The sequence below is a fragment of the Liolophura sinensis genome, chromosome 10 (genome assembly GCF_032854445.1).
Source record: "Liolophura sinensis isolate JHLJ2023 chromosome 10, CUHK_Ljap_v2, whole genome shotgun sequence".
Taxonomy (NCBI): domain Eukaryota; kingdom Metazoa; phylum Mollusca; class Polyplacophora; order Chitonida; family Chitonidae; genus Liolophura; species Liolophura sinensis.
Genome location: NC_088304.1, coordinates 33702284 through 33846462, shown reverse-complemented (window position 1 = coordinate 33846462; position 144179 = coordinate 33702284). Strand labels below are relative to the sequence as shown.

The 144179-nt window shown below is 39.4% G+C and overlaps 7 protein-coding genes across 7 annotated transcripts; 4 read left to right on the top strand and 3 right to left on the bottom strand.

Moving 5' to 3' along the window:
• The first annotated feature begins 16731 nt into the window (after positions 1–16731).
• LOC135477139 (plectin-like) lies at positions 16732–45054 on the top strand. The gene is made up of 9 exons (XM_064757294.1): positions 16732–16828; positions 17312–18058; positions 18869–19591; positions 31426–31887; positions 32634–33302; positions 33785–33838; positions 42753–43109; positions 43665–44096; positions 44546–45054. Exons 1-9 carry the CDS (start codon positions 16732–16734, stop codon positions 45052–45054), a joined length of 4050 nt encoding a protein of 1349 aa, XP_064613364.1.
• A 20340-nt stretch (positions 45055–65394) lies between these two features.
• Positions 65395–67706, bottom strand: LOC135476551 (large ribosomal subunit protein mL63-like). The gene is made up of 3 exons (XM_064756605.1): positions 67596–67706; positions 66702–66813; positions 65395–65541 (listed from the first exon to the last, which is right to left on the bottom strand). The coding sequence occupies exons 1-3, from the start codon at positions 67661–67663 to the stop codon at positions 65395–65397; spliced, it is 327 nt and encodes a 108-aa protein (XP_064612675.1). The 5' UTR covers positions 67664–67706.
• A 220-nt stretch (positions 67707–67926) lies between these two features.
• On the top strand, positions 67927–76453 carry LOC135476549 (large ribosomal subunit protein mL44-like). The gene is made up of 10 exons (XM_064756604.1): positions 67927–68011; positions 68274–68397; positions 69298–69384; positions 69764–69864; positions 70428–70503; positions 70946–71030; positions 71296–71367; positions 72359–72507; positions 73107–73189; positions 75475–76453. The coding sequence occupies exons 1-10, from the start codon at positions 67933–67935 to the stop codon at positions 75666–75668; spliced, it is 1050 nt and encodes a 349-aa protein (XP_064612674.1). The 5' UTR covers positions 67927–67932; the 3' UTR covers positions 75669–76453.
• A 2897-nt stretch (positions 76454–79350) lies between these two features.
• Positions 79351–89582, top strand: LOC135476642 (NADH dehydrogenase [ubiquinone] iron-sulfur protein 8, mitochondrial-like). Its single transcript, XM_064756735.1, has 6 exons — positions 79351–79392; positions 83156–83230; positions 84638–84727; positions 87126–87298; positions 88021–88149; positions 89155–89582. The coding sequence occupies exons 1-6, from the start codon at positions 79356–79358 to the stop codon at positions 89284–89286; spliced, it is 636 nt and encodes a 211-aa protein (XP_064612805.1). The 5' UTR covers positions 79351–79355; the 3' UTR covers positions 89287–89582.
• Positions 89583–105169: 15587 nt separating this feature from the next.
• Positions 105170–116616, bottom strand: LOC135477138 (F-box/WD repeat-containing protein 8-like). Its single transcript, XM_064757293.1, has 12 exons — positions 116022–116616; positions 115687–115791; positions 115192–115350; positions 114409–114497; positions 113615–113787; positions 112804–112974; positions 112417–112421; positions 112072–112305; positions 110871–110998; positions 107296–107469; positions 106348–106455; positions 105170–105363 (listed from the first exon to the last, which is right to left on the bottom strand). Exons 1-12 carry the CDS (start codon positions 116532–116534, stop codon positions 105222–105224), a joined length of 2001 nt encoding a protein of 666 aa, XP_064613363.1. The 5' UTR covers positions 116535–116616; the 3' UTR covers positions 105170–105221.
• A 4257-nt stretch (positions 116617–120873) lies between these two features.
• LOC135476155 (ras-related protein Rab-34-like) lies at positions 120874–135710 on the bottom strand. The gene is made up of 9 exons (XM_064756079.1): positions 135579–135710; positions 134787–134878; positions 133908–133973; positions 132783–132884; positions 132278–132342; positions 131551–131678; positions 130661–130751; positions 125795–125911; positions 120874–124843 (listed from the first exon to the last, which is right to left on the bottom strand). Exons 1-9 carry the CDS (start codon positions 135645–135647, stop codon positions 124773–124775), a joined length of 801 nt encoding a protein of 266 aa, XP_064612149.1. The 5' UTR covers positions 135648–135710; the 3' UTR covers positions 120874–124772.
• A 2293-nt stretch (positions 135711–138003) lies between these two features.
• Positions 138004–142241, top strand: LOC135477137 (large ribosomal subunit protein uL23-like). Its single transcript, XM_064757291.1, is given in 6 exon segments — positions 138004–138076; positions 140036–140160; positions 140162–140247; positions 140811–140987; positions 141422–141491; positions 142142–142241. Coding segments are annotated over 6 exon segments (546 nt in total). The 3' UTR covers positions 142157–142241.
• Positions 142242–144179: the final 1938 nt, after the last annotated feature.

Here is a 144179-nt window from a genome sequence, read left to right as displayed (position 1 = left end):
AGTCCATTTTGTTGTTGTTTACTTCAGGCAATGAGAATGGGCCTAACCCAGAAAAATACTTATTTATTTATTTGATTGGTGTTTTACGCCGTATTCAAGAATATTTCACGTATACGACTGCGGCCAGCATTATGGTGGGAGGAAACTGATCAGGGCCTGGGGGAAACCCACGACGATACCGTGTCTGTTGATATATGACAAATGTGATGAATTATACACTATGTGAAATGACGACCACTAGCTATCCTATATCTAAATGAACGGTACATCCATACAAAGTTGTAGCCAAGCTATCTGTAGTATACGGTGTAGTAGTACATACATATATATATATATAAATAAAACGTGCGGATGGTAATGTGTTTCCCCCTGGTTCTGTCCTGTTCCCTCCCACCGTAATGCTGACCGCCGTCCTATAAGTGAAATATTCTTGAGTACGGCGTAAAACAACAATCAAATAAATGGATAAATATATAAAAATTAAGTTATAAACCTGACTGATCTCGGGGTTTGAACCTTGGTCTATGTGTTGGGGAATTTATGCTCACACGTTCATTGAAGTGCGATGATGCTTAACGATGAACCTACACGATTGACCCATAAAGCTGGCCGCCATTTTATTGTCGAATTTATAGTGAATTCGCCTTAAACACCAAACAAAAATTTTTCCTAACATAATAATATTATTCTCATCAGTCATACAACTGGATGCACCTCATATGCCAGTGTAAAAGTGTATACTACTACACCGTATACTACAGATAGCTTGGCTACAACTTTGTATGGATGTACCGTTCATTTAGATATAGGATAGCTAGTGGTCGTCATTTCACATGGTGTATAATTCATCACATTTGTCATATATCAACAGACACGGTATCGTCGTGGGTTTCCCCCAGGCCCTGATCAGTTTCCTCCCACCATAATGCTGGCCGCAGTCGTACACGTGAAATATTCTTGAATACGGCGTAAAACACCAATCAAATAAATAAATAAGTATTTTTCTGGGCTGGGCCCATTCTCATTGCCTGAAGTAAACAACAACAAAATGGACTTTAATCAGTTCTTCGTCATCATAAAGTTTGAAAAAAAAAATGACTGCGTTTTGTAGAAATTTGAATATTCCGTCAGTGACTTGAACTAAAACCATGCATGCGTCTATGTATGTCCGGATTATTAGATCGTAATTGTACATAGTATGAGGTTAGCCGATGAGTTATTAGGTGTGTGCGCACATAATGTGTCTTGCTGTGGCAGGGGGAGTTCATCTTGTCAAAACGCTGCCGCCAGCGAAGTATCATTCCGAAAACACCCCCGATCACATTATGCTGACACCGGGTCAACCTGTCCTGTTTCCTGACGCTAACCTATCAGTGCTGAGTGCCACGCGAAGCAGAAATTTACCGTTTTTAGAGTCATTGGTGGAAGTGAAAGTAAAATTGTTAGTGGTAATACTGCGTCAGTGACGACAACAAACTCTATGTGAGCCTGGGCTATACACAGGATATAAATACCATACGAAGGAACAAAGGTAGCATTGCCGCAGGTGTGGGCAATATGATAACATCGACTGATCATGGCGACAATTCCGGGATGTCACTCAGCTGTGTCCTGTTCCATGGTTGGCTGAGTACATAACAAATCGTCTGATTGGCCGATAAGATCCCTATGAAATCGTCTTGTGGATGAGTGAAAACTAACTGAACCCCTAATAATCACGCTTCCTTTTTACACGAGATATGGGCCTCTTTTCTTCTAGCCAAGCCAAAAGTCGCCCTAAAAATTAGCAGACCAGATAAAGATACATCAATGGAGCTATTAATAATGTTAATCTATTCATGTATTAAGAGACTGACAAAAAATAAACCTGGAGAATATATTATAAATAATATAGATCTGGACAAGCTATAGATGTGAGGACGGAGAATCTCCCGAAAAAAAAGGAATATTTTGCCATAGGCGAGATAAACGTTCACCTGTTAACTAGCGCGATGACGTACAATTTAATGATGTCTACATTAATTCAAGACATGTTCTTTTAATCAGGCGTTAATGTGTGACAAACTGCCTCCCGTAGTTTTAACGAGCTCCCAGTTTTCTTTCTTCATGTATTTTCTTTTTCTTTTTTTTTTATTAATATTTTGATATATTAATGTAATATATATATATGGATGTACAAGTGGGATTTTGCTGATGTCTGTCTTCAAGTTTGTGTTCGGACTGGAGTTTCGAACGTCTCGTTCTTATAACAGTTCGTTTACACTATTCTGACGCGGCTAATCTGGTGCTGAAACTCAGACAAATCGACGAGGCTTCTTATAGGCATAATCAGCTTTACTCATCATCACGGTAATTAATGAGCATCAAGTATTTATTATATAATTTTGAACTTTTCTGGAAATCCATCAATGTTCCACCTATATGTAAGTCATAAAAAGCGGTTCATATCGATGGGACAACACTGTATGACATACGAATGGATTGGTATGCTTCTCTTTGACGGGCTTTAATCAACGTCTTGGCGGAATTTAATAAGAATAAAGTATTTATGAACTTTACTGGAAACCCCATCAATATGCAACTAATATCCATGTCAATGGAACAGCGCTGTATAACATACGAATGGATTCGCACTGCCCAATTTAGTGACCAAATTAAATGAAACGTGTGGATACGGAAAGGAATTCTCTACCATCATAAAATTTACAGTATCCTACACAAAAGTAACCATTTATTATTTGTTTAATATGGCCCACAATCTAATAAATTAAACTAACCTCTACAAACTTCCACTCCATATTCGGGTACTGTGGAAGTGTGCCCCGAAATCTCTAACAGACATTGGTATACCAACCGTAAAGCAATACGGGCGTTCAATGACAGTAATCGCAAGACCAGTTTCCCAGACCATGTTAAACGCAAATCCCAAAAGAAGACAAAGTAAGGAATAATGCAAAGACAAGCAGTCAAACCAAGACACAAAGATTGTTCTAAGCGAAAGAATCCAAATCCAAATCGTGTACCATGTTGGTTTATGAGTTGTAATCCAAACATGTATCTCAATTGCGCTTTGACTTCAGCTGTTCATGTATCCAACGTGGCGACGTCATTCAAAACCACCAACTAGAGCATGAATATGCTTTATATTTATCACAAGTACTGGAAATATTATCACAAAAGTATTTGCCATTTATTTTCAAATCCTCAAACAAATAGGAACTGCTTTATGAATAAGTATGAACATGTCATGAGTACAAATATGGTCGCCATATCTTTTTTATAACTGTATCTATAAAAAAAATGTCTCTGTACACGTATCTCTGTACAGGTATGTACACGTATGTACATGTATTTAATGTTGGAATATAATTTTTAATAGTCTGTTTAGGAGTGAAAAGAATCTGTAATGTCACTTTACTCCAGCGTGTTCAATAAGGTTAAAACACCTTTGTAGAATTTGAACGTTTATTGGATGTCATTCACTATAAAATGTAAAGACAATCATTAAAAATGTATATAGAAATGGTCTTTAGGATAATGCATACTTTATCTGAAGGTGACCTCTTCCTTTGAACCCGACAGGTACAGCTTTGTGTTTAATCTGGGTGTCTGTCGTTATCCTGCCCGTCGCTGCCATGAGCATCCGCTGGTTGCTTGAAGACCGTCCCATATACAGCTGCAGAGAAAGACAAAATACACGAGAAATTATAGGGTAAATAAAAAACAACTAAAAGGGTGAAATAAGTATAAAGTTATCGTGATTGTCTGAAACATGTTAGATCATTTGTATTTAAATGCGTGTTTATCCCTACCTATTCAGGTCAACTCACTGGTGTTTGACACAGTACACGGAACATTATCCTGAGATCTGGGAGCCGATTCAACTGACCGAGTTTCCGTACCGACGTAATTAATAACTTGAACCAAAAAGGAAATATAAAGCGGTTGTAAACACAGCTGCAAAATGTACGTGTAAATATTAGCGACAAATAGTTTTATTGGATAAAAAGTCTTGTTCTAATGTTTTAGTATCATCACTACTACATGGTTTTTCGCCCACACAAAGTGACATGTTTTTTTTTTCTTGCCCAAAGCAGATTGTTTGGTCAACATAATTTGACATGGTGTTTATACTCATACAAGATGACATGGCGTTCTTGACCATACAACATGGCACGATCTTTTTCATCATACAAGATGACATGGGGTTTTTGCCCACACAATGATATGGTGTTTTGTCCATATAAAATGACAAGATGTTTTTGCCCACACAAGATAACATGATGTTTTTGTCGAGATAACATGACATGGTGCTTTTGCCCATTTTATATGATATGGTGTTTTGCCCATCCAAGATGACAGTTTTGACCATACCAAAAGACATGGTGATTTTGCCCACATAAGATGACATGGTTCTTTTGTCCATAGAAGATGATATTGCGCTTTTGTCCATTCTATGTGACATGGTGTTTTACCCATTCGAAATGACAATTTTGACCATACAGAATGACACGATGTTTTTACCCATACAAGATGACATGCTGTTGTTGTCCATACCAGATGACATGTTTTTTTTTTGCCCATACCAGATGACATGGCGTTTTTGTCCGTACAAAAGGACATGATGTTTCTGCTGATACAATATGAGAAAGCGTTTTTGCCCACACAAGACAATACGGTGTTTACTCACACAATGACATGGCGTTTTTGCCAAAACAAGTTTACAATGAGTTTTCGTCCACAGAAAATACCGTGATGTTCTTACTCATACAATATGACATGATGTTTTTGCCCACACAATGACATGATATTTTGTCCATGCACCATGACATGGTGTTTTGCCGATACAATTTGACATTGCGTTTTTGTCTTTTCCAAATAACATGGTGCTTTTGCATTTTCTAGATGGCATGGTGTTTTTGACAACACAAGATGACATTTTGACCATACAGGAATAAAACCCCGACTGAGGTTGACTGAGGGGAGGCCAGATTTCACCATTTGCCAAGCATTACTCTGTGCTGCTAGTTTTTTTTAATTTTATTGTAAGTTTATAGAAATGCTTCTCAATTCTATTGTTCAGTATAATAAAATATAATCAATCCAATTGCCTGGTCAGTGTTTTGGAGTCGTGGAGGGAAATTGTCAGTAGAAATTTACTGACCCATAGACATCGCCCCCAGGCTATATAGGTCAGAACCGAAAAGAACAAAGATGTTATTTGTGTTCAGAAGAATGTACACATGTATTCATCTAATATCTCCCTTATGGTGTGATTTATTGTCCGCAGTGAAGTGCTCGAGTCCAATCCTGATGACAGTTTATTTATTTCTTGTACACGGCGTATAGCGGAATCTATTTAAAAAGTTTAATGTATGATAATTACCGTCTATAAATAAACTGAAGGGGTGTTATCAGTTTTACATGTAAATCATACATGACTTCTTGTCACATTAAAAGCTTTTTGCCTTTAATCTTTACAAAAAATGTTTTGCCGTCTGCGAGTTTGTATACGGAATGCTCTGATCAGTTTTAACTACCTTAGAATATAAAACTTGTCATAATAACTGAAGAATGTGGTATTTCCTTCAATCAGATATCCGCGACTTGTAACTAAACTGTGTGAACTTTATTAATGCGATCGGGAAAAAAAATCAAAAGTGTATATATCGTGTAAGTAATATCAACTAGCCACTTAGCCTCTGCTCTCTTGCTCTTCCCCTTCCCCTCACCTAAAATAAGCCAGTTAGTTGTTTTGAGAGACGTCTCAGTACGCACCTGCGTAACGTGTCATAGGTGGGATAAACATGATTATTTATGCCTATGGTATAACATTACAGTTTTCGGCGACAGCCATGAATTTGACTCCTATCCAGTTTCTTAAAATGTATTTTTCTAAACTTTCCACTTGAAATTGCCCTCGAACCCATGTACTGTCTTTGATGTCACAACCAATGAAAGAAAATACACGGGCTATGTTGACCTGTGCCTAACTGCCGAGGGTCATAAAAACACCATCACGTGGATTTGTTTGCCCGTAGAGATGATATCTCGATCATGCGCACCTTAAAACAGCTATCCAGCTTATCCCCGTGTCACGCCAACGGCACACATTCGTGTACCCCACACAATGTTAGGGGAAGAGTGTCATTTATCACGACCCCGAGAAACGTAAGAAGCAAGTCCTGTAACCTGTTTTTATATCACCAAGCGAAAATAATGTAATTAAAATATATTTTAATATATTATCTACTGTGGCGCACAAATCAGAAAAGATAATCTTACCAGTGACGCCTAATAAACCATGGCTAACATTCCTGCGTTTTTGAAAACTTGAATCTGCTTAAAACTTTGTGTAGAAGCTGTGTAAGTTGCAAGTATATATTTAAGCAGCGGATTAGGTATATGCGGGCTTGTTTTATTTGGATCAGGGAAAATAGTGTATCACTAATTTTTTTTGGTATTATTTGACTGGTGTTTTACCCCGTACTCAAGAATATTTCACGAATGTCTATTTTGGTTGACGACTGGTAAACGAATGTCTGTATTGACGCCTAGACCTAACCGAGACAGTGGTACAGCCACGCGAATGTAAATTAAAGACGATTTAGGACAACCACAACCACAAACACATCCACAAAGACAACCACAACCACAAACACAACCACAAAGACAACCACAAAGACAACCAAAACTATAAATCGTAGCGTTAGTCATGCTATACCATACCTTCCACAATAAACTTCCGTTAGGTAATATAATGGACACTGAACATGCCAAGGTGGTACTCCATGATATTCAAATGCCTAAATAGTGGCAATTTACACAGCTGATAGAGCAAAGGCTTACTGTAAATCTTCAACCTTTTCAACCAGTAAGGTAACTTCTTTCAGTGGAATTCATGCATGCAATTATTATGAAAATGACACAAAAAATGATTGGTTTGAATTAGTTTTAAATCGAAAAGGGTGATAAAATAGAGTAATTAAGGAATATCAGAGGAAATTTATTAGACATCGCTGGTCGAAAGTTTCTAAAACTGTCTTTTGTCGTCACAAGTAATAAAGGATAGCATGAAAGCAATACAAAGGGAGCAACCATCGGAGTTGAAGAAAATATACATGTATGTACTTTACCGCTCCGAATTAAAGCAGATAATTGCGTGAAATTAAGATGTCATGTGTCATCTATACTGATAATAGCGTTCAGTTTTATTTCCTGTTTCAAAAGGACTTATGACACATGATTATGTGTAAGCTACTTGCCTGAGCTCTTCATTCTACAACCAGTTTCTCAGATGTCGCACATTACACAAGAGAGTCTCATCTTGTTAATTATCTTGGTTCTTGGTTCACGATTTTATCCTGCTTACTATCCAACGTTGTCTCTATCAAAGTGTCACGTCTTTGCCCCAAAGCATACGACTACCTACAGATAACAATTTATAGTTACAAAGACGATTTTAATTGCTCTTGTTTCTAGGTATAGAAAATTTGGCTTTTTAAAAAGATAACTTCGCCTAACTGCAAGTGACGGTATGTATCAGACCTTGCTGTCTCAACGATAAAATTAAAAAATCAATCAATCAATTAATCAACAAATACACACATAAATAAATGAAAAAAAATTATCTTTATCAAGGGATACACACAGTTTATTATACCACAATACCACAATGCCAGGCACAAGATTCACGCATGTGTCTCACGATACCACAGTGCCAGAATGAAAAATTACGGATGTGTCTCACGTTACCACAATGCCACGCACAAGATTCACGGATGTGTCTCACGTTACCACAATGTCAGGCACAAGATTCACGCATGTGTCTCACGTTACCACAGTGTCAGGCACAAGATTCACGGATGTGTCTCACGTTACCACAATATCAGGCACAAAATTCACGGATGTGTCTCGCGTTACCACAATATCAGGCACAAGATTCGCTTATGTGTCTCGCGTTACCACAATGTCAAGCACAAGAAGTACGGATATGTCTTACGTTACTTCAATGTCAGGCACAAGGAGAATGTATTTGTCTCAAGTTACCACAATGTCATGCACAAGAAGCACGGATGTGTCTCAGGTTACCACAATGTCAAACACAAGAAGCACGGATGTGTCAAAATATCAAACGGAAGGGGAAGGTGTCTCACCACAATGTCAGGCACAAGAAGTACGGATGTGTCTCGCGTTACCACAGTGTCAAGCACAAGAAGTACGGATGTCTCTCACGTTACCACAATGTCAGGCACAAAAAGCATGGATATGTCTCACGATACCACAATGTCCGGCACAACAAGCATGGATGTGTCTCAGGTTACCACAATATCAAGCACAAGATTCACGGATGTGTCTCACGCTACCACAATGCCAGACTGAAAAATTACGGATGTGTCTCACGTAACCACAATGTCAGGCACAAAAAGCACGTATATGTCTCACGTTATCAGAACGTCAAGCACAAGAACCACGGATGTGTCTCACGGTATCACAATTTCAAGCACAAGATTCATGGATGTTTCTCACGTTACAACAATAAAAGTCACAAGAATCATGGATGTGTCTTACGTTACCACAATATCAGGAATGAGGATCACGGATGTACCTCACATCATCACAATGTGAGGCATAAGATTCGCGGATGTGTTTCACGTAACCAAATTGTCAGACACAAGAAGCACTGGTGTGCCTCACGTTACCATAATGTGAAGTACAAGATTCGTGGATGTCGTATGTAACCATAATGTCAGCCACAAGAAGACTGGGTGTGTCACAATATCAAGTGTAAGAGGCTTGTGGCCCACGTTACCACAATGTCAGGCACAAGGAGCATGGATATGTCTTAAGAGCAAGAAGCACGGATGTGTCTCGCGTTACCAAAAGGTCAGGCATAATATTCACCGATGTGTCTCACGTTATCACAATGTCAGGCAGAAAATTCACGAATGTTTTTCACGTTATCACTTTGTCAGTCACAAGAAATAAGCATGTGTCTCACGTTAACACAATGTCAGCCACAAGATTCATGAATGGGTCTCACTTTACCACAATGTCAGTAACAAGAATCATGGGTGTGTCTTACGTTACCACAATGTCAGGCACAAGGAGCACGGAAATGTTTTACGTTATCACAATGTCAAGCACCAGGAGCATGGAGGTGTCTCACGTAACCACAATGTCAAGCGCGTGAAGCATAGATGTGTCTCACGTTATCACAATGTCAGGCACAGGAGGATGTATTTGTATCTAGTTACCACAATGTCAAGCACAAGAAGCATGAATATGTCTCCCGTTACCACAATGTCTAAGCGCAAGAAGCACGAATATGTCTCACATTACCACAATGTTAGGCATAAGGATCACGGATGAGCCTGACGTTACCACAATGTCAGGCGCAATAAGCACGGATGTGTCTCAGGTTACCACAATATCAAGCACCAAAAGCACGGATGTGTCTCAGGTTACCACAATATCAAGCACCAGAAGCACGGATGTGTCTCACGTTACCATAATGTTAGGCACAAGGATCACGGATGGGCACGGATGTGTCTCAGGTTACCACAATATCAAGCACCAGAAGCACGGATGTGTCTCAGGTTACCATAATGTTAGGCACAAGGATCACGGATGAGCCTGACGTTACCATAATATCAAGCACAAGAAGCATGGATGTGTTTCACGTTACCGTGATATTTGTTTCGCGTTTAGAATCCATATCAATAAACAAAACACTAAATCTGGTAAACAGGATATATTTTAAGCAGTTTCTCAAAATGAAAGAGGAGAAAATGCAGCAACACCAATTATATGAATACTACAGTAATAACCAATAAGTAAAAATATAAATTTGCCCCGTGGCTCTGCCAGGTTTCCTCCCACCATAATCTTGGCCGCCGTCGTATAAGTGAAATATTCTTGAGTTCGGCGTAAAACACCAGTGAAATAAATCAAAATCGTAACAAAGGCTACAACCTGTAAAACATGTACTATTATGCTTCTCTGGCGAAGAGTTCAGGATTGAACATTTTTAATTGTTCTGACTATTGTATACTTATTTGATACTCGTGGAAGAAAATCTCAAGCTTAGGCCTGGTAAGTGAAGTATTTCTAGCTGTCACCCATTTTGCTTCCTTCACACCTCCATGTGGATAAATGAAACATGTGCTTTGTTTATTTCCTGGCCACTCTAAAACACTTGAGAACTATTTCCGTTACTGTCTTGTTTTGTTTGCTGGGACATCCGCAGATGTATAGGTCGTTGTATTTTCCAAATGTGCATTTCTTGAAAGTGTATATCATAACTACTGCTTTGTTTTATCCACTCTACCTGGGTGGTTCAAAGTGCTCAGACTTACAGTCGATACCCTCTTGCAAAATGGGATTGTAAACTACGATAGCCGTAGCTTACCATCAGAAATTGCAATCGGGTCGACCCTGTTGTAAATACTTACCATCCCCCAAAAGGCAAGTATTTCTGTACAAATACTTGCCTTATATGTAAGCAGTTAGTGATGTTGGGCTCGATTTGCAAAAATATGCTACGTAATTCTTTCCAAAGGATGTTTAGAGAACTTTTCCCATGTTTTTATTTTTCAGCTGCTGAATAATTATGATGTAGAACTCTTTTAAACATGAAGGCAAGAAAGGGTTATTAACTGGTACACGTTTCATTTATACAGACAACCATTATTTAAGAGACAAAATTGGCGTAAGATAACAAGCCTAACGCCGCAATGTTACAATCGCCTTACAATTGATTTGTGTAAGCGTCATAACATATCAGTTGTAAACACAAATGTAGAGATGGCAATAGGTTGTAGCGACGAACACTTTGTGCAAACGTTACAAAACACTACCGCAGACTCGACGTATAGATGTCGACTTTAAAACACACAAACTGCTATGTGTGTAGGAAACACTGTGAACAACAAACCCTTTTCCCACCATTGTCAACAAGGGCATTTTACCGCCCTTTAATAATTTGTATAAGACTTTATTTTGTATAGGTGAAATGATTTGCTTCTGATATTTCCTAACCAAGGAATTGAGGAAAATTGTCCGCCAATGATAAGGTTTGCCCTTCTGTTAATTTCTACCACACGTCACCGTTGTGTTCGTAAATCAATGGGGAGGAGGCATATCTTTTAATCCCGTGATGTGGCGCTAGGATGAAAGATGACGTCGAGGCATTGTTATCTCAAAAGTAGATTGTGGCGCAACGTCTACAGTGTTAATATGTATCAGTTTCTGTTGTAAGGTCGTACTGTCCTTAATGTGACGTCATCAAGATGAGCTGGAAAAAGGAACATTTGACGTCAACAAAATGCTTCCGGGCATTTGACAGGCCCTCATCAGAGGTAGTTTACAAACACTAAAGTGGTACAACAGCGAATGACCTGTTTTTGTAGTTACATGGCCCCATTTGTCTATATGTAGGCGGGAAATGTGTGATCACAAACATTCGGTGATTCAGTTCGTTCCAAAGACTAAAAAAAATAGTGCTGGAACAGGTCGTGGCGTTGTTGGTAAAATATCTTTCTGCAGTCGCTAGGATACAAGAGATGTTGGTTTAACCCCAGCACTGGAGAAAGAATTTTCAAGAATCTGTTACCCCTACTGTTGATGGCAATAAGCGGATTAGAAGAGTTCATGTGACTTTACACGAAGTTCAGTGATAACGTACCATTCACCAATATGACATTCACCTTGGGTGAGTGGAAATCTCTGAGTGACAAAGGAACATTTCGACCATTTGCTGTCAAAGGTCTGCTGTCACCAGTTCTCTCCGGTATCTAAAATAAAGGTATGCTGTATTTTTTTGGTTTATCTGATTTCTATTTAACGTCTTACTTGAGAATTTTTCATTTGCACGAGGGCAGGTCAGATTTATGGGTATAGAGGTTACCGTTCGCCTGGAATAAACCACCGATCTTCGCAAGACACCTGACAAACTTCCTGACGTATAGCCATAGTCGAGACAGCAAGCGCTGGAATCCAACAAGGGAGTTCAAAGGTCAAAGGTATTCACAGCTCATTGGTGCCCGTGATAGCCCGCGCCTGTTGTAAACAAGATATTTGCTGTTCGGTAGAAAAAATCCTTTTGTGGAAAAACAAAATTTTTTGTGTCAATTTATGAAATTTTGAAGCTCTGTGTTTTACTGGTTTGACTTTTAAAGCTCAAAAATAAATTATCTTTCACAAAATATCAGCCTAGTCTGTGTACTTGTCACCGTTCAAAATAGCTACCAAAAATTAATAAATTTATCAACGAGTCATGGCACCTCTCTCCATCACTACATATTGACAGTTTATATCTACAAATATTGACTGCAAACTCAAAAAGATGAATATTTTTAAGGAACACTGTAAAGAACAAAACCTTTGCTCACCTTGACGAAGCTGGTGTCGTCAACAGATATTTAAAAAAATATATATGAAGAATCCTAATATCTGTTGGTTAAAAATCGATCAATAACTATAAATGAATTGCATTATATCGATAAGGCGCTTTTTTATGATTTATGAATGTTTGAGATTCTCTGTGGTACCAATTTCACAGTTGGGTTTATATTACAGTTAAATCAAACAATACTTAAAGTTCAAACAATTACATTTCACAAAATATTATCCCCGTTTGTGCAAGTGTAATAATATCTGAAAATAACTTTAGAATCATTTTAACACTATACCCCTCATGAGTCTGATATTTACTGAGAAAATAGACAATCTATTTTGTCACCCTGACATTCTCAAGGTGACAATCTTAGTTAAACATTCGTCTCACTTATGGCGTACTCATCCTCTCCAGCGAGTTAGAGATCAAGAGAGTGAGTGAGTGCTTCGGGCTGAACGTCTTACTTAGCAATTTTTCAGTCATATGACGACAAAGCAGTCCTCAGAGTGCATATACGTGTCATGTGCCTGCTTGTTGCAGGACGGATTTCCATCGCTCTTTTATCTAGTGCTGCTTCACTGAGACGACTTACCAAAGGCAAGTAAGTCGTCCCACCCGAGCCAATATACTGATACAGATCAACCAGTAGTTGCATTATCCTCTTAATGCTGAACGCCAAGCAAGGAAGCTGTAGCTTCCTCTTTGAATGTCATAGATTGAACCAGGATCTACAGCTCCCGAAGCGGACGCTCTACCGAATGAGCTATCGGGGCCGGTAGGTTAGAGGTCAAACATGCCTAAACTGAGCTGTATTCGTGTAGAAAACCAAAACTTTATATCTGTGCACGCAAGTTTGCAATCGGGACTTGGTGATTGCAATCTGTGAAGCGCGAAGGCTGTGAAAGGCACAACACTGAAAACTCTTCACTGCCACTCATACATATGTTTTCGAAGGTGCGTTAAAGTCTTCTGCCTTGCCATGTATACAGAAACGCTTCAACGCTCTATGGAGGAACACCTTTAATCTCTATACAAAAAAATTCCGTTCAGTTTAATGCTACTGCTGATCCAGGGCTGGCAGTTTTTACCCGTAGCTTATGGCTAGTCCTTATTTGTATTAAACACGATAAGATCTCTGGAGGCCTTTTTTATTTCAATTAATAATCCAATACAATTCGGTTCCATCCTTTCAACCTTGCATCACCTCCAGTTAATATTCATACGACGTCAGTCTTATCGCCTATCATCTCCGCTAATCCCCGAATCTTTAACATCTACCTAATTAAAAATACCGAGCATTTCACCGCCAGCCCTTACTGCCGGTTACTACTCCCTTGTTTCTGTTTATTTTTATGTATTCTTTTTTTTAACCTGTATAAAACTGAAAACTCCTCGTCTGTTGAGGTTAGTTTGTGATCGGGGAGTGTGAAACCAGGGGTCTTCCACAATGGTTCAGGTATGTAAATAACATTGCGAAACATTGTCAATATTCCACTTCTCTATCAGGATTGCATGCATGTTCTGTATCATTATTATCATTATTGGTATATATGATAAAGCATTGGCACCATTGTGGGAATTGTACATTTGGAAGGAAATCAATGTACATTCACAGTTGTTTCATTTTGCCGAATACTAAAATTTATGACAATAAAATAAGAGTATCAAAAATATATATATCAAATTAAAATGAGGGAATAAAAAGAATTACAAATCGTTCTGTTAAATTTATTTATTTCAAAAAAACGACGTATCGAAATAGTAGGAGCAAAATTTACGTGAGAATATTTTCTTTCAGGAAGATACTGGTTTCTCTGAAATATTCCATTTCTACGTAATACATTTATCTATGAATTTGATTGGTGTTTTACGCCGTACTCAAGAATATTTCACTTATACGATGGCGGTCAGAATTATGGTGGGAGGAAACCGGGCACAGCCCGGCGGAAACCCACGACCATCCGCTGGCTGCTGGAAAACTTTCCCACGTACGACCGGAGAGGAAGCCAGCAAGAGCTCCTAGCGCTCTGTTAAATAATGTCGTTATATTTTAACTATTCTAGATCATGAATTCCTTTCATTTCCGCTGTTTATTGAAGAAAAAATTCCTCACCCATGGGTCAATCTGGCTAAAAGCAAAGCTTTACACCGTTTTCCAGCGCCACCTTGTTTGGTCCCCGTAGTGCATTGTCAAAACTGGCATTGAAAGCTCGCACTGCATTCTTTTGATATGGGAAACAAGGGGGAATTATCGTTCCAATGAGGAAATTAATATGATCTGATTTGTTTTAAACCCAGTAGGATCTCCATTCCTGACATTTAAGAATGTTGCCTTTATACGTCAATACGTGAACCAGACATTGCAAACAGTATGCTATTCATGAATACGCAAGTGCGTTGAAAAAAACATACACATTTTTTTGAAATAGCATTCAAGATTATTTTGATAACAAATCAAAGTGATTTTTTGTACAGATATACTTCAGTGGCGTTTTAAATGCATGGCGTATCCAAATGATGTTAAAGTTTTTCTCACATCTCAGAGGTGGCAATACATATATTTTAATCGTTGAAAAACTTCCGAATTTGTAATATTAAAAACAGTTTATATCTTACACCACTTGGTCCAAATTTTGTAGATAGAACGCGACTGGAGTTGAGAATCGGTCTTCCTCGTAGATTCTCCAAGCGCTCAAACCACTCAAATCTTGAATTCAGCAATAACTTCGCTTTTCTATTCACATTTTTGCAGGGAGAAGGAGGGTAGTAAACGTTTGCACCAAAAGTGACAAACCCTATCCACGAAGTCTTCTTGCATTAGTTATTACTGTTCCAAAGCTACGTGTTTTTGCTAGTGTGCATATTGTAGCACACTAGCAGAAAGCAGTGACGTTACATATAATTTCCACTTCTGGCTTGTCTACTGTGAAATGCTGGGTAATAACCTTTCGAAATATAAATGGGCATATACATGTGTATGAAAACATATATACCCAGCTGGGATTTCGCAGAGGGACATACGTTTACAATAAAGACTATATTTATTTATTTATTTATTTATTTATTTATTTATTTATTTATTTGATTGGTGTTTTGCGCCGTACTCAAGAATATTTCCCTTATGCGACAGTGACCTGCGTTTTGGTGGGAGGAAACGCGGCGGATAAAGAGGATAAGAGTGTGTTTTAATTTTTCACGTCTGGTGGCGAAGAGACAAGTTCATAGTTACCTTTTGGATGCAACAAAAGAGCCGTCTGGTTACGGAAAGTAATGTAACACAAGAAAATAACGACGTATCTAAACAGTAGTAGCAACGTTTACGTGAGAATATTTCCTCTCAGGAAGACACTGGTTTCTCTAATATATTCTATTTCTACGTAATATATTTATCTATCTATTTGATTGGTATTTCACGCCGTACTCGAGGATATTTCACACATACAACTTCGGTCAGCATTCTGGCGGGAGGAAACCGAGCAGAGCCTATCCATCCGCAGGCTGCTGGAGACCACGTATGACCAGAGAGGAAGCCAGCATGAGCTGGTCTTGAACTCTCAGCGACCGCATTGGTGGGAAGCTCCTAGGTCATTGCGCCTTGCTGGTGTGCAAGCCCTTTCACCAGAGAGCCCCCCCCCCCCCCCCCCCTGCGCAATACACGCATCAATGTGGTAGGAAGATTTCGTGCTAAAAGCCCCTGCACTGTGTCATCTACTGTAAACTTTGTTAGCCACAGTAGGAACTGTGGAGGGGAGTCTAGCTGGCTCCTTTGCTTAAAGGATACATGAAAAGGTGTTATAAAACAAAGGGTATGGTTGTAAGAAATATTTGAGACAGACATGCCCAAAAATTTAGATTTTTTTTCATTCTGTTTTGAGGCATATTTTGAATTTCACATCTTAAACTCCATATTAAGAAATATAAACCAAGCGTTTCATGCATCGTTTAAAAAGTGCTGCAACTATGAAGATTTTGACCAATGAGGCCTCGTGTTCGAATCCAGTCCTCGCCGTTTGGTCTGCTTCCTTCACTTAGTAGGTTTATGGGCTAGCTGACGAAGGCCGATGCAGTAGTCCAGGTACTCCGCTATCCTCCACCTGCAAATCAGATGGCCGCCAATACAACCGATACATAACTCAGCAATTAAATGAATAATTAAACTCTGGTCCGGCTAAAATTCGAGGTACCAAACTTAACGGATTATATATGACATGCTCTCCTGAGAAACTATGGATGAATAACGTGTATACTGACATAAGAGTAGTTTTTGACATCACTGTAGTCTGGACAACATTCAGTTCGCTAGCTTTATAACTTTTTATACACTTGTATTTTAGATGGCGCATTGTCTGACCTCCTTCCTTGCAGCCGCCGTGGTCATGTGTGGTCTTGGCTGGACTCATGTCTCGGCATATGAATCCCATGACTATAACGGTAAGTCCTTATAGTACGGAGGCCTATAAACTCGAGGGGCTAGACCCGTGTTTGGTATTTTTATATCTGGACTCCTCCATTTATTCACAGTTTATGAACCAACAATGCCCCATAGGCGTTTCTTTTCAAAGAGAACAAAAAAAAAATATAAATAAATAAATAAATTAAGGATACATATATTAAAACCAAATTTGTACACCAAAAGCAGTCGTCTGATACTCGTCCATTGCATGGCGTTTATTGCCAATATTTCAAAAGCATTGATTTTTCAAAGAGAATTCAAGAATTGAACAACAATAAATATACCGTGTAAAGTCTAATTCTAAAGTATATAATGTATTCAAGGTTATTTTTGTCATAGATTCATCGTAACCAATCATCTAGATAAAAATCTTATTTCGTCCAAGTAAGGCAACATTCCTACAATATTCAAAGTATATTAATTTTAGTTTAAAAATGTATTCTATTGTTTATATTTTTCAGTTCCGGTGTATAAGGAGACTCAGTTGGATCAAGCAAGACGCCTGTTGAAGAAAGCTGAAGAACAGAAGTACAAGGCGCATGCTGCGCTTCAAGCGGCATTACAAAGCAGCGAGTCTTTACGATCAGCCGTCGAACTGAAAAAAGGCGAAGTTGAAAAGCTGCACGAGCTTATATACGCTCTTGAAAAGCAGAAGGAAAAAGCATATGCCAGAAAGGAGTATGCATATAAAGCCGCAGAAGAGGCATCAGAACTGGAAGAGTCGACCGCAAAATATGTGGAGAATTTACAGGAGCAAGCTGAGGTGGCAAGGAAGTTGGCGGCAGCTAAGGCTTATGAGGCAGACCAAGCATGGGCAGCAGCGAACACCGCCCAACAGTCCGCCGATTACCCCGATGCCCCATATATTCTGAACCTAGTGGAAGAGGCCCGGCTTGCAGAGAAAGCTGCACTGGACGCCAAACACGCAGCAGATTACGCGGACGAAGAGTTGGCCAAGGCTGAAAGTGAAAAAACGATGGCTTGGATCAGAGCCTCGTCAGCGTTTGAAGAGCGCAGCGTGGCGGAAGCGGTGTATGACGCCAAGTGCGAAGCTTTGGCCAATGCTAAAGCTGCTTTCGATAAGGCCCGTAGTGAACTTGTTGTCGCAGAAAAAAATTTAGCCCCTGTTGAAGCGAAGATCAAAGAGTTGAAGAGCGTTTTCGAAGAGAAGGCTGCTCGTGTGAAAAAACTTCAAGAGATTGTCAAGAGTATGTCCGTCCCTGTAACGTTTTTGTACTAGCCGGGGCCTCCGTGGCTCAGTCGGTTAAAGCGCTGGCGCATCGTAATGACCCAGGAACGGTCGTTGTGAGTTCAAGTCCACCTCATGCTGTCTTCCTCTCCGGCCGTACCTGGGAAGGTCTGACAGCAACCTGCGGAAGGTCTTGGGTTTCCTCCTTCCATAATGATGGCCGCTGTTATACAACTGAAATATTCTTGAGTACGGTGTAAACCAACAATTAAAAAAAAAAGAAAAAATCATGTCAAATTTAACAGAATAGATTTGGTGTGTAGGGATAACACAGTTACCATGGGATGAATCACTCTGTTAACCTCTTTCCGTGTAAAGGAAGTGGCTCCAGTCGGCGTACTTGACTGTTCCTGTTGAGAATTTGATCCTGTGATCCCTGATAATGCCATTATTGTTTAATGGCCGTAAGTGGGAAGGTCTGTCAGGAGCCTGCGGTTGGTCGTGGGGTTCCCCCGGGCTCTGCCCGGTTTCCACCCACCATAATGCTGTCCGCCGTCGTATAAGTGAAATATTCTTGAGTACGGCGTAAAACACCAATCAAATAAATATAAATGAATAATTTTGTACTAGTCATGACACCATTCTAGGAAGTAAATTCAAAAAAGTCTTTAAAGGAAATGTGTGAATTCTTCTAAAGTTTAGTTTTCTTTAGAAAAGGTTAACAGCGATTCTTGTATGCCAAGACGAACCAGTATTGTCCAAATGAAAAGCTAAAGCATACGTGGTGTCAAACATAAACTAACCATGATAAATAACATTGTATTTACAGAGTTGGAAGCCTTCACTGGAAAGTATTACACACCGCACAATTCTGGGTATCCAGATAATGGGGATGGCAAAGAGACTGGTGGCGGAAACAGAAGGCAGATAGGGAATAGAGACGAGAATGGTGACGGCAAAAGAAGGCGTAAAGGGAGTAGCGAAGAGAGTGGCGAAGGCAACAGAAGGCGTAAAGGGAGTAGCGAAGAGAGTGGTGAAGGCAATAGAAGGCGTAAAGGGAGCAGCGAAGAGAGTGGTGAAGGCAACAGAAGGCGTAAAGGGAGTAGCGAAGAGAGTGGTGAAGGCAACAGAAGGCGTAAAGGGAGTAGCGAAGAGAGTGGTGAAGGCAACAGAAGGCGTAAAGGGAGTAGCGAAGAGAGTGGTGAAGGCAACAGAAGGCGTAAAGGGAGTAGCGAAGAGAGTGGTGAAGGCAACAGAAGGCGTAAAGGGAGTAGCGAAGAGAGTGGTGAAGGCAACAGAAGGCGTAAAGGGAGTAGCGAAGAGAGTGGTGAAGGCAACAGAAGGCGTAAAGGGAGCGGCGAAGAGAATGGTGGCAGACAAGGAAAAACTGGTAACAAAAAACCTAATGGCAAAATTGTAAAAACCTACTACACGCCATACGCTTATGAACATGACAGATATCAGCCTGTCAGATATCAGCAAAAGGCGTCTCGGCAATGGGTGCCCTCCCAGAGGAAAGTTAATAACAGGGGAAGCAGAAAGAGTGAATCAAGTGAGGAAGACGATTGATGTTTCTGAAGCCAATATGCTGTCCATGCCGTCCCACAAAGTCAGCTTCATAGAATAGCACACTGTTTATACTACTGGTGTTCGGGTTCATAGCGTGGCTGTAAGTGGTATCGTAATGACACATCTCAGCATTGAATGTCATTTATCAGCACTAAATGACACAGCTCCTTATAAATCTTCGCATTTAATGACACTACTGTGTATTAAATGACGCTTCTCCACAGTTGCCACAAGAGAGGTTTTTTTTCACAAATCATTTTTTATCGTAATGCCTGAAGCACAAATATATAAATAATACAAACCATCGTTTTTTCTCCAATTGTTTATGATCAATCATTATTCCAGTCATGTTTTGCTTATTTGGAAACTTTGCCAATTTGGAACAGACGCGACCTGTGTGTATACGGGTGAAAGACGGTCAAAGGTTCGATCTCACAGCCAGCATTTGTGACACTAACCTCTTCGTGACACCTTCCATGAGTACATAGATTTTTGCCTTTGCACGTGGAGGAAGATCGATGATCGATTAATTTATACAAGTAATATACTGAAGACTTGATTGGAACTCCTAAGGTTGTTAAAGCGAAAAAACTAAATGACATCAGGGTTAAGAGAAAAGCACATAAAACATTGTATCTGAAAATAAGGTTACTTTTATTCAATGAATTACATGCCGAGAAATGTTTGAATTGTTAGGGGCCTTTGGTGGGCACTATTCATAATACACGTCGCCAATGACATCAAACAACTTGTTGTACACCTATTTGTTTAGTTGAGCTAGCGCAGTACCATGCCTCAGCAGCCTGTCATTAATGCGGCTGTAGTGAGTTCAAGTCCAGCCCATGCATGCTTCCTCAGGTTTTGACAAACCCAGCTTGTAGACCAGCCCGCTGTAAGGTAATTATGCTTTCGATTACATGTATATCTATGTCAAGGGGACAATAAAGCATATTATACATTATATACAAACTGTGTCATCTATGAGTTTGTTGTTCGTTTAGAACATTGATTTAGCCTTGTAATGATTACTATCACATAAACCAGTCACAGCTATTTAAATCATTTTTTTTGTTTCCTTGTGGCCTCCGAGTTTGCCCTACTTCTTCACAGAGTGGCAATTGTAAACACTAAAAAATAACCTTTTAAATTTAACAGGTCTGTTATCTGTGTGGTGCTAGAATGTATTGTCATTGCAGCAGATTATTTTCCCCTAGCGTCAGATTGTTCTTTTAAACACAACACATATTCCATTAATTCATCTTCAAAATTGTATAATAGACCAACAAGACACTATGTAGAATATGACAGAAATTAGCATTATGTTATAATAACAGAAAATATTTTACCACCACTCAGGTAACAGGTTATTTCTTGAGTGGATACCACAAACTTCAGACTCACATATATGGGGTTTTAATTGCGGCTTTAAGTCAGTGGGTTTATCAAGTAGCTGCTGAAAGTCGGTTGTTTACCCCGGGAGATTCCGTTTTCTCTACCCAGAAACCTAGTAATGCAAAGGAAACTTTCACGCGCACAGCCTTAATCACCCAGCATTCATTCAATTCGTCAATCAGTCAGTGAAGTCTATACACTGAGAGAAAAATCTGGGTCAACTGACTCAAAAATCTGAGTTATGCAATTGAGTTATTTCACCACAGAAAACTGTCATATGACCACATCAGCTGAGTCATGAGTGAGTGAGTGAGTGAGTGCTTGGGGTTTAACGTCGTACTCAACAACAGCTGTCATGAAAGTCATCTGGCTATATTGTTGACTCACTTGGTTAATCGGAAAACACGCAGGTGCGTCTCGCAGGTTGAATTCACCCAGTTGTATCTCAGTTTTTTGAATCAGTTGAAGGAAACTTCTATCTCAGTGCTAGAAAACAGTGTCCCAAGCTGAGATCACACTGGCACAGATTTTAACAATAGCTATCGAGAACAATGTTCACAAGAATTCAAGTCATGTCCAGTCGAGTCATACCTAGGATTTTACCATAGGTAATCTTGATATGACTTCGCTTAACGCTCAGTGTACTAGGGGTTAGGCCACGTACAACTCGACTAAGTGTGATTATCTGGTGTGCTTGACATGACGTTTTAGTGAGACAGCACTGTAAATATGCCAGCATTGTGTCAGCAATGAGATTTATCCGAAATGTTGTTGAACGCGGCGTAAAACCCCAGTCAAAAAATGAAATAAAAAATCAGGAGCAGATTGTGCCCAAAAATTTGTTTTTGTGTGCACGTCATTGTTAGTGGATAAAACACGAGCAACAAGCGCAGAAAGCATTATCCACGAATGTTCAGTTGCCATTTAAAGGTCGAGAATACATAAGAAACATAAAAAACAGTTGAAAACAACTTTTGTATGGTGGGTAATTGGGGCCACTTCATGGTAAATATTGTCTTCGTGTAATAATGTCATAAATATATATACATAAATATTATCATAACTCAAACTAAATGTATGTGCTTGGAGATAAACAGCACAGTTACACTAAAAAATTTTATTAGACATGCATCACATCCGTATTTAGAATATTATTATGCAAAGACGATTTATACCAAGGGGTGGTACCAAATACCCATTATACGAACATATTCAATTATCTTTTTCTGCTGAAAGAAAGAATCGAATAAAAAATTTCAAAAACCGTATTTACAAATAAGTTATTTAAGCTGATTTTAGCATGATGTTTATGTTTTCTTCTCCTTCAAACGATAGATTCACATTGGCCAAATTGTACACTATCTTCCATAAATGTCGAGGCATTGTTCGATTGTTGGTATATTACACATGTTAAAACACAACAAAAAACCTTCATATTTACACAGACAGGTGCAAATTTAGATCAGATAGGAAACATTCTTGCGGGATGACGCAGAAACATTAGCAAAGATATGTTAGAGGTTCCATTAAATAATGGTTACACTTCATGTACGATTGCATAAAACTAACATGGCGTGCATGTATGTGGCCTGATTATATTTGCATTTCTTATAATGCCTCATTGGGCTTCTCTGAGACTTTACACAAGCTCACTAAAACATTGAAAATTTTGTACCATTTTTAACCACAAGCACGAGAGTTCGAATACAACCTCGTTCTAGGTAGGACAAAATCAGTCATTTACAGACCACTTAGTTTACATCACCTGTTTCGTAAACCTGCGTTGAATAAATGTAGCAGCTTATCGAATTGTACCATGTATGTATGCTTGGGGTTTAACGTCGTACTTATCAATTTTTCAGTCATATGACGACGAGGAGTCATTAGGTTTGTGTGTACATATTTTGTGTCTTCTTGTGGCAGGGTTAGTCCATGTCGAAAAAGTGCTGCCACCACTAAAGCATCATGCTGAAGACACCAGACATGACTACTCAGCCAGTCACATTATATTGACACCGGGCCAGCCAGTCATGTTTCCTTGCTCTAGCCTCTCAGTGCAGAGCGCCAAGCGATTCAGCAGCAAGTACCATGTGCGAAGTATCAAATCTTTGGTATGAACCAACCTGGGTTTGGCCCCTCTAACCATTAGGCCACCGAAACGATCTCTACGAATGTGTACCCTGAGAATTGGAATTTGAACATATTTTTTCTGAATTATATTTTAATTTTAAACGGTTGTGACGCCATACTATTGTTCCAAATCTGCATCATTTGTTTTAATGTTATATTTGTTTTAAACTTCTGTTGCAGGAACATAATTCACTTTGTCATCAGAAAAAGCATAAGGGGCTCCCGATGGCGAAGTGGTTAGTGTGCGAACACGGCGCGATAAACCCAGGAGTCTCTCACCAATGCGGCCGCTGTGACTGCAAGTCCAGCTCCATCCGTACGTGAGAAGATCTGACAGCGACCTGCGGAAGGTCGTGGGTTTCCTCCTTCCATAATGATGGCCGCTGTTATACAACTGAAATATTCTTGAGTACAGTGTAAACCACCAATTTAAAAAAAAAAAAAAATCATGTCAAATTTAACAGAATAGAGTTGGTGTGTAGGGATAACACAGTTACCATTCGATGAACCACTCGCTGTTAACCTCTTTCCGTGTAAAGGAAGTGGCTCCAGTCGTACTTGACTGTTCCTTTCCGTAATATTTCGCTGTTTCTGTACAAAGTTGTTCGTATGGCAAAGACGTAATTCACATGCTCTGCGTCGCCACAATATGGCTGAAATACTGCCGATGTGGCGTTAGGTCATACTCACTGATCCAGAAGCACTGCAGGTTAACAGCGGAGAATGATGTGTGTTACGTAGCTTGGGATCTACATGCTTAGGCGAGAAACTATCAACATTACATGCAGGAGGAATAATCTCTACCGGTATCCTCTCTCACTGCTTGTGGTACCTTGGTGACAATAAGCTATCAACGACGCTGAAGCGGCCGTTTGTGCAGTTGGTACGTTCGTTGATTTGATTTGATTGGTGATTTACCGCGTAATCAAGAATATTTCATTTATACTACGGAGGCCAGCATTATGGCGGGAGGAAACCGAGCACAGCTGCTAGCAGACCTTCCCACATAGGACCGGAGAGGAAGCCAGCATGAGCATGAAACCACTGGATACGTTCGTTGAAGTCCAGTCTTCCAACAATTTGGCGTGCATATCTGTACATCACGTGGTCAAATCAGCCAATAACTTGCCAGTCAGATAGGTGATTTATTTTACGCTCCCTGATGTCCTCCCCCAAATATAATTGACAGCCATCGTATAAGTCAAAACTTCTTGAGGGTGACGTTAACCGACAATCAAAAAGAAAATAGAAATATTCAAATGCGCATACCAAGGACAGAGCTCTACATCAGGGTGTCTGTCAGTCACGTGTTAGTCACGTGTTAGCATGTCCGTTCTCGGTTATGATTCAATTTAGTAATTAACATAACGTGATGGATGACCTTTTGTTTGATTATTGTTTTAAGCCATATTCACACGATATCTCACTCACACGATGAAGCAAATTTTATGGGAATGGGAAACCAGAGCACCAGGAAGAAGATAGAATGCCCGGAGTATCCAGGGTCCGCTTATTTAAAACTGATTTAAGATTTATTTACAGATTTAACTTTAACCCATGCCTTCGACTTTACACTTAGCCAAAAAAAAATGTGTTTAACATTATATTAAATATGAACTACAACTTCTGCTCTTATAATACTTTGAAAAACTCATTGGCTGCTGGTTTTGGCTAAAAATTTAAATATAAAAATGACAATACTAGTATTAGCTAATAGACTTTCGAACAACTGGGCCCTGAGTATTACTCCACATGTGACACATATCACATCCGCAGAAGGCACGTGACCTCAAATAAACTTCATTTATAACATCACACAAAGGCGACGACACCAAGGTCCCGAGATTAGTGAAAGCGCGAGATTTGTTGAGAGTATAGACAATCTTCAAGGTTCAAATGTAACTCACGCAGTTGAAGTTTCTCTCCAGTCAATATCCTGACTGCTATGCAAGTGATATATTCTTCAGAACGATGTAAAACACCAATAAAATAAATAAATAAATGAAATATAGCTGCTAAAGCAGAGATGCCGGGGTTCAAGCCGATATTTCCATCCTATGCAACTTCACTTCCGGTTAATAGAATGGTGTCTTTATGCATTGAGAGATAAACAACTTAATTACAAAGTATACATCCTTCCTAGCCATCCATGCACATGTCGATCTTTAACGCATTGCAAATATGCAAAACATAGTCAATCGGTCTTTAAAGATTTTTAAACCATTTGAAAGTCCAGTATTTATTTATTCACTTTACAGATTCTAGAGAAAAATAGATGGCATTTTGTACTAAAACAGTTTGCCGCCAAGTAATCTACAAATATGTGAAAATTTTACTTTTCCGCATGTTGAACGGACTTTGTGACAAATCCGTAAAGTATAGAAAAGAAATAAGACCCACTGATGAGCATTTCAAACTCCGTCAGGTCACATACACATAATATCCAAAATCAAATGTGGTTGGTCACGTGACATCCGGCAAACTGCGCGTTTCCAGTTTTCAAGATATAAATGTAGTTTTTGCCCACTTAATTTGTCTGAACGTGGCGTATCTGCGTATTAAATATATAAATATCCCAATGGAATTAACCGTTCTCGGGAACAAGGCATCTAAACGTTTATTTTATCGATGGCAATATGGTGGCAAGAATATATCACGCATATTTTTCACGTGGTCTCTTTTATATCTGTATTCAGCACTGATGTGAAAATTAACGGCGAGTGGATTCGAAACTTTCAGGTATCACATAAACTGGGTCTAGTACAAAAGTCCAGCATACAAATTACACGACTTTGTTCCTCTGCTTACAGCCAAAACAAAAGAGAGAAACAATACATTGCTACACGGTTGATTCATTCCTGGAGTGAAAATAGTTTCATGCAGTCTTGCACGAAGCCCTCATGTTAAGTAGACTGAGACTTTCGAACATTTTTGAAAACTACTGTTGCTATTTGCATGAAAACTACACGTCACAATTTAAAATTAATTCCAGATTCTTTCACTGTAAATGAATACACTAAAGTATAGAGTGCTATATGTATCAATACTGTGTACCAGTGGTACACTTTATATTGTCGCAAAAGTGCACATCCATAGCATGTTGTGTACCAGCCATTCACAATTTGCGTTATTTTGAATGTTACGAATACATATATTATGCATCACTTATTCATGTCATTGTGGAGTTTTCAATTTGTGTATTGTCGTACTTAGCGAGTGCCCCTGACAGCGTTTTGTATGACAAAGGGTTTAACTCGGTTTGATCCAGGTAAAGGAGAATAAACGTGTTATCAGAATTTTGATTAAAGGAAAGAAGAAATGAACACTAACTAGTGTAGCTGTTACGTTAGAGTAGTGGTTAGCCTGATAGCGCAGCACAATGACCCGAAGCCTCTCGCCAATGCCGTCACTGTGAGTTTAAGTCCAGCCCACGTTGGCTTCCTTTCTGGTTAATCGTACGTGGGAAGGTCTGCCAACAACCTTCAGACTTATATATTTATATAGGAAGTAGTTTTGATGAATATAAAAGTGGCCTTGATGACGATCATATTCTGTCGATATGGTGTCCATGTCTAGCTGTAAGCCAATCGTGAGAAAGTTTGTCAGTAACTTGTCAAATGTCGATGATTTACTCCGGCTTCTCTGATTTGATCCATTGATCCATCTGAGCCCTTTCGTCAAAAGAATATTTAGAATTGCGTTAAAAAAGTTAAATAGATTATGGCATCACGCGGACTCTCGTCGGAAATATATATAGATACTTTGGGCTATAACAAGACTTCGGTCAACTGGCAAACAAGTTGGAGACGAATGCAGAGGCATTTTCCAAACCACCAGATTAATGCAGTGTGTGAGTGTTGTACATTATGTAAAATTTCAACATTCTCATTACCCACTGTGTGATGTGTAAATTGTTTGTGTCGCGCTCAAATCTCCCTGTTGCTCATTCATCAAAAGGGATATTTGTGATAAAAATGCTAATTATGAGTATAAAATATTCATCACTTTTCCCTTGATGTACCGCATGTTTATATTATTCTGTGTGATTTATAACAAAACTCTGTGATATTTAACTTTATCTTGGAGAGAATAATGTGCAGTACAATCGATAACAAAAACATGCCTGCGATGTTTAACTCCGAAATTGTTTTCGCCACACAGATGATCATCCTGATTTTGTTATAGACGAACAACTCACCTGTATTTCAGCGGATGTGTAGACCAATGGCTATGCAATGTATGAATACTATAGGGAATTTTTCGCGGAGGAACTTTTTTTCAAGGAGGGAAATACCGATTAAAATACAAAGAACTAATATCACTGGAATATCCATAGATAACGACAAGATCACATATGCCATGACTTTCATGGGTAGTCACATTCACTTCTAATAGCTGATTGTAAGATGACTGAGAAGAGAGAAGAAAACATCATGTAAATGTCTGGTTTTGTCTACACCAGTCGTAGGCATGAATAAGACGTTAAAATCTTTAGAATATTCTCATTCCGAGTGAGCGCACTGTGACGTGTAATCTTTTGTCACTATCGACTCTATTAGCAATTGGTAATTAGCAAGCATTTAATGATGAAGAGAAGATGCTAATTTCTTCTGTCACATAGTACGCCTCATCCTGCTTTTCATGAAAGGAAAACTGCTCCAGATTCGCTATCATCTAGCCATATTCCTTAATAGATGAGATATCTATCATAAATCGCACATGAAAATTCCTCTAGGAGAACAACTTTTTTTCAATAAAAGACACAGACAAATGCTAAATGCTTTGAATTGTTCACCCACGACCCCTAGTCACCGCCTTTAATCTTCGGATCGTATAAATTTCCCGGATACGTACATGGGAGCTCAGATCCTGGGGAACTTTTAGAAGACGGAGATTTGAACAGTTCGGTGTTTCAACCCCAGGTAAGGTTTTCTCACTTGTTATATGTTAGTACCGCGCATATAATCTTACTGGTTTATCCATCTTCATGTTTTAATTTTTTTTCTGTTTATAAACATTTCGGTTTCTCCTTATATACGTTCATAATTTTTTAACGCGAACTATTCCTCAACTGTGTAATACATGTTGCAGAAAAAAATGCTGACAAACAGTGTAATGTAAAAACCATTAAATAAAAATAGGGATGTTTTCTTTCTTTTAGTCCACGATGAAGCTGACTAAGGGATTTCTTCCTCTGCTTATCTACACTGTTATGTTTCTCCACCAATCCACTGTACTAGCAAACACAACCCCAACAACTACTACTGGCTCCTGCCCTAGTATAGGTAAGAAAATAGTTCTGTCAAATTTTAACCGGTTTTAGTTTTATTCATCTAAGAAGTTACACTGTGCTGGCACCTAAGAGGCCGAATCTATATCGTTTTCTTTTAGATGATAGCTATAGATTAAAAAAGTTTAGAATTTGCTTTTGGTTCCCAGTTAATCATAAAGAGATTCAGACGAGGCTATGCACTGCAGATAGAGCCCCCTAACTGTCTTGCTAGAAGGATTTAGGTTATCCCAGCTCAATCATATGGCAGATAGAGCCCCCCTAACTGTCTTGTTAGACGGATTTAGGTTATCCCAGCTCTATCATATGGCAGATAGAGCCTCCCTAACTGTCTTGCTAGAAGGATTTAGGTTATCCCAGCTCTATCATATGGCAGATAGAGCCCCCCTAACTGTCTTGCTAGAAGGATTTAGGTTATCCCAGCTCTATCATATGGCAGATAGAGCCTCCCTAACTGTCTTGCTAGAAGGATTTAGGTTATCCCAGCTCTATCATATGGCAGATAGAGCCTCCCTAACTGTCTTGCTAGAAGGATTTAGGTTATCCCAGCTCTATCATATGGCAGATAGAGCCCCCCTAACTGTCTTGTTAGACGGATTTAGGTTATCCCAGCTCAATCATATGGCAGATAGAGCCCCCCTAACTGTCTTGTTAGAAGGATTTAGGTTAACCCAGCTCTATCATATGGCAGATAGAGCCCCCCTAACTGTCTTGTTAGAAGGATTTAGGTTATCCCAGCTCTATCATATGGCAGATAGAGCCCCCCTAACTGTCTTGCTGGAAGGATTTAGGTTATCCCAGCTCAATCATATACAGATCTACATTAGATTGTACATTAGGCAGATAGAACCTACGCCACTCTCTTGCTAAATGATTTGTCTTGTTCCAGTTTATATACAGACCCACACGAGGTTATTTACTGCAGACAGAACCTACCTCACTGCCCTGCTAGAATGATTTGGGTTGTTCCAGCTTTATTATATACAGACCCACACGAGGTTATTTACTGCAGAAAGATCCGACCTCACTTTTTTGCGAGAAATAATTGGAGTTAAACTTCGCATCCGTAGTACAAGTATTTCATCCATACCGTGGTGACTTTTTGCTGAATGTAAATTAAATTTGGAAACTGTTCGATGATTCATATTCTGGGTTTTTTCATGATAATATTCAAAACACACCAACACAATGCTGGCGTTTTACATGGCAACCACGTAAATCTTGTAGGAATGAATTTCAAAATTTACATTCAAAGCTCTCAGGCAGTTTCCAAACATCTAACCGATTAAATCACGACTATAACTTGTGCCCCTATATCGTTACATTCATCCGATGTCTCGGTGGTATTGATAAACTGTTCATCTAATCAAAGATATTTCATATTAATAGTCATTACTTATCTTCACAGCATCTCTCACGCTTGTCATTTGTCTCCGGATGTGGCTTAATGAGACTATTTGTCAGTATCGGCCAATCACAGGAAGTTGCTGCATCTCGGACATTTTACATGTTTAACTCTATCCGCCTAGTGATCCGTGACACAATGGCGCGTTATGAAATGTACAAAGATGAGTACTGTTCTTGTATAGCACGTCGCCCTCATAGTCATTAGTAGCTGTTGTCTTGCTGGTCTCTTTTTTGGTTAGTAAACCATCGCAGTGACAGAAGTGTGAGAGCTGGCAAATCGTCACACCTAATCGGTGAAATACGGCCTCGTGTCAGTTTACCTAAGTCAGGGTTTTATTTGAAGTGTTTATCTACATGCCTAAACCTGGAATAACGTAAAGACCAATTAGGTTAACATATTGAGGTGATTATTAGACGTCACTAGTCTAGACTTACTTAATATGCTATGTTGTCATTATTATTTTTTTTTTTATTTGATTGGTGTTTTACGCCGTATTTCACTTATACGACGGCGGCCAGCATTATGGTGGGTGGAAACCGGGCACACCCCGGGGGAAACCCACGACTATCCGCAGGCTGCTGGCAGACCTTCTCACTTACGGCCGGAGAGGAAGCCAGCATGAGCTGGACTTGAACTCACAGCGACCGCATTGGTGAGAGGCTCCTGGGTCATTACGCTGCGCTAGCGCGCTAACCGACTGAGCCACGGAGGCCCCTATGTTGTCATTAGATTTAATATATAATTACATTTGCTAAAACTGAAATTAATGTTCTCCTAATGATACATTTTAGAAGCTGAATCTGTCATTCGCATAACGCTCGTGTACATGTACATCCATTCCATGTCCGCACACATTCTTTTGCGTCAGTGGAGTACCTCTTCTGGCTCAGTAAAGTAGCTTTTCTCGCGTAATGGCAACTTGGCTCCAAAACTGCACTGAACGTATGTTCTGTTACTATGTTTGATTAAGATATTATATGTTTTCACAACACGTCATGGCATGGGCAAGAATGGACGATAGACTATACACAGCCTATGCCCGAATTATGTTTAAACCAAATGTTAAATAAAATGTTAAATATTTCTTAATTTATATATACCTGGAAGTAGACACATGGGATAAGGCTAGCAACATGTTAAAATACGAGTGATCATTTTTAAGGATGTCAGGAAACATGTAGATATATATGAAATGCTGAAATTTCCTGTACAAAACATGAAATTCAAAGTTTTTATTTAGTTTCCGTGCCTCTAAATGTCCTAATCTCTGATACTGTCAGATCTAATTGTCATTTAATAATGTTTTAATAATGTTCCAACAATTCTAGGATAAAAACATAAACAAAATGTTTTAGTACATGCCTTTGTGTTAAATTTTATCATATATCTATTATAAGGAAGTAATGACTGAAAAGTTAAAAGAGATCTTTGCTCAAAGTAAACAAAATTAGCAAAGCAGGTAAATTGCTTAACTAAATGAAGAAAATACTCCCGCATTACCCTGAATTTGGCTATATCGGCCAGCTTGATATTTTTTGTTATACCAAAAATAGGCCAAAATTAGACTTTATTTCATTTATTTCCTTGTCTTTCTCAGACAGACTAAGGTACGAGGCCGCTAAGGACGTAGCCAACTTTTTCCAGACTCAAGCTGGCGCCATACAGGCATACATACAGCAAGCCGTTCAGATGAAACGGAATGCCAAGCGAGTTCTGACTCAATGCTATGCCGAGATCGAGTCGGCAAAGAGTTTAAAGGCGGCCCGTATTTCCGAGGCGGCTCGAATGGCCAAAGAGCTTCAGCGTTTAGAGGGCGAGAAGGCGGCGGCCGAAGCTGCTCATCAACAGGCGCTTCATGAGTTCAACCAGGCCAAACCTCCACACGTGGCCTCCGCCGCTGACGCGGCCCGAGCCAGACAGCAGGCGGAAGCTGCCCTCAAGCGCGCCAACGAATTGTCGCGAGAGGCTGCGGCACTGTGGGCCGAGGCCAATGCTGCTCAGCAATCCACCAAGTGGGTACCGGCTACGAACGTAAAGCCAAACTCACCGGGCAACCACCGTAAGTACGACAACATCACTCTCAAAGTGGCCCATCTTTGTTAGTCACTCTTATCAGTCGGATCGCAGGCGCTGCTTTACTCCGAGCTGTCCGATTTACTTTAAGGAACAAACCTGATGGCAGTCATATCGGTGAAAGCTTCTTTAAAACAGAACGCTAGCCTTGGGACTTAAAATACCATTTTGGCCGTTTCTACCCCGGTTTTACCATAGAGATAGGCCAAGTAATTGTCATGACACCATGAATTGTTCCTGGTATCTCGAGTAGCGTTTTTCAAATGAGGCCTCCTCGTAATATGACCGAATTATAGTTGAAAGATACAATAAGTCCGATAAACACAAAAAAGCATGCATTTTTGTAGATAACGTAAGAATTATATCCATTCAGATACAGATTCTAACGTTAATTATTAAGTGGCCACAAAGAGGCAAATAGCCATGACTTGAGATAAATGTGGATCTACACATATCCATTTATTGTGATGCAGCAATGCTATAACGTTCGTACCTCCTTAACAGTACAAAACATATTTTGTTTAATAAATTAAAAAATTGAAGACTCGTATACCTGTTTTCTCCAAAATGTCAACCGACTAAGACTTGCCGTTATTGTGATCAAGACGATACATGTGTCAAATTTAAGGGATCAAAGGGATCAAAGTACTCACGTAAAAAAGTTATAATACCTCATGTCCTCATGTTCCCAACCTTACAAAACGAATAATAACTTTGCTTTTCTGCTTACAGATGGCAATCAGCAAACAGCCATTTCGTATGGCTCTCAGGCCACCGCACAGGGTACTGGAAACGTCCGCGTCCAAGCAAAGGTTGCTCCCGACGCTTCCAAGCTCACGGAACGCGCGAAGGCGGCAGAATACGCGGCGGCCGTGGCGCAATCCGAGGCTGAACACATGAACGAATTGGCTAGGGCGGCGGAAAAGGCTGCCCGTTCCACCTGGGACGCCATCACGCCGAACGCGCATTCGTACCACGAAGCGGATGCCCGTTACAATGCGATTGCCTTAGAGTACTCTCACAAGAAAGCCAGCTATGACGCAGCCGTGTTATCCGTAAACGACGCCACGAATTTGATATTTACCAAACAAGCTGACATAAAAGACGCCAAAGCCCGTATCAAGAAGGCAGAGGCCAAGATTGACGAGTACCAGACACAGCTCAACAACATTTTGGTGGTCGCCAACTACGCCGCCGGGGTGGCACAGTACATCAAAGAAGAGACGTACGCTAGCACCACGGCACTGACGGCACAAACGGCGGCCAGCACAGTGGCCAGCACAGTGGCCAGCACAACCACCGCGCCTCAGGTGACCACCAGTGGGACAGCCCCCGGAGGAGCTGCTCCTCTAAACACCAATGACTTTCTTCAGGAAATGCTACTTATGCAAGCTAGACAAGGTAGGTCCATGACGATCATTTAGTAATGCGTAAAGTGTAAAGTTAGCAAACACTGATGGAAGTTTTGCTCGTAATTTAGAGCAGCCTAAATAATTACCTTACACAAAAAATCAGACTGATCTGTGCACTTGTTACCGTTCAAAATTGGTGATAAAATTACTTGTATATTTATAACGCGGGTCGCATTATGAATTGTTTTCACATTAAAATCATTTTAGCGTTATATATTGTACATATACGAGTGTTTAATTTTTATCTGTTGTTGGTAAAAACAGAAAATCTTATTTGATTAACGAATGGGGATTTTTGCCAAAAATCTCGGGTTGGCCATTAATGTAGCCAGAATGTCTGAAAAAGTTCACGAAGTCTTTAATTTGCTCTCCATTGTAAGCTGTCTGCTAATCATATTTAGTTTCACCTACAAATTAGTTGAATGGATTAAGCTACTGTGATCATTAAAAACGCTTGATTTTTGTTTTCAGCAAATCGTGGCCGGCAATCCGTTCCAGGCATCGGGACAGGCAGAACGAGGAACAGTAAGTGTCGATAAGGTTTACATATAAAAACACTGAATGATGTATGCCGAGACTAAAGTAGTTTTATACATAGTTTTAATCTCTTGATGCCCACTTTATATTTACCGATTTACAAAATTTGCTTTCAGTAAACAACACTGCTGTCCGGCAAGTCCTCTCCAGGTTTCTGACTGGTCAATCACGGACCAGAACCGCCAATCGTAGTCCAGGATTAAATGCAGCGATCATACAGATGATAAGGGGAATGAGGCGGACCAATAGAACACAAAGAGGTGGAGGAAGCAGTTAAATCTTGTGAGTTACCTCCCTTTGTCTTTCACTCCACCCCTGTGTTTGAGGAGGAGAGAAAGGCGAGCACAAAGGGGAGGTGAAAACGGCCTGGTTGGCTGGCTGTATTCCGTTTTTCCATAAAGCTGGTGCCACATGATGAGCAAACAATACCAGTCATCAATAAAGTATATCTTTATTGTTTTAAAATATGAATGAGAATGTTTAAATCGATAATGACTGAAAAGGTCAATGAAAAAAACCCGATACTGCGGGCTGTGCTTAGTCGCAGATGCCGATATCAGATCATTCTTTTAGACAGTCCACTTTGTCAGTCGGAAAACTCACAGGATTCTTTCATGACAGTTGATCTGGCCATATGACTCAGTTTTCTGAGTTGAATTAGCTCATTTGTGTAACTCACATTTTTGAGTCAGTTGACCCAAACTTTTCTCTCAGTGTAGGTGTTCTCTCATTTATTGTATATAGGCCCATTGTGTATAATTGTCTACATGCGGACGGAGCAGTCTGGTGTAAGTTGCATTTTTGTGAAAAGCATATCTTTGAAAGCATTATAAATTTAAATATCGTAATTACAAGAAACATATTCATCAGAAAGAATTTATTTTAATGACACCAACGTGTATAATATATGTTGTGAAGATGGTTTGGAATAGAGTTCTAGCTTACAGGATCGATGCCATTACATCAGTACACGATAACTCACAGACGCGACAACGTTACAGTAAATCAAGGTAGTAACAGCAAATCGTTGCGCCAACATTGCATTATATCGCCACTGCATTATAGCAAGACACGATAAGGCTACATCGTATCGCGACAACGTTACAGCAAGACACGACAACGTTACATCGTATCGAGACAACATTACAGCAAGACACGACAAAGTTACATCGTAGCGCGGCAACATTGCAGCAAAGACACGATGACGTTACATCGTATCGCAACAACGTTACAAAACACGACAGCGTTACATCGTATCGAGACTACTTTACAGCAAGTCACGACAACGTTACATCATATCGAGGTAACGTTAGGGCAAGACACGACAACGTTTCATTAACTATCGACGACAGTGTGTAACAGAATATATAGAAACATATGCATGTGCATGTCTTACACTTTACATATTTGCAGTGGTGTCCCGATTGTGTAATATAAAGGCTGATGCTTTGCGCGAATGTGATAAATTTTGAATACATCACAGTAATTCATATCTGCTTTTTTTACAGATAAAGACCGTAAGAAAATAAATGATATATATTTATAATACCTTATACCGTGGGCATGGGAAGAAATAATCAGTGTTATCTGGTGCTTGTGGTACTTTTAATCATCCGATAATGTAATAAAACTGCGAAACTTTGGCAAGTATTTTTCTTTCTTTTTTTATTTTTTAATGATTAAGAGCAGACATTTTCCTCATACATTTAGTGGTTAAAAGCAGACCTATATATGGGATATATGTTATATTAAGAAAAACAACAGCGAGGCATCTTTAGTCTTATAATCTATTTCTTTTAGAGAGCCGCCTATTTTCTACTGTCTGTAAAATCAGTCATACTCCCTACCAAATTGCCTTTAGTCACTGACATAACAACATAAGCTCTACACATTGCTCTGTTTGAGGTTTACATTATTGCAAGGAAAAGAAAGTTTGAACACTTTTTCCAATCCATAATGTTCAAGTCCCTAGGCTCGGTTTCGACGGCAAGAGCCCATTGCCTTGAGTGACGTCAGAATTATTCAAAGACCAGTGGCATGCTGAATATTGGGTGGAGTTCAACATGTTTTGACGGAGGACGACACCAGTTACCTAAACTGCTATCGATTTTATTGAACCCTGTTTTTGACACTGCCATGTTTTAAATTGTTTACAAGTTTTATTATAATATGACCTTAATGAATGAATTTAATTTTATCTCTTGGAGTGTATGCTCTCACGACAGTTTGTTTTTAAAGCTGGATACTAGGAAATTTTATTATAAAAAGCAGTGTAGTCTATTCACTGAGAGTGAGGTGTGGGTTGTGTTACTGCGTGGAGTTTGTTCTATCCGCATGTTGGTTCACCTATTGTAAAACAAATTACTCTCTACGCCCATTCCTCCAGCATGCCACTTGTTTTTGAATAATTATGACGTTAACCGAGGCAATGGGTTATTAGCCTCGAAAATGAACTTATGCAGTTTAACAAAATAAACTTCATTTTCCTTGCAATAATGTGAACTTCAAACTTATCAGTGTGTAGGGCTTATGTTGTTCTAAATGACTGTCTGAAGGCAATTTTGGTACCGAGTATGACTGATTTAACAGCCAGCTGAATATAGACATTTCTAAAAGAAAAGCACTAAAGTCGCGTGAAATCAGTTAAATGCATGGAAGCTGTCATCCAAAGCGTATGTACGCTATGCTGGTTTCCTGTGACGATTATATTTATTTATTTATTTATTTGATTGGTGTTTTACGCCGTACTCCGGAATATGTCATTTATACGACGGCGGCGAGCTTTATGGTGGGAGGAAATCAGACGGAGCCCGGGCGGAAACCCACGACCATCAGCAGGTTGAGCTGGATGTGATCTCACAGCGACCGCATTGTTGGAACCTGGGATGGTTATATATTGACACTTGGTGAACAGCCTATCTTTGTACTTCTTCACACTTATGTCTACACCGGATAGACCAAAACAAAGCGTGCGTGTTTTACGCGTTGTTGGTGACAATGGAAAACATTCGTAATGCCGTTTTCGGGAGCCTGTATAGTTTCTTTGGAAATCTTTCTACCTCCGTCAGCTGACGATAAGCTAGCGTGTTACATGTGGAAAAGTTTGTCAATTAATTGTCAAAGATAGGAGGCTTACTCCAGGCGTTTTGGTTTCGTCCACCTACTAAACAAACCGCCGTTATATAAGGGAAATATATTTGAATCCAATTCTCAGTGTGTTTTAGACCTGAATGATGTCCATTACATAGCGTTAAACATCAACCAACTAAATAAATAAATCAACACATAAATAAATAAACAGTTGAAACCTGTGTCGCTCCATGTGTATGCATAGTTAAGGCACTTGACCAATGAGGTCGCGTGTTCAAATCCAACTCTCGCAGTTTAGATGGTAGCCTTACGTCAGGTTCTGTCCGTCCACAAAATCTGTCAGCCGTCACATAAGTGGAATATATAAAATAACCAAATATATAGATAAATAAATAAACAAATTAGTAAATGACACCAGTAATATGGAATCAACCGACAGTTAAAAAAAACTCTTAGAAGATAGTCGATAATCAAGATCGGGACTCATGCCTGAAAACGATTTTTGATTTAAAACATACAATATCGATATAATACGTAGTTTATAATCTCACATGAGTTTTGATTTCTTTGTCTTAGCACAGTACGTGTTAAGAACACGAAGTCGGGAGACCTGGTATCGAAGCCGGGTCGGATCATTTAAGAGGTTTAATATGGTGCGTGTTGCTGCGTCACTTGGCACGAAGAACTGAGAGGTTAGAGCAAGGAAACAGAACTGGTTGGTACGGTGTCAGTTCAATTTGACTGGATGCGGTGTCTTGTCTGGTATCTTCAGCATGATACTGCAGTGGCGGCAGCTCTTTGGTGGAATCGACTGGTTCTGCCACAAGAAGACACAGTTAAAAGATCGTGACGATTCGCAGATATCGTAGGTAGTCGTAGCATCGGTGTGACTGGACCTCAACATTGCATCTGTAACCGGCCACATGAGGTGCGGAATATTTCGCTTATATCATGGCTTTCAGTAATATGACGGGAGGAAACAGGGCTGTGTGATACTAGAATGTTTTCTCCTATTACACAACATTCCTTCATATTCAACGTAATATCCTGTCCCGGCCGTATGTGGGAAGGTCTGTCAGCAACCTGCGGATGGTCGTGGCTTCCCCCGGGCTGTGCCCGGTTTCCACCCACCATAATGCTGGCCGCCGTCGTATAAGTGAAATATTCTTGAGTACGGCGTAAAACACCAATCAAATAAATAAATAAATAATATCCTGCCAGGCCAGTAGAAGCTTTATGTTGAAGTAATAGAATATTTGCGTTGTATTCAGCAAAACAACCTGCTATAATAACAGAATACATTCTAGCATCACACAGACAACAGACATGCTGTTAAAATTAACCGATTATTTTTTTGTGTACAGACGGAGTGAGAGCGATGGAATCATTTATACAACGGCAATCAGACTTATAGGTTGAGGAAAGCAGAGAGGGCCAGGTGGAACCATCTCACCTCGCCGGATACCTGACAAAACCTCCTGACGAAAAGCCGAATCTCCACCAGCTGGGTTTGAACCTATGATACTCTGCATTCAATTCGGGTTTATCCATCTGCGTCAGAACTCATCCTATCACTTGGCCAGAGAAGGTTTTTTTAAGATTTGAAAAAAAAGAGTCACTTTTGAAATAAAAATTTCGTTTTTTGCACTTTTGTGAAAACAAATTGAAATATGTGCAAGCATGAAAACAAAGGCCCCTATTGAAATACAGCTTGACTGGGTTTTTCTTGCACTTGTGAAAAAACAAATTGCCCGGTTAAGAAAGACGTGCATTTTTTTTATTTTAAAACTGGTACATTTCTATACCACAGGTAGTCAGCATAATTATTTCAAAACCGATTTTTTATGTAGCTGATTGTAGAGAAAGATATGTGTCAAGCTGTAATTGTAAAATCTGATATGTAGGTAAGATGCGCCAGTATCACAAGTTTGCATCTGTGTGGGCCTATAGCTCAGGGCACAATCACATATTCGTATACAAGTGCATATTATGCCTTATCGAGCACGAGATTATTACGAATGAAAAAAAAATAAAGGCCAGAAAGGTGTGAGCCCAGACATTGTACTATCCTGTTCAAATGTTGGCTACATTGTATGTTAGAGGCGCCGCGGGGGGTAAGGGACGTATCAACAATGCTTTGGCCATCCCACGTGCTATTTGTGGTATATCATACCGCACTGTTGTGTGATAAGCGCGAGCATTATATGTGACGTTTCCAGCCACTTGAAAACACACCCACCAGTTGTTCCACACTTCTCCCCAAACCTTGGGAAGAAACGTTACCCGTGTTTATTTGTTCTTATCAGATAAAGAACTGATGACCGCGTGCCTCTTACTTTACGCATGAATTACATTTGTGCTGTTTGTTTGTTGTCTTCATTTGTTTCCTGAATGCGAACAAAAAAGGCCATAACATTATGGCTTTAGGGTGTTCGTATGCTTGCGGTTTGAGTTTTAATGCAATGCCTACCGGCAGTTGGATTTGTATACGCTGCTTCGCCCATGAACCCATCATCAATGACTGATGACCTACGCGTAAATACATACGTACATACATAAGTAAAATCCGCCACTAAATACCTCATTCGTGTGAACTGAGTTAACGCCTTCCATTTTAACAATCGTAATACGGTTTGTCGAAGATGCTATCTCTTATCGTTTACCTCTCGTGGACACCCAATTAACACTAATTTTTTACTTTGTATTTTTTATTATTATTTTTTTTCGTCTAATATATATTAGTTTGTTTGTGGAAATTGCAGAGTAATCCTTCAGATTCCGAGAGACCGTTGATTTCGGGTTACGGACCTCAAGGTTTGTACGTATGATTCACTCTTAACTAAACTTAAACTAAACTCACATATTTAAGCAGATCAAGAAGCTATTTGTATACCTTACTATACAAACAGTGCTGTGTAATTTACAACAATGCACGTTACTGGGTTGTTTAAATTAGTAGCTGTTGATGTAAGTATTTTTGTTGAATTATGGGTAAATATAAAGACGCTTGATTTATTTATTTCACTCTTGTCTTACCCCGTGCTCAAGAATATTAACCTTATATGACGGTTGCCAGAATCGAAACAGGACAATATGTACAATGTGAAATCTGAGTGAATTCATGTATCTTAGATTTATATCTTTAAATATTAAAATAAAACATTGGCATACTTGTATCACTATTAGATTTGAAAATTAACAAAATAGACAAAGTTTTATAAACTACTTTAATGGCCTTAATCCCATTACACCTAAGTGTGCGACACCACTTTTACGAAACTTCTTCATGCATTTTCGCCTGTCATTTTTCTTAAATGGCTTTGTATGTACATGAGTCACTGACTATAAATTATCATCTGTTTGGCAAAAGTGCAATCATATATCGTTGCGAACAGTGTCTTGGATGTGATACATGTACCATAGTCAGTTGAGGAACGTATAGACACATAAGTATGTAGATTCATTCAGCTGTATTTATTTATTTATTTATTTATTTATTTGATTGGTGTTTTACGCCGTGCCCAAGAATATTTCACTTATACGAATGAATATGAGCATTATGGTGGGAGGAAACCGGGCAGAGGTCATCATTCTAATCTCTACTGAATCTTTTCAATTTCCGACTGCAGACTATTGGTATGGTCCCTAATTAATGTCCTTTGCCACGCCGGTCGCACGTGGGAACGTCTGCCTTCGGATGGTCAAGAATTTTCCCAGGGCTCTGCCCGGTTTTCTCCCATCATAATGCTGGCTTCCTCTCAGGTCGCACGTGGGAAAGTCTGTTAGCAACCTACAGATAGTCGTGGATTTAATTTGGAGCCTGTCTGTATTCCACTCAGAATGTGTAATTCTGCCCGCTGCCGTCGAAGCGAAATATTCTTGGGTACGACGTAAAGCACCAATAAAGTGACATCTAGAAAGAATTTGTGTACGGCTGGTACAAATATCACTTACTGATGTGTTAATAATGCTTAATTAAAATTGACACTAATATATCAGCAAACAGATCTTTAACCGTCAGCCACCCGAGGTAACGCCTTTCACCTAATTAAATTATCTATAATGTAAGAGGATAAAAATATTTTCTCGATAAAAATATTTCTCTAATGTTGACATTGACATTGTAATTGCCAAAGTAGATCTTATCAGGACATTATAAACCCAGTTAAGGGGTTCAGACGGAAATATTTACGAATCGTAAACTAATTAAAACACTGAACTGATTAAAATGCATGGTATCTTTGTAAAAGCGCTGTTACCGAGTTACCGAATTTCATATTTACGTCAACACAGTCAGCGTGACTACCCGATGAGAACAAAACAATCTTTGAGGTTCAACATGGCGTGCTTTTTCGATGGTATTTAACAAATAGTTTTAAATATTTTTTTACGCCAAAGAATGTTTTAAAATATTTATTTATCTGATTGATGTTTTACGACGTACTCTAGAATATTCCGTCCAAGAATAGGGGGCCTCTGGCATGAGGAAACCGGGCAGAGCCCGGGGGAAACCCTCGACCATCCACCGTCTTTAAATAAAACATACATATTTTGTGGAGTATAAAAGGCACGCACCAGCAGAAAAAAATTGAAATGGAACCCTCGTTTTGCTAAATATGGGTTGGGGGTAGTGGTACAGCTGTTCTTTTTATTTATTTATTTATTTATTTATTTATTTATTTATTTATTTATTTATTTATTTATTTATTCGATTGGTGTTTTACGGCGTAGGGGCCTACTCAAGAATATTTCACTTATCGTCTGCGATCGTGACGCCTTAGTGAACTGGGTTTTGGTACGGCGTCAAAGAACTAAAGAATGGCATAAATAAACAAAATGACATGATTTAGTTTCAGGCCATGGCGTTGCGTGCTGTTGTTGCAGTTCTGTGTGTTTGTTTGTCGGCAGTAGATGGCACTGCAGTCCAACGGCTGCCATCGACCCCCAATCATTATCATGCGACCACAGGTGAGCTCTTCAATTGGTGTACGAGGTATTTCCATAAAGAACAGGGTGCTTATTTTGAAGTCAAAACTTAAAATCGTGATATAATATACACTACCTTTTTATGGTCTAAGGGGTTGAGATTTGGTTAGGCTACATTTGTCTTAATGGGTAACCATTAAGACGTCTAACCTTAAGATTAGTCGTTATTAAGTGTTCCTAATTTTAACTCACATGGTCTAAAATAAGCTAGCGTTTAACTCACATTTCAAGTTTTGGCTTAAGTCAAGGAGATTTGGTACGGTAATTTATTCGTTGTAAGGTATGCTGCTATATCGATCTTAATTTGTTAATCGATCTTAATTTGTTAATGTTTCATCAACATGAAACAGTTTAAAACAAGGTAGATCCACACAGAAGAGTTGCTGTATTCAGTATTATTACTTCTGATGGTTGCATTACAAAATGGTGAAATACTGCGTACAAAATGAATTAATTCTTTGGATTAACACCATTTGGATTATACGAGAAGAAGCATATATGTCAAAAGATCTGTTGTGTTGAATGTCACATACATATCATTTTGAAAAGGAAATTACAGGATCAATATCGATAGCTTAAACCTAGAAGTTGATATCCATAAGTACTGTTCCTGATATTATGCGACAAAAAAGCCCATCCTATCAAATAATAAGAAAGATTATTTAAAGCGCAAAAAGTGTAACCGGATAGTTTTGTAGAACCATCCAGTAACTGGGCCACACAATAAACCTTTCTGAATTGTGTACATGTATTTCCTCTTCTTGCCGTATCGTGTCCGCTCTAAAAATAAATGACTTTCTTTTTTGTTTTTTTTCTTTTTGTCTAGTTGCTCAAAGGAAATACGCTCAGCGTGTTGTACAAGACATTCTGGGGAAAAAAATCGACGAAGCTCTGCGGATCGCCAACGAGGCCGACGCCAAGTTGCAAGCTGCTCGCCAAGCTGTCGCTGCTGCCAAACACTCTGCGCATGCGTCTCACCAGGACGTGGAATCAAAGTACTCTGTGGTCGCCCATTTACGAAAAGAAGTACAACGTCTAACCAAAGAGAAGGAAGCAGCTGAGTACGCAAAACACGCCTCCAAGAAAGCAGCCGATTATGCCGAGCACCAAGAGAAAGCAGCTGCAGAAGAACTTGAGAAAGCCAAACAACAAGTTGACACTATGCGTATTCTGGTTGCATCACGTGAGGAGGAAGCCAGGCGCGCGAGACTGGCTGCAAATACCGCTCGACAAGAATCGACTGACTGTACGTATGGAACTCGGGGCGAAGGGCCCTTGGTTCGATTCCTAGTCGGGATTAGAACAAAATTTTTAAACTTTGTATTGCGCTTGACAAAGTTGGTACTTTCTCAGTTAGACTTTATTATATAAAGTTTCACCAAATGACGCAGGTGGTTTAAGTCACAAAACAGGAAGGATTTGTTTCAGTGGGCAGTATGGTAAGGTATTAGTCGTGGAAAAATGTAGACTCATGATTGCGCTAACGTGGTAAATGAGAATGTTGCGTTTATTGACACAAAATGGAGATTATTTAAATAACGAAACTGTGGTACAAGTACAGTAATATATGTAAATCGAGAAAAAATGTAAACTCAGTATTCAGCTAAACTGATTAACAATAATGCTGCACTTTTGGGCATAAATGGAGTTTGTTTCGCCTGAACAGCACAAACAGTTTAAAACGTAGAGCACATGTAAAGCAAAAATATTTTCACAAATGTTTTTTTTTCCTCTTCAGTCATCCCAGCTGGCTTACCACAGACAGAGATCGTTATTGTGAATTCAAACGCTCACAGGCTCGAACAGGAGGCGGCCTACGCCGAGAACCTGGCACGGCAGGCCAAACAGGAAGCTCATCACTACGAGCAGATGATGGCCAAGGCTCATAGCCACTCCACAAAGGTATGGATTGACAGCTCCAAAGTGTTCGAGGAGCACCGTGTTAAGGTGGCAGTGTACGAGTCAAAGTGCGAGGCTCTCGCCAACACTAAGGCCGCTTACGCCAAAGCTAACATGGAACTGCTGGCCGCCAAGGCTCACTGGACCCCTAAAAACGACGCCCTGCACAAGGCTGAGGCGTATCTGGAGTCCGCCCTGGAGAAAGCTGGGGAGTACTGGGCCGTGTACAAAGCCTTGGTTCAGTTGACCGAGTGCCCGACACGCATACCGGGTAAGAGGTGTAAAATTTATGTACGAGGAAAGCAAGCTTTGGAGCAAGATTTGCATATCATCCAATAACATCTACTATTTTAAAGAAATTCAGTCTGTCAGCAACCTTCGGATGATCGTGGGTTTCCCTCGGGTTCTGCCCGCTTTCCTCCCACAATATAAGTGAAATATTCCTGAGCACGGCGTAAAACACCGATCAAATGAATAGATAAATAAATAAGGAAAGAAAGATAATTCATCTTAAGAAGCGGAATTTCGCATAAGTTAAACTAAATTCCTGATAAGAGGATTTGGAATTATCAGATTTATATCATTGAACGTATGTACTCGTCAACTTGGTCTACGTTTAATGGATTATATTCTACTTAAGAAATAGCCAACAATAAGAACTGTACAATTTTCTTATTTCTCCTTTTGCACGTATGTACTGATGACCATTCTTTGCTTCAGCTGTCATTAGATTGCCAGCACCCGCACCCGCACCCCGACCGATACCGGCACCGCCACAAAGGGGTGGCGGGTCTTCTTCTGAGGAGAATAACGGTCGCCGACAGGTAGCCAGAGGTGCTACAAACGGCGGCGGATCATCGTCATCGGAGGAAACTAACAGAGCAGGCGTAGGACGCCATGCGGCGAGAGCGGCAAACGGCGGCGGATCATCGTCATCGGAGGAAAATAACGGGGCGGCTGTAGTGCGTCAGGCGGCCAGGGGAGCAACTCGTAGGGGATCGTCCGAGGAGCGCAGTGCCAGACCAATACAGACAGTCCAGAGGCCTCCTATCATCCGGCCTCAGCATCAAGACCGCCGTTACCCCTATCAGCAGCCCGCCTGGTCCGCCGGGCGGAAGTGGTCCGCCCAGCGAGCTTACCCTAAATATCCCCAGGTGGGCATGACTAGCGGCAGGCAGCAGTCAAACCGAGTGGAAAGAGTTAACCGAGATTCCAGCGAGGGAGACTGAGTGGCAGTGTGTAAACAGGAATGTTAACAAGTAATAACAAGATTCACGCCTGAAGGTGTATTGGAGTGGATAGACATATAATAAATCTTTGGGTCGTTGATCAAAGAACATTGTTCAGCTTGATGTGGTTTGTCCAGTCTGGCAAAATACTCCAGTATACCATACAACATAGCATCAAACTGTTGTATAGTTTATTACAAGAAGATGAATCTTCAGTCTTCAATTTGACATGCAGAATGCTGCATAGAAATGTCCAGAAAATGTTACGCATGGAAGACGGATGCGGCCACTCGCATTCTGGAGCCGCATCTTTCAATATACACAGATTGGGACCTCGAGAGTCGAGATTAACAAAAAGCTAAAAAAAGGTTTTGCCTAATCTCGTTCCGCGGGTTTTATGACGCGCGAGTCGAGAACTCGAGAATGTGAGATTAGTGAAACCACGAGATATGACTGTTAATCTCGCTCAGATTGTTGAAAACCCAGCGAGAATAGCTTAAAAAACCGCGCGGTTTTCGCTAATCTCTCATTCTCGAGTTTTCGACTCGCGCGTATCGCCACAAAACCCGCGGGTCGAGAACACGAGAGACTAGATTAGCAAAAACCACGTGATTTTTTGTAATTATTCTTGCTCGATATTTAACGAACTGCTCGAGATTAGCAATAATATCGCATGGTTTCACCAGTCTCGCATTCTCGATTCGCGCGCCCTGTCATAAAACTCGTGGGACTAGATTAAGCAAAACCGAGCGAATTTTTGCACGCGGTTTTTGTTGATCTCTACTCTTGAATTCCTGACTATGACTTCCTTGCTTCAAACCCGAACAAAAAAACGCACAGGAACTTATAACTTTAAACTTGTTTTCAGCATGACTATAGCGAGACAGTTTAATAATGTTTACGACAAGATTCTAATTTATTTAGCTCATCCGTGCCATCTTGAGCCTTAGCCTTAAAATTGTGATCACTTAAGAAGTGCACTTCCGGTGAAGCAAAGTTCGATGCCCGAATTCCTATCACCTCTGTATTATTGTGTAGCCGAGGTTCTTTACTACTTAATCTTCATCGTTCGATTTTCATCCCTTCAGAAGGACACTTTCAGATCTTTTACATCACGTACTAATCTAATCTATCGGAATTTCTATCACTTTTGAAGTACACCATTCTTTAGTGCAAATCTCATCATTTCAAAATAACACTTCTGATGATGTCAATCGCTTAGTAATCTTCATATCTCAATTTCCATCATTTCACAACAACAATTTTGGTGAGGCTTTCTATTAACTACTTTCGATCTCTCAATTTCCATCACTTCAGAAGTACACTTTTCCTGAGGCTCTTTACTGACTAACCATGACTTTCTAATTTTCCATCACTCAGAAGAACACGTTTGTCGAGGCTTTTAATGACTAACGTTGATCTTCTAATTTCCATCACTTTAGAAGCATACTTTTGCCTAGTTTGTTTATTGACTAATCTTGTCTCTTAATTTCCATTATTTTAGAAGCACATTTTTTGCTTGGACTTTATACTAACTGATGTTGGTCTCCTAATTTTTTTTAGTTGAGAAGTAAACTTTTGTGAGGCTTTTGACGCACTAATCTCCATTTCCATCACCTCACAAGTACACTTTTGTGGAGCTTTTTAATGATTAACTATGGTTTTCTAATTTTCATCGCTTCAGAAGCACACTTTTGTTGAGTCTTTTAATGACTAACTTTAATCTTCTAATTTCCCATCAATGTGGTCGCTGTTCAAGTCTAGCTCATGCTGGCTCCCTCTCCGGCCGTACGTGGGAAGGTCTGCTAGCAACCTGCGGGTGGTCGTGAGTTTCCTCCCACCATAATGCTGGCCACCGTCGTATAAGTGAATTACTCTTGAGTACGGTGTAAACCGCCAATCAAATAAATAAATAAATAAATAAATAAATCTAATTTCCAATACTTGAGAAGCATATTTTTGCTCAGGCTTTTGGTGACTAACTTTGATCTTTTAATTTCCACAACTTCAGAGGCAGACATTTTCTGAAGCTTTTCATGGCTAACTTTTATCTTCTAATTTCCATCACTTCAGAGGCACACATTTTCTTAGGCTTTTAATGACTAACTTTGATCTTCAAATTTCCAACACCTCAGAGGCACACATTTTCTGAGGCTTTTAATGACTAAATGAAGTCAAAATTTAAGACACGATCTTAAACCATTTTTGTGAAGTTTTGCCCATTTCATCAATGTTACCTTTGAACAAATGTATCTAGATTTCAATTTCGAGTATTGAAAAGTAAGAATCTTAACTTCAGAGGCACACATTGGCTAAGGCTTTTAATGACTAACTTTGATCTTCTAATTTCCACAACTTTAGAAGCACACGTTTGCTGAGCCTTTTAATGACTAACTTTGATCTTCTAATTCGCATCACTTGAGAAGCACACATTTGCTGAGGCGGTCAAATGATTAACCTCGATCTTCTAATTACCACCACTTTAAGAGCATACTTTTGCTGAGACTTTTTACTGACCAACATTGATCTTCTAATTTCCATTACTTCAGAGGCACACATTTTCTGAGGCTTTTCATGGCTAACTTTGATCTTCTAATTTCCATCACTTCAGAGGCACACATTTCCTGAGGCTTTTAATGACTTACTTTGATCTTCCAATTTCCACAACTTCAGAAGCACACGTTTTCTGAGGCTTCTGAATGACTAACTTTGATCTTCCAATTTCCACAACTTCAGAAGCACACGTTTGCTGAGGCTTTTAGAGACTCACTTTGATCTTCTAATTTCCACTGTTCAGAAGTACACGTTTTCTGAGGCTTTTAATGACTAACTTTGATCTTTTGAATTCCATCACTCCAGAGGCACACATATGCTAAGGCTTTTAATGACTAACTTTGATCTTCTAATTTCCATCACTTGTGAAGCACACTTTTGCTGAGACTTTTTACTTACCAACATTGATGTGCTAATTTCCATCACTTGTGAAGCACACTTTTGCTGAGACTTTTTACTTACCAACATTGATGTTCTAATTTCCATCACTCCAGAGGCACACATATGCTGAGGCTTTTAATGACTAACTTTGATCTTCTAATTTCCATCACTTGTGAAGCACACTTTTGCTGAGACTTTTTACTTACCAACATTGATCTTCTAATTTCCATCACTTGTGAAGCACACTTTTGCTGAGACTTTTTACTTACCAACATTGATGTTCTAATTTCCATCACTTCAGAGGTACACATTTGCTGAGGCTTTTAATGACTAACTTTGATCTTCTAATTTCCATCACTTCAGAGGCACACATTTGCTGAGGCTTCTTAATGACTAACTTTGATCTTCTAATTTCCATCACTTCAGAGGCACACATTTGCTGAGGCTTTTAATGACTAACTGAAGTCAAAATTTAAGACACGATCTAAAAGCTTATTTTGTGAGCTTATTTTTGCTCACCTCATCAGTGCTATCTTTGGGCAAATGTGTCCAGATTTTTACTCCTAACATCAAAAAGTAAGCATCTTAAGGAGTTTTAAAACTAGGATTGAAGTTAAAAACGGCCCTGTGGAATCGGCCCTGGAACTGGGGACTGCTTAACCTCGCCGCAGAATTCAAGTCATACGTCGGTCCACACGTCTGACACCACAACTATCATTTCTTGAAGCTTGTATTGTTAATATTCTGGAATGTATGGCTGTATTTCCCCTCATGGGTAAACCTGCTCTAATTGTTTTTTTTTAAATAGGTTACCTTTCTTTAACATATATACAATTTCTAGATTTTCAAATGTTTATGTTTATATATACCCTAACGAGTGGAAATCTGTTCATACCTATGCCCAGAAAAAAAAAACTTTTATTGTTTACACAGATATTGTTCCTTTTATTTATTCTTTAATGAGATTTTGTACTAAATACAAATTGGGTGTATTAAAGCAAAACGCTAGTCCTCAGTGCATTTGAGATGATAAACTTTCATGTCTATAAGAATGCAGGACATTTTTAGCGTAAGTCAACAACACGGATATCCGTGTTGTTCACCATAATTTTTTTCAAAACAACTTTTGTTTCCTTCTAAAAACATTTTAAAAACATTGCTTTTTTATGCACTTTGATAAGTTAATTGAAAATAGTTTTTAGAGTCTCATTTAACGAACCAACAGAGTGTAAAATCACCTTGTGGTTACAGTGTCATGACACCATCGTTCACATCAAGGTCATAAAGCCGAATGTACATTATTTTTATTGACATTTAAATTTAAAACATGCTACGTTGTTAAAAAAATTAAGAGTTTTTGGAAGCATTAATTATAACTGTTAATCTTGGCAGAAGAAATTCTACTGAAAACTAGCTTCTTTGTTGTATTAAACATGATGTAACGCCTGCTTTTAGTGAACATTTCCTTGGAAAGGAACGGCTAAAATAATTCTTATTTCTGCACGTTCATACAGACAGTTGTATACCAGCCGTCAACCATAATGAACGTTTATAGTGGTAAAATAAATGAATGACTATGGATAAACGCCACCTGTCGTGCGAAGATCACCGATGCCATACAAGATGTGTACCTTCATACTAAGCAGTCGTTATCTCGCGAAACTATTATAAATCTTAAATAAATCTATATATAGCATTTCGTTTCTGACAGTGCCGATATCGTCACACAATGCTGATATCCTTACACAGTGCATTGTTACTTCACACTATCTATGAAGTCAAGCGGAAAATTGCTTCATATGAAACGCATTGTAAAAACATTATGTCTACAGCACAAATTTTCAAGGTTAAGTCATCCTGGCTTAGATATGAGATATGATGTAATCAAAGATACACATCAAATGTATTTAGAAAGCCGTAGCCGCCCACGGTTCATTATACTTCACTAAATAGCTTGTGTCACAAGGCAGTATATAGGCTACACACAATACAAATGATAACACCAGCACGCTGATATCATCAGCATGCCAGTAACATCCATCACTTAACGATACAATCGTGTTATATCAGATGGTAGAACGATATGACAGCAGCCCACACAGCGCTGTCTGAGACATGTGAGTAATGTGAAGGTAAACAAGATTAAACTTTAAATGCACAACAAAATATTTATTAATTTTTAAACTTAATTATTATTTAACGACGTACTGGGTTTTATGGCTGGAGAATTCCACAGCACCCGAGGCGAACCACTGACCTTTGGCAAATTACTGACGAACTGTCCCGCATATGGTGTACTGGTGGGAGGCCAGTGGTGTTCACTAGCATTCAAAGCGTCCAAGCCGAGGTTTGAGTCCGTGTCTTGTGTTCCTCGTGACTGGAGTCGAGCAAAGTAAAACTACAATTCACACACAGAATAATTCATGAGTGTGTTTTACTACTGGTATATGCATTTCCTCTATAATCACTAATTTCCACGAGAAAACCTTTACACGGGTCAAGAAGCGTCACATCAACATCTACACCAGTCTTTTGTTAAATGATTCCCACAACATGATTCGTGTCATTCACGCCGACCGGGAATTAGCTACAAAAATATATATATTTAAAAACAGGAATTGCATTTTAAAAAGTTTGCGTCTATTTACACGTAGCATATCTTAATTTTTTCAACTTTATAATAGCCTGTACAATGACAGCGAATATAAAACAGATACAAACACTGTTGATCTTGTTTCTTTCCGAGGAATCAATTTCTAACACTCTTCCCACCATGGCTCTTGGCCTGATTTTTTCCAGTAGCTTCCATTAACGAAAATCAGTCTGTTTCAAATCTTAGATATCTAGATGTCGAATTTTGTAATATTCTTTCGTTCCACATTTTGGAAACATAACTATATCAAGGTAAAGGCAGGCGTCATTAATGTCTAACAAGCCTTTCAACGTTTCTCAACTGAGACGTTATTGTGGAACATTTCAAGCACGAAACGTCGCATTTTCTCGAATCACACGGTGTAAACTATTAGCAGGACATAGACCATTTCCAGTGGCATGCCAGTTTAGAAGACAGCGCGCAATATCGACACTGTTAATCATCATGATGTACAGATCGTTTCTACCCAACGTTATCTAAGGGGCTTCCGTGAGCTCAGCATAATCCGCTGGGGTGGTTGGTTCATATTCCTCCGTTACCCCAGGTATCTCATCCAGCTCGGGGGGTGGGGTCTCTTCAGGAGGAGGTGTAATTTCCCGTGGCGTTGTCTGCTCTTGGGGAGTTGTGGCCTCTGTCGTTGAGCCTACTGCCTCTGTTGTTGTTGTAAGTGGTTTGGTTTCGGCCTTTAGCACTTCTTTCGCGAACTGAGTATTTGGCTCGCCTTGCTGACCAGCAGATCTTGCGTTCGTGCTAGGTCTAGAACTGTCCACGGCTAGTTTTCCAGCATCCGAAGATGTCATGGCACCATGAGGAGGTTGACCCCCTGGTTCTTGTATAATATTGGGCGCCTCCGTCACCACTGGTTTCGGAGTAGATGGTTCAGTGATTTGAGGGGCGTCCGTGGGGTCTAAGACCCAGTTGGGTACGACAGCTCCTTCTGCCGGCTCTGCCTCCGAGGGGTCCAACGTTACTGGTGGGTCTGGTTCCGGTGGTTGTGTTAAATGTGGCGGCTGATTCTGTGGTGATGGACGATATGGGGGATGCGGTGGATGCGGTGGATGCGGATGATATTGACGTGGCGGCTGGTATTGCGGTGGTCGCTGATATCGCGGTGGCGGTGCGGGTGATGGAAGATAAGGCAGCTGTGGCGGTGGTGGATATGGACGGGGAGGTCCAGCAGGCAATGGTCGATAGGGAAGACGTGGAGAAGCCGGTGGTTGATACGGTGCTGGCCGCTGGTAAGAGTTTGATGGTTGATACGGACGTTGTAACATTGGCGGTGGATGATATGGCAGTGGTTGGTAAGAATTTGGTGGTTTTGACTGATAACTGAGAGGATGCTTTGAAGGCCAACGATATGGGGGAGATGATGCTGGATCATACTGGAGGCGTGGCGGCGGATTCGATAGCTCATTCGTATAGGGTGGTGGATGAGAAATAGTTGGAGAATAGAACAGATGGGATTGGGGTCCCTGAGAAGGTAATGAAGGAAGAGGTGATAATGCTGGTGGTGGCAGTGGGTGCAGACGACGATGGCTTGGTCCATCAAAAGAGTACAGCTGAGGCATTATTTCCTGCGGTGCTCGTTGCTGTTTCAACTGCTGTGCCTGTTGAGGTGTTGGTGATTCAGGTGTCAAACTGGGCGCTGGTGGTGGTTGTGAAATCTGTTGAGCCGCTGGGGAAGGTGGAAGTGCAGGCAATTGAAGTCTGGGGTCGTGAGGCCCTGAAACACTGGGTGGTGTCAGTACAAGCGGTTCTCCAGGTTCGGATGAGTGTATATGCGGAACTGACGGTGGAGGAGCTGGATGTCCGTGTAGTACCGAAGAACCCGGATGTCTGTGTGGAGGCAGAAGTGGCCGCAAAGCAGGTGGTCTACGTCCAGGTGGTCGTTTGCCATTGAGCTTTTGTAACGGCTGTGTACCCGACGAATTACCTGCTGGCGGCGTATGAAGGAGTGGAGGTGAAAGACCGTGAGGAACGGTTTTATGTAGACGTCCAGGGGTCAGTTCGTGAGTAAAATGATGATGAGAAGACTCGGGACCTTGTGGAAGCGGGGTATGGCCAAGTGGTTGTTGGTTTGGTACAACCCCAGGTTGGTGTCCCTGCACGACACGATGATCGAGATTTCTTTCAGGAGAATGTAACGGTCCTGGTATGTGTGCGGCCTGGTGTCCTTGTATATTTGGATGTTGCTGTGGGGTTCCTGGTGGCGGAGAACGATGTCCCTGTGCTAGATGGGGATCATGGTGTCGCTGGGAACGCGGTATTCCCTGGTTTCCCTGTAGTAATAATGGACTGGGATGTCGCTGAGGAACCCCCGACGGAGGAGGATGATGCTCCTTTGCAAGATGAGTATCATGGTGTCGCTGGAAAGGCGGTATCAACTGTTTTCCCTGTTGTATTGGTGGATTTGGATGTTGCTTTGGAGGAGGATGGTTTTCCGGTACAAGATGAGTATCATGGTGTCGCTGGAAAGGCGGTATCAGCTGTTTTCCCTGTTGTAATGGTGGATTTGGATGTCGCTTTGGAGGAGGATGGTTTCCCGGTACAAGATGAGGATCATGGTGTCGCTGGAAAGGCGGTATCAGCTGTTTTTCCTGTTGTAATGGTGGATTTGGATGTCGCTTTGGAGGAGGATGGTTTCCCGGTGCAAGATGAGGATCATGGTGTCGCTGGAAAGGCGGTATCAGCTGTTTTCCCTGTTGTAATGGTGGATTTGGATGTCGCTTTGGAGGAGGATGGTTTCCCGGTGCAAGATGAGGATCATGGTGTCGCTGGAAAGGCGGTATCAGCTGTTTTCCCTGTTGTAATGGTGGATTTGGATGTCGCTTTGGAGGAGGATGGTTTCCCGGTGCAAGATGAGGATCATGGTGTCGCTGGGGAGGCCGTAATGAGTCATCTGTTCTGTGAGGGGCCTGGTGTCCTTGTGGTATATGTGGATTTGGATGTCGCTGTGAGCTCTCGGGGTGCGGGGGATGGTATGCTTGGGGGTGTTGCTGGTAAGGCTGATGTTCACGCGGATACGGTGAATGTGGGTGGCCGTGATAAGGCGGCGGGCGGTGGTGAAGAGGCTGGTAAGGAGGATGGTATCTCTGTTGAGGTATAGATGGTCGAGGTGTCAGCGTAGGCGGCGGGGGACCGGGATGGCCTGGAGATCCAGACGGATGATCGGCACCTTCTGCAAGCTGAGCCCTTCCGTTCGGAATAAATTTTCTTATTTCTTGCGGAGTAACGGCTGTGGGAAGAGGACCTGTGTGCCCCGGAGGTGCGATAACCTGGATAGGACCCTCGGGCTCCCATTCGGGCCCCTCGGTGGGCTCACCATCTACAGCGGGTGTAACAGCTGAAATGATAAATGTACACGCAGCTTTAGATAATTTGTGGAGCTGCAAGATTTACGTTTGCTTTCAAACATAAATTTATGAAAATCAGTTGTTCTTCATAAATTAGATCAGATCTGTTGCATCATTATGAGAGATCAAATTACAGTGCACAATTTGCCGAGCGCATAGTTTATTCTTTTTTACAGCAACTACAACTGTTGATTAAAATTATCTGATTAAATATTAAATTGTATGCAAGAATAATGCAGATCCACATACCATTATCTTTAACATAATCCTCATGAGAGAGAGAGATAAACTGAAACCGTATGCATTGTGCATTATTTTGGATGTTATCTCCCACATTATTTCAAAATTATGTTTGCAATTACCTGGAAAATCTTGCATTTTGCTCATATTGTTCTTGCTCAGAATATTTTTCTTCTCCTCTGACAACTGTTTTTTTTTTTTTGTTTTTTTTTTTTCGTTTTGCGAGAAAACCGCGATGTCACAGTTGTTAACTTTCTACACATGTCCATTACCAAATCGCTTGGGCTACCCATATATGGTGGAGAAAGTGGGAAGTTTTAGAGAGTGGACGCTAAAAGCTGTGTGTACAGGCCCGCTTGGAAGCCGTATAACTACATGCAGTTCTAGTTTCATAATTATGCTTGCAATTACCGGAAAATTGTGATGTTTGTTTACTATTTAAAGTCGGCCAATATCTCCGCCAGTTTGTATCTAGATTAAACATGACAAACACTTATAGGAAAAGACCTCTGAAAATTGAAGTAGGTATCACTAAATAGACCACTTATACCTATACATATATATACTTCATTTATTTTTGTTTTGTTAGATTTTTCTGAAATCAATGAAAGGTGTTCAAACTGAATTCTAAGGTGGGCTTCATGGACCATACCATTAGTTTAGGTACTCTGACGTCACAGGAAGTTTTTCCAACTCTAATCGCGACACTCAGTGTTGGAATAACGCTTTCAACCCATTCGTAAAGATTACTGAAATTATATTCCAAAATTCTGGTGAACATCAGGAAAGAAATGTGATGTGACATCAGAGTTCCTAAATGCCGTTAGTATGGCTCATAAAACCCATCACTGTATTCAAATATTTGAATGCCTTGAAAACTCTTGAAAAAAAATTATTTGTACGCATAGTTTTCAGTTCTCTGTTTGATGAACCTTATATTTTAGCTACTTTTTATTTAAACAAGCCTTGAAAACGATTTCTCAACGTTCGTATTTGCATAAGCCCTTCAAGCCTTAATTTTGGAACATCGAGTGTCACTTGATAACGATGTTAGTAACTACATCGAAACGTCGTGTTAATAAAGCAAGAAGTTGTATATCCATAAGAATGCCCTGCCCAGGGTACTTCAATCCCATCCTCTAATGCCACTAAAACATGTTTTGGGGCACTCGAATGTACCTGACAACATACCCCATTATAATGGTTGCAAGCAAAAATGTATTTTAATTTGCTAGATCACAAGCATCACGAACGCATAACCAAAATATTTCTCTCGCAAAGTTGGGTGTTTAGGCTCTGTTACAGTTTCTATAAAATTTGAGTGTTCTTTAAGTAAATCCCGACGTACAGTGTCTTCATACAGCGCATTTTGTTTTTTTCTGTGATCAGCGTTGTCAGTTATCCAAGATTTTCTCCACGCCCAGTGTATTCCGGAAAAGTCTTGAGAAAATCCTCCAGGGGTCGGGGACAGTTTTACATAGCTATCGCAACACCACGCCAAACGCATTTACCATGGGAACGTATATCTTCACTGTATGTTGCCATGGGTGTTTCAATCCACGACTCCTTCGTAAAACAGACCCCACTGGTATTACATCGACATAGACTTGGGTTTTTACCCAAACACTCTCGCATAAGCTTTATGTCAAAAGAAAATTTCCCAGAGGTCAGAAAATCGTCAAAGATTTTCCTCAAGACTCGGTGTTTTTAGGCCACCCAAACACTCCCGCATAAAGTTTGTAGGCTTAAGAAAATCTTACAGAGGTCAGGGGCATTAAACTGCCAAAGACTCCTCTCAAGGCACGGTGTAATTATAGGCCATCCAACACTCTTTATTACAGTTGTAGGTCATCTGAAAATCCAGATGTCAGGGTTTTACCCAATCAGACATAGTGTAGGGTTTGGGTCGTTTAAAACCAGTTTATTGGGTTTCATTGGACGTATTTATTTATTTGATTGGTGTTTTACGCCATTCACCAGAATATTTCATTTATACGTAGGCTGTAATCTTGGTGTTCGCACGAGGTTCTCGCCATTCTGTGCCAACAGCGAATACATGCACATAAACGTGACAATGTACATGGCCAAGTTTGTATTACTTATGAACATATGTACATACTGTACATGGTATAGAACATATGTTCTATAGGCAGAACAGATGCCTCCATGGTTATACCCATGCGGTGACACGCCAAATAGGCCTATTCATAAGGCCATTTTTGACGCAGCTAATGATCAGTATAGATGAATATGCAAAATGTAAATGTCGTAAATGAGGGTTAATCAGTCATGCTGTGCTGAGTGGATCTGGGGGAAACGTGGGGACTACACTGTTAGACGGATAGGGAGGTGGAGACGTATGTAGTGCAGGAGATGTGTACGTAGATAATACCGTTATCTGATCTGTCCCCTATGTGTACACATGACCACACCTGCTTAGTAACACAGCTCAGGTACACGTGTATAGCTGTCACCGCGGGTTATCACCGGATATGTCAATACAATACAGTATATGCATACCAAGCAGGAAAAAAATCGTATAGCTAATATACAAGATCTCGTCATGCATGGTGAAACATAGTCCAGATCATTTCATAGGAAAAGTCAGAAGAAATGTTTTCAGGATAACGTCTATCGCGGAATTAACACATATTTGATATTAATTAATATATTCATTTGACTGGTGATTAATAGTGGACACAAGAATCATTCACTTGATATATGACGGCGACCACGCTTACGGGTTGAGGGCCGTAATGGATTAACGAGAGCGCTGAAGAGAAGCACATATAGGGCCTATTTATTTATGTAATGCACTTTGGGCCATTGTTTTGGGCATTTCCGTCTAACTAACAATTTTATTCTCCATGGGGGCACTGCCCCCGAATGTGGTGGATGTGATGCTCAATACGGCATCAAACATATCCTGGCTGACAGTGTAAATTTTGCTCATAGCCTACAAAGATTGTACACTGTCAACTCTATATAGCGATGCTCTCATAAAATAGTTGAGGTCCATACGCCTATATTATAAAATATAAACTTTAATTATTATTGTTGTATATAAATAGCAAGATATACAGATACACAGTTTTACAGTCACATTGGGGGATTAACTATTATAAAACATGGTGGTTTTCGAGTTTTTGCTGTTTTGGTTCTTTTTATCTGGTTTTAAACAAGAGCGATCATTTTTGCTTAAAATTTAATGTTCTCATTATCTTATCGAAAGCCATTCACCAGCTTGCGTTTTCAACTTGTTCTCCCCACGAGATGTAGCTTCTTGTTTACGAGCATGTAGATCTTAGATGAACGTTTATACATTCTTCAGAAAAAAAGACCCATGTGGAACCATATAGGGTTCTTTGGCATGAGGCAATAGGAAGACGCTTTCAAATTTGAGCAGATACATTTAGTTTTGTTTCACTTTATGCTTTGTTGCTGATACGGTGGCAGGCCATTCCTTTAAGAAATTGGCGTTGTATGGCACTTTGTTCTTGCTCATTGAAACCTTCTAAAACGGGCATGATATACAATACCTTTTTTTCAATGGATGTTACCTTAAGGGTGTTCGGCTTAGGTACAAGTCGCCTACACCATTCAGTGGCGTTTTTACACACCGTTTGGACTAAGAGAACGTATGGACAAAGAGTACGTAACCGAAATATGCGACATTACCTCACATTCTACATAAGAATTTCCCTGATTGTATAAAGAACATGTTGCAAACAGTGTGTAAAAAACATCTCTGGTGAACTATCTTAGGGTCATTCGAATAATTTTAATGGCTTTCCAGGACATCAAAATAATGCTAAAAACAACTTTTTTAAATTTAGATCTTTAAAAGGCACCTTTTAAAAAAATGATGGATTTTATCATCATCAAGAAACAAAATGACAGCAAAAAAGACATATTTTTGGGGATGTCATAGCCATTGCACAATTGTGCTGGTTTATAAATATTTTTTTATGAACTTTCTTCTGAGCGTATATATAAATGTATCCATGGAACGTCATACTTACGTTTGGCGGTCGTCAGAGCAGTATAGATGACATGTTGCGCAAGGAGCCAGGTGCAAGTAAATATCCATATTTCTGCATTCATCCCACTTGCATACCACAAACTATATCATGTGAAGACCAGCATAGCAGTGGTCATTTGGCGAGATCCAAGTATCACTATATATAATATTCGCGGATTTAAATAATATGTAGTCAATTAAAATGACATAAAGGTACAATTCCCGATACAGGCCTGGTACAAACAGTTTCTAGACAGCTGTTTTTTTCTGTACTGACATATACGTCTATAATATCAGAAAATGAAACCTTTCAGCACCGTGTTTAATTACACCCTGTTAATGATATTCAGACGTGGATTAGTGTTCATTACATTAGTCACCTGCCATGTGCTAGTCGACCATGAAATGTGGAAAGTCAATACATTAAACCAGTTGGAACAAAATGTTTGCTAATAACCCTAGACAATCACACCTAATTTGCATATTAAATTGTATACAGTGACAAGGTACGTGATAGCGGGAGAGTCGGGTATCTATATATAAATATTCAGCATATATGTTTTCCCGAACAGTGTTATTTTGCAGTGACAAAAACACGTTTCAAAATATTTATAGGTGCAATGACGGCCATTAATTTAACGCGTTCATTCTTTTTTGTAACAAAAAAAAAAAACACTAAAAAAAGCCCTTTCTGATCGAGTTTGGTTATTAGTAAAGGATGGCTGTATGTGCTGCATGAGATCTAATTTTATTTGAGTTGATTATCCACGCATATCATGAAAGTCTTTTCAATCTAAACTCTGCATGATTCTGGCACTCCATATACTTTATGTCTTACGTTACAAGTTAACGGTACATTGATAGCACATGGCCACCAGGTGGTCTAAAACTTCACATTTTGTCATAGTCTCAGAAATTATTGGGAAAACTTATTTGTTATATTTATTGGATGTTGAGCGCATGTATACACAAGAATATGTCAAATATTTGACTGCGGTCAGGTTTCACAGGAGGAAACCGGAACACGCTCCAGAGGAAACGACCGCCCTCACTTTCCTTCCTTAGAAACGTTTATTTAGGCGCTTTAAGTGTGGCCATTTTGCCAACTATCACAATGTCCTCGTTGCTCTATAGTCTTTTTTTTAACGTTTCACCTATATTCAGCTATCTATAAAATCAGTCATACTCACTAGCAAAATTACCTTTCGCCAGTGACACCTAACACCACATTCACTATACATCAACATGTTCGACATTTTATGCCGTTTAACACATATGACTGCACTGTTCATTTAACTGCTTTTTCCTTGCAACATTTTATACAGACGTCCAAGATACCAATGTGTAGGGCTTGCGGTATTACGCGTCAATGACAGGCATTTTTTGTAGGGCGTATGATTTATTTAACAGGGAGCTGAAGCCTCCCCCCCAAATGTGTTTTTTTTTTCTTCTAAAGATCCAATGACATCCGCTGAGCGGTTTGAATAAAAAAATGCTTAATAAATAAAGGACAACGTGCAGTTTATCCCAAATTTATTTAAAACATTTCACCAGCGGTATAAATGGCAAGAGCTTCTGGAGTCTTGGCGGTCCCTGGACCCATGGCTGATGGGCTGGGATACTACTTTCGCTTTCTCAGATTCCGCCACCCCTTTTCAAATTTGATAATGTTCCACCGCTCCTGTGAAAAAGTAATGCGTATATGAAGAAAGAACCCAAGACTGGGTCATGTACAGAGAATTAAAGTCAACAGTTTTCAATGATGTCAGAAAAAAGCAAGTAATGCTATAAGCATTGAAGTTTAATGAGTACCCAGACTGTGTGCAAAGTGAATTTATAACCTCTCGTTAATACAAAAAAAAAAACGTATACATGTATATTAGATGTGCTTTTAATGCAGCTGGTCATATATCTGACGTGGCCACTTTATTCAACATCACGATGCATATAAAACATCAACGTGCTACCTCAAGTTAATGGATTACGGGATTGACGCCATCGTAAATGGAAAATGTATGGACATCTATAGACCTGTCCTACATCCGGTGTGACGAGGTGACGTATGAAGGCATTTGATGAAGACAAAGAAGTTTATAAAATCGTACGCTTTGACTTGATCGACAAGAGCTTTGCATGTATATTGTACTTACAAATTCGGGAAAAGATGTGGAAGAAAAGTTTAACATATCAGTACACATGCAGTTCCTTCGGTGTTCAAAGGGTGTGCAATGGTACTTGATGTAAATCTGGATTTATAAACAATTCACACTTTGCGACTTTTACTACAAAAGTGTTTGTTGCAATGCCTTGTACGACGTATACAGCCCAGTGTGTACTGTCATTTCATGGTGATGTTATTTGATATGCTCTAAAATCCAGCTTTCGCTGGTAGCTAACGAAAGGCGGTGATTCTTTCCACCCATAAGCCTGGCACCGGTCGTGTTCGTTAAACAGTAATGAGTATGGACTTGTAGACCATTCAGATGAATAAATAAATGAGCTAATGTTCATCATTGGCAAGCCTCAAATTAACAATCCAGATTAAGTCACTGAGGAAACTTCTGGTTAAATGACTACCCATTCGATAAACTGATTACATGTCACCTAATTCTGGTGCGCAGTTTGGTTGAAATCGAAAACACTGTCTTAACTTTAAAAAACGAGAATTTCAGTGCATATAGACCAACACTAACGATTACATGTATTCCTTACCTATCTTGAAAAGCCCCGTTTTAATGGCTGGGTTTGTTTTTACATGTACTAAAACGAACATTCAACTGTACCGCAAGATTGGATCATTCACACGTTTTATTCAAATACTGCCTTAATTGCGAACCTATTCAAGAGCTTGACCTTTCATTGCTTAGGCATGCATACTGAACTCTTTGTGATTCAGGTTTTTTGTTTACTACCCTTATCATAAGCAGGTAAAACAGATCTTATACATAGAGATCTACGGGGGGAAAAGCCCTACAGATTAAAATCAGGAAACAAATTACATTACCTGCCAAGGGCCACGTGTACAGAGGTTAATTCTTATTATAAATATTGACAACTTTTATGCTTTGCCGTCAACTACACAATTATAGTCGCATTTCCAGCGGGTATATACATGGCGTCTGATAGCTGCTGTGACCTCTACAACTTCTCAAGGTCACACAGTTCTGAAGATGCTTGAGGTTACTGCATATGACGCCGAGCACATGCAACCTGCAAACCCGGGCCTACTCAGTACAGTACGATGCAATATTTGATCTGTTTAGTTAAAATGTGTACTCTTATTGAGTACACCATCCTGAGACATCTTTACACTGCTGCACAATAATGCTGTTGAGATTTAGAGAAAATGTAAGCTGAAACTTCGACTTCCTATACCCTCACACTCCCTAAACCCTGACACACATATATTTTTTCCACTGTGAAACAACATAGGCTTAATTCCGTGTTATAATTAACCATCATCCCCGGGAGTTATAATTTGGATCAATATTAAACTATATACCATAATTATTTACGCCCTCCTGTGTCTTTATTTAGACAGGAAAAAAACCTGTAAGTAAAATAACGGATATGCATAAAGCGGATGAAGCACAAAATGAGCTGGATGTTTATTTGACAGTAACAAGATCCGCCTTAGTAAATTACTACACGTTATATGTAAATCTGTGTTATCTCTGATCGACATAGATAAAGCTGACAGTATTCTGAAAACATATTTACATACAGTGGACCAATCTGTGACAATAAACTCGTTTTACAAACATCACAATGTCAGAAAAACAGAGCGGTGGCAGGGAGGATCTTTTTTTGTTACCCTGCATGATCTTACATGCATATTTGACTCTGTATACATGTACCTGTGTATTTTCTACCAGAACGTACTTACAGGAAAGTGGAGATAAAGCTAGGTTACATGGTTATGTAATTAAAGTGTAAATCAAACGTCGATTTAAAATGCATATACATCGCCTCAAAGGCCAAATAAATCAGGGTCTACAGGTCAGCAGTACATATACATGTATATGTAGGTTTGAAGGCTATCTGCTCAAAACCGGACATAATATCTAGGTATCGTATGAGGGTCATACCAGGCGGTGGTCAATTTGCCTTAATTAAGTCTATTTGTCTGCACGTGTAAGATTATCATCAGACTGTATACGCAATAAACTTGTAAATCCTCCACCGTTCATCTCATTATGGACTAATATGCATATAGGCCCAACGTCAGTCATTTTCATAAAATTACCCCGCTTGGTTCAGTATTAATTATGTTAGACCTATAGGTTATCTTCAGAGTGGAAAGCCCCGCAATGTTAACAATAAAATAAATCACATTTTATTTTCTGTGCTCAAAAACTTAATCTGGTTATTTTAACAGTCTATTGTCTGAGTGATGCTAGAATGTATTCTGTTGTCAGAACATAATATTCTGTCATATCCAGCATATAATATCCCCACAGTGTAATAGAATGATTATGTTGAATTAATAGAATATGTGTGTTATATTTAACAGAACAATCTGCAGCAATAGCAGAATACTAGTACATCCTAGCACCACTCAGGCAACAGACTTTCTATTAAAATTAGAAGATTATTTTTTGAGTGTAGCTGATTATTTTTCTACATATGAACTGTGCTATAATTACACAGGACAGACAGATAGGATATATGTAGGCCTACTTAAATAAGAACAGAGTAGTCCCTTACGTCAGAGGCCTGATTACCTAGCTGACAATAGGAAATATTAGTCATTTATTCGACAATGGCTTACATGCAGAAGTTCGAAGTGGGACGTATTACGTCATTTCAATGACGCTGGACATTCTGTTTCGGCGTGAACAGTGCGACATCAAAGTGGGTAGACCAAATACGTCACAGATGAAACCGCAGAACGCAACATGTTTTGCGTCACGCAACAAAAGACTTGTGATACGCAAGTCCTATATCACACCTCGCCAGCTTTTGTGAAAGGAAAATCTGCCGGTACCCCATTAGGCCTTGACTGATTTATGTATTTATTTTGGCTCAGTTGGTTAGCGCGTTAGCGCAGCGTAATGACCCAGGAGCCCTTGCCAATGCGGTTGCTGTTAGTTCAAATCCAGCTCCTACTGGTTTCCTCTCTGACCGCACATGGGAAGGTATTCCAGCAACCTGCAGATGGTCGTGGGTACCCCTCCCCCGAACCAGTCCTCCCAGATTTTATCCCACACACACACACACACACACATATATAGTGTGTTGTCTATATGTATATATACATAGACAACACACACACACACACATATATATATATAGACAAGATATATAGATAGATAGATATATATCAAGTATCAATTTAAAAATACTTTTGTATTTTTTTGTGATGGTGCATAACTAAGTCATCGCAGCTCTAAGGCAAACCCCGCACACTTGCAACTCGTAAGTGCCACGATGTTATCCTAATCGGCCGATTATAGGGGGAGTTAGGCCCCTTATGTCTATAACCCATGAACATTCATCATTACATTTGTTTCAGGTGGTTAGAATCCTGCTGTACACACTTCAGATAAAGAGAATGCATGTGTGTAAAGAATTATTAGAAACAAACTTTGAAACAGAGTTTTTGTGTTTTCTGACATCACTTTCCGCTTCATCACCGTGATCCCAGTGACCTCGGCGTTGTTCAAGATTTCACTGACTACAAATTTTGCTAGCGGTGACAGTGATGTAAAGCTAACGTACAGAGGAGTGCGCGCGCTGTAACCGGTATGATATGAGTGGTGATTTCTGGTGAGAGGGCCGATACATGTGACTTGAAGAATGTTGAACGCGACTGCAAATCCATACTAAGCAAAAAATAAAAAAATTTAAACCTAATAAATATATTAAGCAGCGCAAAGAAATTTCGACTTTTACAGCAATATGATCTGATTAATTCTGAGTTCAAAATATTTCAAATATATTGCTTTGTTTAGTATGATTGACTAGTACAACGCCAAGAATTTTTCTGTTATACAATAGCAGTGGGAAAAAAGCACCGTAACTGTTCAGCCATCATCGACTCCACAGGTACATAAAATCACCCGTCCTTAGCAAGTAACTGATAAACATTCTCACATTTGATGATACCATTTTCCCTTCTAACCGATTTCCAACTAACAGACCACAATGTCACATCAGTGGACTTTAGGAGCTCTCAATCCCTTATTGTCCTTAGAGTTCTTAGAACACTGAAGGCGAGGATAATGTCAATAATTCCATGAAAGACGAGGATTAAATCCCTTCATTTTCCTGCGCTTCATTACGGGTAAGGCTTGAGGATATCAGGGGAGGTAACTTTGACACTATATGGAGAATGCAACTATCAACATAGCTGATACTTTCCAAATTGTAATTTTTCAAGCATGACTGACTGATACAGTAATACCAACACGACAGTTTATGTAAGAAATCTGTAATATTTTTATTCAACATAACTGTACATTTTGACTTTATATACTCAACAAAACCAGAATTATATGTTCTGAGTATGTGAAGTTGGCCCATATCATTTCATAGGTCACAGCACACAAATAGGCCTACTCAAAAATGCTACCAAATCTTCTTCACTATCTCTACACCTAAACAAGTACTATGCAGCATAAGCTTTCAAATGGCTCCAGTAGAGGTTTGTCTGCAATACCACATATGATATCACATCATGTCTTAAAGGACACTAGCACTTAGCTACTGTAAATCCTCAACCTTTTCAACTTCTAAATCTCCTTTTCTAATGGAAGTCAAGCAAACAATTATTATTAAAAATGATGCTAAAATGATTCCTTTGTGTCATTAAAGATGCAAGCTTCATAAAACTTTGCAAATTATTTCTCTACACACCATAGCCCTCTCAGAATCTTTCAAAATACTCGTTGCAGAGGTGGTTGAAAAAATTGTAGATTTACTGTACATACACTACACGAACTATGCCTCCAAGAAATTCAAATTCAAAACATTTTTCAAATTGTACAGCACTGTGTTGCCAGAGGCACCAACTGATTGCAAAGAAAACCTCACAATTACACATGGTATGGTCATCAGCACATCACTGTACCACATTCATGTACATTTCCTGGTGCCCCTATAGATAGTTCTCCTTGTTACTATCAGCTAAGAGTTCATCATTCCCATTTCCTTCCTGTATTCACATGTTCTAAATGATCCTCTATTGTCCGATGAGGTAACATCTTGCTAGTATTGCGTTCCTTTAGAGCTTCATATGCCAGTCTGTTCCGTCCCATGGCTTTCATGTGACCCTGTTCTTCCTCCTACAAATACAGACAAATCATGACACATGATAATCAGTTATCCTGTTACTTTAGCCTTTTCACATATAAAATAGCAGCTTTCAGTTCAATTCATGCACATTTTTAATTTGATTTTGGAGACAAAACTATATTGGTTGTGTTGGCCATTTTCAGGTCTTCAAAAGAAGTATAATTTTATCAGTCCACACAGAGTAATGCCTCAGAATATGCTTCAATAAACACCCTGCAAACAAGCAAAAAGGTTGATGAATTACAGTAGTATATGTGGTATATTGGCTCAATGACTGAACTTCTGACTGATTTGCAGCAATTAAAGTAAGGATTTATTTGTTTTATCTGATTGGCATTTTGCCCCACACTCCAGAATATTTCTCTTATACAACAGTGGTCAGCATTATGGTGGGAGGAAACCAGGCTCAGCCCAAGGGAAATCCATGACCATCCCCAGGGTTGCTGGTAGACCTTCTAACGTGCAAACCAGAGAAAAAGCCGGCATGACCTGGACTTGAACTCACAGTGATCACATTGGTGAGAGGCCATCATGCTGCAATGGTACTGTAACCACTAGGCCACACAGGCCAATAAACAATCATTAAGAGATGTTAGACAGAAATTCAGCTTTAAATAAAGTAACCAGGTGAAAGTAAAAATACAGATAGAATTAAAACACCACAAGTTTGCTATAAACATTTCTGAAAAACTGACTAACTAAGAAGAAGACAAGGCATCTGACGTACATGTCATGTTAGTTTGACTGTCCTCAGTTTCCAGACTACAAAAGCTTAATTGTCGTCACATGACTGAAAAATTGTTGAGTACGACGTTAAACCCCAAGCACTCACTCACTCACAAAAGCTTAAAATTTTGATGTGATAATGCGATGAAACAGTAGCCAAGCACCTTTGTCTACAAGTAAATATGTGTATATATGTGTTTGATGAGGAGTCCAGATTATTCTGGATTCCACTCCAGTTTCCAAGGGTCGGCCAGCAATCTGTGGATTGCTGTGGGTTCCCCATGGGCTCTGCCTGATTTCCACCCACCATTATGGTATACGTGAAATAATCTTGAATGCGACGTGAAACACCAATCAAATAAATAAATATGTTTGAATGACTGTGGTCACACCTATGTCTATGCTATAAATCAAAAAGGCTCACCATAGTAAGGTATGGTCTACTGAGAATTGCTAGGTTTTGCTGTTCTTTCATTAGGCGATTAAATGCCTCTCGTCTGTCTTTCATCTTGATAGGTCTGTACACTCTGTGTTTCCTGTGAAATAACAGAAAAGAAGACAACCGATTGTTCAGGCATGAGACAGCACCAAATTCTCAACACGACGTCTGTAAATTAGGGCATGATTTCATGTCACAATCAACACGTGTATTAACTTGCTCAAATATTTCACACTCCTTGACAAATTTTAGTTCATTTGGTTATTGAAACATGGAATAGTAAGTTTACCTAAGCTTTTCATAACATTTACAAATTTTACAGTTTATCAGACAGATCCTAGACTTAAGCAAGTTCATCTCCACTAATGTTTTACCATACTAAAGACACAAAACTTACATCACACACATATCGTGACATGAAGGAACTATAATAGTGACATCAGACACTTAGCCAGGTCACAGTTACATGTATAAGCGCACTCACCTATACACAGCTGGGGCTAATTAACATGGACCAAACTGGGAAATATTACCTGTTACATTTACTGGATTGTTGTTTAGCGTCACTCTCAAGAATGTTTCACTTATAAAGCCAGTGACACTTACATGTAACAGATTCCTTGTTTTCTTGTCAGAACATTTTGATAAACTCCTGGTGGCAGCAGAATAATTTTCATTTTCTGTATCAATATTTTATGAAAATGGCCATTTTTTTGTTTGTTTGTTTGTTTTTGTTTTGGGGGTTGAGGTGTGTGGGGTTGCACATGTAAATAGAAGGGAATCAGAGGTTCACTATGAAAAGCTGGTTCCTCAGTGAACTGACATCACTTTACCACGTGAGAGCAGCCTGGGCTTAACATCTCCCCAAAGGAAACTTACCCTGCATACAAACTACCAGGAACTTTCATCAAGTTCTTGTAAAACAGTAATACATGTGTTAACTTCATTTTTCTGTTTCATTCGTCTTCCATGCCGAGCTCTTTTAGTCTGGGCTAGCTCTTCAATTGCGAAAACCGAACTTTCGTACTTGAGAAAAAAAATCTGTTGGAAAAGTATTATGGATTTCCAAGAATTGTCGTCACAACATTAGTCATGTGGACTACATATTTTGTTGCTTTTTGAATTCAAGTCCGACACCGCGTTCCATCGAGAAAGATCGTATTTGTATCTGCGGCTGTAAAGAAGCAAAGCTGTCTGCTTGCTTTCAACTGCAAGCATGGCTTCGCTGGGAAGACGGTTATGTTGTCACGTAATACGAAGAGCCATGAATTTAACACGAGTGTCTGATTCAGCAGGTAATCTTGATAGTGAAAGTTTTCCCACGTCATCTCCAGATCAATCACAATAACAGTACTGACTGACCTGCATGTCTACTGCATGTCGATATATGGACACCTAATAAGCCTCTTGACAATCTGTAGGCCTAAATAATGTAACAACTATTCACATGAGTTAAATATTTCTCAATGCAGTATTCAAGAGATGAATAACAAACAAGCATTGAACTAAAAGTTTGTTAGAGTAACTACTCTTTTTCATTAAATTCATGTGTTACAGTTTTGGCTTGTGTCCAGCGACGTGATTTTAAGAAATGGGAAAGGCCTTACCGTAGTCAGATGTACAAGCGTCGACTTGAGGTTGGTCCAGAACCCGAGAGACCAAGATCTGCGTGGATCAACTGGCAAGTTGGCTGTTGTCTACTGTGTTATACAAACTTGGGTCGGATCATACCAATGAATTTAGAAATAGTCCTTATTGCTGCCTCACTTGGCGCTGAGCAACGAGAGGTCTCCGCAAGGAAACGGAACTGATTGTCTCATTGTCAGTATAATGTGACTGGGTGTTGTGTCATGTCAGGTGTCTTCGGTTTGATACTTTACAAGTGACAACAAGACCACATGAAGACACATTATATGTACACACACCTAAGGACTCCTTGCTGTCACATGGCTGTGCAACACAAACGCCTAAGCATACATACATACCGGTACTGTGTTAAACACTTGTAGCAGAAAATGTTGTATTGTGCAGACTGACAGATGGTTCTTGACAGTCCACACAGTGACAAGCCTCTAGCCCTCCCATGGTTCTCATGTGGCATGATTTTGGAAGACCAAAAGGACGTTTCAGTTCAATTATCATCTTTTCTACACACCACTTGGTGCATGAGAATGGTATGCTAGTGGCTTCCTTAAATTGTTTAACTGGTTGGCTACTGGCCTGGCATGCCACTTGAATCTTTAGGGTTTCTGTGACCAACATGGTTTGTGCAATGACCCAGAAGCCTGTCATTTAAAGAATAAATCAAATTTAAGAGTGTGTCTTGTATCAGCTGGACGGACAGTTTGTGCTTTACCAGTATAGTTTTGGTTTGCTAGTTGTCTCTAGTTCTGTCATTAACATAGAGTAACACATACATGTAGTGTCGAGCAGTACATGCAGGGTTGTATTGTCCAAGTCGATGAACATTCATTTGTCTTTTATCTATGTGTTGTGTTTTAACTATGACAAACATATTATGTGTGCATGTTTCTCAGATTTTGTTAAAAAAAATTTTTGTTTTATTTTTTCTTTTTGGTAGGAATTACGATGCAGAAATATTTGCCTTTGGAAAGCGGCTTGGTGAAGACTTTGATGAGGATATTCTAAGACAAGCTTTTACTCACAGGTACAGTTTGTGGCGAGGCTTTGCAGGGTTTTGAGTTTTTTTTTATTTTATTTTCTTTAGTGCTTATTTCTTCATGTGTCATTTATAAAGTAAAATTTTGGGCAAGTTAATTTGAATTAAGTCATGTCAGCTACTGTAGTTTTTCAACCTTTTCACATATTTTCAAGGTATTTTTTTAACGCATATTCTAAAGGCATTAGTCTGTGTAGAAAATCACATTTTTTGTGAAGCCCTGAAATTGGCGAATCCAAACAAAGTAGTTTTGTCTTTAAAATCAAATTAAAAAATGTGAATAAATTGCACTGAAAGTTGCTCTTTCACATGCAGAAAGGTTGAAGAATTAGTGTAGTACAATTTGATGCTGTTGTTGTGTTGACAGGTCCTACATAGACAAAGAGGGCAGGAAGAGAGCAGAGCTAGGGTTTGGAGCAGACTTAGCCTCACTGGAACTGCAGGACAATGAGGAGCTCACAAGTAGAGGTGAGAAAACCACAGCGGTAATTAAAAAAAAAAAAAATGGGCTGGTTAAATTTTGTTTGTAATTGTTTTTGTGGGCACATTGATTCCAGCCTCTGCTTGACAATGTGAGTGTGAGATTTACACTTAATAAAGCAAAGCATTATTTTGTAATAAATAGTAAACTAGTTGTATTGAGCACACTGCAATGTTCTGTATTCATTGAGGGAGTAGGATGTGGTGAAGCGTAAAGGGGCTTGTTTTCCTATATCTAGGTCACATGACGCCTGGGTTCAGTCCCATTTGTGGTTGGGAATTTTCGAGATTCAGTTGCTGCCATTGTTCGTCGGGCCTTGGTGGCAATAACTGGTTGACGGTACTCTCGTTGTCTTGTGTGGTGTTGCATGAAGTTAGCACACATGGGAGAGTTTACCAGTAACTCACCAAAGGTCAGTGGTTTATTCCAAGCACCTTGTCCCTGGTTTTCTTCCCCTTAAAAGCAACTTACCGTTGTATAAGGAAAAAAGGGAAACACAACATAAAACAATTCAGTAAAGAATTAAATAAATATATGGCTCTCTTTTCAGGAGAAGAGGTAGCCCATCGGTACATTCAAGCATTTCTACGCACCTCTTACCCGTATCTGCCAGAGGAAGGAATACGGTCAGGATTAGTCATTACAGTATTACATACCTGTATCTTTATCCACTGTAGCTATAAGTCAGGAGATTTATAGGGTGTCTGGAAAAGTATGGTGGTTTACATGAGGCATATTGCCTTTTTTTCCCCCTCCTATAAAACCTGACTGCTGTCGTAACCCTGAAAAAATTGTTTCGAATGGCATTAAACACCAGTCATGCCAACCATGTTAAAGATTTTCACTACAGATAGTAAAAAAAACTGTATCTTCCTGAAAGTCAGTGCTAGTCATCATTTATTATATCTGACACATTTATATTATCATCAGGACAGAAAAAGCAAACCTTTCTGTGAATTTCTATAAACATAATCCCACTCCAGTTTACAGAAGTTATATTTATAGTGTGAAAATATCTCCCAGATATGTAATGATTATATTAAAAAACACTTTTTCTTATATTTTCAGCGGTATCTGTGAGTTTTTGATGACAGAGGAAATGTTAGCTTTTATTGGTAGTAACCTGGGTTTGAAGGACCTCATACTCTCTGAGGTACAGTTTATACCTCTTTTTTTTTTCTACTACTGAAACATTTATTGACCAAAATTTTATGAATACATTGCTGAATAATGCGTTTTCTTATACTTATAACTTAAGATGTGGCACGTTTGACTTTTTTTTTGGTGTTTTATTTTTACATATAGTGATCTTAATTTACAGTTTTGCTTTAAATGGTATTGTTAGAATTTGTTATCAGTCCTGGCAATAGAATCTCTTGATCAGGGGAGATAAATGGTGTTTATTTCAATGTTTTCAGGATTTCCCTCCCCTTGAATCTACGATCAGTAAAACATTCTTTGCCGTCATTGGAGCACTGTGCGAGAGTCAGGTCAGTTTTCCTTGAGAACATTGTCTGTTTTATCCTACTTTTTGTCTGATGTTTGTTGTTGATTTTTGTGCATTAAATGTGAAACGCTTGTGTAACCATTTTATGTTCGTAGAGCACCTTTTGTTCGCGAGTAATATGGTGTACATATCTGTTGTCACACATGGGAAAGTTTGTCTGTAATTTGCCAAAAGTTGATGGTTTATCCTGGGAACTTCACCATTCATAAAATTAGCACTGTGCTTGTGAAAATTTCTGAAGCATTGCATTATACAACAGCCAGATTAGATAAATGCATCCACTGCAGTCGCGGCAAGTTTACTGTTGGCGTCACTCAAAGTTAGTAAAATATGCGCTTTGCACCGGTCACTGGGCATGCAGGGTCATCACGCACCATACTAGAGATCGATTCGTATGCACATTGACCTTACACAGAGGTTATGGTTTGAGCGGGTTTTCTTTACCTTTTTTGTCTGAAGAGTTTTCCTCTCCACACAGATTCAGACAGAGCCTAATAAGTTGTGATAGTACAGTGCCTTCATAGAGATCAAACTGATTGGTGTCGCGTGACACAACCGTGTGTGCTTGGTGCTTTTTTTTTCTAATTCATACTCGACAGTTAAATATTTTAAGTTTCCGACTGGTACCTCCGGCTTTTTACATTTGTATTTATGTTATTAAACCTTTTTACGTATATTGTATATTCTTTTTCTTTCGGTTTATCATTAGGGCGCCCAACCTCGCGACGCCCAAACCTGTTGTATCTTGTTCAAAACTGCCCTAGATCAGACTCTGATTGTAGTATGGTGCTGTATGTACATTTAAATGAAAGACATTTTAAATAATTTAGGTCACATTATAATTTATGTCACATTATACTGCTCCAAATATGGTAAGTGTAGAATAATATTTATTCCAAGTAATCTGGGATTGGAAAAGCTTTGAAAAACCTGCAATGTTGAAGTGTAAGAAGAGTATGAATCGTAAATTTCAGAGCGAGGAGCGAGCTCACACCTTTGTCCGTGACTTCATTCTACCACAGCTTATTGGTAAGGATGTGAATGAGATGTGGGAGATCACCAACCCCATGGGACTGCTGACTGACATTCTCACTGCCCAGGGACATCCTGCCCCCGAGGCCAGGTGAGTGACAGAGCATATGTTCCTTAATTGTGATCCGCATCAGGTTACTGTAGTTCACCTAAAGTTTAGTCTGTAAAATTGCACTTTTAGAAACACACGAAGACCTTAAAATGATACTTTTAATGGCAACACTTCACTTTCTCATTCAAGAAATGAATCAAACTTCACATAAAACTCTTTAAATGGCCAAATGAGTCAATCAGTGAAGCAAAATATGCCGTTTAAAAATGTTAAACTTTTGATAAAATGCTGTACTCAAAACCATCTCAGCGAAAGAGAACCAAAAAGAAAAAGTAAGTAAATAACAGGACCATGGGGGGAAAAACATTGAAAACTGCATACAAAACTGCTTTTATGCACTTTTTTATATTTTGTTTTAGCTGAATAAAATGAATTCTGATTGGTGTTTTTTTTTTTTTTAACAATGTTGGGGTCAGCAACATCCCCAGTACTACCCTCAATCTTGTAAAAAGTTTAATGATATTTCACAAATTGTTGAAGGGGTTCATTCCTACATTTTTAAGAAATGAATGTGCTGGGACCATACTTTTGATCAAACATTATGTCTAAGGTTAAAATCTTCCATTTTCTTATTTCAGACTTCTCCGAGAAAGTGCCTCCACCACAGTTATGTCCCTTTATTGGGTGGGAATATACTGTAACAAGGAGTTAATTGGCGAATGTAAGTACACGCATGAAAATTTGCCAGCGCCATGTAATATACGAACGAGAGCATGCATGGTGAAAGGATTAAAAAAAAAAACATACAGTATAGCTCAGGCTAAAAGTCAATTGTTTATCGCTCTTATCACACTCCAAGATACTGAATAACTCTCTGCTGGTGCTTGACAAACCCTCTACTGGGCTGTGTCGGAGACCAGCTGAGGCGCGCAGATTTAAAGTCAGAAGGTGTGAATATAATTGGAAGCAAAGCGGCAGTACCTGTGTATTCAGCTGTGTTAACATAGGCCTGCATGTGTTACCCGTGAAGAGCGGAAAGTTTATTTTGCGATATGTAACATACTTCTGCACAACAAAATCAGTTGAACAACCTGATTAAGGAAGGAAATATGCGATTCAAAGTCATCAACAGGTGTCAACAATCGGCACACTAATTTTGATATACATTTATTTCAGGCCTATAGAACCATGCAACAGATATTTTATAGTAAACTGGCCAAATCTTCCCATTAATTTCACAAGCCAACGCGACTTTCTTGTGAATAAAGCACGTGCAGTAGTGCACGCTTCCCGTCTAGGACATCGCCCCATCACTGGCGGACAGCAGTCTTGTGTGGCCGTGCCTCTGTGTGATCCTTCAAACTTATGTCTTATCGCTTGTTACGTTTGTATGGAGATGACATCTAAATAGCATTATGTATTTATATGAGTGCAAAGATCGTGTAAGCCTCCTGTCAAAAGAACTAAAAAAAAAACAAAAACAAAGACAACCCTGAACACGTATGTTCAGGTCAGCATCAGGCATCACCAGACTGCAGACCTTTCACTGTAGGCTACTCCCGGTTGACGGACATGCAGGCCTAGCCGCAGCAATTGGTGTTTTCAACAAGTAACCCGAAATGGCTGATCTAATATAAAATCCAATATAAAGTGCTCGTTGTTCTTCAATCTTGGCAAAGTGACACCGCTGGACTCTAACCCTGCGTGAGTTCTTTTCCAGGTCTCATCATGACATTACTGAATATTTTAATTAAGCCTACAATAATCCACCTTGCTGTTGCTGCTTATTTGACCACCTATAATATTTCTTCACACAAGTATAGTGAACACCAAAACATTACAGTCCAGCTGAAAAAAAAAACAGACTAGTAATCATATGTTTATTGATAAAAGTATAAGTTATTCACATACATTTTGCCTCAACTTTTATTCCAGTTTACAAGTAAAATTTGATATCTGAATTCATCTGGGTGTTAGTGCAAATCATTTATAAAAAGCATAATTAAATTAACGTGGAATTCATGGAATGAATTCCACAAAGGTACAGTGTGACTGGTATGCCAAAAAAGTCAATTGGTGGAACTGGGAAGTTATTATTATTTTTTTCTGTGAGAAAAACCTTTCGAACAAATCATTTTTTTCCCCTTCATGAGTTTGCTATGAGGGTGCTTTTCCACATGCTTTCGTACAAACTACAAATGGTCAGTAGTCATATGGACAAAGTCTATCTTGCCCTGTGTTGTGTTTTTATTTGTTACCACTTCTGTACATGAAATCCATATTGTAATACCGCGTTGTTGTTTTTGTTGCAGCACGAAAGTGTCGATTTGGTTTTGTAAATTGCTGAGCGGCAGATAATTTTTTGCAGGCATATGACTCCCACTAAAACCTTCTACGAAAGAAATGAAAGACATTTGTCCAAATGAGCTTGTTTTAACAGTCGTTGTTATCCATTACAAATCTTGCATGCACTGATATGTAAATCACTACTTTAAAAGAAGATTGTCACTTTGCGATCAAAACACACACACACACTTTTGTTATTTTACTTCAGTTCCATGTATTGTGTTAGGCTTTCAAACAATTTTTAAATCATTCTAACAAAGAACTACAGAACTGTATATTTTTGGGTCGTCAGCTTCCTTCAGCCAGCGCTTTGGCCTACCAATGCTCAGCCACGTGTGTGTGATCAGTCACAGTGGACGGATCACTGATGACTGTCAGCAGGTGACTGTCTGTCTACAAGCTAGACCTGTAGGATCGGGTTAATCTCCTGCCTGGTTTTGACTTTTAGCCTGTGCTATACTTTATGTAAAAATAGCAGTGAAAGTGGTGTGAAGCTAGAAGTGCAGTGTGGGTGGAAGATGGAAATCAGACTCTGGTGTCAGGATAGAAATGAAAACTAGGTTAAGAGTGTAAATAAAAGCCTGGTGAAATACCAAAATTGAGAACATGGTGTAAACATATATTCACTAAATGTTTTTGCTTGCATGTTTGCCCATGCAGCTCCAGGAGAGACTGTGAGTATAGCTGAGGAAATGGCCGCCCGTGAGAGCCTCAAGAATATTTTCAGGACAGCAGATTACAGAGAGCCGCTGAAGTTTGGTCGGCGTGGGGAAAACTTTGAAGTTGACTTTGACAAAGTGAACCTGTCACTAGAAGAGTATGTGAAGCCTCAGCAGTCCGTGAGGGATAGCTAGCTGTTTCAATTTCCTACAGAAAGATGGCAAGGAGACTACTTCATTTTGTCAAATGTGTCTCATGATTTGCGTGCTTGTATCATTTTTACTGGAACTTTGTTATGCCATAAAAGAACAACATATTATGAGTGTTAGTCATATAGGGGGCCTCCATGGCCGAAGTGGTTAGCATGCCAGCACGGTGCAATGACCGAGGAGCCTCTCAGGAATGGGATTGCTGTGAGACTGAGTTCATGTCCAGCTCATGCTGGCTTCCTCTCCAGCCGCACGTTGGAAAGTCTGCAAGCAACATGCAGATGGTTGTGAATCGTTCCCGGGTTCTGCACAGTTTCCTCCCACCATAATGCTGGCCGCCATCGTCAATACAGGTATTCTTGTGTAGAGCGTGAAACACCAATCAAATGAATAAATTAGTCATGTAGGAAGATAGGTGGACAAAGACATAAATGGCTACAGACATTGTCATTGGATGTGAATGGTAACTATAAAAATCAACTTTCGCCTAAAATTCTTACTAGGCCATGTTTGAGAAAATATGATGTCACAGTAGTCAAACTCCATGTTTATATGGCTGAAAGGCAAAACTGTCTACATGACATAAAACAGGTGCATTTGTGAGATATAGAACCAGCTTGTGACCGTCACAAGTGTTCTAGTGGTGAACTGCTATCACACTACAAATGCTCCAGTGGTGAACTAGTAGCCCGCTACAAGTGTTCTAGTGGTGAACTGCTATCATACTACAAATGCTCCAGTGGTGAACTGCTATCATACTACAAATGCTCCAGTGGTGGACTAGAAGCCTGCTACAGGTGTTCTAGTAGTGGACTAGTAGCCTGCTACAAGTGTTCTAGTGGAGGACTAGTAGCCTGTTACAAGTGTTCTGGTGATGAACTAGTAGCCTGTTACAAGTGTTCTACTGGTGGACTAGTAGCCTGGTACAAGTGTTCTAGTGGTGAACTGGTAGCCTGCTACAAATATGCTGGAAGTGAACTATCAATGTACAACTGAGAACTTTTTAACCTGATTGGTTTGAAATACTTACTAACCCTCATTGATGAATAGTTTTAGTTTCGGAAGCTTGATGTGACACTCAGAGCTTGGCTGTTGAGACCATAGCTTCAGATGACATGTATATGCCATGTGTCTCTGCCTCAGAAACATAAACTATGCTACATATGGATATGTTGTTCAAGAAAAGTGGTTGCATGAATAAAACAAAAATTGGAAAGAAATATATGTTGTGTTAATCTTCATTTATTACAATTCTATTTATTTATTAATTCATTTATTTGATTGGTGTTGTATGCCGTACTCAAGAATATTCCACTTATACGACGTCGGCCAGCATTATAGTGGGTGGAAACCGGGCAGAGCCGGGCTGCTGGCAGACCTTCCCAAGTACGACCGGAGAGGAAGCCAGCATGAGCTGGACTTGAGCTCACGGCGACCGCATTGGTGAGAGACTCCTGGGTCATTACGCTGCACTAGCGCGCTAACCAACTGAGCCACGGAGGCCCGCTATTACAATTCTAAAGATATTAACTAAATATTTTTACCTCTCTAGGATCATGTGTCAAAGATTATGTCCTTAGATTGTTACAGGTAAATGTTTTCGTATGAAACATTTGAGTGGTTGATTGATTGATTGTGGTTAAACTGATTATCAGTTGATTGATTGATTAGTTGTTTGATTCATTGATTAGTCTTTTGATCAATATTTTTAATTTTGCTAGAAAATAAAGCACTTTATGAATTAATCAGTCAATGGATTCGTCAGTTCATGTATTCATCAGTGATCGATTGGCAGCTTAAATGATCACGTGTGTAATTGATCGCTTGGGTCTGGTCACCTATTTGATTTATTATTGCTTTATCATTTATAGTGTCAGTTGGTTTGCTCTTGTGCTTTATCATTTATAGTGTCTGCTGGTTTTCCCTAGTGCTCTATCATGTAGGTATACTGTCTGCTTGTTTGCCCTAGTGCACTATCATTTGTAGTGTCTGCTGGTTTGCCCTAGTGCTCTATCGTTTATAGTGCCTGCTGGTTTGCTCTAGTGCTTTATCATTTATAGTGTCTTTGTTTACTGTAGTGGTCTATCATGTAGGTATAGTGTCAGCTGGTTTGCCCTAGTGCACTATTATTTATAGTGTCTGCTGGTTTGTCCTAGTGCTGTATCATTTATAATGTCTGCTGGTTTGCTCTAGTGCTTTATCATTTATAGTGTCTTTGTTTGCTGTAGTGGTCTATCATGTAGGTATAGTGTCAGCTGGTATGCCCTAGTGCACTATTATTTATAGTGTCTGCTGGTTTGCCCTAGTGCTCTATCATTTATAATGTCTGCTGGTTTGCTCTAGTGCTTTATCATTTATAGTGCCTTTGTTTGCTGTGGTGGTCTATCATGTAGGTATAGTGTCAGCTGGTTTGCCCTAGTGCACTATTATTTATAGTGTCTGCTGGTTTGCCCTAGTGCTCTATCATTTATAATGTCTGCTGGTTTGCTCTAGTGCTTTATCATTTATAGTGTCTTTGTTTGCTGTAGTGGTCTATCATGTAGGTATAGTGTCAGCTGGTTTGCCCTAGTGCACTATTATTTATAGTGTCTGCTGGTTTGCCCTAGTGCTGTATCATTTATAATGTCTGCTGGTTTGCTCTAGTGCTTTATCATTTATAATGTCTTTGTTTGCTGTAGTGGTCTATCATGTAGGTATAGTATCAGCTGGTTTGCCCTAGTGCACTATTATTTATAGTGTCCGCTGGTTTGCCCTAGTGCTGTATCATTTATAATGTCTGCTGGTTTGCTCTAGTGCTTTATCATTTATAGTGTCTTTGTTTGCTGTAGTGGTCTATCATGTAGGTATAGTGTCAGCTGGTTTGCCCTAGTGCACTATTATTTATAGTGTCTGCTGGTTTGTCCTAGTGCTGTATCATTTATAATGTCTGCTGGTTTGCTCTAGTGCTTTATCATTTATAGTGTCTTTGTTTGCTGTAGTGGTCTATCATGTAGGTATAGTGTCAGCTGGTTTGCCCTAGTGCACTATTATTTATAGTGTCTGCTGGTTTGCCCTAGTGCTGTATCATTTATAATGTCTGCTGGTTTGCTCTAGTGCTTTATCATTTATAGTGCCTTTGTTTGCTGTGGTGGTCTATCATGTAGGTATAGTGTCAGCTGGTTTGCCCTAGTGCTCTATCATTTATAGTGTCTGCTGGTTTGCCCTAGTGCTTTATCATTTATAGTGTCTGCTGGTTTGCTTTAGCGCTTTTTCATTTATAATTTATGCTGACACTATTTGGTTTTGACGACATTGATGTTGGATTTCGAATGATTATGTTTGAGTACAAATCCAGGTATGACCCACAGGGTAGATTTTTCAGCCAAAACAGATGCGGGCAAACATTTGAAGTACAGATTACTGAGTACGGTATCGCCGGCAACAAAAAAATATAGGCCTACTGTAGGCCTACTGCTTTCATTTCTGTTGGGCTCGTCTTAATTTTTAACCAATGGTAATATTTCCAGAAAAATGAATTTTATGATGAAAGATGGCAAGAAAAATTTAACCGTTTTTCTAGAAATCGTATATGCGATTGAAAAGTTGAGAGGCGATATGAAGATGACGGTCACGAAAATGACCTATTGACTGTCATTATCTCCCTTTGCCTCGCTCTTTCGTGGCTTAGTGATAATGGCGACGATGCAGTTGTTTTCGGCTGGACGGTCAGGTAAAAAAGGCAAACTTTGCGTAACTTTTAAAATTGCATTGGGAACAATCGATCATTACAAACTGTAATACAGAAGTAAATCTTTTGGCTCACCAAACATTTTCTTATGTCGCATTCCAACTGATATCTGTGCCTTGAAGGTCACAGCATGTTGTTGTTGTTATGCAAGTGACAAGTTTCAGTGTGCACCGAGGTAGGCCTACATGGTACTCTTGTGCAGCAGCTAATCTTCCAAAATTCTTACATACTAAAATAGATCCGAGATCGCTCTGACGTTATGGTTTGACATACATCAATTTCTGATATTTACCAGCCTCAACAATTAATCATTGTATTAAAAAAATCCGGTGGGTCTTTAAGTGCACTCTAAAACGGGGTACGGACATTGCACCCCCCCCCCCCCCACACACACACACCCCGACATATCACCCCCGTCCCCCCATCCCCCACAATTTCCCCTTTGAACATTTTCCCCCTTCTGGACATTTTCCCCGCCCTATGTGAATATAGCTGATAAAATCGTATGTGGTCCATCCTTGATTATCCATAGTCAGAGTGGATCATAATCATTTAAACATTTACAAATTTGAAAGTGTTGGCAAATTTGCAGCAGTTTTTTCATGACAAATAGATGTTTTATTATTTGCAACAACAGGCCGGAGATTATTGTCTCTGAGGGGTAAACCAGCATTGCAAATAAAATGACTGTAGCCAGTATACCAGGCTTTTGGGTTAATCCCTAAAAAGAGGACTGATTAGCCTAAGTGTAAAGATTAATGACTTAACATAGCTTACTCCAAAATCCAGTGAACACAAGCTATTCATAAGCTTTTATCACAATACTGTTTTGTTACTGCATTATTATGAGAAGTTCCACTTTATCAACATAATATTTTCATCATATGAAGACTACCTGAATTTTGTGGATATATAAAAATGAAAACCTGACTGTTTTGACTCCCAGGCAGTCTACAGAGGCCTTAAAATCTTCACCTTATACCTGAATTTTGTGCATATTTAAAAAAAAATTGGTTTATTTTCACCCCCCTGGGCTATTCATTACAAGACACCTCACTTAGAAGATCATACAGTCAAACCTGTACCTACGGCCACCTGTAATAAGCGTTCATCTCTGCCGCGACCAAACAATTTTCCATGTTAAACGACCTGTAATATGCGGGCACTTGTCCAACGCGTCCAGCGGCCAATATATTTTGCCACCAAATTGTATATCAGCCTGTCCTTAGCGGCCGAGACTTTCAACAGTAATGATGATTGCCGCATCGGACATTCAAGAATTCAAAATGGCGACCACCCGACTTCAGTAGTTTTTGTAGTGATTAAAAGTTACAACCTGCCACTTTGTGATGACAAGTGAAGTGTGAACATTATTGGTCAATAGCATTGAAGTCTGTTGTTCTTTAATCAGGCCTAGCTGGTTATTGTCCGGACACCCCTGCACTGTGGCAGTGGATTAGCTCCATGCTGAGGTCCCCACTATGAATGCCATAAACAGTGGGCAAACTTGGATATAATCTGATATAATCTGACTCCTGTGGTTCCTCCCATGAATGGTTTCTCTGACAAATTATCTGGCTTCCTTGGCCATTATTTTTGCTGGCAAATGGTGTTGTGTTTTCATTCGCGTGGCCAAAATATTGCCTGTACCGGACACGTGGAGAAACTGATCTTCCTTCACTCATACATGTTGTTGTTGTTTCACCAGTAATGGCAAATATGATTGAACATCTCAGCAGTCTGCCATTTATGGTCCAAAACTTTGTTAGGAATAGTCATTTATACCTACATAGGCCAAACTAGCACATGGATTTCTAGGGCTTGACAATGATGGGTAGAAAGTTCTCCTGTCACGTGAAACTCTGTGCCTTACGTGAAACTCTTTCTGTAATCCCCTGTTAAATGCGTTAAGTCCATAGGTCTACCCCACAAAACTTGAAATTATTGAGTTATTATTTTACTACAATTGTTATATTTCTGTGAAATTTATGTAGGAGAACAGATTATTGCTGTAACAATTATGTATATTATTATGTAGGCCTACATGTGCACATATCCTGAAACTTAATTCAGTTGTGATTTGGCTTGGTCTTCACAACCTGTCTTACGTGCCAACTGTCATATGCGGCCATTTTTACATGTCCCTTCACTGGCCGCATACAACAGGTTTGACTGTATTTATATTTCCCACTGATCATATATACATGTAGATATATAGGGGAGGGGCAAATGTCTGGAGGGGAAAATGTCCAGAGGGGAAAATGCCGGGGGGGGGGGGGGGGGGGGGGGGGTCGTCGATTTCTTGTTTCTTGTACTTTCTATTCAGTGATGAAACTATTGCTTAACTTGTCATTTAACTTTTAAGACTGGCTGCTTGGTCCTGTCATGTTTATTGGTGCGCACTTCCAACATTTTAGTACACGCACCTCCAACATTTTAGTACTCGCACCTCCAACAATTTAGTACATGCACCTCCAACATTTTAGTACATGCACCTCCAACATTTTAGTACACGCACCTCCAACATTTTGGTTCACCAAACTTGCCATGACCACACAAAGTTATTTTGATGAGCAAGATGAAAGTATTTGTGTGGATTTCAGTAACATTTCGAAATTTTGTGATTGAATTTATACTTGAAAGGAGAGGTATTAAAGGCCTTATTCTCTTCAATCAGCAACAGAAATTGGCATGTGCTGCTGTATGAGAGTGAATTTAAAGACCAACATTGTTCCCCAAAGAGCTTTGCGGAATGGAACAACAGGAGTTTTTGAATTCGATGAATAATGATTGAAGCAAGTAAACTGACAGAATCAGAAATTGAAGAAACTTGTCCTCAACATTTAATTAATTGAGCTAGGGTTGACAAAATTTTGTTCGACCAAGTATGGCCCCAAACCGACATCAGAGTGTGCTTCCTTTTAAAAATCCTGACAAAGTTGATTTTGACAGTTTGTCATGGCTTTTCAGACAAAAATTACTGATCAAAGACATCACCACGACACTCCACATTGGTTGGGACCATTCCTCACCAAACAAAATGTTGCCATACCTAAGTTAGAGCAATCTCAGACTATACAAAAAGTACATACTTCTTAGTCCATCTTTATGGATTTAGGTGCTGTTTTAAAGTCGACCCCTGCTTCCCACGATGTCACAGCACATTTCCGAAATCCAAGTGTATGGACACTTGTGCTCTCCATCTTGTCCTCAGAGGTTATCTTGGGGGGGCCCTCTGTGGCCTAGGTATTAGCACACCAGCATGGCACAAAGACCCAGAGCCTCTCACCTGTGAGATCCAAGTCCACCCTGGCTTCCTCTTCAGTGGTACGTGGGAAGGTCTTGCCAATAACCCGCACATGGTCGTAGGTTTTCCTTGGGTTCTTCCCAGTTTCCTCCACCATAATGCTGGCCGACGTCATATAAGTGAATATTTTTGAGTACGGTGTACGGCGAGAGGCTCCTGGGTCATTGCACTACACTGGGATGCTAACCACCTCAGCCACTGAGGCCCTGTGTTCGTTGCAAACCAGTTGTGTGTCAGTAATATACAGTGTGAATATTTCCTTTTCGTATGTGACAGATGGGAAAGCTTGTCACTCGCCAATGCTTGGTGATTTACCCAGGGAACCTGGTACTCATAAAGCTGACAGCCATTGTATAAGTGAAATACTCTTTAGTACGACAGTAAGCAATAATCAATCAATCAGTAATTATTAACCAAGATGTTCTCCTTAACTTTCAGCTGCTGTCCATGCGAGACAGGCTTTAAGGACTGCCTGTGCTGTTCCAGTTCGCCTCAGTTCTCAGTCACACTGGAGTAAGTTAGCTTAATAAAGGAAAGCACAACTAAAGGACTTTGCAGGGTTTAAATTAAAAAATAACAATTCACTGTTTGATGTTACTGATAGTAAAGTGTTATAATGTTTTGAAAGTTGCACCCTGTGTCTTAATGTCTCTCGTATCCACGAGTCTTCTATTGTAGTACAAATGACATAGTGACTGGTGCTTTTAATAATAGATTGTACTTATTGACGCAGTCAGACTGAAAGTCATGACTGTGCACAGCATTATTTCAGGATACTTCTGATCATTATGTTTGTTTCATCTTGTACTTAACTGTGTAACAAATAGGACATGTTTAGATTTATAGTTCCAAAGCTATAAAGACTTCAAAAAGAAACTGCATGTGATGATGCCATGTTTTCCTGGGCCTATATGGTCGTTGGTTATTTGAGGTAGTTTTACTTAGGTTTAGCGCACTGACTGTTAAAGCATGTGTGCACTTTAGGTTGGAGGTATTTGTTGGTATGTACATCGTTTAGGTTGTTTTAATTGGTATTTAAAATACAGTTATCAGTTAAAATGTGGTTATCAGTGCCTAGCTAACATGGATAAGCCTTAGATCAGGGGGTCACCCAGTGCTCTCTTTGAGGTCATCCGTGTAGCGGTAAATTCTCAGACACATATGGTCGAGTGGTAGTAGTGGAGAGTAGATAAGAATTAACACAACAGTCCAGAGAAACAGTTTCAGCATATATTTTATGATGTACACTTGACTGAGGATTCAGTCCTGAGCCCTGTTTCACTAAGCTTGATGTGTCAGTATTATCGCACCATTGTCCTATATGTGTGATTATCGTGCATGTATAACATGTGTGTGATTTTTTTTTTTTTTTTGATTGGTGTTTTACGCCGTACTCAAGAATATTTACCTTATACGATGGCGGCCAGCATCATAGTGGGCGGAAACCGGGCTGAGCCCGGGGGAAACCCACGACCATCCACAGGTTGCTGACAGACCTTCTCGCATACGGCCGGAGAGGAAGCCAGCATAAGCTGGACTTGAACTCACAGTGACCGCATTGGTGAGAGACTCCTGGGACATTACGCTGCGCTAACCAACTGAGCCACGGAGGCCCCACGTGTGTGAAACTGGGCCCTTATGTCCCTATGTTGTGTTGCTTCCTGTCATCTTGAACTAGACTCCCTAACTTAGTTCTGGAAGTAACACAGCACTGAGAAGGGCTGATGGTACACATGCATCTCTATGTTAGATTCGCTGCATCTGTCAGTTGGTCGGCTAGTGAAATTTGGTATTATTGGTATTTTGTAGGATTTTACTCACAAGAATAAGTGTTCCAGATTTGCCCTTGTTTTTATCAATTATGGATGTCTTTTGTGAAATTACAACTATACATGCTTCTGTGCTTTTGTGTGTGTGCAGAACAAGTGGCCCCAGATGATCCAAGTCTGGAATGGTCTAGCATAAGTGACCGGGCATCAGTGACTATCTTCTGGAGAGAACTGTTCAGAGGTATGTGTACAGTGTGAGATGTTATGTGTATTACCTGTGTGTATGTTAGGGTTAAGTCCAGAGGTGTGTGTACAGTGTGAGATGTTATGTGTATTACCTGTGTGTATGTTAGGGTTAAGTACAGAGGTATGTGTACAGTATGAGACGTTATGTCTATTACCTGTGTGTATGTTATGGTTAAGTACAGAGGTGTGTGTACAGTGTGGACTGTGTGAGGTGTTATGTGTATTACCTGTGTGTATGTTACGGTTAAGTACAGAGGTATGTGTACAGTGTGAGATGTTATGTGTATTACCTGTGTGTATGTTAGGGTTAAGTCCAGAGGTGTGTGGACAGTGTGGACAGTGTGAGATGTTATGTGTATTACCTGTGTGTATGTTAGGGTTAAGTCCAGAGGTATGTGTACAGTGTGAGATGTTATGTGTATTACATGTGTGTATGTTAAGGTTAAGCCCAGAGGTGTGTGTACAGTGTGAGATGTTATGTGTATTACCCATGTGTATGTTAGGGTTAAGTCCAGAGGCACGTGTATAGCATGAGATGTTATGTGTATTACCTGTGTGAATGTTAGGGTTAAGTCCAGAGGTATGTGTACAGTGTGAGATGTTATGTGTATTACCTGTGTGTATGTTACAGTTATGTCAAGAGGTATGTGTACAGTATGAGATGTTATGTGTATAACTGGAAAGTACTTTTTGTGTGGAACTAATTTTCACAGATTTCGCGGTCAATAATTTTCCTGCGAAAAATAATTCCAGTGAAAAATATCCAATATTGAATCATAAACTACAGGTACATGTAGTTGTAATAATGAAGTGAAATCTTTGCCAGGGTGACGGGAGTTGTGCTTAGAAAGCCTGATGGGCCAGCTAAATGTTTTGACAGCAGGGAAGGGAAATTATGGTTTAAATATATACAAACTCTTGTGTTATGGCTTAGTGGGTGTAAAACAAAAGTGGATACCAGCATGTGCTGGCTTCTAATGAATGTCGCTTTGATACACACTACCCCATTGGCCTGTGTCTTTCTTGTGGTCCAGTGAGTGAGCTTCTAACAAACTGTGAAGTGTGTACAACAACACAATGGCCATTTGACAGCTGCAGCAATGTTTACGGTTTCTGACCTGCTACAGAGGACAAATAAAACTGAAAACAATGCAAAACTTACCGTGTTGCTTGATAAAGAATGAGTGAATGGCGCCGATAATGGTGAATTCACTTTGCCAGGTGTTTAAAAGTACTCATCAATGATTCGAAAATAAGTGACACCTGTTTGAGTACTGTTCACAGTAGGTGTGAAAGTTATCTTCTTACTTAGTGATAATCCCTCTCCGACTGTTTTAATCTCTGATCCAGATCACGAGGATAGGCGACACTGCAGGAAACAAAGGAGGATTATAGCCCCGCATGATGATACCTGTTTGATGTGCTTGAATAATTTCGCCCATATTACATCTTGGAAAATTTTAAGATTGGTTTTTAGTATTATCTTGAATACACGAAAATTTATTCTCACAAACATATTTTTGGAGAAAATCTGCGAAAATAAATCCAAGCCATTATTCTGATACCAGTCAACCTGTCGTTGCACTATTGCTTTAATGGTGAACGCTAAGAGATTGACCTTAATCAGAGTCTAATAGTGAATGGCTACTACAAGAACTGGCCACACCTTGAAACTGAAATCTCTGTATTTAAAAACTAGGATTTCGACGATTATTCTCGGTATGCAGTTATAAACCCATTGACTATTTTCATGCAACTCTAAAACAATTACTATCAAAGATGTTATTGTCTTTTTACAAAACTCTCCATTGATGTAATTATTTGTAAGCCTATTTCAACTCGACCACGTTTGGATCCCACCATGCATCAGCCATTTCTCAAATGTTAGCTGCGTAATAGAGGAAAAACAAATACATAGCTGCACAGATTTGTCACATAATGTGTTGGAGATGGAAGAAAAGTTTAAAGTGCCGTGGAGACTAGTCAGATGGAGTGAGTGAGTGCTCGGGGTTTAACGTTGTACGTAACCATTTTTCAGTCATGATGACGAAGGAATCCTTAGCATGCATGTAATGTGCCTCCTTGTTGCAGGAGGGATTTCCACCGCTCTTTTATCTAGTGCTGCTTCACTTAGACAGCTTGCCGAAGGCAAATAAACCACCTCGAGCCATTTTACTGATACAGGTCAACCAGTCTTTGCACTATCCCTTTTATGCTGAACGCCAAGCGAGGACTTCCTCTTTCAAGGTTTTAGGTTTGACTTGATCCAGGATTGAACCTGGATTTATCGCTCCCGAAGCGGACACTCTACCAACTGGACTTCTGGTATTACCTTTTGGTGTTTTAGGGTTAAGTCATAAGGTATGTGTACAGTATGTGGCGTTACATTTCAGGGTTGGGGATAACATTGGGGATGATATTTAAGGAGCCTGCCACAATTAACTACCCCTTTGAGAAGGGTCCCCTAAGTCCCAGGTTCCGAGGAGAGCACGCATTAAGGAGGTACCCATCAGGAGAGGAGCGATGCATAGCCTGTAAACTGTGTGAAGCTATTTGTCCTGCCCAGGTGAGTCTAGGTCTTCCTGAATGCTCATCTGACAAAATCCCTGTTTGTTAGGTTAATAAATGCACTACAAGTATCTGTGACTCACACAAATATGTTAGCAGGAACCCGCATGTAGATTATATGCTGTTTTGGCATACATCAGTAATGCTGTGATCCTATCGGTTCGAATGAGTTTTTCTTCTTAGGGACAACAAACATGGACACTTTAAGACTGGCTAACTTGTCTAACTGTATCATCTGCCTTTGTGGAAAATATTTCCACCACAAAATTTTAAAAACTGACGTGAAGATTAACTCCTTCTCATTGGTTTCCATGGTTTTTCCTGCATCTTGTGACATCTGCATAAAATGACTGCTTAAGAGAATTGGTTCAAAAGATTTCTGCAGAAAAACAAAGAGTCCTGTGTATATAATACAACAATTATTGCCTTTCCATTCTGTATATTCATGGATTTGTACGTGAGAAGACTTGACAGCTACCTGCGCTGGTCGTGGGTTCCGCCAGGCTACGCCCATTTTTCTCCCACCATAATGATGGTGGCCGTTATGTAAGGGAAATATTCCCTTTCAATGTATCAGCTGCATAGAGACCAATGACCAATGTATCAGCTGTATAGAAAGTTAATACTTACGTATGTTTTACATGTGCATGTGTAATGATTTGAATCATGCCTATGCCAGAAGGTGCGTTTTTACAGCCCTGATTGTAACTGCTTTTACAGGCTATCACAATAGAAGCGGAATCTCGTGCGGATGGGAGTCGAAGGACAACTCGCTATGATATAGACATGACAAAGTGCATATACTGTGGGTTCTGTCAGGAAGCTTGTCCAGTGGATGCTATTGTTGAGGTAAAGTTTTGTATTTGTATTTGTAAATAAACAACTAAGTAAAGTTATGGAGGAAAAACTGCATCTTTTGCTTTCTTGGCCCCATTTATACCTTGGGGGCCTCTGTGGCCCAGAGTGGTTAGCTAACCAGCGTGGCACAGACTCGGGAGCCTCTCACCAATGCTGTCTCTGTATGAGTTCAGGCCTAGCCCATGCTGGCTTCCTCTCCAGCCGTAGGTGGGAAGGCCTTCCAGTAACCTGTGGATGGTGGTGGTTTCCCCCTTTCTTCTGCCCGGTTTCCTCCCACCATAAAGCTGACCGCCCTCATATAAGTGAATACTCTTGAGCACAGTGTAAAAAACCCAATCAAATAAATAAAAGAAATGCATGTGTTAAACCAGTGATCAGCTCTTTCCTCTACATTATCTGTTTCAAGAGATTCTGTTTACGTGTATGTTGTTGGTTCCTGCATTCATCAGCATGATAAGGAATTTCATTTCATTTCATTTTATTCACCAAGGCATCCAGCAATACAAACGAATTTGTTATCTATAAACTTGGCAGGAACTGAAACCCCAAGGGGTTTATTATATACCGGTATAAATTAAGCTGTGGTGTATAGGTACCTATAGACTCAACATTAATTTATACAACTAAATTTTAACAATATATCAATGTATCTTTTATATACAAATATATAGTAAACAGTACCCAATGTATCTGTGGCTGCACTAAAACAAGTTAATGTAACGCATGTATAGGAGATGAAGTTTCACAAGCGTGATTCATAAGGAGTTATTTTCTTCAGTAATTTGAACCTAACTTAAATAAAGAGCTAGAACAGCATTTTTTTTTAAGTTTTGAGAGCATTTTATTCCATTGTAAAGGTCCCTTTTTCCTGCACGTATGAATAGATTTCCATTCGTTTTTAGTGTTCTCTGATTCTGATATTTTTACACTAAACCGTGACTGAAATATTGCCTGTATTGTTTAAACTCCATTAAATCCATTGTTTTATTTTCACAGGGTCCGAATTTTGAATTTTCAACAGAAACTCATGAAGAGCTCCTGTACAATAAAGAAAAGTTGCTAACGAATGGAGACAGGTGGGAGGCAGAGATTGCTGCTAACCTACAGGCAGATTACTTGTACAGATAATGTCGGGCTGAAGGTTTGAGTAACCCCAGGGATAAGAACAGTGCTAAGATGTTAGGGCATCTGTCCACAGTGATCATTAGTTAATGGACATAAAGTGACTTCTCGTCTTTGTTTTGATCGACACGTATATGCTTCCAGATCTGCAGTACATGAAATACAAGCAGGGCAAACTGCCAACTGTAGCAGTGTGTGTGTGAGGCATGTGGCCATTCTTGTAAGTCACAGTCTGCCTGTATGTTTGTTACATATCTGTACTGTTTTTGTGTGAAGGTATGTCAACTGAAACACTGAGATATTGAGTCTAATACTCAATAGGTTGGTTTTTCAGTGCATTAATGCCATCTGTTGATGTTCATGCAGCACTGGAGATGTTGTAAGGAATTGATGCTCGTTTTTCTTGAATGCTTGCTAGCCTGTTCAGTTACCCTCATGAATTTTGCCTCAAATTGATGTGTAGGCTACAACAGTATATGTAAAGTGACTGTAGCACAAACCATGCATGAACGGCACATTGCTGTGTGAATAAAGACACTGTCTAGTTCAGAGATAAGCACTTTAGGTTTTGAAAACATGAAGGTCTCGTCTTTCATGGTGCGGAATCTTATTTAACCGCGAAACAGTTGCTACATCATTGTTAGAACGTACGTCAGACTTCTTAGTGCGGATTATTCCTGTTGTATATACTTCTGAAATAAACTTTTACTGGTTTCGAAACGATTTCAGTCTTCTATGGTTCTAATTAATCCGAGTTTAATTAATTTAATTATCTCCAAGGCTATACTAGATGAAGGTTGCAGATCTGTCTAGTGTTAACACACATCCGGCGGTGTCCTGTCTAATCCTGACAAATGCGGCCGCAGGATAACATCATGATCTTCTGACTTATCCTGCGTCCTCAAGGCATTAGTTTTCCAACGTCTCCAGGGTACATGTACCTGGCGTAGGCCTACAAATATAATGCTTTATGCATGTACAATGTACAATATGTATACTTGGCGTTTAAAGTCGTGGTTAAGATTTTTTTCTGTCAAATGACAATGAGGAAAATGGTGTATGTACATATGATGTGTCTTTTTGTGGCAGGGCGAGTCCATGCCGTCAGTGCTGCTGTCACTGAACCATCATGCCCAAGACACCAGACATAATACCCCATCCGCTTATCTCTGCCGAATCGTGTTTGTCTTCTAACCATACATTTATGTGCGTGGGTTGTTTCCGATTTGCATATGGCGTATCCCATGACGTGGTTAGAATTCCTGATGAAAAGTTGATTTATACTAATACCAAGTACGTCAGAAAAAGTGTTTAAGGGCCTTTAAGATCGAAATAAGTGGTAGTGGTGGGTGACTTACACTCACTGGCTCAATGAGGCACGGGCTCTCGGACTTGGACATAGGAAATAAGTGGTAGTGGTGGGTGACTTACACTCACTGGCTCAGTGAGGCACGGGCTCTCGGACTTGGACATAGGAAATAAGTGGTAGTGGTGGGTGACTTACACTCACTGGCTCAATGAGGCACTGGCTCTCGGACTTGGACATAGGAAATAAGTGGTAGTGGTGGGTGACTTACACTCACTGGCTCAATGAGGCACTGGCTCTCGGACTTGGACATAGGAAATAAGTGGTAGTGGTGGGTGACTTACACTCACTGGCTCAGTGAGGCACGGGCTCTCGGACTTGGACATAGGAAATAAGTGGTAGTGGTGGGTGACTTACACTCACTGGCTCAATGAGGCACGGGCTCTCGGACTTGGACATAGGAAATAAGTGGTAGTGGTGGGTGACTTACACTCACTGGCTCAATGAGGCACGGGCTCTCGGACTTGGACAGAGGACTTCAGGATTCCTCCAGTCTCATCTTTCATTGATCTCGGTTCGTTCATTCGTTCATCAACGCTTGTTGGATATCTTGTGGGCCGTTTAAAACGTCTTATGCTAGCTGAAGACCACTTGTCCATCAATCATATGGTTTGTATGCGCTACGTCACTTGAGAAAGTTTGTCATATATGGGCTAATACAATAATATATATCGGTCAATCAGCCAGTTGATCAATTATTTGTAAAGCCAACATCTGACAACTATATTATGTTTCGCACTGTTCGTAAAATTGTATGAGGTTATGATTAGCAGATTTCGTCGAACCATTAGTTAAAAAAAAACAGAACTCGTACACCTTTGAATTCAAGAAATTTAAAATCGCTTTAATTCGAAAAAAGAATTGCAGAAGGTGGAATTGTGCTACATTAGTTCAAGATAACTTCAACGTTCAAATCTTTCGGATTTTCTGATTCAGGCGCGGGTTCAGATGACACGCATATACAATGTGGTTCAAGAAATTGCTGGACACAGCAAATAACAGTTATATTTAATTCGTTTTTCTCAGCTAATAACTGTATGATCTGCCACATCGTTAAAATACATACAACACTATGTCAGACATAGCAGAAATGTGACAGTTTTCATCTGAAATGTTGAATAGTTTTGCCGACACAACCCTTGTCAATTTTGTAAACATTCGACAATTACAGAAAATCTATATGTATATATTTACAGTTATAACGTCTAGATGGTAGAAGAAATTCTTCGTTTGCAAAATATCTAATTTTTACAAAAATAGGATCATTCTTCATTCGTATATAGCGCAAAATGAACGAGCAAAAACTGACAATCAAGTTTGTTATGCGAATGTTAAATATGTGAATTTGTGAACTTTTAACAAACTTTCTTAAAATATATCCCATAAACATTCGAATATGTTTTATAGTTAAGGTAGCGTACATTGTTCAAGTTGATTGCTCTGCGTGCCAAGTCTGGCTCACATTTGAGTGAATTAGAAATGTGTTTTTGTTTTTTTTTCACTTACCTATAGTGTCTAAAACAATGTATGGTTACATGTGATACACGTATTTCTGAGTACGATTATCCACAAAGCTAGTTTTGATATCCAAACGTGAACCGTAGTTTTAACACTAACTTTTACATGTAACGCTGTCCTGATAGTAAAACTTCCAACTCACATGTGCTATGGTCAGTTAAATCTATGACAAGTTGGGTTTTTTGTAAAGTTAAGCTAAGCATTATACTTATCTTAAAAACAACTTCGTGTGTGACATTATGGAACTACTACATGTAGTATGAATTTCCAGAACCCTTAAAACAATCTCAGCCCACAGTTAACACTAAATTAAAGTGATAGATTTTACACTTGCATGAGTTTGTTCTTTTAATAGGATTCCACAATATTTTTTTTTTTACTTTTTGCATTTATTTATCAACTTTTTGAATTGCAATTTCGATGTTATGCCAACGGTTACAAGCTCACCCATTCTCAGACACACTGTACATGGCTCCCCCCACAACCCACTCCCACCCCACCACAACTGCCTCCTGTGTCTCTTCACAGTCCATGTCTTTTCCATCTCCAGTGGTCGCCTTCGGACACGTCTGTTCCGCGCAATTTCCTCTATCAGCAACAATCCGATTGTCTTTCATCGTCGCAGCCGGGGGTTGTATCAGATTACACGACGTGTAAAATCAGTTTCCTGATTGCCCGATGGTTTAGCAAATAAAAGGATGAGGCCAGAGTCTAACAGTGGCTCTTTTCTTGGACAGCGAGTTGAGTCAGTTCAAGGGGATAAATGAAGTGCCTTTTGTCTCCCGCTGCCAGTTGGTGTCTCCAACAACAGCTGCATGGCGACACTGGCTAGCAAGACGGCGACAAGAGTCTGCCTGCGGCTCGCCAGCCAATTCCATTGTCCATGATTACGTCTTTTGTCATCCACTCCTGTCATTCTTTTCTCAAAGTTTGTCCGGCTTACGGATCCAGACGTAGTGGAGTGACAGTGCCAAACAGCTCATAACTGTCCACAGATTGCTTCACTGACACTTGTACTCATCACCCTTCTCCCTCATCATTTCTCTCACAGTGGCGAAATGTTTTTGCGCGTGAAGCTAATCCTTGTACGAGAAATAACAGTTATTTACACCAATTTTCCAAACAAAAACCAGAGCTTATTATGTGCTCCACATGCACGCCGACGAGTTTTGAAATCCGCCTGGGTTCATTTGCGGCATCTCCAAAGCCTAAGGATTTTGCCTCTTCAAATGTTGTGAATTCCATGCGGCTTCTGGAAGAAACAAGCAGTCTTCTCAACCATTGAATTCCGCTTTAGTGATTAGCACATATCGTATTTTCTCCAAACCTCGAAATCCCAACGTTTCACAGGCTAAGGTTTCACCTGTAAAAAACAAATGCATGTTCCGTTTTTTTCTTAAGCACTCAAAACTTAATCTGTTCATTTTAACAGAAAATGTATCGTCTGAGTGATGCTAGAATGTATTCTACTATTGCAGCAGGTTGTTCGGTTAAATATAACACATATGTTCTATTTAATTCAACGTAAAGATTCTGTTAGACTAACAGGATATTATGTTGAATATAACTTACTATTCTCATTTTTTTTCACGAATTGACAAAATTTGCGGTCAGTATTATGGATAGAGCAAGTCGGAGTAAACCATTGACCTTTGGCGGTTTACTGGCCAACTCTCCCACATGTGCAGCTACACAGGTCATAGTGGTGGAGGGCAAGTGGTCGTCAGCGAACTTGGATCCAACACATCCGATGTCCCACCACCCCGTCTCGTGACAAAGTTACTTTTCGTTCCATTCCCTGTGAAAGCAATGGGATACCGGCGGGTTTTCTTCCCCACAACAGGTGGCGCTAGTGTGAATTAGGACTTGCACGTCACAAGTCTTTTGTTGCGCGCAAATGACCTGACGACCATTTACAAAGTATTCATCAATACCGATAAAATACAGAATACGCGCTTTGGGCTGTACTTGTATATACATATCCATAATACAAATGTTAGCATTTCAGGTAAAAACTGATGTAGGATGGCAGATTTTCCTAAACGTGACGTTCTTGACCTTCGGCTTCAGGTTGCCCTCAGGAGGTATGTCTATAGAACTGGGCGAGGGCTGGTGATTTCCTCCGACCATAATCCTTCCCGCCGTCCAGTCAGTGAAAACTCTTGTGCGCGGCGTTAAACACCAGTGGAGTAAATAAATAAATAAATAAATAAATAAATAAACATGTTTTAACAGATTATAAAATTATAAACAAATTGTGGAAGTTATAGACACGGTGTCGTTAAATATATACTTCTTGCCCAAGTGGCATTCAAAGTAATTAGTTTTTAAATAAATGAAATCCCTAAATTGTTCAGTTTTTACAGAATTTCTTTTTCAAAATAATTATTTGTTAATTGTTAATGAAAGATGTTTGTACAGATGGATATTCTTAGTATCAAACAGTCTCAGTATTGTATAAAACGGATTCTTTTCCATAGCTGTAGTGTCTATTACGGAGCGGCACAACGACTGAAATCAAAAAAAGTAACAGCAGCGGGTATTTTTCTGATAATATAATATAAATACTGCCACCACCTACTGTAAATGACAGTGACTAGGATGTCATACATGTTTGTGGGACGTTCGCTGTAAATGACGGTGACCAGGACGTCATACATGTTTGTGGGATATCTCCTGTAAATGAGAGTGACCAGGACGTCATACATGTTTCTGGGACATCTGCTGTAAATGATAGTGACCAGGCCGTTATACATGTTTGTGGGACATCCGCTGTAAATGAAAGTGACTAGGACGTCCTACATGTTTGTGGGACATCTGCTGTAAATGACAGTGACTAGGATGTCATACATGTTTGTGGGACGTTTGCTGTAAATGACAGTGACCAGGATGTCATACATGTTTGTGGGATGTCTCCTGTAAATGATAGTGACCAGGACGTCATACATGTTTCTGGGACATCTGCTGTAAATGACAGTGACCAGGCCGTTATACATGTTTGTGGGACGTCTGCTGTAAATGACAGTGACCAGGACGTCATACATATTTGTGGGCCGTCTGCTGTAAATGACAGTGACCAGGACGTCATACATGTTTTGTGGGACGTCTGCTGTAAATCACGGTGACCAGGATGTCATACATGTTTGTGGGACATCTGCTGTAAATGACAGTGACCAGGACGTTATACAGGTTTGTGGGACATCTGCTGTAAATGAGAATGACCAGGATGTTATACATGTTTGTGGGACGTCTGCTGTAAATGACAGTGACCAGGACGTCATACATGTATGTGGGACATCTGCTGTAAATGACAGTGACCAGGATGTTATACATGTTTGTGGGACATCTGTTGTAAATGATAGTGACCAGGATGTCATACATGTTTGTGGGACATCTGCTGTAAATGACAGTGACCAGGACGTCATACATGTATGTGGGACATCTGCTGTAAATGACAGTGACCAGGATGTTATACATGTTTGTGGGACATCTGCTGTAAATGACAGTGACCAGGACGTCATACATGTTTGTGGGACATCTGCTGTAAATGACAGTGACCAGGACGTTATACATATTTGTGGAACATCTGCTGTAAATGACAGTGACCAGGATGTTATACATGTTTGTGGGACATCCGCTGTAAATGACGGTGACTAGGATGTTATACATGTATGTGGGACATCTGCTGTAAATCAAGGTGACTAGGACGTTATACATGTTTGTGGGCCGTCTGCTGTAAATAACAGTGACCAGGATGTCTTACATGTTTGTGGGACGTCTGCTGTAAATGAGAATGACCAGGATGTTATAATGTTTGTGGGACATCTGCTGTAAATGACAGTGATCAGGACGTCATACATGTTTGTGGGACGTCTGCTGTAAATGACAGTGACCAGGATGTTACACATGTTTGTGGGACGTCTGTTGTAAATGACAGTGACCAGGATGTTATACAGGTTTGTGGGACATCTGCTGTAAATGAGAATGACCAGGATGTTATAATGTTTGTGGGACATCTGCTGTAAATGACAGTGACCAGGATGTTATACATGTTTGTGGGACATCTGCTGTAAATGACAGTGACCAGGACGTCATACATGTTTGTGGGACATCTGCTGTAAATGACAGTGACCAGGACGTTATACATGTATGTGGGACATCTGCTGTAAATGACAGTGATCGGGAGGTTATACATATTTGTGGGACATCTGCTGTAAATGACAGTGACTAGGATGTTATACATGTTTGTGGGACATCTGTTGTAAATGACAGTGGCCAGGACGTCATACATGTATGTGGGACATCTGCTGTAAATGACAGTGATCCTGAGGTTATACATATTTGTGGGACATCTGCTGTAAATGACAGTGACCAGGATGTTATACATGTATGTGGGACATCTGCTGTACATGACAGTGACTAGGACGTCATACATATTTGTGGGACATCTGCTGTAAATGACAGTGACCAGGACGTTATACATGTTTTGTACGTATCTGTTGTGGAGATTCTGGTGAGTGATAACCTTCGAATTGAGTCTTTTGGTCATTTCTAGAAATGTCCACCTAGCGGAAGAAGCTTTATTTATTTATTTGATTGGAGTTTTACGCTGTTCTGAAGAATAATCTGGGTTAGGGAAAGTCAGGTGCGGCAGTTTGTCGTCGGTAGCCTCATGGAAGACGACTGGCTGGTCAATTGACCAATGGGGTCGGATGCGGCTTTAGGTCAGGATTGCCAGGTACATAACGAACCCCGGTGGTTCCTTCAGGGCTTTTATCGGATTCTATTCACTCATATAAACGTGACTGCCGCCATGTAAGTGAAATGTTCTCGAGTGTGGTGTGAAACAAAGAATTAAATCTGTAGAATTTAGGCATGTTTTCTTTACGCATAATAAAGTGCGATCAAGCACAGTCGGTATTCTCGTATCTGTTTTGTAGGTCTTTATCAATCACTTCCTCGTGCTTTGTTTCTCACATAAAAACGCGTAAAACTTTTCGAAAATGTCACCGGGATGTAAAATATCAAGCAAATGTTTGTTGGGGCTCGTCTTTATCACCAAATCCGCGTACCGACTGTCATGATTGATAAAAACTATACCTTAAAATAAAAAAATGAACATACCTACTTATAGTTAATGGATGTTAAAGGCAGTTGAGAATATAGAGGTGTACATGTAGGTGGTATATTTTCCTGAAGAAACCCTAGAAGTATTTAAAAAGAAAATTAACGTCAAAGGATAAATGCGTATGTTTTACTGTAATAAAAGTGAGTAAACAAATTAGAAAGCTTGAGCCTCGAACTCATAACCTATCGGCACAAGTGTTGCAAATGGAATGGTTAGTTGTTTTGTTACTTTGCTTGCTGTCCTCTGTAATTTGTAACTCTAATATCCTCTTAATATTTATAGATTTGTAGGCTATTGATAAGAAGGGTTACTATGCAAGGTTTGCCATTCTTGAGAAGAAAATCGAATTCACGTTACAATTGAAAACATACACTGGTCGTCCATAAATATTCTACACACAATTACAAACACTTGTGTTGAAAGAATTGAATACAAGATGTGCTGGATGTTATACACAATACTTGTTGCAGAACACACAAGTTTTTTGTAGTATTCCATAAATAAATTTCTGTGTTGAATGAAAGAAACACAAGTTATTGTAATAATTTCAACACAAGTGTTTTTTCGTATGTATAAAATAATGCAAAGTTAAGTTTCCTAATGTGTATATATATCGCACAGGAAACAGATGTCTTGTTATAGATCTATTACTCTGTGTTGCCCCATGTCACACTTTTCTTCCTTTGCACATGACCAATGCCATGTGGAACCATCTTGAATTGTTGTTGAAGAAAAAAAGTACTCCAAATAATAAAATAGGTAAAGAGGACAGAAGATTTTGATCCTACCTTTTGATGAAGACAAGCAGCACAGACAGGAGTTGTAGGGATAGAAGGAGTCCTGTTTCGGACATTGTCAGTGCTCCCGAAATCTCGAGTTTCACTTGTACCGCCGGTCGGACCAAACTTTTACCGCGGTCAAAGTTATCAGCCACGTAACGTAGCTGCGTGCCCACTTGGTACCATTTGTGGTCCATTGCTTTACCACAGAACCCTTTCTTACAGAAGGCCGTTAGATTTGCAAGCCGTTATGTGGAAGCTAACCATTCTGAAAAACTTTCACCGAAACAAGGAAAGTGGGACTACAACAACAGCCGACATGAAGTTAGACATAAAAGTGAAGGAAACAGTGGCCGTATCCATGACAAGATGTCGTGGTTGCTTCAAAGGTAGGTGGTCATCAGGAAACATTTTCAGGAAGAGAGGGGGGCTTTTATTCTGGAAAGAAGGGTGAAGGAGTCTGGGGCAATGGCGCCACGGCGTCTTGTCGCCAGACGCAGCTAGCCCGAGACCAGACGTAATGCCGGTGGGGAACAGAAACACTTAGAATCTGATTCAAATTTGATTTCGCCGATAATTCCACGGTGCGAGGAGATTGTTAAAGCAAGACGCTATGTGTTAACCCTTCGCATCTGAATTATAGCCCTCTAAGGTCGCGCGGAACGGGATTAATTTTGGGGTGTTCGCCAATGAACGCCACTCGCTCGGTCAGCCAGTTCCTGAAGAAACCGTCAAATTGTATGCAAATTTGGAGTTTGAGGTTAGCCATTGGCCGATCCCGTGGCTTGCGTCTTAGTCCAGGGCGCCAAAGCCGGGAAAAAACAACAGGAGGGATTGTATTGGAAATATTGATGTTCTCGACGAATTTGCATGTATTGATCCGCTATGTCTTCGGTATAATCCGACACGGATCTTGGAGGTTAATAGCAAATGGCTATTTATTGATGGAGTGCTCCGAAGGAGAGCGATACAGGATTACAGTTATGACAGCGACTATCGGCCAGATGATGCAAGGGCATGTTACTGTGCTTATCGGACTGAAAATGAGATTACTCAAGTACCAATGGCATCGCCGGATGACATCCAATAAGGACGACTTGCTGTCTGTAGGCTACTTTTGTACTTCTTGTCTTCTGCATATCTGTTAATATAGGCGGCCCAGCATTATGTATTGTCAGCAACATTGGTGATACGAATTTGAGTCATTAAATGATTAGAACATAGCCAATCGACCAGTAGTGCCGTCAGCTAATAAATCATAGTAATTCTATCAGGCAATAAATCAGATATCCAGTCCTAAAACAAATGAACAATTCAACAATATGCATCAATGCTGCCAATCAGTTCAATAATTAAGGAGATCAATAGCTAATCAATCAACCGCTGGAGTTATGAAATCATTTACTTCTATTCTTCAAGATCCTGAACGGAATCGTCCAATTAAATCGTGCAATCAGTCACTCTCTCAATCAAAGTCCTCAGTCGACGACCTTTAATAACAATGCAGTCAGGTTTTATTTCTTGAATTGGCCTTCGCATAGTGTGAAGTTATGAACTAGACACAGTTTTTTCATGTTTTTTTTTTTCTTTCGTAGTACGGCGTAAAACATCAGTCAAATAAATAAATACTAATGTTTTTGTACAGGAAAGTTTCGGTGAAAATTCGAATGTTCTTACAGTTACCATTCAACGTTATTAGACATACGTAAAACAACTGCGGTGTACAATAAATTCAAGAAGCTGTTTCTTCCGAGATCTGGGTAGTGTATGTCTAAACTGCACAAGAACGGGACTCTTTTTTAGGCATTCATCTACATAAAAATGAAACAAAATCATCACTTCTGATGATAGATAAACCTGCTAAGACATTTTTTTCATTTTCTCAAAATGCAGAGAATCGTCAAACACTTCAGCAAGTAGAGCCAAGGTTGTTTTTATCTAAGATTAAGTTTCCTCCCCACGTCATTAGTATGCGGCGTCAGGTCCGGCAGAGTAGGTTAGAATCAGCTACAGTACCACCCTGCTATTCCCTGGCGGCGTTCCCATCGGGCGATCAGTGGACATGATCCTAGCAGCTGACAAATACAGCAGACTCTAATCCGTTTTTTCTCGGTTTTTGCATCTATACCAGCGCCATTTGAGATAAAAGGCTGTTAAAATAATTGCCCCAAGGGCTGTAAAAATACACCGCGTAGACGTGACTCAAGTTCAGAATTCCAAACATGAATTTAAGTTATATCACCTTATATACACTGTTCAAAAATGCACCAAACGATGGAAGCTGGTTGCGGCCATCATCTTACTATCGTTCCATAGACAAACGATGAAACGAACCGATGGAACGATGGGGCAAAGCAATAGAACGATGGGACGAAGCGATGACACGACACTGCGAAACTATGAAACGATAACACACTGTTACAATTCTAACACTTTTGCTCAAATTCGGGTGGATTATATACTTCCTAATATTCAAAATTAGTAATTTTGGTGTCATGGCAGGTAAGTTTGATGTATATGTACATAATCACTTAATTAATTAATTTATTTAGTTTTTGACAAAAAAATAGTGTGCATATATTTATCATGCAACAGAAGATTCAAATTTCATTGAACATTTGTTTTCTTGATTACACACCATTGCTTCGAAGACACTACGGCGTTGTCTTTTCGCGCCAAGCGAGTGCCAATAAGATTATGCATCTTTAGTGCTACATAACTGAAACGTCATGCGGTGGACATTTCAGATAAATCAGAATACATGGTGACTCTTTGTAAACATCAACTATAAACACAATTTACTACGAGAGACTATAGTGTATAGCCCAGTGCCCGATCTGTTCTCCTTGGCTTTAGCCGACACACAACACAGGGAAGATAAAAATGTTTAAACGATATGAAGCTAAATCGCTATGTACCCAAAGCGCCACAGGGCTTTAAGATCATTAAAATGGAAATTCCGTAGTGGAAGTAAATCATCGTAACGTATTGAGTCACGCCAAAATTCAGGTCGATCAAATTTCACACGCTTTGTCTTTTCCCCTTGGGTGGTCTGTTGTCACCACAAAGCAACAGGCCCGTGAATTAATATCGCTGTGGCGAGTAAGAGATCGATATTTATCGGGTAATCGAAGTCCCCAGAGGTTTCCGCTCGCTTGGCGGATAATAAAACTGGAGCCAGGGTAGGAATTATTTGGGTTTCGGAAATTGCTGTAGATCTTTCAAGAACGTTATTCAGACAGCTTCAATGCCTCTTTCAACAGTTTGGCAACTCTTTATAACGCCAAATCTAATTCAATTATAGCACTCTTCGGAAATTCTTCCAATAACTCGGTAAGACAGCTGTAAATATGGGTTTGGGCGGAAGAAACCAGCCAAGCTGTTAATAGGGGAATATTTGTGTCGCCTTGGTCGGGCCCTGGTGACCGAGAGCTTTGGCCCGACCTGACCTCAGCAACACGTCCCATTGATCAGGCCAATTTCCTCCACGCCGCTAAAGCAAACCTTTTTATTTGCGACCCGATTATTTAGTGTAATCCTCATTAAATTCAAACGAAGGGGAAAATTAGGTTGGACGTTATCTGCTAGACAGAAAGACGACAGCTTTGTCCTGCTCTCCGATTTCAGAGAAGATAATTTCCCTGGTCGGAAATGCCAGCGTTTGTCAAATTGTCTTTGCAGGACGCTGGTCGCGCTTTGGATTCTATGGCAATTGCACCTTGTCAACGTCTGTTGATGAATGGCCCGGTAATGTAATAACAGTTTAAGATTCAAGGCCCCACAGTCAATAGCATCTTGGTTATTATGGGTCTTCACTTGATTTTCTTGGATGCTTCGGTCCTGTGCCTTCCATTCATTAAGTCCTGTCTAATTCTCCTCGTCTGTTGTTCAGTCAGCATGTGATTTCAGAGGCAAGCCTGACCATGCCCCCCCTGCACAGAAGAACATCACGTTTTATGCTTCTGTTCGAAGCAGAAACCCCCGTGCAATATTACGTGCATCAACACACAGACCATTTATCATCTTTATCATACAATTTAATAATAGGAAAAACAAGGAAAACTCCGTGTAGCAGTGTACTTGACACAACATAAATCCACCTCCAAAAGGACTTGATTGGAGTTTCATTTTGCCTACCATTTTCCCCCTTTATTTCGATATTTTGAGTGTAGGGAGTGTATAAAGTACACGCACATTATAGTACCGACTAAGTCTTTTCTTCTCCATGCTGTGCTGATTCGAATTACGAATTCTTGAAGACAATAGAATAGGTGATCGATTTCTGTAATCATTTCGGCGGACATGTTAAGTTGAATGAAGAGAGTGGTAGTGGTCCCTTCCACCATTACGGCAAGCACATTGGTGAAAACAAGTGAATCAAATGTAAAGTTCTCCAGTTTTTTGTCACAGGCCAATAGTTCACTCAGCTACTTCCGTTTCGAAAACGTGAAACAGCCTAGATTAGGGCATTCAACACCAATGAAATAAGTAATCAAATATTGTACAATCCGGCCTGATTAAGTCTGTACGTGCCCAGAAATCTCCCGACATGTTGAAGATAATTCATGGATCGGAGATAATTGCGTCAAACAAACCGTGCTTTATTTATCCGGACAGGGCGATATCACAATTCAAACAGCCCCTTCCCTCCCTCCCCCAAAAATGTATATTTTTGGTAGAAGCGATTTTCTGTTACGTGTACTTCTTTTATCACCATATATTTCAGTCTACTCTTGCTTTTTTTTCTTTTTGTGCATATAACATTTAAGTATGACAAGTATAATCAGTCGGTACATAACCGCTTTGTGTGACAGGGCCCTGCGTGGTCGGCACGCTATTTCATTGCCTTTGAAGTGCAAAATTCCCAACAATCTAAAATGTGCGACAGTTTTGTGGCAACATCTTTAAGACATGTCTCCAGTAGATGGATGTCATGAATTCTCTGCATTTATCTAAAGAATAATAAATGCAATGCCCAATGAAAATGCCGTGATTATGGGGAAATTTGCACTTTAGTTACAATAGATTTAACTACAAGCACTACTTCAATTTAAGAGCTGTGAGTACATATGGAATTATTGCAAGTATCGGTAAGGGACTGAATGGTTCAGGCGGTCAGCAACTGCCAAGCCTATGACCAATAAGGCCACAAGTTGGAATCCTGCTTTCCCTCTCCGGCTGCGGCTTGTATGAAGTTTTAGCAGGTTCGGGCACCTTGAGAACTACTGTGGTTCCCCGTCCCATAATCTTAATCAGTGTCATATGCGTGAAAAAGTACTGAGTATACGCTGCATCAAAAATCAAACGAGTACAGGAAAAATGTCCCTATACATCAACCGATGAGCCGTCAATTTCCAATATATGGTTTTGCACCCCCAGGGATTAACTCTCAGTATATCCCCCTGTTTTACATAGGAAAGAAGCTCAATTCAGTTCACAAAGTTTATCAGGTGCCTTGCACAGTTCGGTGGGTTTTTTCCGGACACTCCGGTTTCCTCCACTTGAATTCTTGAAACATCGCGTTTTAACACCAATAAATAAATACAGAGATCAAAACACCGGAGGAATTTGCACCTTGTTTCAAGAGAAAACTCAACAGACGAATATGCATACAATAAATACATTTATCAAAGTATCACACATGCTACAGGTGCATACACAAATATACATGTATGTGCACACTAATGAGAGATAATTACAAGTTGTACATTGTCATTTAAAGTACATGAGGTTACTAATGTGTGCATCTCCACAAAATTTTCAAAATAAAATTCTTTATAACCCATGCCGACCTCAGAATTGTTTACGCCTCATACGTTGAAACCTTTGAGGTCACCTTCCCTCCCATAAAACTGATTTGAAGTTCCACAGCAAACTGATTTCATTAAGGGTCTTCTTGAAAAAAATGTCTCTGTTTTACTTTTAACAGGTATTAAAAGGGAAATCGGGAGGCATGTGAAAACATTTGCACTGAAAGTCATCACCACTTGGTTTGAACACAGGTCCAACTTTTCCCCACACAAGTGCAACTCGGGTGCACGTCAGAGTGACGGTTAATCTCTGGTAAAACAGAAGTATTATGTTACCAATTTACCAAGAAAACGCCATAACAAAGGTAAGAATCAACAGTCAATACACTATTTGTAGCAGAATTACTTTAGGTGGGAATGGTTCCAAATGATAAAGTGTAAATGGTGTTACTACGCCACACCCAATACAGCCTTTGAGCAGCAGAAGTGGTCTTTATTAAGGCAGGCATTTCAACGCCCATTGTACTACAAGATAGGTCTAAGTTTTGCATAACAAATGTATAACACAACATGCTTACATCTAGAAAATACTGTGTGACCGTAAAGTTGAAACTGCTGGAGAGGTAAACATTTTCGGTCATTCTGGACTGAACGTTTCCACTTACGTGGTATTTATATCAGAAATATCAGAATCGCCGTGGCGCCATTTTTGAAATTTTAAGTTATATTTACCTTTGTTTTCGCCATATTGGACGAACATAACAACTTAAGTGTAGCTGTATGCTCACCTCTTTCAACGGGCTTCCAATGACAATGGAAGTACAGAGTCAGCCCCTGGTCTTGATCAAATTCTGGCTCTCTTTAGTTTCATCACATCTCACAGGTGAAAACGCATTTTTATCTATGCTTCGTTTACCTACACCACTTTAACCTGGGAATATCTGCATTTGTATTAAGCAGATTTTCAGAAGACAAGTTTGTTTTCTTATCACTAAATTTTAATTTACTGTACAGATTGTCATTTACGACAGATTTTCGTGAGGCTGATTGATGGTTTCTTCCCTTGTAAGATGTGATGCTCGTTTTTTTAATCAGTTCACGCCTTTTTTTCTCTTCACTGCCAATCTGTCTCTGACCAATAATATTGCATGATCAAATCCAGATTTTGCCAAGTTGGCGGCAGCTTGAAGTCTAGAGGCTGTTAATTCTGCACAGCCATTTCTGAGCCAAAAATAAGCCCTGAAACCCTATTTTCAGTTTTGATTTAAGTTAGAATTGGCTTTGTGGAACCTGCACCTGGTTATGGGTAGCTCATTTAAACTGAGCACATGTATTCTGTCCAGTGACTGAGATCCAGACAGTGAAACTTTCCATCATCACACAGGACTGTTTTTCCCTTCTCACACAATGTCATAGGGTACTGTCAGTCGTATGTTGTAATCGTAGCCCTCAGCGATGTCGTAGTTGGACAGACAGTTCTCTGGAACACCCTGTGTACTCTGATCACTCAGGAAGTCATACAGCTGGATTGATCCCCGATACCTGGAAATATTACAGATATGTAGAAACATTTATACTAAAAACTGCTTTTGGAAGATAAGGCTATACCAGGGATTACATACATGAAAATATTTCACTTATACCAAGGCTGTCATTCTCTTGGGTCGAGGACACTGAAGTAACCATGAGTAAATCATCAGCATTTGCCAGCATAAGATGATAAAATTTCCAACAAATGTGGTTAACAGATTTTCATTGACATTTGAGGGTGATTTTCATTGTACAAATGTCATGCTTTAACGTTTCCTGACATTTGAGGGTGATTTTCATTGTACAAACGTCATGCTTTAACATTTCCTGACATTTGAGGGGGATTTTCATTGTACAAATGTCATTCTTTAAAGTTTCCTGACATTTGAGGGGGATTTTCATAGTACAAATGTCATTCTTTAACGTTTCCTGACATTTGAGGGGGATTTTCATAGTACAAATGTCATTCTTTAATGTTTCCTGACATTTGAGGGTGATTTTCATTGTACAAATGTCATTCTTTAACGTTTCCTGACATTTGAGGGTGATTTTCATTGTACAAATGTCATTCTTTAACGTTTCCTGACATTTGAGGGCGATGTTCATCTATATTACTTTATATGATGGAAAATGTGATGTACATGTAGCATAATTAATGTTTTATTCCACTGATATTGTGATTTTGCAAATCCAGTTGATGATGTTGTCTCTAATCAAAACAAGCCTATACATTCTACATATATTTCAGTTGAGAGCAGTACTCTGCCTAGATTGGGGATAAATTATACTCTTTTACAAAAAGAATATAAATAATTATACAAAAAAAAAAAAAACAAAAAAAAAAATGCACACTAAGTCAACAAATGAATAATTATATATAAAAAGTTCATTAAATTGCAGAGATAACAGTTAAAACATGGCATTTTACATACAAAATGGCTAGGGAGTCATACTAATGAACAAATCATAGAGCAATTACCTCTCAGATGAGCTTACCTCTTGTGTAGTGAAGTTTCAAACTGGTCAGTCTGTGGGAACTTTTCTACTGGTATGTTAGCTACAACCAGCTGACTGTCTTCAAACTGACTGTACCTGACTGGATGCCTGTCAAGAAATAAAACAAACAAAGCACACAGGATATAAAATGTCCTCAGTGATCAAAGTACAACCTGTTTGGTCATATTTATCCTAAATGACACCAAGCTTCGCCCACAAATGTGCTCTTTCCTAGGCAAACAAATGCCATAAAATAACATTTTTGGTGCCGAAACATACATATACATTTTTCCACTAAGATATCATAACACCTTCCAAACCAGCCTTAAAGCTTTTTTCTAGAATCATTAGAATTCTCAGAATAAGGTAAATTGAGCAAGTTAGTCATGGGCAAAATTTTAGGTCATTTAGGGTAGTTACACGTAATTATTTGATTGAGGTTCATTGCCATATTCAAAATGTTCCACTGATACAGTTGTATGGACGGAAAAAGTTAAGGAGCGGTTAAGGAGCTGTTCCAATTCATCTGATCTAACTTTTCATGGCAATTAATGTATTACGAAGAAAAAGACTTCACAATGTTATAATGCAATGAAACTTGCAAATTTTTACTGACTTTTATGAACTACATGTATGTTAACACTAAGGATTTTCCACTTCACAATGTTGATCATTTTCATGGGTCAAGGTCATCGTCAGTAGTCAGTGTAAACCACCAATCTTTGTTAAGTTACCTACAAACTTTTTTCAAAGATTGTAGGACTGTGACAATGTCCTTCAAAGTGCTGTTGACCGAAGACTGCAACAAATTCCTGTCAGAGGCTGGGATTGAACCCACACTTCATGTACCTCATGGTCAGGAAGTCCAGCTTACAATCTACAAATGCATTGTGAGAAAACTACCACAGCAGATACTTTTACAGAGGCACATGTAAATTGTGCACTCACCTGTTGTGCCAGTCCCAGAGTTTAAGGGCCATCCTCTGGTCCCACACACAGGTAAGTCCATCCTCTCCCCCTGACACCACCTTCCAGTCATCCATCTGTACCTGAGAGACCACGTGGGTGTGTGCAGCCAGGGTCATGGCCGGGGACGTGCACCGCAGGTCATACACACGAACTCTACATAAAGATACAAATTGAGATACTTTGTATATCTTAGGCCATTTTGTTCAAACAAGAAGAATATTGTATGTCATGTGTCAGCAGAAAACTGGTATTTGAAGGTCAAACATGGTATTTAAAGTCACCTGTAACTTAATGGAATTTTTCATCCTAAAGTACTAAGTGAACTTAAAGGTGAAATGTCCCAATTTTACTTCTCATTTTACTTCTAAATCTGGTGAGTTGTTTTACTTTGAAAATAAATTTTCAAAAAAGAAATTGAAAATATAATTAACACCAAAAAGTCTAACAACAAACTCACATCTCTTCTCTGCCCTTAAATGTCACTAGTGTGTCAAGTATGTGTGACTTAATAGTGGTGCTGTGGTTTAAAGATACAATATGGGCTACATTGGATTTGATCCATGTTTTTTGTCCAGAAAACTCTGTGACCAGGAATGTTGAAAATAGTAGGTACTGCTTCCGGTTTCAAACATTGTCAGATTTTTTTTACTTTCCATTCCACTTTGGAATCAAATTACAAACCCCAGTTTTAGCCTGTAAGCTGGGTCAAAACATGCCTTCTCAAAATGCTGGTAGCATAATTTAGAGTGCTTATTCTGCACAAAATGGTCTCATCACTTGGCGATTATCCATTATCGTGCATACCGATGGGGTCCGATGGGAAGGCATGAAAACTAATCCCAGCATAATTCGGTGTGCAATTAACACAGTTCATAACTGCACAAAACGGCATCACTCCACTGTGACGTCATACACTAGGGGGACATCAAGGGCAGATAAACGCGTAGAGAATACCAAACTTCATAAAACTTGGCCTATGAGCCTTGAAAAAAATTGTTTGTTTACAACATCTAGTGATTTTATTTCTTTAAATCCCATTGGCTCCATGCTTCAGATACCTCTAGTGTGACAATTTTGCTCACAAAATTTGACCAACCGCCACAGTTCACCTTTAAACAAGATTGTCTACCACCTAATCACAATTCTCTACTGTAATTCACCTACAAACAAGATTTTCTACCACCTAAGCACGGTTCCCTACTACAGGACACCTATGAACAAGATTTTCTACTGCATAATCACAGCTCTGTACTACAGTTCACCTATGATGTAAAACTCCAATCAAATAAACAAGATTTTCTACCGCATAATCAAGGTTCTGTACTACAGTTCACTTATAAATAAGACTGTCTACCACCTAAGCACTCCTCTGTACTACAGCTCACCTATAAACAAAATTTTCTACCACCTAAGCATGGTTCTGTACTGCAGTTCACCTATAAACAAGATTGTCTACCACCTAAGCACTCTTCTGTACTGCAGTTCACCTATAAACAAGATTGTCTATCACCTAAGCACGGTTCTGTACTGCAGTTCACCTATAAACAAGATTGCCTACCGCCTAAGCATGGTTCTGTACTGCAGTTCACCTATAAACAAGATTGTCTATCACCTAAGCACGGTTCTGTACTGCAGTTCACCTATAAACAAGACTGTCTACCACCTAAGCAGTCTTCTGTACTGCAGTTCACCTATAAACAAGACTGTTTACCACCTAAGCATGGTTCTGTACTGCAGTTCACCTATAAACAAGACTGTCTACCACCTAAGCACTCTTCTGTACTGCAGTTCACCTATAAACAAGATTGTCTACCACCTAAGCACGGTTCTGTACTGCAGTTCACCTATAAACAAGATTGTCTATCGCCTAAGCACGGTTCTGTACTGCAGTTCACCTACAAACAAGATTGTCTACCACCAAAGCACTCTTCCGTACTACAGTTCACCTACAAACAAGATTGTCTACCACCTAAGCAGGCTTCTGTACTACAGTTCACCTATAAACAAGATTGTCTACCACCTAAGCAGTCTTCTGTACTGCAGTTCACCTATAAACAAGACTGTCTACCACCTAAGCACTCTTCTGTACTGCAGTTCACCTATAAACAAGACTGTCTACCACCTAAGCACTCTTCTGTACTTACAGTTCACCTATAAACAAGACTGTTTACCATTTAAGCACAGTTCTGTACTGCAGTTCACCTACAAACAAGACTGTCTACCACCAAAGCACTCTTCTGTACTGCAGTTCACCTATAAACAAGATTGTCTACCACCTAAGCATGGTTCTGTACTGCAGTTCACCTACAAACAAGATTGTCTACCGCCTAAGCACGGTTCTGTACTGCAGTTCACCTACAAACAAGACTGTCTACCACCAAAGCACTCTTCTGTACTACAGTTCACCTATAATCAAGATTGTCTACCGCCTAAGCACGGTTCTGTACTGCAGTTCACCTACAAACAAGATTGTCTACCACCAAAGCACTCTTCCGTACTACAGTTCACCTATAAACAAGATTGTCTACCACCTAAGAAGTCTTCTGTACTGCAGTTCACCTATAAACAAGACTGTTTACCACCTAAGCACGGTTCTGTACTGCAGTTCACCTATAAACAAGACTGTCTACCACCTAAGCACGGCTCTGTACTGCAGTTCACCTACAAACAAGATTGTCTACCACCAAAGCACTCTTCTGTACTACAGTTCACCTAAAAACAAGATTGTCTACCACCTAAGCACGGTTCTGTACTGCAGTTCACCTATAAACAAGACTGTCTACCACCTAAGCACGGTTCTGTACTGCAGTTCACCTACAAACAAGATTGTCTACCACCAAAGCAGTCTTCTGTACTACAGTTCACCTATAAACAAGATTGTCTACCACCTAAGCACTCTTCTGTACTACAGTTCACTTATAAGCAAGATTGTCTACTGTCTAAGAACTCTTCTGTACTACAGCTCACCTATAAACAAGATTGTCTACCACCTATTCACAGTTCTGTACTACAGTTCATACAGAAGGACAACTAGTTGATGAAAAATTCCAAAGAAAACCTGATGATTTTGAGAATTATTTTTTACCAAATTAAATGCACTCCAATGCTTGAATTCTACAGCAGGCTAGATACAGAATTTTCTTCACCTGATGCTGCTTTTTGTCATACATGTAGAGACATGTAGAGAGACTAGAGCTACATGTGTGTTAACTCTACATAAAGGACTTGAGAGACTAGAGCTACATGTGTGTTAACTCTACATAAAGGACTTGAGAGACTAGAGCTACTTGTGTGTTAACTCTACATAAAGGACTTGAGAGACTAGAGCTACATGTGTGTTAACTCTACATAAAGGACTTGAGAGACTAGAGCTACATGTGTGTTAACTCTACATAAAGGACTTGAGAGACTAGAGCTACATGTGTGTTAACTCTACATAAAGGACTTGAGAGACTAGAGCTACATGTGCGTTAACTCTACATAAAGGACTTGAGAGACTAGAGCTACATGTGTGTTAACTCTACATGATTTCACCATGCCACATCCACACTCACTTCCTATCTCCACACCCCGTGACCAGATGATTGGCTGGTGACGAGTGAAGGTTGATACAGCTGATGAAGTATGTGTGACCTTTCAGGGTACTCAGTAACCTCCCACTCTTCAGGCAGTAGAGCTTCACCTACAATTAATGAACACAGATGTGGTGATGAGGTCAAACTTTTTGTGTTATCTTGAACTCAGGCTCTTCTTTAAATGAACAGCCCTTGTTAAAAGATGTACAAATGTAAAAGATTTGATTGACAAACTGACTGAATGAGAGAATGACTGAGAAACTGACTGACTGAGAGATTCACTGACAGAATGACTGACAAACTGACTGACATTCACTTAGAGATACAGAGAGAATGACTGAGAAACTGACTGACAGAGGTTCACTAACAGAATGACTGAATGAGAGAATGACTGAGAGAATGACTGAGAAACTGACTGACAGAGAGGTTCACTGAGAGAATGACTGAATGAGAGAATGACTGAGAGAATGACTGAGAAACTGACTGACAGAGAGGTTCACTGAGAGAATGACTGAATGAGAGAATGATTGAGAGAATGACTGAGAAACTGACTGACTGAGAGATTCACTGAGAGAATGACTGAATGAGAGAATGACTGAGAGAATGACTGAGAAACTGACTGACTGAGAGATTCACTGACAGAATGACTGACAAAATAACTGACAGAATGAACAACATACACAGATGGTTAGTCTCAGTTAAAATGGTGATTTTGGCTTCTCCCAAACACTAAACATTAGAAGACAATAACTGTAAACCACAAATGTAGCTGTGTGTCATATCCGATGTCTTCAGCATGATGCCTTTAATAGTTAAACAACAGAATATAGTAAATCTCACCCAAGTTAAAATCCACCTTTTTCTTGATTCAGAGAATTCTGTTTGTCTTAGAAAGTTGTTTTGAGGTTTCTTGGGAAGATAGACTGATAATGTAAATGGAAAAATTTAAGTTTCAACACCGAATATAATATTTAATGACAACTGTTTGCCTTTAAATGTGCAATTATTGGCATGAAATTTCAGGTCATTTACCATACATACGTGTAGACATTGGTATCCACCACAACTGATGGGAAACTTTCATGGATTGACTGAAATCAGACTGGAAATGACCTCATGTCATCATGATTATCATGTCAAAAAAATGACTAGTTATCTCCCTTCCTGGAAAGCTACTCACCTTACAAGACTGTTGAGGTCCACCCAGCATGCTGACCCCTACAGCCAACTGGTAAGTGTCAGGGGAGACATCCATGGCAGTTATAGGGGCCTCTGTTATATTGTGTACCTCAGTCATGCTGTCATGTGAATGGCCAGGCCTGTGCACCCAGACCACATTGTTTGTAGCTACCACAGTCTTGTACCATACAGGAATGTATGGCTCTGGGCACCTTAAAAGTCGAACGTGTTTCACCTTGAAAAAAATGAAAGAAATTTAGGTTTAAGACTTAAGATCATACCTGGAAATGTCAAATTCTAATTTACTTGAGAAAAAGCTAACGACAGGTACAGGTATAAGTCATACCTTTTCTGATCAAAATCAGAAGAAACAATTGTACACATGACTGTGAAACAAAAAGCAAAACAATGGACTACACACAATTATATGAAAAAAAAGAAGCCCAAAAATTAAGTTGATGAAGTATGGCATTAAATATGGCATTGAATATTTAGGTGAAAGAATGCTCATACAACCAGTATAAATATCAGTGGAAAAACCATTGAAAACTATGCCCAAAACTACCTTTCTCTTCTTCTTTTTTTTCTTTGTTTTTAAAATCTTTTTATTTCTGTATTTTTTTTTAACCAATTTAAATGAAATCTAATGCTTTAAAAGCCAGAACTTCTCAACAAGAAATGTCTCATGAGAGAAGGCCTCCTCACCTTTGTTCTCAGATCCAATAGGTCAAGCTGATGCAGCTGACTTCCCTCCCCCTCCCTAAGTCAAAGCGGACGTACGGCCCATGGGCTGTGAGGACAAGAGGCTGGCCAGGAGCCAGGGTGAGGTGAGACATGCCCTCTGTACAGGGGATGGTGTAGATAGGCTGGGTGCTGCCATCATTTTGCCACACGTCTACAATACCTGTACATAAAGACCAGATGAGGTGAGACACACCTTCAGTACAGGGGACGGTATGGATAGGTTGGGTACTGCCATCATTCTGCCACACGTCTACAATACCTGTACATAAAGACCAGATGTGGTGAGACACACCTTCCGTACAGGGGACGGTGTGGATAGGCTGGGTACTGCCATCATTCTGCCACACGTCTACAATACCTGTACATAAAGACCAGATGAGGTGAGACACACCTTCTGTACAGGGGACGGTGTGGATAGGCTGGGTACTGCCATCATTCTGCCACACGTCTACAACACCTGTACATAAAGACCAGATGAGGTGAGACACACCTTCTGTACAGGGGATGGTGTGGATAGGCTGGGTACTGCCATCATTCTGCCAGACGTCTACAATACCTGTACATACGATGGAAAGCCGGACTGGCAGACAGACAAACAGACGGAGTGACAGACGAATGGAGTGACAGACAGACAGACTGAAGGACACCGCCTAACCATAATATGTCCTTTACTCAGGAGGGGTATAAAAATGAAGACTACATGAAGACTTATAAAATGACAATATAAATTATGAACTTATAAATATGAAAATATTATCCAAGGTAACATGTTATTGTCCATGTACCATACACCTTCATACCTTGTGAGTAGCCTGCTGCTGTCAGTGTATCTGAGGTAGCTGTGGAGATCAGCAGATTGGCCAGTGTCCCCTCCTCTTGAGCCTCGTCTATCACCAGGGCAGTAGAGGAGGGCTGGAAGACACATTCCTCCCCAGACTTTAGCTGCCACATCTTTACCTGTCCATTAGTGTACCTGGTAATAAATACATATTTAACATATTTTTTTACATATATATTTCCGTCCTTATTACTACCTAACTTTCTTGCCATATTTTACGTAATTTCTCTTTTTCTGATGACTGCATCAGGTATGAACAGTATATACCTGTAAAGATGAGACCATTTACAGGCAGTAGTTTATACACCTTATTTCCTAGTTGTCTATATTTGTTGCATATTCATTTATTTAGTTTATTTTCCAATTTACTTCCTTTATTCTATTTACGGAATTAGTTTAATTATTTCCTATTCATTTATTTATTTATATATCCATGTATCTAGCAGAGAAACAAGCAGGATGAACTGCCTTTAATCCTTTAATCCATAAATATCAGTACTGAATTAATAATCCTTAATATATGGTAATCAATATAAATATGCCACAAGTGACTGTCTGAAGTTTAACAGAATATGTCTGCTAGCAACCTGCAGAAGGTAGGGTGTTTCCTCCCACCATAATGCTGGCTGCCAGAGTGGTGTAAAACTCCCATCAAATAAACAAATAAATACATTAAATGATTATGAATTCTGTACACCTGAAAGTATACTTCATATCGCAAACAGCATGAGTCTATAGGTTTTGTAGAGATCTCACCCAGCCACAAGTCTTCCTTCGCTGGAGCTGACATGACAGAGAACACCACCTTTTATGTACTGGAATTGTTGTAAACTGCCCACTCGGCTCTGTAACAAATAAAGCATGGAGTCAACACATCTGAGTTTCCAAAGACATCAGGCAGTTTAATTAAATCCTACCACATATTTCATTATTTTTATGGATGTGACTGGTCTTTAAATGTGTCTTGGTTTTTTTCTTTTTGTTCCTTTTAGGGAGTTCAATTTCAGATTTAACATTATTTTGGTCATATCAGATAGTATTGCATGGCAACACCCTATATATATATATATATATATATATATATACATGTATACGGCTGCCTCATTGGAATAACATGCTGAGGACACCATGTATGACACCTAAACTGTTACACTCAGACATCAGGCATGTGTCAGAACAAAGAACATGTACTTCAGGCATGTCAGGTCATACAAAAATCTAAAATTAGCGTGGTTAGTGTGCCAGCGCAGCACAATGACCCAGGAGCCTGATACCAATGTGGTCGCTGTGAGTTCAAGTCCAGCTCATGCTGGCTTCCTCTCTGGGCTTAATTCAGAAGGTCTGGTAGCAACCTGCAGATGGTTGTAGCTTTCCCTCAGGATCTGCCTAGTTTCCTCCCACCTTACTACTTCCTATTGTTGCATAAGTGAAATATTCTTGGGTACGGCATAAAACACCAAAAAGCAAATAAATACACAAAAATTTTGGTACAAAAAGAGAAAAATAAAATGATAATCTCTTGTCTACATAAAGAGTTACCTTCCAGTTTGCTAGCAGTTGTCTCCTCCTGGTCACACAGTACCTAGCATGTGATTTCCAGTCTCCACCCTCTGTCATCTGCTTGTGTTCCCCTAACCTGTGACAAACTTGGTACCACAGTAACTCATCCTCAGCCAAGCTTCTCCATGCTTTACTCACCTGGGAAATACAAAATACACAACCTCTTATCAACTATTATCACAGCATGTAACAATCTATTTTTTCATATGCATGTAATTAGTCACCAACTCAGCCCGGGTCTACAGTATTCAAAATGAGACTGATACATTCACTATGATGTTAGGCAAAACAAGCAATGTATTTTAGCAATATTCCAAAAAACAAAATGTACAAGCAAGTGTAAATAAACTGAGCATGTAGGAATCCAAAAACTGTTTGTCTAATTTTTATTTTGTTTTTCAAATCTAAAAATAGTTATTCCAAATCAATTTGACGACATACATGTATATAAAGATGGTTCATTTTCTTTCATACCTGAGAACAACGGCACAGATCAGCAAAATCCAGGTGATGAAAAATCTTCAGTGCAAGTTCTCTCGGAAGGTTGATGTCAAAGAAAGGAATTTCTGTTATTTCATCCTGAAAGAACAAAACAAATATGAGAGGTACCATTATTAAATAAAATGTCCCAAATGCCGAATATGAAGTTGTTTGGGGGCCATATCCTTGGCCGAACAAAATTTTGCCAAACCGAACATCAAAGCAACCTCAAACTACAACAACATGTGCGTTATGTAAGGGCAATCCATTTGAGAATCAACAGCAGTGACAAGTACAAGCATACTGTACATCTCGGTACCGGTACTCACAAGATCTGATATTAACTGATCCAGCAATCTTTGGTTTTTATTTATTACTTTCTCTCCACTTTTGTCTTTTACATGTGCAATTTGAGATGGGTTGGATAGCTTTCTACGTTTTGATTCTGGTGACAATAAGCAGTTTGTAAGATCTGTGTCCGGGCGAGGAACGTTTCCAGTTGTAACCATGCCATCATCGTCATTCTCACGGTTGAAATAACAATTGCCCTTTGTCTTCTCTGTTGACGAAGGATGATGCCCACTCTTGAGCAAATTGTCAACGATCACGAAAGGGTGGTAATTCTCAGTTGAGTTGGAATCATTGTTTTCAAGAATTTCTATTGGAATACGATGATGATTTCGAATTAATTCGTCCTTAACTCGAAGCTCATCTTCTCTGGCAATGTCAGGTTTGTTATCCGAATTCGACTTTTGGGAAATCGCATAATTTCTCCGACGTGAATGTTTCAATTCTCTTTCCCATTGCTTTCGAAAATTTTCCAACTCATCTCCACTAGCCATTGTCACGAAAACGGCTTTAACTGTGCTTTAAAACAAGGGATAACGTAAAAATACTGAACATTTTAGTGGATATTTTCGTCATATGCTGTACGTTTTATCGACCATAATTTACCGCAGAACACAGAAGAGTTCCAAAACAAAACCCACGTGGTTAAGTTGACAACCACATGCTGGCTGTATTATGTTAACCTCATGTCAAACCCACGGTGTAACCGGCGAATTAATTGCCAAAAAACTGTGCGTGTCCCTGCATATTCTAAGTTTGTCTGAAAATCCAAGAAGTTACTGAACAAAAAGACATAGTCTTTTGTTTCGTTGGTCCATTTAGTAGGCCTACATGTGCACATATAGGCCTATGTAGGAAGCGGGGGTTGAGGGGTAAGTGGCAAGTACCCCCCCCCCCCCCCCGCTTACCTTTCAAAAGCGGGGAGGGGGAGCATATCTTTTGGTCCTCCCCCACTTTTCAGGTTCAGGAAATTATATATACTTGTAACACAAACAGGTCCCTTCGCCGAATAAAACATCACACTATTGCAAATATATTTTCTCGGTAAACTAAACATGGTAAACTGCAATTTTCCTAGTGCACATTACTATTAATATAGGGCCTACGTGTTTTTTCCGTCCTTGGGCCTACATATTTATACATGTTTATGCTCTCTTAGATGGGACTCGTCAGTCGATTGAAATGGAGCCGGTTACCAAACTTCGTCGAGTTCAACGGTCGATAGATTCCTTTTTTACGATACCCTCCCCCCCCCCCCCCCCCCACACACACACACACAAGCGAACAAAGTCAGACAGTGAAGTTACACCGTCAACAGCAAATCAAGAGGTAAACAATAACAAAATAAACAACAACAACAACTACTATAGCGTAATACATTTATAAACAAATATTATGAACTGCTGACATCTTTGTCATATGCCTGGGTATAATTTAAAAAAAAAATTTTTTATGGAATCTAAATTTGTATTTTTGAAAATTGGTCTACTCACAGTGATAACCTAGGGATGAAACGTCAAAAGTGTGTGCTGAATTATTTAATGTACAAAATCCCAGCTTTTCTTAATACTAGTTTCTAAAGTGTTATCATATGCGAAGTTTAGGGCAAAATATTTGAAAAAATTAGCGTATAATACCTAATTAATATTAGATAAAAGCGCAGGCCTATACATAGGACGTGCAATCTCTCCTATAGCCCGATTGGCGTTTTTTAAACTTTTTTTTACTATCATTATTGTTTTGAATCAGATACACACAGCAGTTAAAGAATAATAATAATAAAAAACATGCATCGTCTACAGATACAATCTCAAGATATAGGGCCTATAGGCCTATGTTGCACAAAGTTATTCTGATAATGTGCCTATGTTCATTGGCCAGAAAGGGATGACCGAAAATCGATAGCAAGCCGGTGCGAATAGGCCGGCAAGTTTACCAATAAGGCCCAGTAAAAACATGGATCTTTCTTTCCACCAATTATCCTCCATACGAGTTATATGCTTGTATTAGTCAATCTACACCAACCTTTCTCCGACGTGCATAAATTTAATTTTGAATTCTGGATAAATTGGTTCAGTTTCTTTGTTGACCCGTGGTTATCCCTGCAAAAGCGTCAACAGTTGAGCAAAACGTCTATTTCAATTTTTTCAGGCAGGCTTAAATAGTTAATAACACCTGAATTGGCATATCTAAGATACGGCAAATCATCTCTAAGGCGATATAGCTCCTCCAGAGCTTCCAGGGTCTTGGCGGCCCCTGGACCCTCACCTTTTTTGCTGGGATTCTTGGCCCCCACACTTTGAAATTGCTTCCTACGCCTGTGGGTAAGCGCCAAGTTTCATGTCACCAAAATGCTGGCTGCCATGGTATAAGTGAAATATTATTGAGCACAATGTAAAACTCCAGTCAAATTAATCATTTTTCTTCTAATTTGAACAAAGATAACTGTTGAATCAACCGATGTAAATGTTCAGAGGAATCGTAGAAAAATAACATATATTATGTGTTTAAAACATTTCTGAGAATTGCTACTAGGCGTGTATTCTATTTATTAATTGGCATATTTTCCACTGCCACACTGAAGAATATTTCAATCAGGTGATAGAGATCAGGTTTTCAGGAGGTAAGTCTGGAGAAAAGCCATGTTGAGTATGAAGGAAACTACACCATCTCAGAGTGAAGCCAGTTTGAGCTGGATTTGAACTCCCAAAGCTCACAGGCGAAAGCACTTTGGTCTGAACAAAAGGCATTATACATGAACACTACTCACTCAATCATGACTGATTGCTTGTTCTTCAATGCCATACTCAAGAATATGATGGATGTCAGTTTTATGTGTGGAGAAAGCAAGCGCCCTGGGTAAACTGCTGACCTTTGGCAAGTTACTGACAAACATGATGTACAGATTGACGGAAGACAAGTTAGGAACAAGCCCAATGCACAGTGAGCGCAGATGAATTGACAAAATTCCTGTTCAAGTCTGGGACTGAACCCACATCTTCTGTGCCTCATGGTCATTGGTCACAGACCTTAGAGCTACATCCCTCTTCACCTTTGATCATTGAGAATTCCTACAGCAATCATGACAATATACACATAACTCAGGATTACTATACCATATACTGTTGACCTCAGGAATTAATATGTGAAGATGTCTCTGAACAGATCAAGAGGCGCAAAACAAAATCTGTCAGGTCAGGATTTGAACTCTTCACCTGCTTTATGATAGTGTTACAATTAAATGCAGCACTTGTTGTGCTAAGCAGGTTACTTAAAAGATTATTTCTGTCACATTCCTGAAGTTATAAACTATCAACACACAAAATAGAACACAATCTTTTTCTACAGAAATAAAATTTATTACACAATAGAGCACTACAATGCAACGGTTTTTATTCTGCGGACGGAGATACAAAATATGTTTACAGGTGTGGTGACGATGAGAAAGGTAAGATCACATTTTAATATTTAAAAAAAGAAGGTGGTGACAACATGATATTGGACCAACTTCCAGATGCTTTTTCCTCTTATCAGTTAGGTTCAGAAATAAAATTTATTACAAAATAGTGCACTATAACAGCTGGTTTTGATTTTGTGGACGGAGGTACAAGTCAGGATGACAGGAACAACTGACACTATGAAAGATGAATCGTACTATCATGACTTCTACTGGGTACACTTCACATTATTGCTACATTACAGAGTTAGGGTGTTATAAGCTACTGTAATGTTCTAATTTCTAGGACAGATATTTGTACAAGCAGTGGTGCTGAAAGCCAAAAATTTCACATCTCTCTTAGGCATGTCAGTTTTGGACAAAAATAAAAATATGCATATGTTGTTGACTGGATGCACCAACCATATGAGAAAAGAAAAACTGTATTCTTGTTACAATTACATGTATAAAGGCTACAAAGATGTCCCCAAAATTAGAAGAATTACAATAGTTACGTCAAACAGAGATCCTGTATACGTTAGAAATAAGGGAAAGGCTTATGACTGTTATCCTCCTTTAATCAATGTCCAAACTCGAGCCAAGCCGAAGATCAACCCTTTCTGGCAGCAAAATGATAATTCTGAACTGGATCTTTCCTTACCAAAATTAAAATTACATGTCAAATTATAGTACTGGTACATGTACATGTAGTATGAAAGCTTCAAGGGGGATAAACACAACATGGCTGATTATGCTAGTTTATTATATTTTGATATGAACAGTTATGTAAGTTAGATACAGCCGTTTCCCAATGTGAAAGATCAAAGGGACCATATGTAAGTCGTACAAAACATTTCTTTTGAAAACAAGTACACTTGTGGTATAACATACATGTAGCTTTTCACTCAGTCCATATCGCAAGGCTCCCTTCAGCGGGATTGTATTCATGCAATCATATTGATAATGTTGTTCTGTCATAATGCCCCAGCAGGGATAAAATGCTCCAGGTAGAGACAAAATGCCCCAGGTAGAGACAAAATGCTCCCATGCAGAGAAAAAATGCCCCAGGTAGAGATAAAATGCTCCATGCAGAAATAAAATGCCCCCGGCTTAGACAAAATGCTCCATGCAGAGACAAAATGCCCCCGGCAGAAACAGCATGCCCCAGGCAGAGATAAAATGCCCCCGGCAGAGATAAAATGTCCCCGGCAGAGATAAAATTCCCCCGGCAGACAGAATGCCCCAACCAGGGACAAAATGCTCCAGGCAGAGAAAAAATGCCCCAGGCGGAGACAAAATGCTCCATGCAAATTTAAAATGCCCTCGGCTTAGACAAAATGCTCCAGGTAGAGACAAAATGCTCCATGCAGATTCAAAATGCCCTCGGCTTAGACAAAATGCTTTAAGCTGAGACAAAGTGCTCCTGGCAGAAACAAAATGCCCGAGGAGAGATACAATGCCCCAAGTAGAGACATGCCAGCACAAACTTCTCACAATTTGAGTGTAAATTTTTTTGTAAAACTATGTAGTCTTATAAACCTTTTCACTAATTGGGAACGTGGCCTTTATATTTTGCCCATCAAACTTATGAGAACAAACTTATTGTTTTGTCTGTAGCTTCAAATCGATATGTTATGTGACAAGTCTATAAACATACTCCTTACAGTGTATGTTCATTTCTCTCCGATTGCTTTACATCACTGCCACCACTAGACAAGCTTGACCTCTGGGGCCTGAGCGACGCACGTAGGCTTTTGGGCTTAACCTCAGCACTGGTGTCGTCGCACAAAACTACTTTATTAACATACGCCAATTAAATTGTTTCAGGTATTGGTTGGAATCATGTCATGGATATTTTAGTTACACAGAACACACGTGTATGAAGTATTATTAGAAATACAGGCTGAGACAGGAATTTTTCTGTTTTCTGACATCACTTCCTGTCTCATCACCATGAACACAGTGACCTCAGTGTTGTTCAAGATTTCTGTACAAAATATGCAAGGGGTGGCACTGATGTACAGCTAATGTTAGGGAGCATAGCATGCGCCGTAAGGAGTTTGGTCTATATATAATGCTAAGACAGAATATTAAGGCCTTCCGTGAAAAATTCTTTGCTGGGAGAAACCTGAAACCTATTCTTTGGTGGGAGAAACCTGAAACCTATTCTTTGGTGGGAGAAACCTGAAACCTATCACTGAATATCGATTGGGTCGGCAGAAAATTCTTTCATTTTTTTAAATAAAATTTTAAAGGAAATAACATCCGGAAATGAATAAAAATCCCTGTAAAAATACTTTAGTGCCATTTTTATCAGTACATTTTATACAAAATAAAACCCAGGTGCCAGGTGACACTAAAGTAATCTGTAAACATAATCAGTGCACTTCACAATGAAAATGCTCAATCAAAAACTTATCACCTTGGTGTTCAAAAATAAAATATTGAACTGGAGATTCAAAATAAGGCTGGTAGCATCACAGGAAAGGTAATCCTCAAGGATAATAAAGATGGAGTGTGCACTGCATTACAAATAATGCCTGGACAGAACATTAAGACCATCGTAAAAAAAATTCATTGATGGACGTAACCTAGTTAATAAATGAAAATGAGATTTTAAAGGATATAACATTAAAAAAAGAGAGAGAACAAAAATAGATTCAAAATAAGTCTGGAAACATCACAGGAAAGGTAATTATGGAGGATAAGAAATTTAACACATCACATGCAGTGTATTTAGTATGTCCGCTTTCTCCTGTAAGGTTTTTGCCACCTAGTGGAGTATAGGAGAATGTGAGTAGATCAGGACAGAGTTCTACACAGCTCAACACAACCTCGTGAATGTATATACATGTAATGCTCAGATGGTAAATATACTCGTAAATCTTTGTGTAAGACAGAAAAATTCCCACAAGAAAGTTATAATATTGTAAACACTACTGACGATAAAACACATAAAACTGAGACGTCCTCGAGGACGGTAGTTTGTGGCACATCACATATTTTTCTCTTATGGCATTTCTTCTTCGTATAGACAGATAATGGCAGAAATTACCGAATTTAAAAAGAAAAAATAAGCAGCACCTTCTGGGAGACATGTTTGACTTCATGCGCACTTACTTTACTATAGTGCACTGAGGCACTATACCCTAAATTTCAAAAGGCAAAGTGTACAGTTTTAATGCTATATACATATATGTATTATGTAATATTAAGTTTCAGGAAAACACAGATTCACTTCTTTACCCTGGCCTATAATACCAGAAGAATGCCAACCTTAGCATGTAACTCCATGACATAGTGACACAAAATGCCAATTATACTCCTCAAACTCTCTACGCCTATGCTAAACTTTATACCACAGACTCCGCATGAAGTTTTGTTTTATAAGCTATTCAAACTGAACCTTCTGTATTTTTACTTCAATAGATTACTTTAAATCTGCATTTTCAAAAAAAAATGCCACCCTCAGCATTAAACGATTTCCTCATTGTCTTTATTCAACCTTCCTGTAATTCTTCAAGCTTTTCGCATGTTTGCAAGGTGTTTATTTAAGCATATTTTGAAGGCATTATTCTGTGCAGATTGATAAAATTATCCTTTTTGCTAACTCTGATATTGGCCAATCCAACCAATGTAGTTTTGTCTCGATTATAAATGTGCATAAATTGCACTGACCTTTGCTTATACATATGTGAAAAGGTTGAGGAATTAGAGTATCACAAAGCTTAGTGTATGCACAAATATGAGAAAGCACTGGAATATATGATGTAGACGTCCACTCAGCAGCGTTCATGCAGGCTGGATACCACATGGCCAATGTCTAGTCTCACAACTGACATTACCCTTCATTCCATTCACAATAACATCACAAAAGGACTGAGAACATGTAACTAGTTTTGGACGTATCACTAACCCATTTGTATCAGTATTCACTATTCTTGGTCACGTGTGTACTTAAGTGGCAGTTTGAAATTCTCAGTCATTTAAACACATAACACAATATTTATGTATACTGACATGCTAGTGCAATAATGAGTTCCACACACAGTAAGAGAATACTGATCACTATTTTCAGGCCTTCAGGTAACAGCTACAAGAACTGAACACAATGTAGGTCGGCAAGCCAGTAATTCCACTGCCGCAGGCCCTTGTAAATATAGATATTTTACAATGCCTGAATGAACACATTTCCCCCCAGATATACAAATTTAAACATGCTAAACAAAACCTTTTTCTTCCACATTTGAACTACATGTAAAGTATAATAGTACTGTAGCATCTGATTATGCAAATGTATACTGGGCATACCATCACAAGGTATGTAATGACTTACCTCATTCTGCTTTAAAACATACTATGTAATATCACATCGTGTTAAAAGAAAGTTTCAAATATTCCATTACAACTGTAAGTATACACATATCATATAAGACAGCAGACAGCGTGTACATGAACTGACATACACGAAACAATAGACTGATATGTCAACATCATTCAGTTTAAAATATCAGAAACTAACTGAAGACAAACTCAGCTGCTGGGCAACATATCACGTCACATTATACTGAAGGCATAAAGAATCGATTCTAATTGACTAAAGTGAGAGATGGGCAAGTCCAGGCTATGCCTAACCTTAGTCCACTGTCAGCCACTCAGCGTTGATTATGTACCCCTTTATAGTGGAAGAGGGCTGAAAATGTAGTAATGGTCATGAGACATACATATATCACTGAATCAGCTGACATATAACATTGTCACATTTTCTTCGGACACTTCTTCAACTGAGTTAACTACAATCATATAAGTGAGTTTTAAGGTGGGCTTTCTGATGCAAACGGTGCTGGGCACGGACTACCACATGACTTTTTCCTATTTCCTCAAAAATATGTACCGGTACATGTGTTTATTATCACAAGAATTATTAATTCTGCTAACAGTACTAAACCTGCCAAGTACGATGTCAAGAGCCAAACAGGTTTGTAGAAAACGCCCACCAGCAGACAGTCTAAGATGCTATTCTCTGCTATATCTAATTCTGAGGACTCTCATTTAAACAGAAGTTTTCAAAGTTTCATGTTGACCATTTGTTTTCTTATACAGGTAGAAAACTGTATACTGCACGCTTTTCCATTTAAAGACATTGATTTTTGTGAAGATAATAAATGTTTTAAAGATTTCACTCAGTTAAAAATTGGACAATGGACCCAGCTGGATCAAACAGAGGAGTGAATAATGAGAAATGGGAACTACGGAATCATCTTCTCACACCGTTTCTATGGTAACCACTGATGCCTTAATTACAACACTTCAAACTCTTCTTTGAACCCCTGTCATACAGATCCTGAGATTCTTGCTTCTGCACCTCTGAAAAGAACAAAACAGGCCTGTTTTATCCCTGTAACATATCACAAATAAAAGAGTCATGTTACCAAGGGTAATAACTCTCTCAAAGCACGTCAGGGGAGACAGGGGAGTCGTGATGCCCTTACACAGCGCTTAAGAGTTCAGACATGTTATACTCAACACAGGTAAATTATTCCACATATCGAGACAAGAAAATAAACAAAATATACTTGACTTGTTGGAAGTCACGACGTTTACCCCCATAAGTAATAAAAAAAAAAAATCAGCATCCTTCATAAGTTTTGCAACAACAAGACAAACTACGACAAAATAGCTGTACACACACATATGTAATCAGCACGCTGAGCACAATCAACAGGAAAAGGACGTTTTCACATACTTTGGGTTTAAACTCAATTCTAACATTATTTTGGCTGTTACATCATTACTAACAGCAGTGTTTCCCTGTTGCAGTCACATTGTCTTAACGTTATCTATGACAGAAATCCTGATATCTATCACATCATTCTGATTAATTTATTCATTTGGTTGGTGTTTGACGCCATACTCAAGAATATTTCACTTATACGACTGGTGTCATGGTGGGAGGAAACTGGGGAATCCCATGACCATCCGCAGGTTGCTGAAGGACCTTCCCACATACAACCGGAGAGAAAGCCAGCATGAGCTGGACTTGAGCTCACAGCTACAGCATTGGTGAAAGCCTCCTAGGTAATTGTGCTGCTATAAAGGAAAATATCTGTCAGTATATCCTTCAATCTTCTTCACAACTGTTTATTTGATTGATTTCTCACTTGCTACCTTCATTGCTGAGGACCTAAGAAGTTTTCTGTCTGTAAACCAGTATTAAAGCATTACACATTTCGCATGTAAATTAGGCAATACCAAAATCCCTAACAGGTACTGCATAAATAAGTTATAAATAAAACGCTCCCATTTGGTGTGACTTACTGACAAGGTCATTTCCTATCTGTCTGGGATGAGAGGGCCCCGATTCTACTTCACGTAAAACTGCAGCATCAAAGGTCAAGGCCGCCGCACGGAAGAAGAAATTGACAACATTATCACCTGTAAACATGAGAGGGTACAGCTGTCATTCACACGTAAGAAAATTTTCAACTGAGAGCAAGGCTTCCTATAGAGCTGCATTAAAATTCATGAGCACATAAACAGATCAAGATAAAGTATTTATAGACTGGATATATTTTCAATAACCTTAAAATTGAACACTATAAACAATGAATGGATAATCAAAGTATGTCCTCATTCTACCTTCACATGAAATAAATGGTCTTATTTATGTCAACACCACACTCTGTTTAAAAGGAAAGACAACAGATAATATAATTTCAGTTATATAGGAAGTGGGATGAAAACAGACAAAAAGCCACCACAGATATTTCTTTCTGACCTGCTTGCTAATTCTAATCAATTTCTACCAATAAACTCCTACAAGGCCATGGGATGTGACATGTCTCTTCACAAGCTTTCCCCTTTTGTTCAAGTTGAACACTAGTGAAGTCATCACCTTACAGTTTTGTTCCCGTCACAAAGTCGTGAACACCTCACCTTAGGTTCATGACCCTTCACTTGTTTAAGTTGAACTCATCCCCTTACATTCATCACTCTTCACCGTTTGTTCAAGTCAATGATCAGTGAACTCATCACCCTACAGTCATGACTCTTCACATTTTGTTCAGGTCAATGATCAATGAACTCATCACCTTATAATCATGACTTCAGCTTTTGTTCACGTCGATGATCAATGAACTCATAACCTTATAATCATGACTCTTCAGCTTTTGTTCACGTCGATGATCAGTGAACTCATCACCTTACAGTTCTGTTACCGTCACAAAGTCGTGAACACCTCACCTTAGGTTCATGACCCTTCATTTGTTTAAGTTGAACTCATCCCCTTACATTCATCACTTCACATTTTGCTCAGGTCAATGATCAGTGAACTCATGACCTTATTATCATGACTTCAGCTTTTGTTCACGTCGATGATCAATGAACTCATAACCTTATAATCATGACTCTTCAGCTTTTGTTCACGTCGATGATCAGTGAACTCATCACCTTACAGTTCTGTTACTGTCACAAAGTCGTGAACACCTCACCTTAGGTTCATGACCCTTCACTTGTTTAAGTTGAACTCATCCCCTTACATTCATCACTCTTCACGGTTTGTTCAAGTCAATGATCAGTGAACTCAACACCCTACAGTCATGACTCTTCACATTTTGCTCAGGTCAATGATCAATGAACTCATCACCTTATAATCATGACTTCAGCTTTTGTTCACGTCGATGATCAATGAACTCATCACCTTATAATCATGACTCTTCAGTTTTTGTTCATGTCGATGATCAATGAACTCATCACCTTATAATCATGACTCTTCAGTTTTTGTTCACGTTGATGATCAATGAACTCATCACCTTATAATCATGACTTCAGCTTTTGTTCACGTCGATGATCAATGAACTCATCACCTTATAATCATGACTTCAGCTTTTGTTCACGTCGATGATCAATAAATTCATCACCTTATAATCATGACTCTTCAGTTTTTGTTCACGTCGATGATCAATGAACTCATCACCTTATAATCATGACTCTTCAGTTTTTGTTCACGTCGATGATCAATGAACTCATCACCTTATAATCATGACTTCAGCTTTTGTTCACGTCGATGATCAATGAACTCATCACCTTATAATCATGACTTCAGCTTTTGTTCACGTCGATGATCAATGAACTCATCACCTTATAATCATGACTTCAGCTTTTGTTCACGTCGATGATCAATAAATTCATCACCTTATAATCATGACTCTTCAGTTTTTGTTCACGTCGATGATCAATGAACTCATCACCTTATAATCATGACTCTTCAGTTTTTGTTCACGTCGATGATCAATGAACTCATCACCTTATAATCAAGACTTCAGCTTTTGTTCACGTCGATGATCAATGAACTCATCACCTTATAATCATGACTCTTCAGTTTTTGTTCACGTCGATGATCAATGAACTCATCACCTTATAATCATGACTTCAGCTTTTGTTCACGTCGATGATCAATAAATTCATCACCTTATGGTAACTTCATCTTTTACTCATGTTGAAGATTGGTGAACTTATCAGCTAATGTTCATCATATTATGTCCATGACATAACATGACATGAGTAATCAACATCGCTCATGACAAGTATCTTCCTCTAACTTAGAGTAATCACCATTGCTCATGACAAGTACGTTCCTCTAACTTAGAGTAATCATCATCGCTCATGACAAGTACATTTCTCTAACTTAGAGTAATTAACATCGCTCATGACAAGTACGTTTCTCTAACTTAGAGTAATTAACATCGCTCATGACAAGTACCTTCCTCTAACTTAGAGTAATCAACATTGCTCATGACAAGTACATTTCTCTAACTTAGAGTAATTAACATCGCTCATGACAAGTACGTTTCTCTAACTTAGAGTAATCAACATTGCTCATGACAAGTACCTTCCTCTAACTTAGAGTAATCATAATTGCTCATGACAAGTACCTTCCTCTAACTTTGAGTAATCAACATCGCTCATGACAAGTACGTTCCTCTAACTTAGAGTAATCAACATTGCTCATGACAAGTACGTTCCTCTAACTTAGAGTAATCATAATTGCTCATGACAAGTACGTTCCTCTAACTTTGAGTAATCACCATTGCTCATGACAAGTACGTTCCTCTAACTTAGAATAATCAACATCGCTCGTGACAAGTACGTTCCTCTAACTTAGAATAATCAACATTGCCCATGACCAGTACCTTCCTCTAACTTAGAGTAATCATAATTGCTCATGACAAGTACGTTCCTCTAACTTAGAGTAATCAACATTGCCCATGACAAGTACCTTCCCCTAACTTAGAGTAATCATAATTCCTCATGACAAGTATCTTCCTCTAACTTAGAGTAATTAACATTGCTCATGACAAGTATCTTCCTCTAACTTAGAGTAATTAACATCGCTCATGACAAGTACGTTCCTCTAACTTAGAATAATCAACATTGCTCATGACAAGTACCTTCCTCTAACTTACAGTACTTAACATCGCTCATGACAAGTACATTCCTCTAGCTTAGAGTAATCAACATCGCCCATGACAAGTATCTTCCTCTAACTTAGAGTAATTACCACTGCTCATGACAAGTATCTTCCTCTAACTTACAGTAATTAACATCGCTCATGACAAGTACGTTCCTCTAACTTAGAATAATCAACATCGCTCATGACAAGTACCTTCCTCTAACTTAGAGTAATCAACATTGCTCATGACAAGTACATTTCTCTAACTTAGAGTAATTAACATCGCTCATGACAAGTACGTTTCTCTAACTTAGAGTAATTAACATCGCTCATGACAAGTACGTTCCTCTAACTTAGAGTAATCAACATCGCTCATGACAAGTAGGTTCCTCTAACTTAGAACAATTAACATCGCTCATGACAAGTACGTTCCTCTAATTTAGAGTAATCATAATTGCTCATGACCAGTATCTTCCTCTCACTAAGAATAATCATCATCGCTCATGACAAGTACGTTCCTCTAACTTAGAGTAATCAACATCGCTCATGACAAGCACATTCCTCTAACTTAGAGTAATCAACATCGCTCATGACAAGTACGTTCCTCTAACTTAGAGTAATAAACATTGCTCATGACAAGTACGTTCCTCTAACTTAGAGTAATCAACATCGCTCATGACAAGCACATTCCTCTCACTTTGAGTAATTAACATCACTCATGACAAGCACATTCCTCTCACTTTGAGTAATTAACATCGCTCATGACAAGTACGTTCCTCTAACTTAGAGTAATCAACATTGCCCATGACAAGCACATTCCTCTCACTTTGAGTAATCAACATCGCTCATGACAAGTACGTTCCTCTAACTTAGAGTAATAAACATTGCTCATGACAAGTACGTTTCTCTAACTTAGAGTAATCACCATTGCTCATGACAAGTACGTTCCTCTAACTCAGAGTAATCATCATTGCTAATGACAAGTACGTTCCTCTAACTTAGAGTAATCACCATTGCTCATGACAAGTACGTTCCTCTAACTTTGAGTAATCAACATTGCTCATGAGAAGTACATTCCTCTAATTTAGAGTAATCATAATTCCTCATGACCAGTATCTTCCTCTCACTTAGAGTAATCAACATCGCTCATGACAAGTACGTTCCTCTAACTTAGAGTAATCAACATTGCTCATGACAAGTATCTTCCTCTAACTTAGAGTAATCATAATTGCTCATGACAAGTATCTTCCTCTAACTTAGAGTAATCAACATCGCTCATGACAAGTACCTTCCTCTAACTTAGAGTAATAAACATTGCTCATGACAAGTATCTTCCTCTAACTTAGAGTAATTAACATCGCTCATGACAAGTATCTTCCTCTAACTTAGAGTAATCATCAATGCTCATGACAAGTACGTTCCTCTAACTTAGAGTAATAAACATGGCTCATGACAAGTACGTTCCTCTAACTTAGAGTAATCACCACTGCTCATGACAAGTACTTTCCTCTAACTTAGAATAATCAACATTGCTCATGACAAGTACGTTCCTCTCACTTAGAGTAATTAACATCACTCATGACAAGCACATTCCTCTAACTTAGAGTAATCAACATTGCTCATGACAAGTACCTTCCTCTAACTTAGAGTAATCATCATTGCTCATGACAAGTACATTCCGCTAACTCAGAGTAATCACCATTGCTCATGACAAGTATCTTCCTCTAACTTACCTGTCTTAGAAGAAACACCCCAAAACTCTGCCTCCAGTTCATTTGCCACTTTAACAGCATGTGACTCCACCTCGGTGTAGGCAGCTTCTGACTGCCAACATAAGAACATATTCAGTGCATCCAGAATTCATAATCGTCTACTCAATGAAGTTTAGATAATTCTATCTTCAGTTGGTCTTTTTAGGATTTTTCCCATACTGTGGCAAGCTCACAGTGCCTTAGTACAGAGTGAACTCTCAATTTACCGAGGCTCTAATTCATTATAAAACTAAATATTGACAAACTTTCTCTACAGATGATTACATGCACTCGTTCAACAACAGTAGTTGATCTTCGTCTCAGGCCCTCTCACTCTCGCATTCAAAAAAAACTTTCACCCTGTTGGTATAACATTTACAGTCAAAGTGTAAAATATAAAGTACAGCTGGCTTCCTCTCCGGCCGTATGTGGGAAGGTCTGCCAGCAACCTGTGGATGGTTGAGGGTTTCTCCCAGGCTCTGTCCAGTTTCCTTCCACCATAATGCTGGCCGCCGTCGTATAACTGAAATATTCTTGAGTACAGCGTAAAACACAAATCAAATAAATAAATACATAAATAAAATATAAAGTACAATGTGTAAAACAAAACTCCAAAAAACAAACAAATACATAAACACAAATACATGCGTAAGTATCTGCTTTCTTCTTTCTGTGCCAAACATTTTTTGGCTTGTCTTTTAAAATTTGAAAAAGATGAAGCATTTTGTAATGTGCAAGGTAAGTTGTGCCATGTTACATTCTACAGCATTTACAGCTGCACGATCTGGTAAATATATTCTCACTTTTATTTATTCTCACGTGCATCTAAATAATCTCTCCTATAAACACACACTTCTCCTTTTATTTCTCACCAGCAGGTCTCTCTTGGTGCCGACAAGGAATCGCACAGGGTTGGTGGCATTCTCCGTAGCACTCTCCATCCACCGAGAGGCATTAGCCAGGGAGACTTCATCTGTCAGGTCAAATACGACCATCACAACTGAAAACACACGTAACACTGGCCAACATAAATATACACGAAAATATATACAGCAGTCAATGCTACTAACATTCCAAAGCACATGATTCTTGAAATCCTATACACATTTATTTGTGACGTTTGAGTTTCTGTCAAAACTGCTCAAACTGCTAAAATGCTCAACAAAACATATACAAACCTGTACATCTCGGACATCAGTGAACACACAACTGTCTACACACAAATGAAGCCATATTGGCTAGATACAAGTTTTTTCTTTGGCATCTGCATTGTTGACATACATACCCTAATTCTTCTAAACTTTAGAACAGATATTAGAAGTGTTGAAAGTAGAAAACTACATTTCTTCACCAGCCTTTTGGAAAAGTAAAGATATGAGTATGTTGTTCATTAGATGGTCTAACCATGTGAGAAAAGAGACACCCAACATTCTTGCTAGAATTACATGTATACATTAGCTAAAATGAACAGGGCAGGTGTTCCAAGATTTAGAAGAATCAGGTAGTACATGCTCTAATAAAGACTTTTTGAAAGAGACTTAACATTTGCTCAGCTCCATAACAGTACCAACTGTAAATGTGCCTCTGACCACATCTTACCATTTGCTCCTCTGTAGTATGATGCAGCAATGCACTTAAATCTTTCTTGTCCCGCTGTGTCCCAGCTGCAAAACAAAATAAAAAGCCATGTCAAACGAGTTTTTACTGACATAATATTTCGGCTGACACGTGGTTTAAATGTTGACATTTCAGTACTTATACAGCAGATGGCAAAACGATAATATCTACAAGAAGAAATTTAAACTTTTATGGCATGCCTTAATACTGTGAAATTACATGTATCAGTGTCAATATCTGAGAGCAACCAAAGGGTAAGATTACAATGAACATCCAAATGTATGGGGTTATCTTTTTTGTTTTTTATTCAATCATAATCTGAGCGATGCCATACTCAGGAACATTTCCCTTGTATGATGGCAGACAATTTTATTGGTGAAGCAAATAATGCAAAACAAAGATGAAACCACTAATAAAATGAATAGTGCGATATTCTAGCCACAAATCATTTAACAGATGAGCTCAAAAACATACAAAAGACACTTACATTTGTAGAGTAAAGGGAATACCCAGAATACTGAATTTCTCCACCTCAAAGTCAACCCCTATAGTGGCCTTGTAGTCACGGTCAAATATGTCATGACAAAACCTGCGGACAAAGCACAAGAGTGTGGCGCACTCTCCATAAAATTATGAACAGATGAATGAATGCTTGGTGGTTTTATGTCATACTCAACACTTTTTGGGTCATATGACGATGAAGTCATTAGGTATGTGTACATATACCGTGTCTTCTTGTGGTAGGGTGAGTCCATACCGCCAAAGTGTTTCCGCCACTGAAGTATCATGCCAAAGACACCAGACATGACAGCTACACCCAGTCACATTATACTGACACCAGGTGAACCAGTCCTTTTTCCATGTTCTAACCTCTCAGTGCTGAGATGTAGCAGTTACCATTTTTAAAATCTTTTATGACCCGACCCGGGTTTGATCCTGAGTCTCTCGGCTTTGTGTCTAAGCATCAGGCCAACAAAGTGGTCAAGAAAAATATGCGTATGTACAGTCACTCACTACATGTCAAAAAGAAAAGGCCAAACAAGATGAAGTAGTATTGATAAAATAACTTCACACAAACACAGAACCAACCAGGTCATAAATGATTCTCAGAGGCATGCCACTAGTTCACCAGTAGCACACTTACAGCACACTTCAAGCATTCAACTTCCACTGAATCACACGGTGAAATACAACAGGATTAAACACCGCCACAAAAAATATTGAATACCAGTGATATACAAGTTAGTGTGGTCATTCTGGTTCCTGAAATGAAGAGTGCCAAAGTAGTACGCCTATACAGATACAATAATACTCATTTACCAAAATTGTTCAGGTTTTTTGGCTTAGAATCTCCAGTTTCTCGATGTATTTTAGTTTATCAGCATGTAAGTACTTGTGTGCAACTCAGATCCCCAAAAACTCAATTCTGAACTATCACAAAGATCTCTTCAAATCAGACTTCTTGTATTAACACTGGATATAAAAATTGCACATTTGATTACAGTGTCTTTTGAAAAATTGATAACTGATGCAGAGATTCACACAATTACAAGCATTCCCATTTACATAATAACTTTCCAAACTTAACTTAGTTTTTAACTGCAATACTAACCTGTTGACAAACGAGGTTTTCCCCACAGCTACATCACCAACTAGAACTGCTTTACAGATCTTCAGGCTGGGAAACATGAAAACATGGTACATTTTACAGTGAATGTTAAGACGAACTTAAACTCATTTTTCTCAACACTCACGACTACTGGTACTATTAACTGATCCTTCAATAAATTACAAATATCATCTGTCTTATACAGGCAATTTTTCATACCCATAATAGGTGCTTAAATTAGGCCAAAATTAAAATGATATTAAAAAATGTGTCTGTTTTAACTAATTATATATTGAAAATGTGTGATTTAATATTGTTTATTCCTTAATCAATTATCTTTGTTATTATGTCTCATATTTAAGCCTCATATTAGATTTATTTCAGCGATATCTTGATTTCAGCCCAAATTATGGGACTAAAAACGATACCCATTATATGCCCTGACCATGCTGACCATATATAATTAATTATAACATGTATGTATTATATAATCACCTGTACTGGCAGCAAATGCAGTGGAGATAAAATGTTCTACAACTAAGTTCTGTACAGTATCAGTATTTATTTCATCTGTTTTAAACACCACACTCTTTAAGTTTTCACTTATCATGTCTAAAACACTATTTTTAATTGATCTATAAACTTACAGTATCAGTATTTATTTCAACTGTTTCATGAATGACTAGGGTTGAAACATGAAGGGAATAGTGCAACAACTGGTTTACTCGTATCAGTATGATGGCTCTGGCAGGGTGGCTTACTTGCCTTCGGTAAGGCGTCTAAGTGAAGCAGCACCAGATAAAAGAGCGATGAACGGTTACCAGAAACAATTATCTAATCAAAATGAGCATGTCACTATTAATCACCACAGCTAGTAATTACCCAACGGTTCCAGTTCTATGCTCAGAACAGGCTGATTTCACTTTGGGGTGGAAGTTTAATTTTTGGTATGGCGAGGCATCAGCATGGAATGCCTGGAACAGAAAATTAGCTAAAAATGTTAATCACTTCAGTCTTTAATTAATGGTGTTATAATAAAGGGGTCTGATACATTGTATATAAAGAGGAAAAAAAGTTTTACAATTTCGCTGTACAATAAATTTAACTGATTTCATCCCAAGTCTGTGTAAGCCATAGAATATATTTACGGTAATACATATATGCTTAAGAAATGTCAACACCCAAAAGCAAGTAGCCACTGAAAATCTCCTTTACAACTTTCCCATATCAGGCAATTTTTCAAGGCCAGCAAATAGATCAGAAAATCAGACAATATGCATGTTGAAGCATGTTTACTTTAAATATGTCATTCAAAATAAAATATTTCTACTTATTTAGTTATGCAACATCACACTTAAGAATGTTCATCATAAACAGCTATGACCTAGTTTACAGGTGGAGGAAACCAGAGTACACCACTTTCCTTCAACCGGTACCTGACAACCTAGATCTGAGATCTGTTTCATTCTTCCCAGCTTATAGTTTTCAGAATTACATTCAACCATTCTGACTTAAAGTCGCATCTGAAGTACCAAAAGCTGAATTCAAGTCTATGACCTCATTGAACACAGAACATCAGTTGTTGAGTTTTTGCCTGGGGTATTCCACATTATTTTACTCAGCATGTAATTTTGGCAATGTTGATGATATAAACAAGTATAACTACAGACAAACCTGTGGAAATTTACTGATGACTCTGTCTTTGGGCACAGTGGGTGTTATTACTGTTCTTCCTGCAGACATCTTGGGACTAGCAACACACGACTCCACCAAAAGTAGGCTTCGTATTACTCGATCACACGCATGTTAATTATCACCTGTCTATCTGCAATAAGCGAATGCAATCAGCAAATGAGAAACTTATTAAGATCATTGATCAGGCGAGAAAAACGTTAACGTTTATTTACACCAAATATGTCGCGCATATATAATCCATCAAATAAATATCGAAACTGATCTAACTGCTAAAGATATAGCCGCTCCCATTCAATCCGTAAACGCCTGACAAGAATCATAGAGGGTGCAGAAATCGATACCTGCAGTGGTAAGATTTGATTTATGATTGGAACATTTACCTCGAAAAAATCTTAGTTTAGATGTACCATCGCATGCTTACCTAAGACGGTGCTTAGACGCACAGCATTGTATGAGGAATCTTTTGAAATTCTGTGATGATATATCTTCGACGTTAGGCCTGTGAAGGAATTTGACAAACAAGAGGAAATGTACGCGTTGACTCGTAAACGTTAGGGTTTTGTCCTTGTGCTTTCGGAAACCATATGTTTCTCACTGTAAACCGTATAAGTAAGGCTTCCGACTACACGTGTAAGTACTTCCTTTGCTCCATCCCACGTGGTTTGTGACAGAGGAAAAGCGGAGAAAGGGAGGTGGGGGTTATAATACAAAGCTATAGCTGTATTTTGTTTATTTACTCTCCCATTCCCAGGTGTTCTGCTTTTGGCTGGAATTAATCTCCGATAATATGATATCTTCAGAAAGAAGAGTTTCAAGTTCTTTTTTCCTACTGTGTTTATAAATTTAACAATAAAGCTAACATATGAGACCGGTCTCTTTATACACGTAGCTCCATGATTAAACCATGCAATAAACTGAAGGAGGCCTCTCTCTCTCTCTCTCTCTCTCTCTACAGGCTCGCTGTTTTCGAAAATAAACTTTCCTACATCATTGTAAGTTGTCAATATTGTATAGATTTGTCTTTAACATAAGTTATCAATTATTATAAATTACCATTAATCATTATTGATCAAGTATTATCAGTAAAGTGCGTTCTCCCTAACTGTAGTTTAAGGTGAGACTCTTGGGAGATGTGAAGTATAACTGGATGCTGTCATGTTTCCTACCTGGGACTAATATTTGTCCCAGTTCAGACCGAGGTCAGTTCTTTCAGTGAAGAATGTTCAATTAATACTGAACATCTGAGAACGTAGTCGACGATGAACAGGCATGACACGATTCTTAAAAAGAGCATGTAATATCATTTTGGATTTTCGTGAAACGCTGTTCACTTTCTAAAAGACGGGATTGTCTATCGTTCTGCAATTCCAGTTAGTATGTGAATGTTCCATATCGCGTTCGGCATGTGATCATGTTAATGTATGTTCTCAATCCAGTCGCATTTATCGGTTGTTGGTCCAATCAACAGACATGTGGATATTTTCAACAAATGCACGGCAAGACCAATTTGACCAGTGCCTGTCCCACCTATCACGCTAGTTCTGCGCACGAGGGCTGGTACTCTAGGCTAACAATTCCTCTTTCTCGATTCAACATGGTGGCAAAGGCGAAGAGTACGTGGTCTTAAAATTTGCCTTCTTTCCTACAAACACACCTGATCAGATCGCATGTACAACTGTGTTAATAGCAAGACGAACATCTAATTATTACACATTGTTAAAATATATGCTGTACAAAGTCCCCATGACATATTTTCAGTGTTTCTCCCCACGAGCACGTTGCGAAGTTACAACAACAACGGACCACGCTGTGCATGAACGTGGAAATTCGTACATTGTCCCATGGCGTTTTCAATTTGTCATGTGCATCAGCTGTATACCTGCGCCAAATTTTCCCGTCTGAGTTGTAGAGTGAACTCGCCAACAAATAGATTTCTTTTGAAAGCTTACACATTAATAAACTAAGAATGACAGATTATCACTTAGGCCTATTGCACCTTTATGGAAAATATTTGATTTTAATTTTATTCTATTCCGTTTATTTCTTTCATTTTATTTATTTATTTATTTATTTATTTATTATTTTTTTGCCTTATTTATTATGTTTTTGTTTTTTTTGTTGGTTTTGTTTTGAAGAGAGTCTGGGTCCTCACTGGCATAGCAGTACGAATAAACAACCTTAGCTGAATGAAATTAATAAATATTATGCAGACATTATGGTTTCTGGTGGTGGATTTCCCCTTTTACTTAGTTACGGAGTATAACTGTCTGTATCAACCAACAAGAAGTGTTGGGAGAGTTTCGGGAAATAACTTCTAATGTGTCAGATCGAAGGTATGCCACATTTACCTCATCTTCCCTAGCGTAAATCGATGTCAGCCAAGTGGTTCCCATAATCCACTAGCATGTTCGGAGGTTGTATGAACCAGCCATGTGGACAACTAGACTTCCCTAGTGTGACCTTCATGATTGCCATAGGTAGTATCTCCCTTTACATCTTAGTTTTTCTGCGCTCACAGAAAAAAACGTGACTTGTATGTGTAACTGTCAGAACAAGATGGTGGCCATATTGGGTGTAGTGTCAGAAATTGTATTTATTTTGTGAATTTTATTATGGGAACCACTCGGTTGACATCGTGTGGAAATGGTAGCGAAACATCGATCCAACACATTAGAAGGAGTTATTTCCCCTAACTCTCCCAACATCGTGTTGGTCGATACAAAAAGTTACATTCCGCAACTACCCCCTTACTCTGCCCGGTGTCCTGTCGCAATGCTGACCACTGTCGTACAGCGTGGTTGGGTTAAATTTTGTATGGCCAAGGATGGTCTCAAACCAAAGTCAGAGCGGACTCCATTTATAAACCAGATGCACTTACCTGATGAAATACACTGTCGTGAAATACAACCCTGTACGGTGACATTCTGTAGATAGGTCACATCTTTTTCCATGTGTATAGCTGTGGAAGCTCTAGTTCAGATAAATTAGACATTGAGGTCTATTTTCAACAATTTATAATCTATAGCTGCCTCAGTGTTTAATTGTTGAATTAAAACCGCTATCGGTCCATTCCTTTCTTGTACTAAAATCTATGCACCACGTGCCAAAAGATACGGAAGTCAACGTACAAGACAAAACCATGCAACCAGTCTTAAATGACAGCTTCAGCGATGATTTCATCCGTCATCATGGATGTGGAATAGAAAGAACAAATTGCCCAGTCAGTCGAGCGAGAAGAATTACTTCTAAAGATTCCAGTCAAGGTCAGCAGCTGTTGTGTGCGCCTCTGCTTCATAACTCGTGTTTTCTGCCCATGGCCTTAGATACTATCAGGATTTGGATGCACCTGATGTGTATCGCATGCAAAACGTGATTCTGGAGAGAGAAAAGTCAGCACGTTATCAGATGTTCCTGCATATAACTAGTCTGAAATGGATTTAAACGTGAGTGATTGAAAGCATCATTTCCCTAAATGCCTCTGAAAGAAGGCTTCATTTTCTCATCCTCAACAGAAATTGGTGTGTTCTGCTGCTTTAGAGTGGATTTACTGGCCCACTTCAGTGGGCAACATGCCTTGTGGAATGGACATACTGCTTTTTTTGATTCAACGATTTAAACGATTGAGGCAGGTATTTCAGAATTGTTGAAAACAGACCTTAACATTTAATTTAATTAAACTATAGAAGTTTCACAGTGTCACACATGTCAAAATTTTGCCTACCCTGCCACAAGCATTGTTTTCCATGATCACTTTGATTTTTTTCGAGAGCTCCTTAATATTGAGTTTGAAATATTTTTAACAGTGTGTGTTGTGTATCACCCCGGCTGTTTTAAAGGGACAAAGGATAAGGGGTGATGTGACCTGCCGTGAATGGCCCTCACAGCCAATCTTGACCCAACAGTAATAGAAGAATACATGTCTTTTTGAGATTGCGTTTTATTGAAATGTATTAAATTTTTCACTACAGGATAGCATACCGTGTACATGAAGTTTTTTTTGTAGTTTGTGTTCTACGAACCCGTGGTTTACAGCTGCTTTGAACTGAAAACTAAGATTGGGTCTCCTGCAAGGTGCCATGTTGGGCAAAGTTTGACCTTAACACCTGAAGTAATGAGAATTCTGTCCTTTCTGATAATGCCAGTGTTTATCAATTCAGATTTACTCCCACCCTTATTGGTCATGAAAAGTAAACACATTTACTTCTCTCTTTTCAAAATTAGTTTGTGCATTCTTCTGTTAGGAGCTTTATCAAGAGCCATGCGCAGCCTGATCATTTTTATGGACTTCTGTTAATTTACTCAACAGATAAGCATGACTGCTGTCATTTACGTCAAACATTTTGGTTTAAGAAAAGTCCAATCATAGAAACACACACATTTAAATTTAAAGATTCTGAATCCAAACAATTTATTTCCATATATGTATTTTTTTGCAGAGACCGCCAAGAAGACGGCTGAGCCGCCCAAAACAGGGGCCGCTGGCAAGACAAAGGAAAAAGCATTGTCCGCCAAGAAGGCTGTTTTAAAGGGAGTGCATCAAAAGCGGCAGAGGAAAGTCAGAAACGACTGAGAAGTTTAGGCGGCCCAAGACGCTGCGACTCCCTCGTTCTCCAAAATACCCACGCAAAAGTATCCCAAGGAGACCAAGGTATGTTCAGCTCAGCAGTTGGGTTTTTCTCTAGATTATCATTTGGTGAAGATACATTCACAAGATATATTTCTTGCTCTATTGAGGGGCCACCAAGGCCGAATGGGTTAGTACGCCAGCTTGGAGCAATGACCCAATAGCCTTCCACCAGTGTGGTTACCAGAGTTCAAGCCCAGCTCATGCTGGCTTCCTCACTGGCCGTATGTGGGACGGTATGGCAGCAACCTGCCGATGGTCATGGGTTACCCCCCCCCGCCCCCCCCCCCCCCCCCCTTCCCCTCCAGACACTGCCCGGTTTCCTTCCACCTTAATGCTGGCCACTGTCGTATAAGGGAAATATTTTTGAGTAGAGCGTAATACACCAGTCAAATAAGTAAATAAATCTTATTGTATCACCCGTGTAAATATCATTCATATTGATAAACTGTAGTTTGGAATCAGTGTGCCAGGGGAATATTATCAGTAGATGTTTTGTGTTTTGTTTTGTTCTTTTATTGGGTTGCCAGACTTTTCTTAATTATTTAGGAGGTGGATGTGTACTAGTTTCATAATTCATGTTACAGGCTTGACCAGTACAGGATTGTGAAATTCCCTTTGACCACTGAATCAGCCATGAAAAAAATTGAGGACAACAACACTTTGGTATTTATTGTTGACAAGAGAGCCAACAAACCACAGATCAAATACGCTGTCAAAAAACTGTACGATATTGATGTGGCCAAAGTCAACACTCTGATCAGGTATGTACTGCCAGATGTCAGTGACAGTGCTTCTGAAAGTTGTTCATGATACAGGTATGAAAATAAATAACATAGCTTTGAAGATATGAAATAAAGGAAAGAAAATGAATTTTAGAATGGACTGTAGTTTTTTGTAAGGCAGGGCATTAAGTTGTGTTTACATGTAGAGGCCAAGGTGATTAGCAAGCCAGCACTCACCAATACATTTTACATGGCTAAAATATAACTTGAATTGATTGACATGCTTTTGAGCATGTAAGTTTTGTGTATTTTGTTGTATTATAAGTTAAACAGCTAAAGTAATGTTTTATGACATTTGTTTGTCTTTAAGAATGTTCCTTTTTGGTTTGAGGTTTGAGGTCATTTACTGACTTCATTAATGTTTATTGCATTTGATCAGTTAGTGAATTGAGTCTTTTATCTCTGTCATTTAGACCTGACGGTGAGAAGAAGGCTTATGTGAGGCTGGGTCCCAACTATGATGCGCTGGACACAGCAAACAAGGTATGTCCCATGATTCAGTTTACTTAATCATGGGTTCTTAAATTTGTTTCTTTATGCACCTACTTTGTTTATGATAAATCTCTTTAATTCCGCTGGAGTCAGTAATTCTGTTGAATGAACCTAGTACAAAGCTGTGAAAGGAGTCTTCACTTTGATTCACCATGATATGGGTGAAATTTTGCATTAGACCGTTATGTCAAGGGGAAAATAACTGATGATATTGTCATGAATTTTCAAACCATAAGCATAAATAAATGTAACAAAATATAAAGAAAGCTTAATGATAGATGGGTTATTGTAGGCTCTTCTGTCTCAGTATTCTGTGTACTGTACCGTCACTTTGAGTTCAAGTCCAGCTCATGCTGGCTTCCTCTCCGGCCATACGTGGGAAGGTCTGTCAGCACCCTGTGGATGATTTATTGTTTCTTCCGGGCTCTGCTCGGTTTCCTCTCACCACAATGCGCTTGCCATTGTATAAGTGAAATATTCTTGAGAGTGGCATAAAACACCAATCAAATTAATAAATAAATTCTCTATACTGCTCACAGTATTTCCAATCTGTAATGTGGTGTTGATTTGGTCACCTGGTGTTGTGACCAGTTTTGTACAGTTATGTTGAAAAATACATAATTTTTTTCTTTTACTTTCAGATCGGCATTATCTAAACCAGGAATCGCTTTGTCCAAATATGGGGATGTTTCACTATTAGTGTCCTGCTTACACAATAAATTTCCCAAAAGGTCTTTAGAACGGGCGTTTTTGTTGCTTTGTAGCCAAAATACCAACTGTCAAATGTTGTAAGAATGTCCTTCATGCTTTTATGTGTGAAGCCCCAGAGACACATTCCCTGAAGCCATTTCTGACTGAAGCAAAAATTTGAATCAAAAAGATTTTAACCACCTCGTAATTCCTATCTAAAGACAAATTTTCAAAATTTCAACTTCCAGTTCCAAAAGACTAAGTATTGTGATGAGATTTAAAATTTTTTACGGACGTCAGAATTGGCTTTGTTGGGTTCCTTTTGGTTTCAGTTGTGGCAGTCTTTGTACAAGTACTTCCTAACAGCTTCGGTGACAGCACTTTGGCGGCATTTACTCACCCTGGTACAAGAAGACACAGTGTGTATGCACACACCTAATTACACTTTGTCACCTGACCGAAAAATTGTTAAGCAGATGTAAAAATGCAAACACTGTGGGTGTTGTCTGGTGTTCCCATTGCTCTGCAGAGAGACAGAACTATAATTTTGTCAGCAGCATGACCAAGATGGCACCAGGATGCATAGTGGTGATACGAATTAAATGTGGGTAGGTCACACAGAGTGGAGGTTCAATGCCGGTCTTGTACACGGAATTCGAGATTCCTCCGCTCTCGCTATTTGTTGGCCCTTGGTGACTGATTTTGCGACAGAGCTCCGGTGCCCATTTGCACAATCTGTCTTTCGGGTTACCACGTTCGTGTCGATACGTCATACGTGGAAAGTTTGTCAGAAACTTAACAATTGTCAGTGGTTTAACCAGGGCACTCACGTTTCCTGCACCGGTAAACCTTGCCGCCGTCGTGAAGTGAAAAATTTCTGGAGTATGACACTTTACAGCAATTACACAATTGGCGACGTAACTGGCAAAACATGAGATGAGTTCATATGCTTTCCTCCTTCGCCTTTCTGTCTCGTGACAAAACAAGTGTGATTAAACTTTTGACTTGAGGCTAGGATCGCTTCGTGATCCCAGGGACCGACCCTAGTCAAATCATGGCAGTACATCCATGGTTCAGCTCTATGTAATGCTCTTTGACCGTTCTGCTCAATTTGGCAACAACGGCTCAGAACAGTGAGTTGGAGGAGTCTAGTATCCGGTCAGCTTGAGATGGTTTCTGTGACCATGGACTCTCATTTACCTGTCAGCTTGAGATGGTTTCTGTGTCCACGGACTCTCATTTACCGGTCAGCTTGAGATGGTTTCTGTGTCCATGGACTCTCATTTACCGGTCAGCTTGAGATGGTTTCTGTGACCATGGACTCTCATTTACCGGTCAGCTTGAGATGGTTTCTGTGTCCAGGGACTCTCATTTACCGATCAGCTGGAGATGGTTTCTGTGTCCACGGACTCTCATTTACCGATCAGCTGGAGATGGTTTCTGTGTCCACGGACTCTCATTTACCGGTCAGCTTGAGATGGTTTCTGTGTCCATGGACTCTCATTTACCGATCAGCTTGAGATGGTTTCTGTGACCATGGACTCTCATTTACCTGTCAGCTTGAGATGGTTTCTGTGACCATGGATTCTCATTTACCTGTCAGCTTGAGATGGTTTCTGTGTCCATGGACTCTCATTTACCAGTCAGTTTGAGATGGTTTCTGTGTCCATGGACTCTCATTTATCGGTCAGCTGGAGATGGTTTCTGTGTCCACGGACTCTCATTTACCGGTTAGCTTGAGATGGTTTCTGTGTCCATGGACTCTCATTTATCTGCCAGCTTGAGATGGTTTCTGTGTCCACGGACTCTCATTTACCGATCAGCTTGAGATGGTTTCTGTGTCCACGGACTCTCATTTACCGATCAGCTGGAGATGGTTTCTGTGTCCATGGACTCTCATTTACCGATCAGCTTGAGATGGTTTCTGTGTCCATGGACTCTCATTTACCGATCAGCTGGAGATGGTTTCTGTCCATGGACTCTCATTTA

Excerpts from the sequence above, each read along its gene's own strand:
- LOC135477139 (XM_064757294.1), top strand. The coding sequence starts at position 16,732 with ATGGCGCATTGTCTGACCTCCTTCCTTGCAGCCGCCGTGGTCATGTGT. Across the intron at positions 33,303-33,784 it reads ACTTATGCAAGCTAGACAAG|CAAATCGTGGCCGGCAATCC; the intron begins GTAGGTCCATGA and ends TTTTGTTTTCAG. Across the intron at positions 43,110-43,664 it reads GCGTATTCTGGTTGCATCAC|TCATCCCAGCTGGCTTACCA; the intron begins GTGAGGAGGAAG and ends TTTCCTCTTCAG.
- LOC135476551 (XM_064756605.1), bottom strand. The coding sequence starts at position 67,663 with ATGAAGTTAACACATGTATTACTGTTTTACAAGAACTTGATGAAAGTT. Across the intron at positions 66,814-67,595 it reads CCTGGTAGTTTGTATGCAGG|GAAACACAGAGTGTACAGAC; the intron begins GTAAGTTTCCTT and ends GTTATTTCACAG. Across the intron at positions 65,542-66,701 it reads GTAGACCATACCTTACTATG|GAGGAAGAACAGGGTCACAT; the intron begins GTGAGCCTTTTT and ends CTGTATTTGTAG.
- LOC135476549 (XM_064756604.1), top strand. The coding sequence starts at position 67,933 with ATGGCTTCGCTGGGAAGACGGTTATGTTGTCACGTAATACGAAGAGCC. Across the intron at positions 71,368-72,358 it reads GAGCACTGTGCGAGAGTCAG|AGCGAGGAGCGAGCTCACAC; the intron begins GTCAGTTTTCCT and ends CGTAAATTTCAG. Across the intron at positions 73,190-75,474 it reads CAAGGAGTTAATTGGCGAAT|CTCCAGGAGAGACTGTGAGT; the intron begins GTAAGTACACGC and ends TTGCCCATGCAG.
- LOC135476642 (XM_064756735.1), top strand. The coding sequence starts at position 79,356 with ATGGCGACGATGCAGTTGTTTTCGGCTGGACGGTCAG. Across the intron at positions 83,231-84,637 it reads CAGTTCTCAGTCACACTGGA|AACAAGTGGCCCCAGATGAT; the intron begins GTAAGTTAGCTT and ends GTGTGTGTGCAG. Across the intron at positions 87,299-88,020 it reads AAGCTATTTGTCCTGCCCAG|GCTATCACAATAGAAGCGGA; the intron begins GTGAGTCTAGGT and ends CTGCTTTTACAG.
- LOC135477138 (XM_064757293.1), bottom strand. The coding sequence starts at position 116,534 with ATGGCTAGTGGAGATGAGTTGGAAAATTTTCGAAAGCAATGGGAAAGA. Across the intron at positions 115,351-115,686 it reads ATCTGTGCCGTTGTTCTCAG|GTGAGTAAAGCATGGAGAAG; the intron begins GTATGAAAGAAA and ends TGTATTTCCCAG. Across the intron at positions 110,999-112,071 it reads GACCTCAACAGTCTTGTAAG|GTGAAGCTCTACTGCCTGAA; the intron begins GTGAGTAGCTTT and ends CATTAATTGTAG.
- LOC135476155 (XM_064756079.1), bottom strand. The coding sequence starts at position 135,647 with ATGTCTGCAGGAAGAACAGTAATAACACCCACTGTGCCCAAAGACAGA. Across the intron at positions 133,974-134,786 it reads CATAGAACTGGAACCGTTGG|CCTGAAGATCTGTAAAGCAG; the intron begins GTAATTACTAGC and ends CATGTTTCCCAG. Across the intron at positions 125,912-130,660 it reads GGGTGTTTCTTCTAAGACAG|GTGATAATGTTGTCAATTTC; the intron begins GTAAGTTAGAGG and ends TCATGTTTACAG.